This window comes from Poecile atricapillus, chromosome 3 (genome assembly GCF_030490865.1).
Source record: "Poecile atricapillus isolate bPoeAtr1 chromosome 3, bPoeAtr1.hap1, whole genome shotgun sequence".
In the NCBI taxonomy this organism is placed as follows: Eukaryota; Metazoa; Chordata; class Aves; order Passeriformes; family Paridae; genus Poecile; species Poecile atricapillus.
This window is the reverse complement of record NC_081251.1, coordinates 104,989,322-105,101,608: the sequence shown is the minus strand read 5'-3', so window position 1 is coordinate 105,101,608 and position 112,287 is coordinate 104,989,322. Positions and strand designations below refer to the sequence as shown.

General features: G+C 43.4%; 1 protein-coding gene across 1 annotated transcript; it reads right to left on the bottom strand.

Annotated features, from left to right (window-relative positions):
- Positions 1-306: 306 nt before the first annotated feature.
- Positions 307-107,606, bottom strand: TTBK1 (tau tubulin kinase 1). Its single transcript, XM_058835961.1, has 15 exons — positions 107,546-107,606; positions 91,624-91,782; positions 84,037-84,184; positions 69,620-69,693; positions 66,652-66,792; positions 65,283-65,387; positions 50,079-50,144; positions 48,501-48,593; positions 47,692-47,817; positions 42,048-42,202; positions 41,078-41,297; positions 37,534-37,709; positions 36,333-36,891; positions 8,030-9,633; positions 307-7,261 (listed from the first exon to the last, which is right to left on the bottom strand). The coding sequence occupies exons 2-15, from the start codon at positions 91,729-91,731 to the stop codon at positions 6,835-6,837; spliced, it is 4,002 nt and encodes a 1,333-aa protein (XP_058691944.1). The 5' UTR covers positions 91,732-91,782; positions 107,546-107,606; the 3' UTR covers positions 307-6,834.
- Positions 107,607-112,287: the final 4,681 nt, after the last annotated feature.

The window sequence follows — 112,287 nt, the reverse complement described above, 5'->3', positions numbered from 1 at the left end:
AGTATTAAAAGTCAAACCATGCCAAGTTCCTGGTTTGCTTTTGCACCACTTCCCATATATTTATGTTCAGGTCCAACATGTCTACAAATGTGGCATCTTAACTATGGCATCTAGACTTTGCAAAGAATTTTAAAAAAATTTGTTGTTGTTAAAAAAGCAGGCTTTTCACTCTGACAAGTGCTGTTTCGGGAGGGGATGGCTGAGCCTGCTGCCTGCAGTGTGGTTGTAAACAAGGTTCATGGTGAAGGAACATGTCTTGCAACACCAATAAATGGGAGAAGACACCAATGAAAAGGTAGACAGGCTTTTAATGGCATGATCCAGAATCCCCTTTTAATAACAAATCTAATGACAACTGTGTCTGATATGAACAAGAAATGGCATAATTGTTTATTTTTTTTTAAGATGTGATCTGAAATTAAGACAAATGCCAGGTGGGTCTGTACACAGACAGGGCTTCTGTGATGCATGCCAGATTTTATGGCCAAGAAATTTGCCATGCAGTTGAACCAGATTGTGGTTCCTCAGTCGGAGTCCTACATTCTGTTTGCAGTGTGTAAACATTCTCCAGCTGCTTTCCTAAAGAATGCAAAGAAGATATGTAGAGAGATTTAGCCTTGGGATTCAGTCACATTTCCAGGCAGGCAGTACCACGGAGCAGAAGTCCTGTCTCCAGAGTGTGCCAGAGGCGAAGGAAAATATCGGTGCGCCAGGTACAACGTCTGAGTGTAGAGTCACATGCTATTGTGTTAAAAGGAGATATATAAAATTATCTGTGTTTCCAGTTCCAATTCCTGTCTGGAGAAGAAGCAGCAGGTCCCATAGCACAGCAGTCCTACCGACACTGGTTTCACACAGGGGTACCCCCATGTCCTGCAGAGCTCATCCCACCCTCCGCAGGGAAGGTCCCAAGCCTGTGCCGTGCATTCCCAAGGAAACATCAGCCCCAGCCTCCTCCAGGGAACCTGTGCCAGAGCTCCCTGCACTCCAGGCAGGGCAATATGGGCCAAGCCAGAGGCAGAGCAGCCACTGAGGAGCACCATGCTGACACCAGTCCCTCAGTATCTTCGCCAAAGCAGACCTCTCACCCCTGAGGCCCCTCTGGTTCAGGAGCTAAGAGCAGGAGGAATTATTATCTTGGTCCCTGCCAGGAACCCAGCTCTGGATTTGCTTTGGTAGCTCCCTTCCTTCTTTCAGCACAGAGGGCATCAGTGTTTACTTTAAACCTGCTTTCCAGCCATCTGCAGCTCCAGAAATAAAAGGGATTAATGTTCCTCCTTATGAACCAGCACACTGGCCTGCATGGGGCAGGGCCTCAACCCCCTAGGCAGAAAGGGACTGACCTGGAGGGAACCTACAGTGACTTTGAAGACAAGATTTGCTGGAGGAGCTACATTAGGAATGAAGTGACAGGAGTATGGTGTATAAATCACTGTCATTTCACGGGATGCTGAGCCCACCTCAGCGTGCAGGCAGAGCCATTCCCTGGCCTCGCAAAGCTACCAACCCCAATGCTCATGAAGGTCTTAACATCAGCTGGCTCTGCTGCCACTGCCAGAATGGTCCCAGCCCCTTGGAATGCAGCACCTGCTGCTGCTGCTGCTGAAGAGCACAGCCACTGGGGGTTCTGCAGAGGACTGAGGGAGCCTACACACAGAGAGCAAAAGGGCTCCCACCCAGCAGCCCAGTTACAGGCACGTGCCACGTGAGGAAAGGGCCTGAACAGCAGCCCAAGCTCTCTTCCTCATGTGGAGGTGCAGGAGTAGCTGGCAAACAGGTGGAACCAAAGGTGCTTGCAAACTCTTAGGTGGTCCCCATGGGCTTTGTCAAACCAGCCTAGCACTGCTGGAGCACTGGCATGTTTCAGTTCAGCCAGAAGAAACTCATTTGATACCAAACTCAATACATCCACAATGGGACTTTTACTGTGTTCACAGGATTAATTTAACTGCAGGTGACTGATGTGTGGGGCAAAGCCTTAGGTGGGCATTGGTGTCTGTGCACATGGAATAGTGGTGGGATCATGCCATGTGCTGAGGGACCACTGATTTGCTACTGGAGCTGCCCAGGCTATCAAGTGACCATCTTCTTACATAGGATCTACAGTGAGAAAACACCTCTGTGTTGGAAAGGAGAAATGTGAAAGATTTTCTTGCCCCAACACAACCTGCTTTGGATCAAAATGTTTCACCACCAAACTCTCAGTGCTGTGTTAGCCAGGGGCAGCCACATGAACAGCAATGCTTCAGATCCATGCCCCACACAACTGCATGTCAGTCCAGCAGCTGTTGCAGGTCTTGTGGCAAGCAGGACAGCTATCAGCCACCCAGGCTGGTGTGTTTCAGCCCTGGTTCGTGTTCAGGCAGGTGGAGCCTCACAGCTGACATGCACTTTGGTAGAGTGGTACCCTGTTCTCCCATCCACATTCACTGCACACAGCAGTCAGCCCTGCACGCATCTGAAGTCACAGGTGAGACTTCTCTGAAGATAGCAGGATCCTTTTTAATCTTTAGTCACTATATATAATGGTCACTACTTATATTGTTATAATAATATATATTTTATAATATTCTTTACTTTAAAAAGGGCAAGCAAAGTCTCCTGCCTCTCACTGATTCCAAGCACAACTGACCTGGAGATACTTGCTACTGAAACACCTTTTGCACCAAGGCAAACAGAAGTGCCTGTGCTGCCAACCAGACAAACCAGTTAAGCAGCTCCATCCATCCGTGTGTTTGAGCCTCTCCACAGTGTCAGTCTGACTGGTGCCATCTGTCCTTTTTCTCCCTCTGCTCATATAATCCATTGCCACACTGGCTTAGCACTGAGGACTGCCTTTCAGATTCTCCACTTGGCACATCCCCCCTGTATCCACGTTTCTTTGCTGGCAGCTCCTGGCCAGCCAGTGGCCACTGGCTCCTTTTCACCAGCCAGGGTGCCATCTTGGCTGGCCTCTGCAGTAAGGACTCAGCATGACACCAGGCAGTCCCAAAGACTCTTGTAGTCCCAACACAGATGAACAAGACCTGCCTCTCCCTACCCATGCAGATGAACGCACAGATGAAGGAACAGGGGTGGCCTATCCCAGGAGTTCCCTCAAAACACACATGGGCACAATCCCCTGCAAGGACACAGTCACACAACCCCAGCAGTGCTGGAGCAGCCCTGTGCACCCTCAAGGCTTGCCAGAGCTTGCACGAGACTCACAGCAGAGAACAACAGGGTTTTGCCTCTCCTACCTTTCTGGGATGTGACAGCCCACCATATCCCATGATGCCAGACTAGAACCTCTGGCATTCCTCAACCATCTAATTTCTCCCTAACCTCACAGGCCTCATCCCGTCTTGTCCCCAGACATGTTCTCCTCTGTTTGCTCCAGCTATGGCAGGTGCCCTTTCAACTTTCCTGCAGGGCAGCAGCAGGAGAGGACCAGATGAAATTCTGTGTGTGCTGCTCCCCTGGACAGGAGCACCTCCATCCAGGAGGACATGACGTGGGGCACACCATGCTGTTGATGCACTCTCCTGCTGCCCTCCATGTCAGGGGCAGCTGGGAAGCAGGGCTGTGCAGGAGCAGGGAGTCTGGTAGCACAACCACGAGGAGAGATGACTCATGCTGGTCTCACATCTCTATGGACCCAGCTGCACCCTCAGCCCAGCCCTGTCAAACAACACTGTGAAGAGCTGTTATTTTTTGTGCTGCATCTTTCCCTTGCTTTCTGAAACCTGTGGGACCTGTCAGGTGGCTCTCCAGTATATACCAGCTTTGGCATGTAACCTGGTGGGACCAGGAATCTACTGCACCACAGAGAGAGATGGTACCTTGTGTCACCAAAATCTTGACTGCTTCTTGTGGTTGGGTCATGGTAGATAGACCTCTTAGATGAGAGCTCAGTTTCACAGAAACCTTTTAATAAGAAAAAGTCCCCATAGTCCTGTGAAAGACTTCACTGGATGGTTGCTTCACAATTAAAAGCTTGCCTGACTTTATCTGCTGTTCTTGTTTGCTTTGACTTCCCTGCTTTCACGTGCCAGAGGAAGACGACAGAACCACAGAACCATAGAATGGTTTGGGTTGGAAGGGACCTTAAAGATCATTCAGGCCCATTGCCATGGACAGGACACATTCCACTAGACCAGGATGCTCAGGGCCCTGTCCAACCCAGCCTTGTCTCTGCCCTGGAGCTTCCTTTCTGACATAGGGCTACAGAAAACTGTCCTTTAAACTTTTTCCTGAACAAATACACTGATTGTGCTTTATTTGCTTCCCATGATGAGGCAGGCTTGCTAACCCTATTAATAGCCCTGTAGTCCTCTTTCAAAGCTCTTTCAATGTAATTTTTGGCATGTGCATTAAGACCTGGATGGGCCATCTGGTAAAGGCTTCACAACCAAGTCTTACCATCTGAGCACTCTATAATGAATAGACCTCCAATAAATTATTAGGAGTCTCATTATGATTTCTATTTCTGGAAAGAATCTGTCTTTGAGTTTATTCTGTTTTCTAGTTTCTAAACCTGCAGCACATACTTAGGTTCTAGTCTGACCCACACTTCAAACTCAGAGAAAGTTATAGTGCCACCAGAAGAAGTGGTCACAGTCTCTGTGTGTCCTTCTTCTATTGTGTGACCAAATGGTGAACCAGTGGTGAAATGAACCAGATGAAAATCAAACTGATGAATCAGAGCAGTTTATGTCATATTGGATCAGCATTTCCAGCCACTTTATCAAACAGCTGCTGCAGTGTAAATGTGGTGGGACTGTGCAATGAAGTAGCTGGAACTTGGAGGGATGCTGCTTTTGATGGCAACATCAGCTCAGTCCATCAGACCACAGCCTGAGTTCCCCCTGAGTTCCCCCTGAGTTCCCAGTGCTGCTCTGCAAAGATGAGGGCGTATTTTCAGTCTAAGCTGTGTTGCTTACTTGGTCAGGGTGAACCACATCAATGGAAAACACTGAGCTAGGTGAAATAAATTCTTAGTGTTGACAACACTGAGTCTGTCATATGAGGAGGTAATTTCTGTCTCCTGTTTCTACACATTTCCCTGTTCAGGTGCAAGGAGTACCTTTTTCTCCCAGCCACCCTGTCACAGCTCTTATACTCCTTTCCAGGACTCCTGTAGATATGAGCAGCTTCAGGATTCCTTGAACTCGATGGCCATCAGTGTGACTGTTTGCATTCATGTTCAAATGAATCAAAGTTATTACTGTTCAGATTCCTCTGTAAGCTTTGTTGTCTGCAAATAGCAAATATTTGAAGGTAGTTGCAATTGCAGGAATGGGTGTACAGAGCAGTTGTATTTTTGTTCTACCTCATGCAAAGCCTCTTTTAGGCATGGCAATGGTACAGAAAGTATTTGGGTCTGGAGTGTTTTCTCCTGCAAGGCGTGGGGAAAATTTTGTCTACTGCAAGATTTCTTCAAGATCAGACAGGTATCAGTTCTCCTTGCTTCCATTTTCAAGCCTTCCTAATTAGTCTGGGGGCTAAACAGTTGGTTGATTTAGTTCTAGATGAGTGTTAAGCTTCTGCTCAGATAATATTACTTCAAGAGCACAGCCCTTGCTTTTATGTTCACATTGTTCATCCTCAACGTGGATGAACACGTGGCAGAGGTGAACACCAAGGAACACCAAGGTGAACACCTCTGCCACTCAACCCACTGTCCCCTCAGATAGAAATGCACATGGCCACGGCATGCCAGCAAACCTCTCATTGCAAAGCAGCAGGTTTTGGGTATACTACAGGATAATAATTTCCCACCCTGCCGTGTAGGGAACTTTCATCCACAGTGCCAAAATTCACAAACACCAAGAGCGTGACAATAAAACACAAGGAATTCAGGTGCAAGGGGCACCCAGGCTAAAGGCATCAAGTGACTATTCACATCTTCACGATGGAGCTGTGTTTGGTGGACTACAGGTCTGTGGCACCAACCACGCTCAGGCTGAGAGGAACCACCCTTGCCGGGGGATGTGGTGTCCACAGATCACAGTTTGGTATTTGTGACAGAAGTGGCTGCACTGTGCTCCCTTCTACATTAATTAGCAAGAGCTCTTGATTTCCTAGCAAGCTGCCAACACATCCCTACTTCCACCTAAATACTCACCACACAAACATCTGCTGAAACAGCAGCAGTGGCTGAGCAGCAGTGCTAGACAACCTCCTCTGTGGGACATACCGGAGCAGGTAGGAGTATCCAGCAAGACCTGCCTGTCTCCTAATTCCCACCTTTAGAGGCATCTCTGGAAAGAAGAGCCCTCTCCTCCCTACCCCTTCTCTTATCTCAGCACACAAGGATGTATCCATCCCTCTTTAATAAGCTAGTGGCAATCCCTTGCTAACACAGGTGGTGGGAGGTGAGCCAACACTCAGGGAGATGGTGGCGACCAAGGCTGGTGTTTTCCCAGCAAGGAGAAAGGAAGCAGCTGCCTGAAGGACAGGAGCCCTCCTCTTTAGCAGGCCTTGATCTTGTCACCTCTGCTCCTCTTTCCACAGCTGGAGTCGGTGTCGAGGACTGGTATTGCTAACAGAGACGGGAATCCCTGGGGAGGGAGGCAGGTCAGGCACTGGGCAGGCTGCCTGGGTCACGGTTTGGTGCTGTGCGTTAGCAAGCGTGAGCTGCGGGCTGGGTGTCTCCCTTGAAAAGGCTCCGTGGCTCAGAGGCTGCCAGGCCCGTGGGAGCTGATTGCGGTGTGGGGTGAGAGTGAGTGAAGCATTCAAGTACAGCTACTGCTATACACTCGTGGGTCCAGCATGGAAGGCTGTGCTGCAGCATCTCAAGTGTATACTATACGCAGAAGTTACCCAGTCTGCTGGGCTCGCAGAAGAAGGTCATTATCTGGCAGCTGCCTTATTTTCCAGGGACACCTGCTTTCCTTTGGTTGCTGGACTTTGAGTCTGGGTTTTTCCTCTTTGTCGTTTTTTGGCCACGCCAGGAGATGGCAGGGAATCTCCTGTAGGCCCCGGGGCCTGAGCTGAGGGCTGAGGTCGAGGGGAAGGAGGAACTCGCTGAGGAGCAGTCCCTGGTTTATGCTGTCGGCAGGGGGAAGGACTTTCCCTCCGAGGCAGCAGCTGGCTTCTGGGGGAAGTGCTGGGGTTCCTGGAAGGAAGGACAGGGCTCCGAGGGGATGCACCACTGGACCTCTGCGAGCTGCTCCGTGGAGGAAGAGAAGTGGAACTCGGTGACGAAGGAAGCCGACTTTGTACCTGTGTTGTTCGGCCCTCGTATGGGACACTTCCAGCTGGTCTCTGTGTCTGAAGCCTGCAGAGGAAGAAGAGAGGGAGGATGAAGGGGAATTTTGCAAGGGACTCTCGGGCTCCTGGCAGGATTGGCATGAATGTTGCCAGGCAATTACAAGGAGTGTCCAGCACTAGGATGGCAGAACCTACGCTGTGAACCAGATGGGGCACTAGTTTGAACACCATCCTGTAACTCAGTGCAGTTAACTGCACTGTTTTAAGTGTTGTTAAGCGTTTGCCTTGATCCTCCAGCACTCTGTCAGTCAACATGCAGGCATGGTATCTGGGACTCTTCTTAACATGCAGAATGGACGCAACAACCTCTTCCAAGGCAGGAGATACAATTTGGGAATGTGGGCATGAGTTGGATTGCACCAGTTGGCCTCTGATGGTAACTGTGATGGAAGATAAACCAACTGAAGCAATCCCAGCTGGCAGCCTCACTGCCCTTGCTCTAATTGCAATAGTCAGGCCAGGAGGCCAGGTCTCCCTGCAGAGTCATGGCTTTGCTTCAAAGCTGAGAGCTCAACACTGGGGGCATCTGCCATTATCAGACCAAGTGAAAGGGCTTGTAAAAGGAAAGGTCTCAAAGCAAGGGCAAGCAAGAGAGGCTTCAAAAAAAGAAGACAGAGAGGTATTTCACACACCTGCAGGCTGAAATGACCGTAGGAAACAAGGATGGACTATGCACTCAAGCAGAGTAAAGGAAGAAGTCATGGGAGGTGAGCAAAACCCTGGCTGTCTCCTCAACAAGCCTAGCTCTTTGCATTTCTCACCATTTTGGTCTTACCTGCAGGCAGCAGCTGCATCCTGTGGGGAGCTGCACAGCCCTGCCATTGCAGTGGCTACGGAGCTCTCTGACCTCGCCACCTCCAGCGGCGTTTTCACTGGCACGATGGGACGAGGAATTCTGCTCCTTGTGCTTACGGCTCTCTCGTCTCTTCCCAGCAGTGCAGCCTTCTTCTCTCCCTTCTGTGGGATGGAGTCATCAGAGTCATGGGTGTCCTCCTCAGAACCCGTGGCTGACAGGGTTTCGGAGGCTCGCCGCCGCTCGTCACTGGAGGATGCTGAGGAGGAGGCACCTGAGGCCAGCCGGAGGAGGCGGCTCTGTCTCTTCTCCATCACCAGGCGAGCCAGGTCAGGTTGCTTTGCCCTCTTATAAAGCCTTTCTTTGGCTGAGAGTGAAGTTGAAAGGTCTGAGCCAGTGTCCTCCTCAGAGAACAAAATGGGTATCCGACTTCTATACCTGGAGCCCAGCGGCCTCCTGGGGACCTGCTGTGGTGTCTCAAGGAGGGTCTCTGCTCGCTTCAGGTTTTCTGTCGCTGATGCCGCCTTCTCGAGGCCAGGCTCCTTTGTAGCCACCTTGTCAGGCTCTTCCAAATCCAGTGACAGCACCACTTTTCCGGAGAGCTCTGGCTTGTCCTCGGGAAGCTTTGGCATGCCGTTGGGAAGGGCTGGCTGCTCCCCCACAGTCTCTGAAGTGGTCTCGACATGATTGGCCGAAAGCGCGCAGCTCTCCGTCTCTGCCCCTTCCAGCCCGGAATGAATGCTTCCATTCTCCACCAGCACCAGGTTGTCCTCCAGCTCCTCCTCAATGATGACCTCCTCGAACTGCCCTGGGGGGCAGTACTCCTCATGCCGCATCAGCTGCCCGCTGGAAGACATCACATTCAGGTGTGTCTTCTCAGCAATGTGAACAAATGTGCGCTCGACTTTGGTAAACGGGGAGGAAGCTGTAGCCACTGCCACGGGAGGCTTTGGTTCAGATTTAAGGACTGAGGACAGGGTCCCTGGCTCAGACACGTCCAGCTGGCTCCCCATGGGCTGCGGCCGCTCGCTCTGCGGTGTCAGTGCAGCAAGAGTGCCCAGATCAACCTCTGGAGGTAAGTCTGCAGCCACTGGAGACTTTTTCAGATCACCTGGTGAAAACAGCACTAATGTTTTTGAGCCTTCCTCCAGCTCCAGGTCCCCATCAGCAGTGGATGCTCGACCCTTGGACCCCTTCTGGTCATCAGCCAGGAGTGTGGATGGTGCGCACTCCTGGCTGCGCTCTGTGCTCTTCTGACTTAGGTCGCTGCTGGAATCACTGTGCATGTCAATCTCATTGCCCTCCTCCTCTTCCTCTCCCTCATCCTGTTCATCTTCCTCCTCCTCATAGTCTTCCTCCTCTTCTTCCTCCTCCTCCTCCTCTTTTCCATTAATTTCCAGATAAGGTTCCAGAGGTTTGCAAGGAGCGGTCAAGACAATGTTTGAGAAATCAACCTTCTTTATTCGCTGGGATAACTTAGGCTTTTCCCAGTAGTTGCACATATCTTTTCTGAAGTCCTGGTAAGGCAAACTTAAAGGGACCGCCTTGGGCAGGCCATTCATTTCAAATGACTTCAGCATGTATGCCTGCAGGAAGACAAATGTGACAAAAGAGAGGGTGAGTTAGCATTCCGACATTTGACACAGAAGACATCAGGACCAACAGCAGCAGGAAGATTCCATGGATAGCATCTAATCCATCATGCTTCCAAAATGCATGCCTGAGCAGTCATCACTCTATTGTTTGATTCATACAAACCTTAGAAAGGAGAGATTCACAGATACTTATCAATGAAGGAAAAAAAAATGTTCCAAAGAAGTTCCTTTGTTGGCAGTCTTTAACCTGGACCTAATAGAGCCATTTTCAGGCAACTCCTCAAGATTTTTCATATTTCTCAATCTTCTTCAGCATTTACATTTTTATTTCAGTATTTATATATTTACATAATCACTTCTTCCTTACTGGAACCACTTAGCAACTCTCTTTTATGCCCAGGCCACAGTGAACTCAAGGAGCACTACTGAGATACATACATTTCCCAATCACTTTCCATTACCATCCACCATTGTCCCTGGGGCAGTAACACTTCTGGTGCTAATGTGTTCTCCTGGTGCACCTTCCATCCCCCCTTCTGCTCCCATATCCCTGTAGCAACCCCTCATTCTGTCTCTTAGAGGCTTCTGCTTCCACTAAAATCATCAGCAAGTCATGAAAGCTAGCACATAAGATGTCATTATCAGAGCCTGGGGTGTCCAACCCGGAGAAGTGAAGGGCAGACAGGACATGTGGTGGGGGCACTGTTTCTCCAGCAGCAGCCTGTGGCAGTAGCAGACTGTGAAATGATTGCAAATGATCCTACAGGAAAACAGGAGCTTGCACACACTTGGCCAAACAAGACCAATATAAATAGGAAATGCCTGTCAAGCATGGCCTAATTAACAATCAGTTGCAAATGAAAATCACATCAGCACCACTCTGCAGAACGGATTTAAAACCAAATCATTTACAGCACACTTCTGTTAGGGCTTGCAAACTGTAACCTCTCCATAAAATCAACCGGTCAATAATGCATCACATGTTACCCTTGAAAAGTCCTAATCATGAACAGCAGTGCTCCAAACATCTGCGTTTTCCAGTGGCATTCAACAGCGCCAGAGGATATTTAGGCTACACAACTAAACATGCACCCACTTAACCATGTGAGCTCCAGAGCTGCTAACAGCTAACACATTCACCTGGCCATGGGAATAGATTGTTTTCTCTCTGCTGGGGACAAAAAGCCCTCAGTGGCTTTTCAGTGCAATGGCACAATTAAATATTGTGCTGAAAATCTTCATGTGGTGAGCCTGAAAAATGTAATATTTTTATGCTCCTGTACAACAGAGACATTTCAAATAGGTTGGTGGGCAGCATCAAGCTGTTCTGCGTGGTGGTAAGTTGTTATCCAGTTACTATTTCTTTTTATATCTTATAAATTAAAATACATGCTGGTTTTGGCAGTACCTCTGGAATTCAAAGTTGCTTCTCTTCTTCCATTAAAGCTGAATCCTGGCCCTGAAGATGGCCCTGTATTAGCCTGGTTTGGGCTTTCAGTGACCCACTCTACCTTTTGTATCAGGATGGCAGACGTGGAACTTGGATGGCTAAGAGGCACTTACCACCCTTTGCAAAGGAAATTACCCACATGGCTTCTTCCCTCAGGCATTTCTTGGAAATTAATTAATTCAGCAGCCTAGGATTGGATGATGCATGTTGGCTGGGTTTGTTTTTCCCAAGAAATACAACCACAGTGCTATTCCTAGAATCCTAAACAAAGAGATGCACTTCTTCAGTGGGAAGAACCTGACCAACATCTTGCCTTGTGTTGAGCCTCCCACTGGAAAGAGTTCCACAATCCCAACAACAGTTCCTCTGCTGCTCTACCTCACACCGTTTTCTAAATGCTGTGCTTGATGATGCAGATGGACAATTGCTGTTTTTCCTTGTATAGTGAAATATGCATCTGTGTAGACCTTCAAATCTCTTCCCAGCCCTTGGCTTGTGTCATCTCCTCTGCTCTGTGGTCAAGGTAAGCTGAATCTAGCCCTGCAGAACACATCCTATATAGGCCAGAGATATGGTTTCTGCGCCCTGCAGTCTGCCCCACCAGCAGCCCTGTCTCCAGAAAACCCCCTTTCCTCAATAGCTTTTCCCTTGCAAGACATCAAAAGTTCTTCTGAGATGAGGTTGTACTAAGCAATAATGTATGACATGGAGCTGGACAGCAGGGTGTTGCTGTAGGAAAAACAGTAGTTATTTATTTCTTTATTTCTTGTGCTCTGGTGCCCCTCTGCTACCATTAAGTCATGCTGTAGTTAACTTTCTAACCCCCATGTACTTCCACCTCTATAAATTCCTTGCAGCATTTAGTAAATGGACTGCCTTTCTGTCTGTCATTTCAATTTCTCTATGTATGTTCTACTTCCCTGTATGGACATTGCACCCTAAGCACAACAGTGACTGCTTTGCTTCTACCTACCTTTGGGAGACTTGGAATGCTTAACACATTCCCGTAAAGCAGCCCGAGACAGTTGCTGCTTTGCCACTGTACATGCACCATGGAGAAAGTCCAAAGAACACAAATATCCAACTACAAGAAATTCTGCTGAACAAGGTGTTCCCAGTTTAAGCCCCTCACTAGAGAAACTTGGGTCCTGTCTTGACAGTCTTTTATACTACATAACACTCAGCTGCTCTAGGACTATTCCTCAAAGGCCAGAGAAGAACTTTTCTGCTCTGCTGTACGAATGGGGAGGAACTGAGGGAAGATGTCAGAAGATCACAAGTGGAGAGGCTTAGCCTGTATCTTAAAACTGTAGAATGAAAAAGATGTAAGGAATCTCTGAAGATCTTTGCTCCAACCACCCCTCAAAGCAGGAACAAATCTGCCTGTGCTGGGCCATATCCAGCTGAGTTTTTAGTACTCCAGGGATGGAAATCTCACAACCTGTTTGGGATCTTGTCCTCGTGATGAAAAAGGTGGGGGGGGTTAGGATCTAATTTCTGTATCTACCTTCCCTTTAGGGCAACTTTGGTCCATTACATCTCATCCTTTCATTGTGCACCTCTGAGAAGAGTATGGCATCTCCCTCCATCAGGCAGTTCAAGGAAGAAATAGGATGCCACAGTCAATCCTGCTTTTAAGGCAGAACAAACCCAGATCTCTCAGCCTCTCCTCATGTCATATGTTTGTAGTTCCTGGTGATCCTGGCAGCTCTATGTCAGGTTTACTCTCCTGTGAGCAGGAACTATGCCATGAGCTAAGGCAGCCACATTTTCCTGCCTGTTTGGCCTCATATGTCCATTCCACTGATTCTTGACTGGTTGGTCACTAGTCCAGGAATGCCTATGGCATTACATGTGTCTGAGCACGTGCTCCCCACGAAGTCTGCACATTTCACCTCTTTAACACTCTGTCTCTTAATGAAACTTGTCTTAGATTATTATCTAAGGTTGACTTGCTTGTGAGTGCTGCCCAAACAAACATTTTAGGACATTACCTACTTTATGCTCAAACCTAGAAACTCCTAGATGGAACTCTGCAGAGTTTTGCAACAGAAGGCAACTGGGTTGCCAGAGATAGAAATAAAATCTGAAAGAATGTGGGACAGGTCAGGGTCTGCAAAACTTATGAACCTATTAAAAACATCAATACCACTGTCTTCTTCCAAGTTTATGAATGTAAAGGAATGCCCCCTACCAACAGTAGCACTTATGAGGACTGTGTGATGACAGATTTGGAAAAAAGAGGCATCACTTGCATTATAATTCATCAGTGTAGGCAATAAACAAACCAACAGTGGTGTTTCATCATGGATTGTTAATAGTTTTTTGCTAACAATGCAACTTCAACTTCTGCAGCTCCAAACACTGTCAAGATGGTGGCACTGCCAGAGAGTTGCTCATACTTGGATGACTGCCCTACACATAAAGGACATGCTTTGCATAATTCCTCTCCTTGACCATGTTTTCATTTCATTATTGCTTTATCTCTTAATGGACTACTGAGGAAAGGAAAATCATGGGCATGATGTAAGTGCACATGAATGTATTAGAATTCTTAATAAGTGAACTGAGATTGTTCCAACAACTCTGTCCCATACACCCAGCTGACCTTATTCACATAGAATGGGGATTCAGTGGGCATGGGTCTCATTGTAATCTATGGCAAAAGGGGCCAGGAGGGGTGGAGACACCACTGGAGTTGGGCTCCCACTCTTTCAGTGATACCAAAATGAGGTTTTCTGATCTTGAAGAAGATTGGTCTGCCTGTGAAACAGGCAGAACAGATAAAGAGAGGATAGAGTATGATCCTGAGGAGACTTCTCAGCTCCCAGATGCAGTTCAGTGACACTGAACTACGGCAGGCACTGCTCAGGAACCTCCAGTGATCTGTCTGTCTGGGACATCTCAGTGGAATTATGAAACAACAGTTCAGCACACTGCCTCTCCCACAGGAAATTCAGAGTGGCAATGGCTCACATCTCACAGCCATGATGGTTCAAGACTGGTCCAAGGAGGAAGAAATCTGATGGACATTTCACATTCCATAATATCCCCAAGTTAATGGTCTTGTCAAATGCTCCAAGGGATTATATTACCAGATGGACGTTCAGGTCTCGCTTCAAATCCTATGCTGCAGTTAATTCAAGCTTTTGGGTGGACACACACTATTACTCAAAGCACTGCGTGTTCATCTCCCTCAGTCTCCCAGCTCACCAGCTCTTGGGAAATATTATTTATGGATTTCACCAAAACTTGGGAGATCATGTGAAAAAAACCACACAAATCTGACTTCAGGAACTAAGAAAAATATATTTTGAAGTGGCACAAGAACAATACAATCACATGGAACTGCAACATCCCTGAGCCACCATTATTATTTTTGACTAATAGGGAAATGATTGATATGATTTATCATCATCCCCAGGATATGTGTACTAATATACCATATGGAATGCATATTCCAAGGGTGTGGGGAGTGCCACAATGTGGTGTCTGGTGTTTTTTGACTAACAATGACACCAGGCCTGACATGATTTGTCCAGAGCTAAGCAGACCCTCCTGGGGCACACCAAGTGGCTCAGCAGTGACAGAACATGGTCTGCTGAGGGACGGTGATGCCAACATGCATTGGGATTATTGGCACTTTGTCACCTTTGGAGGAAGCAGCCTCTTACAACAGTGGTGTGTGTGTGTGTATGAATTGAAAGAGAGTCAAAAGACCAACGGCAATATGTCTGTCCTGGGTAATCCAAAAAATGTGTCTTGTATTCCATATCCTTCCTATGCCAACCTCCCCAAGATTATCACTGTCCCTTTAAAAGACAGGGACAGGCACACTGTGCTCTCTTTCTTGTTTCTTCCAGGACTGCCAAGAGAGCTCTCTGGGGCAGGTTCTCAGAGCCAACACAAGGCAGAAGCCCTCTTTTGTTTTCCCTCTGGGCTTTAGAGAATTTCCTAACACTACTTTGCTAGCTCTTCCTAGAAGCAATGCCTTTTTCTGGAGCTGGGGAGGATGTTTTCCTTGGACCTTTTCACTGCTGCTGCCCAGGATAACCCAGAAAGTCAGACCCATTCTCTCTCCACAAGTCTGAGTTGCTGCCCCAGTTCCAGCCACCACTGCTGATGGAACTGCCACTGCCAGGAGAGCCCCTGTTGGGTGGTGCAGAGCGGACAACCTGTCAGCACTGACTTTTGGTTTCGGACAGTAAGAGATGGTACTTTCATGTTTTTTGGTTTTGTCCCTGTTCCCTGTTAGTCTCTTTTCAGGGTAAGAGGGAGCTCTGTAATTGTGAAGGCTCGGTTGCTGTGTTGTGTTTTTGCTTTTCTTTGTCCCCTCTCTTGGCCATGTGGTCAGCAGAAGGGGGCTTCTCTGCCAGCTTGTCTTTACCAACAAGATATTTGTGACAAGTGGACCTGTGGTGGGGTGGGCTCTGGAATCTATTTTCACACCCCACCTGACAGCATTCCAAAATCAAATGATGTTATATAACCTTACTGGACAAATCAAGGCATTGACTAATGCAACTTGTGTGGCACAGGAGGGAGTCAAGGTACAATTGCAGGCAACATCAAAAATGGCCTTACAAAACAGGCTAAAATTAGACTTTTATTATGGCCTGAAAATGGAGATTGTGGATATGTGAGTCCATCTGATACCTCCATTCACATACCAAATGTAACTAAGGATCTTTGTGAACAACTAGATCATATGAAGTATACAGTAAGAGCAAACAGAGATCTCTGATGTAGTATGGAAAATGGACATTAAACAAGCTCCTGCATGAGTTAGGTTTTTCACTTATTAGCTGGCTACAGAGCTTATCACAATCTTTGTTACAAGTTTTTGTTGTAATTATTACATTTTGTGGATTATTATCAATGATAACCCAGGTAATCCTCTGTCAGATATGCATAAGATCTGTATGGATGGAAATGAAAGATGTGGAAGAGGAGGAAAAGGAATCACCCTAGAGAGATACCCCAAAAATCAATTATATGAAGCTAAATTAACCTTATGATGTCCCCTGTGGTCAAGAAAAAGAAATACGCAGTCCATGATGTCCCTCAGTGTGCAACAATGTTATGGCTGTTGTCTGTGTGGCTGTGGCCACAGGGTGAATAATGTGATGAGTGCTAGGTGCTGGTTTCTGTCGGTGACAAATTGATAATGCTGGGCCCCTCACTCACCCTGCACATGGCTCGAGCAAGGTCAAACCACTGGATGTTGTCTGGGGTGAAGTGGAGGCCTCACAGCCCAATATTGTTTCACTAGCAGCCATCAGACTCCCCTTCCAAAACAAGATGTGTTATAACTCTGGCACATTAAGAAGATTAGGATGTGTGCAAAGACTCTCTGGAGCACCACTGACTGCTGCTTTAGTGGGTGGAGGAGGACTAAAGTGATTATTTCACATTTTGTATCAACTTTAAATTCTGACCAAAAGTAACCAAGACCTTCATTAAGACTTACTTGTATATTAACTTTCACACACCTTAGAATGCAAATGAAGAGAAAAGGGCATGCCTTACATATATTACAACAGTCACCAAAATCCCATCTATGATGTGATTTGTGATTGTTTCACCCCTTACGAAAGCACCAAAAATTATTGCATAAAAGAAGGGGGTCATTGCGGCAAAGAAAAAGCACCATCCATGAATCTGAATCATGGAAGTTCTTACTTAACTTGGTCAGATCTATAGTATTGATAAATTACATTATTTGTAAATCTGTGATATGTGAATTTGTGATCAAGTTCTTATGGAACACAATCAGACCCATAGTGTCAAGACCACATTTTCTATGAATGATTTTCTGTGAATCTGTGCCTGTGAAAGTTCTTCTTGAACTCAGCTAGACTTACAGTGCTGAATTGGGAAAAATTAGCAATTGAGCCCAGCCACACCCAGCCCCCTGATCTCTGAGGACCTTCTGGACCCGAGGACAAGTGGGTTTACTTTCTGTCAAAATTTCTATACCCCTAATGAAACACATGGTACAGAGTGGGCTCAGTGTCCTCCAGAAAAGCCTTCTCTCCTAAGCAGCTCTGCATTGATGTGGGGGAAAGGGAACAGTTTCCTGTATAAGCCTAATAAATTTTCCTTTTTACTTTAGAATTTGGAATTTTTTTCTCCCCCATCTCTTGTAAGTGAAAATCAACCAGGTACAGGAAAAAAACCCTCACAATATTTATCTCACATAAATTCAGGAAATGATGCACTTCTTCTATCCACTGTTCTGTTTCAGACCATGCTCTAAACCATGGCATCGCTGGATCCTTTTGCAGAGCCTGACAGATCTACACATGACGTACACATCTGCCGCATACTGGCAGCCTCTCGGGGCAAACTAAAACACACTTTGAAGCATGGAGAAGATAAGCTTTGGACCTTGCTAAAGGCAGACTCTGAAGAATCCTGCCTGACCCTCCATAGAATTCCCAGGAGAAAAGGGGACTCACACACTGCACAACCCTCTGAGACCACAGCCTTATGCAGGCTCTTCCTCCCACGCCATCACAAACTGCTTTCTGCCTTTGAGGCGCTGGGATCTTGTGATTCTTCTGCATGAGGGCAATTTCCACCACCCTTTCCACAGGTTCCAGAGCCCTCACATGCTTGAATTGAAATCACAGTGTGGCCTTCCCAAAGTACATAAAACACATCTCTAACAGTCATGTAACTTTGTTTCTATTCCTAGATGTGTCTTAACTGCAAGTTTTTAGTGATTACACATATAACCAATAATGGAACTCACTATTCTACCAGATCTCCTTCAACTCTGCGCAGTGCTCCCACCTACCTGAGGATGAGAAGGGGACAACTTCCCAGAGCAAAGGAAGTAAAAAAGAAAGCAAATAAAAACCCCAGCCATCAACAAGATGCTGCCTTTGATTCTTTAATAAGGTTTTGGTAGTATACAAGCTTTTTTTTTGTTTGTTCGTTTTTTCTTTTTTTTTTTTTTTTCCCGATTGTCTAGATTAACATACATGGATTTAAAAAAGGCACAAAATCCATTGCACAGCTTCTGTTTCATTTGTTTTTGATGACATTGCCAGTTCATTGTGGTTTCAAGTGTAGGATTTTACAGTACTCTGCAGCATTTACAGCATGATCTACATACAGGTAATCAATGCATGCTTTTATACAGGAGACAGAATTCAAATTCTCTCTCAGTATTTCTATATACACAATAATACAGTCTTTTTCTTCTGAAAAAAAAGCTTTAAATTGGTCTTGCATGCTTGGTATACCAGAAGAATTAGTGCAAGCATATATTACAGTGTTATTGCAGTACAAAAAGGGGTTGACCTTAGGCTCTAAAGGGATTAGATAAGGAAGAATAAAAAGACTCGAGGAAAACAAGCTTTGGATCCCTTTAGTCAACTACGTCCTTCCACACGGATCCCTACACAGTACTGCCTTTAAAGCTACAGCAGGCTGCGTTCCCTCCATCTCCCTGCTGCCTTCCCCCTGAGACGAACTTCCACAGTATCTGCAAACCTTCTGTCCCTAGCAGTCCATGAGGACTCCTGGCAGCTTGAGGAATCCCTTCTGCTGAACCTCTTAATACTGGAGACCTGCTTGAAGGGGACTGCATTGAGATCCACTGCTTCAAGCAAACTCAGGTCCCAGCAGATGGAGTTTCTCAAGCAAACCAGTAAGCACAACAGGTTGCCTACAGCTTTTGTCTCCTCTCAGTAGCAAAGATCACAGAAACCCATATTCACTTCCTACTCAAGTAGTAGTTAGTTGAATATGGTTTGGACTCTCCTGCTTAGCAGCAACAGAAGTCTAACAGGTGACACAAGGTAATGCAAAGGAAGGATATGCTGGTCCCTGAGATTCTTCATGGGAGCTGAAAAGTCTGAGAAGCAGAAATCAAGTTCTCAACACGACGTTAATTGTTCCACTGGGAATGGGAAGAGGCCTTAGTCCTGAGAGATGCAGATGGCACACAGGCAGCAAGAGCTGTAGTCCAGTCTTCCCTGTAACAGCTTTTATTTGGATACTATCAGGACCTTAGCATATCCTGGAAGTGACATTATCCTCTGCCAACATAGACTAAGCTTGATCGGGACTGGGAGATCTGGCAGGATTGACAAGTGTGTGGAAAAAACCTAGAATCTGAGTTTCTGAAGCAGCTCCTTCTTCAAACCAGTATCAGATGAGGTAAAAGTAGCAGGGGTCTTAGAGCTGCCATGCTTACTTGCAGGATCTCCGTGTTCCAAGAATCAGCACCATAAATGTTAGAGATGTTCTTCTATCCAGCATCTTACCATCAATGCTCCACAGCCTTTTTCTTCATTCTTTTTACCAAGGTGAACAGGACAATTAAGTCCTGTGCTGGATAAGTGCTCTGCTCCTCCCTGTTTGTGCTTTCATGTGTTAGGTTTGTGCCAGTTTTCCTAGCGTCTTGGATGGAAGCAACAGCTCTGTAAAGGTGGGATGCCTGCCACTCAGCTTCCCAACTCTGTACCCACCAGTGTCTCCAGAGAGAGCCAACACAGAGCTCCCTGTCTGAGCGGGCATGGGGACCACTTCATTTTTATCACTCATTGGAGACTCGGGAAATAGTGAGTGAAGTGGAAGGAAATGATAATCCAAAAATTCCTCTAGTCCCTAACTGTAAAGGCAACTTAATAGCAGCAAGAAAGAAGAAGAAGAATAATATCTTGAAAGCTAAACATCTTCCTAAGTCATAAAAATAACTAGAAGTCAGCAGTGCTGAGTAAGAACCTGATCTGGTAGGGGTTTTCGAGGAAGGACCAAGCTGAAGGGGCAAGAGTCCCAGGGAAATCCTCCTTATCTGACTTGTTCAGAGGAAATTTGCCATTACTGTGTTTCATGTTGCCAGATAATTAGTTGCACTTGTAATTAAACTGAAAAATTTGTTGGAGTTGTTGGAAGAAACCCTGGGGATTTTTACGAGGCAAGTGCACTAGATGAGGTAACTCATTGAACCACTTTGCATATGAAAAAATAAAACCTCCAAACATAAAGCAATTTTCTTTTTGAACACTAGAAGACATGCAAGTGAATGTAAAATGGGGATTGCTTGCAAACCCCAGGTTACATGATTAGCAGCTTGTTCAAAATGTACATTCATTGTAACATCATTTTTTTCAATGTCAGGTGTGATATAAAGAAGTTGCAATACAGCAAATAACACTTAAAAACATTTCCCAGAAATTAATCTTTGCGCTGTCCTCTGGAACTGCCGATGCAGGTTTGTGTTATAGTGACCCAAACACAAAACACGTGGCATAAAAACGCAACAAAAAGCAAGGTAGTGCCACAATGGTCAGCCATTTTGTGGTTTATTTCATATTTTAATATTACCCAAAATAGTTGTTTGCATACTATAAATTATGTCCCAAGTGCCAGCACTGTTCTCATCACCGGAATACTCTGCCACCGGCTGACAGCATAAGGAGAGATATGTATTTATGTCACAACACGCTGAATGAAGAGACCTGGCCTGCACCAGGTTGCTGAAGTCAGACCTGCAGCATGCAGAGGAGGCCAGGTGTACCACCTGAACCAGATGCCATAAAGATACTTTCTGTAAGTGGCTGAGACTTGTTCTTTGCAACAGCCTCTTCAGCATTTGGGGGTGTGCAAAGTGGCCCAGAAACTCTTCTGTAAGGCAGGACCACGCGTGACCGCTCACACGCCACGTGTGGGTCATGCGCGTGCATGCACACAAACACACCAACCATCAGAAATGGAAGCTCCAGCACAAAGCATCCCAACACCACCCTGGGGACAACAGTGAAATCAGGAAGCACATCTGGCTTACTTTGGTCAGCCTCTCCAGAAATTATTTTCTGTTCTAGTCACTCTGGGGAGAGCAGGCAACTACAGGGAAATAGGTCAAGGGAAAGGTACCCCATGTTCTCCAGCTGAGAAATAACTGAGGCAATTTTTTCACAATAAACTCTAACAGGATTTTAGGGGTTTGCAAATTATCCATGATTTTAGAAGCTTCAGACCTTGTCTGCTAGGAAATGCAATTTTGTTTTTTTCAGCTAGCCTCTTGCAGCCCATCTGTAACTACCAAGCAGAGCTAGGCAGATATACGATAGCTATCTCCAAATTGTTCTTTCCCATTTTTACCAAAGGGAAACAAGAAAACCAAAAATAAAAATAAAAGCTTCTCTTTTGAATAGATTGGGATAAAAGAGCCCTTTCTTATTCAATGTGAAAGTAGCAAAATGGTCTCAGCTTCAGGTAAAGTTCTGAGAGTGTCATGAATAAATCTCTAATGACAACCATTAATAAAATGTGTCATTCATATAACCCAGCAGTTGACAATATAAATAAATTCAGTCCTTGACGCAGAACTACGTCAGTTACTATGTGGCTGTAATACAAATGTAACTGGATACCACAGAGGCTCCATCTAGCCTAAGGAAGAGATGCCAGACCTACCGGACAAACATGGTTGGTGTCTGTCACCAATCCCCCCAGATAAGCAGTAGAAAATCTTCTATTTTCAAGAATAATCTTGTGCTGCTGCCCAGCTCTTAAAAGTTCCACATATACATATCACAGAAGATCAATGGCAGTGTGAGAAGGAACGGTATTAGAAAACAGGAAAAGGACTGAACACATCTTTCCATGCTTTCTGACCTTTAGTCTCACAGTGCATCCTATTTTTGAGCTATTTTACAAGAGAAGAGTGAACTAGCAATGGTTGTATTTTCCTGCCTTAATTTATTTACACAGGATCACAGCACCAGATTCAAATAGTGCATTTTTCCACAAGAGAGCAAGGGAAGTTCCTGGTGACTTGCAGTCAAAGAAATGCCTCAGTGATATTTGTTGTATTTGGTATATAAGTCCCACCCACTGTCCTGACAATTTACAGATTATGAAAAAATATTCAGCCTCCTGAAATTCCCTTTATGTAACCAAACATCTGGCTTCATCCCAACATGTTCTGAAAAGGCCTTTTTTGCTGCTGACTCCCCCATGTCAAACAGCAGGGAAGTGACTCATATAATAAAAAAATAAAGCACTTGGGGATTTTTAGAGTTTGAGAGCCCATAAGAAAGCATGAATACCACAAATGTTGTTTCTGAATAAACTCTGGAAAGGCTAAACTGTGGTGTTTGCTCTGGTTTCCCAGACTGCAGAAGGGTCTTTCTGACTGCAGAAGGTTTCTACTACAAAGCAAATGACCAAGACTCTAAAAAGAGGCTGCACACAGTGGGGCAAAGTAGTCAGTGGCAAAGATGGTACCAAAGCCTGGCAATGCTACTGAAACAAAAGACAAATGAGGTAGATAAACACTCCAAAGTGTCTTCTTTGAAAGAAATGTTTGAAGAACAGAGCAGTGTCCCAACTGACACTTGTTTTGTTTCCCATCTCAAGTGCTCACAGCCTAGGTGAGTTAGAAGAGGTGTGTGTTCACCCGCTTTAGAGCCACTTTTGGAAAAGAAACTGAAACTAAAAGAAACAGCTAGAGCCACTCAAACTCTGTGCCCATGAATGGGCTGGGGAAGGTGCTGAAAACACCTTTGCTTTTTATGGCTGATCAGTTCAAGAAACAGGCCTCTTTCCAGAGGTTTTGTATCTAAAAAATATAGCAAAAAGGAAAAACAATTGTTGACTAGTTCTCTAAGGCATGCTGCCTTCTTGTGTAACACCTGGGTCTGGCTGCTCCAGAAGCAGCTGGGGAGAGCTAGGTGTCAAATGGAATTGCACAAGAAACAAAGAGCTTGTTTAAAACAAGATGCTTTGGTGGTCTAATGGCAGTGGCACAGGCTTGATCAGGGAAGAACAGTCATTATATGTGGCAAAGTAAAGAACATCAATCCCCAAGAAAGAATCTACCAGTCTGTGATACCTCCAGTTTAAGACAGGCAACAGGAATAACCACTGGTGTGTGAAAGTTTACAGTTAATGAAGAGTGTCAGCTCTCTTGCACTTATAATTGCCCTCTCCCAGCTGCTTGAAATACCCTATTTGATTTGAAACCTCTCCACTCTCCCAACTCCTAGGCTGTAGAATGGGGACAGTTAATTTGCCAGCCCAGAAAATATCCATCTGGAAAAACTTGAAGAGTTTGCAACTGGAGTTGCAACATTTTCTCACTTACAGAGACCAGGCACTAATTTAAGTGGAACTTAGAGACATGCTCACAATAACAGAAGTGGTGTTCAGCCAGCTATGTACATGGTTTGCAAATGCAGATGGTACCTGTGTCTTAAGGGAAAGAGCATTGCCAGCTGTCTAAATTTAGCTGCTGAGGCAGACAATAACTGGGGGGAGCTTGCTAAATTCTAAGGATTCCAGGACTTGAAACTCATGCAACCGCCCTGAAAGTGGAACGTATCTTCCATTCTCATTTTTGAAATCAAGCTACTTTTAAACACTGTGATCCTCACACAGATTCCATGTAGAGCTGAGATTGCTCCAGTTGCCAAAATGTACCATTTTTTCCAAAATTCCTCCAAGGAAGTCAGAGAGAGGGAAGGAGCAGCCCTTGGCTGCTCAAAGTGCTATAAGGATTGTATGGGGCACCATGAGCTATGCAATGCACAAGAAACCAGTGCCAGAGACATGCTCTGCAGGTTCGTGGGAATGGGCAAAGGCAGAAGGTAGTGCAGGTATCCAGGGATGCAATATGGATGCGGGGGATAAGATTCCATGAATGGCAATGAAGGTAAACCATGGTGTTTACCAATGTGTGGAGGGGGACACACACACAGGTAACCAAGGTAGAGCAAAAATATTTTGTCATATGGGAAGAGATGGGAGAGGCAAACTGGAACAAAGAGGCAACCAGATCTAAGAGAACTTCTCAGTGAGGTGACAGTGAGGGGGTTCTGCATGGGAAGTCTACCAGCAGGTTGGGGCTATAGCTAACTGCTGCTGCTCTTGCATCTAGAGTCACGTTTGAACAGAAGCTGGGTGGCAGCTGCTGAGCAATGTCTCTGCTTACAGAGCAATGATGAGATCCCAGAGGAGAACATCAGCTGCCTTATCTCAATCTAGCCTGGAGGTCACTGTCCAAGTACAGCTTCTCCATCCTGGGAAAGGGAGGTGTCAGCTGCCATTCAGCCCAACAAACACAACTTGTGAACAAGATTGTCCCTTTCAGAACAACAGTCCTGCATCAGCCTTGACCACCACAATGCCCAAGGTTCAGACACACAAGAAAGAGGAGTGGTAGGACAGGAGTGACTTCATCATGAAGAGGTAGCATAAGGACAGGGTTATATCACCCATATGGCTGTTTTACAGGGCATTTCTATCTTACTTTCTGTCATCACTGCAACGAAAGAGACTTTAAATAGTGAAAGAGGTGATGTACCGTAACTCTTTCACATGCCTGCCCCCCAACAGTAGTAAAAAAGAATGGGAATGGTGACAAGGTCAGGCTCACACCAGGGACTTTATCATCATGGGGGTATCAAGAGGATACTCCTAATGAAAACTGGCATCTGCACAACTGCACCTGTGTCAGTGCAACCTATGTTCAGTCAACCCCCTCCCACCAGAACTGTCTCCCCTGAAAGTGAATGCGTGCTGGCATAACCACATTTACCCAGTGTAGCTTAACCCAAGCATTTACAGTAACATTTTCACAGAAATCATATCTCATTAGCTCCTTCCTGAGGGAAGGAGGCTGAGAGCAATAAATTGGAAACATCTCACATTCTGCATAGAAAGAAAGTGAAAGGAGCCAAGAGGCCAAGATATAAAAAGATGGCTTTTATATGTATATACAAGTGATGAACATTTGCTCACTGAAGTAGATCATGAGATCTCAGCAACAGCTTCCTGTCCTGATGCCAATGATCTCTGTGAGGGAGTGGCAAATGCTCATTTCCAGTTTGGATTCTGAGGAGAACAAGTGTTATGTACAATGAGAAGTAAAAGAAGAGTATCTCTCTCAGGATGCAAATCCCATTCTTGGACCCTTCTGATGAACACAATTTGCCTAAGAGTCTGATGCTGAAAGGGAATTTTATTTCACTAGTGTTGTTTCCCACTGGCTTATTCCATCTGAAGAACTAAAAAAATCTTACCAACCATGAAAGGACAAATAACTAGGGCAACCAACTTTTCAGCTCACAGCCCCATGATCGATTTTCATGTCAACAGCCTTCCATCAGTTGGGTTTTTTGCCAACTGATTTTGGACATATTTACATTTATAATTGCAGTCATTATAAATTAAATACAATAAATAAATGCAATATAAATGTAATCTACATAAGTTTTTTTTAGAATTGCACTGCAACTAGTTTCAATATTAATTTATTACATTTCCATATATATAAAAAGACCTCTTTTCACATTTCTTTAATTTGCCAACTGTTCCTCAACAATATGTAGATTCCATAGTAATTAATACAGCATTAGATGAAGATGTTAAAAAACCCCTTTGACTATTTTTAATACTTTTTGCATAATACTTTAACATCAGGATTCCAGCCATTAGCACCAATTAATTTGTTCAGAATTAAATTGTAAAAGACATTGATCATGAAATAAGACTTCCCATAAAACCCAGGTGACAGCAACATGTCCAATTATTTTGGTATAGAGCCCAAATTTGATGGTTGAACAGGATTAGTTTAGAAACCAATATCCCATCTTACAGAGACTGAACAGCAAAGAATTCAATGCCTTTTAATAATGTATTTCAGTGGTTTACCACACACCTATGTCTTTAAAATGAGCATCTTGCTTCTAGGTTTACCTTTGCTATTTTGTCTTCCAGCACTTAGACTCATATCTTTGCCAGGCAGGTTAAAACCCTGCTTGCTCTGTTTAGGCAGAGACACCTAACAGCAATCATGTCACTTTTTAGTTTTGTATTTACTGACAGACTGCATTTCTTCCAGCTTATTCTACAAGACAGGTTTTACAGAAGCATTCTTGTATCACTTCTTCTCTTTTAGGTTTTGAAAATCTTTTACAAAAATTTCCATACAAGACTTGGATACATGTGGTAGTGATCTCACCACCACAAAAGACCTCCCTCTGATCATATCTTCCATTTTCCCACTGATACACTGAAGAAAAATGTATTTATGCTTTTTTTTTTTCTTCAGCAGCATAGTGAGAACTTAGACGCAGCTAATTACTTCATCTAACTTCCACCTCATTTTGGGAGACAGCACCTCCCAGGGCACAGTTTCTCTCATTCTGTACATGTGACTTACATCTTTCATACTCCAAACATGACCTTGTCCCTGTGTGGATGCAATCATTACTTTGAACACAAGCAATTCATCAAGCAATTCAGATCCTTCTGCAGAGCCGGTCTGTCAGTAGTGTTTTATCAAACCACCCACCTTCTGTCACTGCAAACCTCCTCAGTGATTTCTTTGTTCTTCTTGACAGTCACTAAAGGCATGGAATAGTGCTCAGCTAAGGGCAGGAGGTCAGGAGTCCTAATGAGAAACAGCCCCTCTTGTAAAAGATAGCAACATATAAACATATTTTGTTTGTCTAGTTGGCTTTCAATTTATTAATAATTTTAACTGGAAGTCTTACTGAAGTCTATGTAAATCAACCATCTTTATAAATCAGATTTTTGAACTTAGAAGAGCACTATCAAGTTTATGTGAGTAGCGTTAGACAGATTACTGACCTTTGAAATTTATGTATGGAGCTACTTATTGGCTAGTCATTGTTTCTGTCTGAACACAAGGCTTAGAGTTTATCAATACCCAATTATCTAATTTGTTCCCTTTTCTGACTAGCAAAACTAAAAATTGCTTGTTTTTATTTAAAAATAGAACAAGAGTAATTTTAATTCCTAAAATTCACCTTGAAAAGTGAGCATCAGTGTTTTGGATACTATGAACAAAAAATGTTAAGAGTTGCTGATTTAAGTCTAGTGCTTTCACAAATTCCATTTTTTCTGGAATCTGTTCTTCCATTAAAGACTCTATTGAAGATGGGAAAAAAATAACATTGGAGCACAGTCTACTTAAGGAAATCATCCTTTCTCATGTCACTGTGAGAAGAGCAAAGCCTTGCTCTTTCTGGTATCTCTGCTTGACAAGGGAACTGACAAACAGGATTAGGCTAGTGGTTAATTCAACCCAAGTATTTTTGGCAATGCTCAATACCTTTTTAAAAAATAAATCTCATGAAAAAATTGCAGATAAAAATTTTGTCTGAACAGTAAGCTGTCCTGTTCGCACAGGTTCTTGGGGCAAATCAAAAGAAATTGATCTCACTGATGCAAGAATGACTGTGGGAAGAGGCTGGTCATACCTGGGCCGAATCTTCTCAAGGAGGGTGTGTTACCTCCCCCATCTCCATCCCTGCATCCCCCAGGATGTTCTGTCAGCATGTCAGCCTGTCAGGCCATGTCCTGCAGCATGCAGACACACTGGGCCAGGTCCTAGGAACTTCAGAAAGCACCTCCTGTCTGGGGCTGCACTATCCAGTCTTGCTTATGGGAGAGTGAATCTAATATTAAGGGAGCCTCAGGTAGGGCAGATGTACCTACAGAAAGCACTGCTTGGGAGGAATTGTTCCTTGTAAGTCCACTGGAAACACCCTACTTATGCCATGTCACAACTTCCAACACCCATGCTTACTCCAACGCGTTTTCACATCTGTCTGAGCTTTCTGAATGTTTTCTTGCCTATACCTATGCTTGTATATTTTCTGCACAGTATTTTACTTTGGACTTGCATTTCCCTAGAGCCCTGAGCACCAGCAATGACCCCTTCTCCCTTCACCTTAACATCCATACTGCCTGTTCTCCCAGAAGATGAGACCAAAGGCTCATGGCAATAGAAGACAGTTACTACATTCACTTAACTACAGAAAGTCTTCATACAGTCTGGTGTTTTACACTGCAGCTCTACTGAAAAGGGCAATAGATTTCTGTGAACACAGGGAATAAGGATATTTATGGCAATTTAAATTAACTTTGATTTCCCTTTTCTTTTGAGATTCACAGTTTTAGCGAAGGGTTTCATGGGCTCTGTATACCAGGAGCTGAGGCCACTTTATTTCTCAAATGAGATCTGTTATCACAGGCATTTCCAAGCAAGGCCAAGAAGCAGGACTGCTCTGCCATTGAAAAGCTGCAGTTGCTTAGAATTTCTGGAATTTAAAAACAGCGTAATATACAGCTGGATCAGTAAGAAAATCTTTGCTATCCAGCTTGACAGTCAGTGCCTCTGGGGGCAGGTAGGAAAATTTGGAGCAGCTTAGCAGTGGAGAGCAGACAAACAGTCCCACTGTCATGTGACAGAGGCACAGCCAGAGACAGAAATGTGTGGTCACTGTATGGAAACCAAACTGCAACAAAAGCAAGGGCATTTCCAAAGCCAAAGCAACAAAGAGATACATGATTGTAACTCCACAAGAGGGACAAACCTGAGGTCCTGCCTCAGGTGAGCTTTGAGTGGGAGTCTGCCTATACCTAGATGGAGTAAAAGTGCCTACAGATTCGGCCCAGTGTAAGACACCAACAGAGATGCTTGAACCCATTTGCTGAGGAAGGTAACACTTGCTGATACCTCCACAGTCTCTCCATTCCAGTCATAACTCGACAATATTTGTTGTTCAATTGCATGTGTTCAGTGAGGCAGCCCTGCACTTCCTACCCCGAGGCTGCAGGACACGTGAGCGGGTTTTTCAGATGAGCCCTGGCATCCACCTCTTTCACACACCACACGTTCACCATCTGCGTTCTCATCTTCAGCCTTGCTGCCGCCCCTCGCTCAGGCTGCTGGGAGGTTTAGAAAGGCAGATGTTTTCAGTCTCTGTGGGATCTGGTTGCAGGGGCTTTGGAAGTTACAGTACCTTAGGCCAGTGTTGTCTGGGATTCAATATTGCATTAAGTGGTGACACATTGTGGGCGAGTGGGATCTATTATTGCATTATGGAGGCTGCTGCTTCCCTGAACAGGCTATGTTTTGTGTGTGAAGCGGGCCCACACCTGCTGGAGCTGGGACCTGGAAATGCGGAGGACGGAAGGCATGAGTCTGTGGTTTCCTGCCGTGAGGGGCATGTGCCTGCGGTGGGGCATGCGCACGGGGCTGCTCTCCGCCGAACGGCTGCGCTGTATGAAAGTGCCACCAACGTGAGGGTAGTGTTCTGTCTCCAGGGTTGAGGAGGAGAAAACGGAGGACGCCAGTCTTCTCAGGGGGCTGTACCTCGGGAGGGAGTGCTGAGAAGGCCTGTCCTCCTCCAACTGAAAAAGACCAAGAAGAGTGGAGGAAAAGGTGTCAGGCAAAGACTTGACTCGCCCCTGGTTTGTGATGCGCATGCTGCGGACATCTTCACTGGCGGATGAAAAATGCTTTTGCACTACACAGGGCCTTACTTACTGCTCTCTATGGCTATCAGTTCCCAGAGTTGCTATGGGCACCATGGAAGCCTGTCATTACAGGGGACCTGCCATGCTCTCCCAAGCCACAGGTGGACCAGAGCGACACCAGCAGTGCCAGGTTCTGCTACTCTGTTCCCTCCTCTGGCTCTTCAGGCCACATGCCTCACCTCTCTGTTCCACTGGCAGTGCTCATCTTGGCATGTAACTAGGCTATTCATACATCTTGCACATAGGTAAGAGTTAAACTCTGAACACATTTGGAAACCACATGAATGATTAAAGATGAAACAGTGCTAAAATGATTATGTGTATTTGAAAGTGAGGGATTTTCAAGGGCTCTTTCAATGACCCTCATTAAAACTCACTCCAGCGATTTGAAAAAGCAAGTTTGGGGGCTGTTAGTAGACTTTTCTCACACTTATGCTGTTGGCCTCCTGATACATTTTCATACTGAGTACCTGCAGGGGGAGTGTTAATGCTTCCAGTTCTGGTAAGCAGTGGATAGGCAGCAGGTGGACAGGAAGGCAGAGTATAATTCTCCTTTCAGTGAGAAATTCAAAACACAGGACCATAGGAGGACATGAGGAGAAGATGCACTCTTAGGTTCCTTTTCTGCTTCTGTGATCCTGGGATAGCCAGGAGAGGGAGGAAGTACACCCACTGAGGACAGTTTGTGTCAGGATGAGATTGCAGCCCCTACCTTCCCTTTATGCTCTGAATGGAAGAGAGAGGCATTAGGGGAATGACTTCAGATCCTTCACCCTGAAAATCCTAAGCCCTTCCTTCCCTTTCTACCTCTTTTATGAAACTAGCACTTTCACAAGGATCAGCAGCCTAAATGTCCAGAATCAGACTTTTCCTCCTGGAATCACTTCTTTCCTTTCAAAGGAATGAAGGGAAAATGGGAAATGCATTCCCTTCCTTGTGCTGCATTTCTTTTCAGGAAGTCTCTGTAGGTGAAATGTGGAAAGGTGATATTGGATTTTCTTTAAGCCGAAACTGCTCTCCTTACCTTACTGGAGATGTTGCCCTTGCACTAGAAAGAGCTGAATGTCATCCAGTGTCATCTCTTTCCTGTCACCTTCAATATCTTTGCAGTGCCTTGAGGCAGATATCTTATCTTCAGAAGCGCCTGAGAGCTACTCAGTTCGTGGTTGGCATTAAATGTGAAAAGCAATTATTTGCAGTCCTAAATGTACTGCATGTCACTGCATAGATCAGTCTCAGATGATAATAATAATGTAATGCTGTCATACAGAGTACTTGAGAGAGACAAATAAAATCTAGACAGCAGCTCTAATTTCTCATAAAGACAACCATGTCTTCTTTGCATAGATAGTGTAGAAATTCAGCCCTGGGTGTTCTATTTGCAAGCTGCACAACTAAGCATTACTGGAATTTTTCTTCCTAATTTTTCTTCCATATTTGGGTTCAGCATAGTGTATGATTTCCAAGGTATATATCATCCCAATATGGTAAAGACTTCTGAGATCTCAAAGGATTGCTCCAGCTACCCAGAGAGACCTCCTCTACAGCACAGGACCAAGGAACTTGCTCAGGCCATAAAGAAGCAATTACAACACCTCATCAGTAAGTGCACTTTGGTATTGCTGCCTCCAGGATGAAGCTGAGCTTACAGACATGACACCTTTTTTCACTGGTGCTCTAATGCTTAAATTACTCAATCAATGGTGAAGATGCTGCCCCACTTCATCCCTTTGCAGCAATCAGGCTGGACCACCTTCCATCAGGCCTATTCTGCTCTGTTTGGACAGGATCAGTAGGACACTTTGTATGTGAAGTCCCAGGAGAACGTGATTTCGATAGAACTCAATATATTTTACAGATATAAATGGCTTCTCTTCTCATGTGGAGGGAAGACAGAGGAACTGACTTTCAAAGAATCACATCATCTACAACAGGGACCAAATGCAGACCAATGGGAATTATAGTGAGTGAGGAACAATGAGTTTTCCCCTCTGCCAATGTCCATTTCTCACCACTGAGAAATGGTCCCTCAGGTCCCCTCAGAACAGCCCACAGACAATGCTGTAGAAGGGAAAGGAAATCAAGACACACAGCATCTTTTCCCCTGCTGCCCTCTCAGGCTCAAGACACAAACAATTTTAAGCAAGTTCACTTGTGGCACTCTGCTGGCTGTATGAGAAAAGAGGCCAAAGATAGCATCAAGATGATTTAAGAGTGATTTTAACTACACAGACGAATTGGTGAGGAAAAATACACCAGTGCCTCTTCACATTGCGACTTTTCTAACAATGAACTCTAGGACTAAGCAAAATGCACTCTGAACCCTGCAGAATATATTCAAGGATAGGTAAAGCAGAGTAAATATCATCTTCTACTTTAATTTTTCACTTCTCTTGTGGCTTTTTAGATGTGACATCATTTTGACAGGCATGTTTTAGTCAGGTGTATCCCCATTTTGTACAGTGCCAACTGCACTAGCAGCAGGGGAGATTGAGAGTCAAGAAATACCTATGAGCACAGACCTGAGCATAGTCAGAAATAATTTCTAAAACTCATACATGTATGAACACTTCTAAGTCTTTTCACTGCAGAAGGCAGCAGTAAGCTGTCATCCCTGTCAAGTATCAGTGAATTTATTCAGTATACTTAAGAACTTGACAGATTTTTAAATTATATTGTGAGGTATGGGTTTAAATTATTTCCAACAGTAGCAGCAACCTTATGTCAGGATTAATAGCTAAACAGAAGTGCAGGTTCAATCTTCTCTTCCAGTCATTCTTTACCTATTTCTATAGCTTTATCTGCACACTAGCACATAAAAAAACCCCAAGTCTTATTAGGACATCCCTGAAATGCATACATTAAAGTAAACCCTTAGAGCTTTGTTAAACAGATGTTCTGAGTGGTGCACAGAGAGAAGGACTTGAACAGGACACAGTTTCTGTTCTCCTTTTATAATAGGTCTTCCCATGAGATCTGTGCTCCACTGCAGCCATTTTCTTGTCATCTGAAACTGGGATATACCTAGTATGTGAGAATATTTGGGTCAGAAACTCCCCCAGGCTATTCAGAGCCTCCTCTGTACTTGACTTTCCTCACAGCAGCATCTGATCATTCTATGCTCCCTCTTACACCCACAGTTTTAACGAGGACAGCACCATCTCTCACATTTGAGCTACAGTATCTGTCCTCCAAAAGACTGAAATATTTGAAGAAACATCTGAGTCCTAAATGAGGCAAACTCAGGGAAGTAAAGGCTGGTCAGTCTGGAAAGGAAATGGAGCAAATCCTCCTGGAAGAAGGCATTTCCAAACATATGAAGAAGAAGAAGGTGCAGTCAACATGGATATGTGACGGGGAAATCATATCTGATGAACCCGAGAGCTTTCTGCGCTGAGAGGACTGGGTGGGAGGTTGTTGATCTTGACTTTAGTAAGGTTTGTGACACTGTCTCCCATAAAATCTTCATAGACAAAACAATGAAATATAGGCTAGATAAGTAGATAGTGAATTGGACTGAAAACTGTGTGGGGTCCTGGGCATAAAATATCATGTTCAGAGAAAAAATGTCCAATCATTAATGGTGTAGCCAGGGGCTGATAATGCAGCCACTACTATTTAACAGCTTAATCAGTGACCTGGATGATGGGACAGAGTGTACCTTCTGCAGATTCACAGATGACACAATACTGGGAGAAGTGGCTGACACACCAGAAGGTTGTGCTCACATTCAGCGGTGCCAGGATAGGTGGTGAAAAGGGAAAAAGGAATTTCACTAAGTTCAACAAAGGGAAGCGGGGAGGAACAGAACATACTGTGGGCCACCTGTTTTGGAAGCAGTTTGACAGAAGAGTACCTGGAAGTCCTGGTGGCCTCTGCTGAACACAAGCCAGTAAGGTGCAAAAAGGGCCAACAGCCCCTCAGGACACATCAGGAGGGCAGCCAGCAGGCTGAAGGAGATGGTCCTTCCCCTCTGCTCAGCACTGGTGAGTCACACCTGGAGTGCAGTGCTCCAGTTCTGAGCTCCCCAGTACAAGAGACACGAGGACATGTCAGAGATAGTCCAGGGAAGGGTAACAGAAATTATAAAGGGACTAGAAGACCTTCCATTTGAGGAGAGGCTGAGAGAGAGCTGGGACTTTTTAGACTGGAGAAGCGAAGGCTCAAGGGAATTCTTAACAATATTTATAAATACCTGATGGGAAGATGGGTCCAGACTCTTCTTAGTGATGTCCAGTGAAAGTAAAAGAAGAAAGGAACAGAAATTGAAATACAGAAAACTCAATTTAAACATTTTAAAAAGTTTTTACCATAACAGTGATTGAACACTGGAACAGGTTGCCCAGAGAATTTGTAGTCTCCATCCTCAGAGATATTTTGATTGGACATTGTCCTGAGCAACCTGCTCTAGGTGATCCATCTTGGAGCAAAGGGTAGAACTAGATGATCTCTAAAGGTCCCTTCCAACCACAGGCATGCTGTGATTCTATGACAGTCCAGAAGTCACTGTCTTTCTGCCAGTTATAAGTGATGGCTCATAGACTGGAGCCAGAGAATGGATTAACAGAAGGAAGCACCAGAGCAGGGATTCCCCATTTGCTTTCAGTGAGTACGCTAATGACACCAAGGGATGATCACCAGTTTTTAGGACACCAAAATGACGTCACAAATGGGTACAACAAAGCCTATGACTTCTGTCATGGTAATTCAGCATTTAGTGAAATTTTTACCTATCTTACAGGCTCAGTTCATATTTAAAGACAAGGAAGATTCACTCACCTACACACACATGCACACACACACAACTTAATCACAGTTTTAATCAAACCCAGAGAAGCACAAGCATGAGCTACAGGAAACATCTGCCATTGCTGATGAGGCCTTCAGTATTTTCACTAGTGAAGTCCTTGGTCAACTTCTTATCATTGTCCCAGCTGTCTGTCCCTCCATATTTGCTGCAGCTAAGGAAAACAGGTTTCTACTTTCCTTTAGGCACCAAGTGCCTTTGAGTGTTAATAGCTGGTTTTGTGACAGCAAATGGAAAAATATGAGTATCACTGCACAGCTGCAGTGGTAACTGAAGGATTCAGACATCAAAAGAACAACTAAATCCCAGTCAGCTAAAGAAGTCCAGTGTTGGTCTGTATGTACAAAGCCAGGCCACAGAGTTAATAGAGGGTATTTCAGAACATAGGAACAAAAAAAAATGGTTTGCTGGAGAACAAAGGCTGCCTAATATATTAGCAGTAATCACCCCCAATCCCATTAATTTACCTTTTTTTGCCTGCTTTTTAAATATTACTGTGAAGTGATAAGAAGTCTTTGTGCTGCACCATATCCAACTCCCCCAGTCATTTCACATAGGGGTGTATGTGCTCTGGCCAAGAAGGCCTCTCCAGCCTTTTTCAGCCACACTAAATATGTCAGTGAAGTGTCCTTGCAGTTGTTTACAGCTGGTTCTTATCATGCCCATTGCATCTTGCAGATCTTGTACTGATCAACCCCCAAAGACCACAGCAAATTCAGACACATTCCAACTCTGCCAATTCTGCCTTATTCAATTTCTAAATACCTGGGGCATTCAACATATTTGCTTTATACAGCAAACACCTCTACCTAGGAACCTTGCAACTGGAATGCAGTCTCTATGAGAAGCATGTGCTGCTTCTGTTCCTCGTTCAGCAGGACAGACCCACTCGTGCCTGCTGTCAGCATTTTTATCCTTCCTGTAAATGCTGCAGCCTCATACACCTCAGCAAGGAACACCTTGCCAGGTGATTTGCAGATTTGCTTTGATTCCTTTCACATAGATTCTTGTCTCATTCATGGTTTTCTTTGTGTAGCTCTCAGGGATCCAGAGAAGAATTTGGGCAAGACCTGAACAGAAGGATGTTCTTTTAACATGCTCCAGTCCAGTGAAACTTACTTGGAGAATAAGCTCAAGAGGGAAGCAGAAACAAAATGACCATCTTCCAGACAGGAACAAACAGACTGCACAAAAGTCTGTCATAGGAGGGTATCACTGTGTACGACTCAAAACTTGCAAGTTGCCTGCTCTTTGCTGTGCTTATGGATTCCATGTGCATGAGAGATCTTCATCAACATATAAATACAAAAAGTTCTTAGGGGAACAATTTGATTGTCTCTTACACTGAACACTCTGGGACAGCCTTCTTCTTAGAAATAAAGATTAGACATGACAGGAACTCTGTGCCTAGTGTATTATATTTTTCCAGCTAATCTAATACATCACCTCCCACTAAAAAGTGAACTGCTTATAATATCAGGAGACCCCAGGAAAAAAGCAAAACTGAAAGAAAAAAAGCCCCCTACAACTATATGGAAAAAACAATAGGAAAAGAACATTTCTGTGAGTAAATACATGGTAATAGCAATGCCTCTCACTGAGGTAAGGTTGATGAGATGTATTTGCTGGCTACTCTAAGCTTTTTATTAGGTATTTAGAAGAAAGATTAATTTTAGGGAGTTATTTTATGATTTGCATTGCTGTGGGCCTGTGCAGTGCAGATGTGTGATTAGATTAGAGGGCATTCTCTTGCCATACACTCCTGATGCTGCTGAAAAACTATGTGGAGAAGATTTGCTAGCAACACCTCCATACAACTAAGCAGTTACTAACAAAACTCTGTGGGAGAGCATAAGAGTGACTAGAGATATCCAGAATCACAACTGTGCTCTCCTCTTGTCCCTGTACCAAAATGGCTAAAAGATCTTCATAACAGTGTGTCCTTAGAAGGACATCACTAGCTTTTGGGAGCACTTCTAAGGTGTTCACAACATTTGCCAGCACTGTCAGAAGAGTTTTACAAGAGCATTCATGCTTGGAATCTAAGATTTCTCCAGCACAGTTGAGGTTTCCTAAGATGATGCTATGCTAGGCAACAAGGTACAGACCCAGGGATCTTACCTGTCTCTGAGGACCAGTAGGTTCAGATTCTCGTCTCCTTTGTCGGAGAGCTGGTGCTGAATGTAAGGGGGAGTGGGCTGGACTTCCTGTCTGCTGTTCATGTCTACTGTCAGACACTGTTTGAGAAGGTCCTTCATGTCTATGGGAACTGTCCTCCTCAGTCACAGGCAGCATACCCCGACTTCGCCCATCATGAGTCTTCGGCCTCACTGCAGCATCAGCCCCCAGACGCCTTCTCTCCTCCCCATCTTCAATAGGCCTTAGTTCCTCAGGCTCCTCATCCGTGGTTCCAGACGTGCTTGGCTCAGCACCGGGGTGGAAGTCCTTCAGCTCTGTCTCTTTATCAATGATAACCCACTCCTTGCTGTCAAAGTCCTCCTCCTCTGCGAGCGGCACCGAGCGGAAAGCGTTGCTGAGGGCTTCGTGCTCCACGGACGCGGACACGTCCATCCTGCCGCTCGCCTGCCGATCAGCCTGGCCAGTATCGATGGACAGCATCTGGGCTGGCTGTGAGGAGCACACGAGCCGTGACGGAGAGCCAGGGATATCCATTCGAGACCTAGAGACACAACAAGAAGCCATTGAAAACACATCAGGTTTGTGGTTAATGACAGGGATCATAAGAGAAAAGACTTCTCACTCATTTCTTGGTACACTTCAGAAAGACAGGCTTAAACAAAAATATTTCTTTAGAACCTACAATAGCATGAAGAAGTGCTTCAGTATGACAGCCTATTCAGCATGTCTTTCCCCTGTAGACAGGATGATAACAATTTTCCCCCAATAATGCCTTTCCCCCTTGTTAAGTTCTACTGGTTCGTGAAAAAAAACAAACCCAAACCATGTTCTGATCAATGTTTCCCATTTGGCCTTCATCTGCTGCTTGCTTTGCTTCTCTGCCTATCTCAGAGGCCAGCAAATTGCTGCACAGAGTGTCAGCTGCCCAGATTTTAGGACAACTGCAGTGTGTTTTCAACAAGGAACATCCAGAAGCCTTGCAGACTCTTCTGGGGGAAGACTTCCATGTGTGAGACATCAAAATTTTTGATGAAGAAAGGGGAAGCAAAGAAGGAGGTGAACCAAAAGTTAAAGTAAATAAAATTGTGACCATTGGCTGCTGATTGAATGATTACATTGGTCTCAACAGTGAATCCTCAAGACTCTGCTAAAAGCAGCAGAAGGCTATAGAGGGTGAACAAACCTTCTTTCATGTGGATCTGCTTTTCCATCAGCCGTGGAGAGCCGCTCTGACTCAGGGCTGTTGACGCGGCGGTAGCGGAGGGAGCGCACTTGTGCGGTCGGGGACTCTGGAGGCACTCGGACAGGGGAACTGGGGCACACCCCGTTTCTCTGCTCCTCTTCCACCATGCACTGAGTCTGAAGGGGATAAACACAAAGAACTTCAAGATCTGGCCAAAGACATTGATTTCCATCCTTCACTGTTGCTCTGGACCTTCTCCCAGGATATGCTTTAGGCTGCATTTTCACAATCTACACAAGGAATGTCTGAGGGGAGGCAGGGTCCTTCTGCCCTGGCAATCAGCTGGTATTAAAATAAGGTATGGATTTAAAATAAATTCAAATACTTAAACATCTTTACAAGGCGGCCTATGCATTCCAATTACCCTGAGTGCTGATCCAAAGGAGTTCTCATGGGTTAACCTACTGCATACACAAACCCTAACTGCTTATCCAAGATGTCTAACAGCCTTGTTTGTCAACATTCATTTAAGCAGGGGCCATGCATTACACTACAATATACAAAATTTTACATCTGGTCTGACTAAGGCATCTCCTAATTACCAGAGTGTTTTGTTTTCCGTTTGTGTTTTTGTTTGCTTTAATCTCGGTCCTTTAAGCGAAGTCTTTCATGACATCCATTCAACCACAACACCTGTAAGAACTTTCTACAGAGCCAAGGTCATGCAGGGAGCTGAATATGCTCATGGACACTCTATCATTCTGTATTTCCTCTTTCATATTGCCTTATTAAATTTGATTTTTTTTAATCTAGCAACAGACAAAGGAGCAAAAGTAGGTGACCAACACAGCTGCCCTCTGCCTTCCACATTGCTGATCTTCCTTGGAAAAAAGGGGCAAAAGCAAAGAGGCAGAATGGTCCAAGGGCTACAGCAGCAGCACAGGGCTTGCATTCAACGCTGCTGTGTTGCCAGCCATGCAGCATCAGCTGCTACACACTGTCTCTGTGTGGGAATGTGTAAGGAGAGTGCTTACCCTTTCCTGCCCTACATTCCCTTGTCCTCTATTAATACCAGAAGGTCTGAACACAAGCGGCATCTCAGTAAAATGCTGCTGATACAGACAGTTGCCTTTGTGCATTCAATGCGTACATGGCAAGTCAGTCAGCGCCTATAAATTAGCAGACCTAAACCACTCAAGCTGGAGCTGGAATGCATAACTAAAGAGCCTTTGCAGCTAAGGAGAACTTAGAACTTCCAAGCATTAGAGGAAAAGCAGAATAGATTATAATTATTTAAAATGTAGTCCAGTAATGACCAGGAGAAGGTTAGAGGCAAGAGAAGGTTTAAATGAGTTTGTGAAAGGAGCAAAGTGCTGATGTAACTGTTGGGTAGCATCAACTTGGTAAGATTCAAGAGCAGAGAACTAGGGGATGGTGTGGAAGAACAGTGACAGTAAACCCTGTCCTTAACATGGAAATGAGAGGAAGTGGGACAGAAGGAGATCTGAATTGTGTGCACAGAGAACTAAGGATCATCTTAGAGAGTTATTAGGGAGAAAAAACATGGCAAGATCCGCTTATCCCCTAAATACAAAGAGCAAGACAGGGAGAGACAGTTAATTCTAAGAAGACTGGAACATGAAGGATGTGATGCTGTGAATAGCAGAAGGGTATTTAAACACACCAGTGCCCTTGTGGTTCTGATGCCTCAGATTACAAGCAGAGGTAAAGCTGTGCCCTTAGGTATCAAATCGGAAGCATCTTTTTTTCCTTCATGTGGTGACTGTTACTTAAATAAGAACTGATCCTCTCTCAGAGAACAGTCAGACTGAAGATAATAAGTCTAGCGAAGCAAAAGGACAGGCAACAGTCAAATTAAAGATAATAACCCTCAGAGAGAAAGGACTTTAGCTTTGGAGAGCTTGCTGCCCTAGGCTTTGGTGCACAGACTGCTGTGTAGCTACAGAGCCTGTCAGAGATGAAGTGCTCGCTGTCGTGTCACCTGGCTCTGCTGTGGAGCTTCTATAAACCTCTTCTGCCTTTAGCTGCTGTTATGACAGAACTTGTGAATCAGGTACCTAAGACGTGACACACAACTAGCAGCATGCAGAAAGGACTCCCCTGTGCAAAGTCTGACAAGAGCATCAAAGCACCTGGTGGTAGAAATGTAAAGAAAAACACATAGAAGTTGCTAGGATTTTTCTGTAATACTATTTTTTTTAATATATATTGTGTGAACAGTACTGTCCCTCTCTGTCAGGCTTTTCTTATTTCATATATCTTTAAATGAAAACTTTTGGGAATGCAGAGTTACCAGTGAGAGACGAAGAAGTAATATGAACTTGGTTCATAATTTGTCAGTGCCAGGGAATGTCCCTGCAAGTGCTCAATACAGATAACACATTTATCTGAATTATTTGCATTGGAGAATTTTAAATTATTAGTTATTATTAAATTATTAACATTAATTATTATTAAAGTAGATTATTTCTTGTCCATGCATAATGTTTTCTAATAAGTCTAAGGATAGTGGAGATACCTATATTGCTGAAATAAAGAATAACTTTGTACCAGTAGAGACTGAAGTGAATTCTGGTCAGACCCAGAAGACTAACAGACTTAACATGCCACTCTACAAAAGTCCATTAAAGATAGGTTTGTGATGTGAATCTGATGTGCCCTGACAACATTTTAATTCTGATGAACATTTCTCTGCTAATAGATTCTGTATGTATCTGATGACCTGCCACTAATACTAATTTACTTGAAATATGTAAATTAATCTGATTAATAAACCAACTGACAGATTCTTATACTTGACATTTATCATGGAATCAACCTTCTCTGGAGATGCCTCCAAGAAATTAGGTAACATTTAAAAGAAAGGACTGAGAAACACCTTGGAGATTATGAGGAAAATCAACTGAAGTACACATTTTATGTATGTTAAGAAAGCTTAAGATGATCTTGGAATGCAGAAATATGAGAATATTAAGTAATGGTTTCTCTCACTCTTCACAGGGGTGAAACCATTGTTAGATGCTCCTTATAGATTTTCCTACCCTTAAAAAGGAAAGCTGAAAAAAGGAAGAGAAAAATGAGTGATGATTCAAAGTACAGCAAAAAAGAGCTTATGAAGACATTTCTGATTACAATTATTTATCCAAGAGGTTAGGACACTAAAAAATTTTGGTTTATAATTTCTAAGCCCGGGACATTTCTGATATTGTATCAGCTATGCAAGGACCAGAATTCCCTTGCTTGAAGTATCAAAATCCTAGATAATGGTATGATGGTAAGAAAGATTCATTTTAGCATTACTGGCCCCCAAAATGTCACTTGCATAAAGATCTAAATTAATCCCAATGGCTTTTACTCTGTGAAAAAATTGTTCGTAACTTCCCCTTTCCACAGGAAAATTATTCAATGCTTTTTGGGCTTAGTACATAGGATGCTACATCAGTGGATCTGAGTGGCTTCTAGAAGTCTATGAAACCATGCCCCTACATCCAACAGTCACAGGAGACAAGGAAATGTTCTTTACTTTGCTGATGCTGATCCTGAGTTTGTTGCGATTCACATCTGTCTCTTCCCAAACTTCACCCTCATTGAAAGCCGTGTTTGGAGCCTGACCAAGACCTTCCACTGGCCGACCTGACAGGATGGGAGGAGCATTCTCTTGATCACTCAAATGTTCACCCTGTAGGACATCCTCAGTGTTCTCACGGAGCAGGTCCCCAGGTACCGGAGTGACATTAACCACCCTATAAAAGAGATAAGAAGAAAGGTAAAATTATCAGTATACAAAGAAGGAAGCCTATCACACTGCCCCACAGGAATTCCTTAGCAGATTTTAGGGTATTACTAAGTTGAAAATTACTAAGTTGAAAAAGGTAGTCCCAGATACGACATCCTGAAGCAGAACAGAAGGATTCCATGTAATGAAAGTTACAAAGACAGTGGGATGGATCAGTGACACTATCTTGGGACTCTTGATAGAGGCTGAAAACTTCTTCACAAGTGCCCATCACACCATATTGTGCTCTGAAGAAACCTCTCCTTTTGCATGAGCAAAGGAGGCTTACTAGGCCTTACAGTTTTTATCTTCTGTAGCATAAGGATTATTGTTACCTAATGTATCCCCTATTGATTCCTAATGGATACTCTAATGTCAGCCCCCCAAAAGCACCAAGACAGACCATTGAACCAGGCCTTATCAAGCCTTTTCTGTTTGGACTCATCTCTACCTCTCAGCATCAAATCTCTGTGTACCTTTGCAGCAGCACATGAAACACACTGTAAACAGGCTGAGGAGCTGTGCAGGAGGTGTGAGCAGTGCACCCATTCAGTTCTACTCGGCTTACTGTCCACCACCACACGCATAAATTAATATAAAAAAAGCAAGATCAAGTGGTGCCTGCCATGCTTCTCCAACTTCCCAGAATCATAATGGTCTTGAAATCCTAAAAAAAAGAAGAGCTTGTTGTCCACTGTCTGACTAGTACAACACTCACCCAAACATGGCTGCTGTTTGCCTGGTGTTCTGCTGTGGTGGAGTTGAGGTGCTAGTGGACAACAAGATGTCTGTACCAGCCTTCTCCCAGTCAAAGGCTTCATTTTCAGTGATGCCCCTTTCTTTCATGCTGTTCTCGAAAACCGACATGATTAGCTGGAATAGATTTACAAGAACAAATTCTGGTAAGTAGGTTGAGAAAGGCTCTCACCAAAAATCTGAAGTATGTGCATGAGGACCAAGTGCATCTTTCAGTCTCCAGTTTGCCTATGAAAGGTCATAAGAAATGCACGTAAAATTTATAAAATTGCAACAGTTGTTTCTCAGGTTGGTTTTGGCTTCATAAGTGAAATTTCTTCAAACCTACAAAAGAAATGCATGCACATTTTGACACTGAGTCAATAAAATCTTGCAGTTAACTTGTTACTCCAACTCTAAATCCATAACTTTAATTCAGCTTTCCTCTAGATTAGACAGCACATTATGCAGAAAAGTACATTTGATATGCAGAGTTCAAGGGCTGCCAGAAGACATAAACAGAACAGGAAAAGGCAGTCCTAGGATGCAGACTCATTGCAGTGTCTGGCTCAAATATGGCTTAGTCAGGAGCCCCATGTTGTGGTTAAAATGCACAATGTGGCCTGACACACTTGGCTGCCTAAGAAAACAAAATTCTAAAACGGGTGATACAATTTTCTTTTTAAGATGACAGGTAGAAATGCTCATGCTGATGTGCTTTATGCTTGTTGCTTTTCTAAGAACTGGTATCCTCTAGGAGAGAATAAAACTACTGTCAATAGTTCTCCATGCACCAATGCATTAGCAGAAAAATCTGATGTTCTGCTGTCAAAAGGAAACTGGATGCTGTAGGCCAACAGAGCTGTGAGGTCCTACATTTCTAATAAAATTATTTAGCTAAAAAATGCAGAACTGACAGGATTCAGCCTGTCAGTTCTCCTCTACAGGGAGACAGCATGATGGTAAATACATTCAGCTTACAGTATTGCATCAACGCTAAGTTATGAATAAAATTTAGCATGAGCAAACATCCTATTTGCAATTATATTCCACTTCTGTTTATCAGCATGATCAGAAGGACAAGAAAGCCTGCCATTTCCTACTACCTCCCACCAAACTGCAGCAAAATGCCTATCTGCAGCTTTCAGATGAACCATATTTTTCCTCCATTTTGTGACCCAGAACCCTAGAATCAGGTCCACACTCCCGTGGTAATGCTACATTTGATTAACAGAATTTCCAGAGTTGGCTGTCAGTCAGACCAAGGCACAGGAAATTCTTAGGATTGTGTTTGTTTTCTGACTGCTACTTTGGAAATTATTACTGTCAAGTATCTTTTAGAAATTAATATCCTCACAAACTCAAAGATGTCTTGCAAGAACTCCACACATTTGTAGACAGATGCCCTTATAAAAGCCATATTGGCTTCTGTTCATTAGATCATCTTCACCCATCTGTCCAGTAATCCCCGTCTTATCACAGCTTTTGATTCTTTGTGATGGACATGTCAGTATTAGGGAGAAGTATCTTCTGAAGCTATTTAAAAATTGGTAGTGCTTCTGTCACCTTCCATTCTTTTGACACTGAAGCAATCTGAAGTAAGAAGCCACATGATAAAATTAGATGTTCAGCTGCCTTATTCTAAGCATTCCTTCAAGGACCACTCAGTCAAAACAACTTTCGTTACTTTTTGCTATAACTTATTCTGTAACTCTTTGCAGGCCATTAGGGATTTTTCAGCCCTTTACTGTACTCCCTGTAGGGTCTTTTTTCATGGTTGAAGGATACAGGTGTCCTCATCTGCCATTATTCTCAAACTATTTAATGGATTTACCCAGTCTTCTCAGCTTTCTCTGAAACCTTTATACTTCTGATGAAAGGTCAAAGTTTTACAAGGAAAGAAGAAGAATGGAAAACTGCACATAACACTGCTCCTGGAAAGCCATGCAAAAAGTTACTGGATCCTGTCTAGGGATCCTCTGCCTGCAGACAGAATATTAAGAATCAGAAGAGTTTCCACAGTCACTGCAAGCCTCCCATGTTGAGTTTCCTTCTTCTGGGCAAGACAATGTGCAATTCCAACTCTGAGTATCAAAATTACTAGTGGGATAAAGAAGAGGTGCAGTACATTTCTCTATTAAAGATGCTACTGCCCATGAGGACATAAAGCTTAATTGCACATTATGTGCATGCCATGTTTTGGGCTGATGGCCCAGAGAATGAGAGAGAAGCAGCCAATGGGGCACAAATTACCTACTAAGCTGTCACGATACATCTTGTCAAATACCTTCTCCTGGCCAAGGCTCAAGAAAGGAATCACAATCAATCCTGAACTATCCCATATAAAAGGTACCAAAACAGTTATGGAATTGTCCAGGCACTCAAGCCATGAATTCTTTGGGTCTTATCTAGGAAGATGCAATCTTTCAGCAGAAGCTTTGGGCATAGCAAATTGTTCTTGCTCAAGTTTTAAACCTGCACTGTAATCTACAACACAGTATTTAAGAATAAATATCAGGCACACCTCTTCAGTGGCAGGGGTCCCCTTTTGATAAGGGAATGTTCCTGATTTGTGTTTGTAAGTCCTACAAGAAATTCTAGGGGGGAAACAGTAGGACTATGATGGAAGAGATCTAATAATTTGGTGTTTTCAACTGGAATAGATTTTATTCCCAATAGCTGGTGTAGTGCTGTGTTTTGCATTTAGGATGAGAACAGTGTTGATAACACGCTGATGTTTTGGCTTTTGCTCAGTTGTGTCTACTTTCATTCAAGGACTTTTCAGTGTCCCATGCTCTGCTGGTGGGGAGCTGCACCAGAAGCTGAGAGGGAGCACAGCTGGGACAGCTGACCCAAACTGGTCAAAGGGATATTCCACATCATAGAGTGTCATGCCCAGTATATAAACTGGGGAAGTTGGCTGGAAAGGACCAATTGCTGCCTGGGGACTGGCTGGGCATCGGCAATTGTATTTTGCAACACTTGCTTTTCTTGGGTTTTATTTTTATATATATATATTTTTTTTTCCCCTTAATTACAATTATGATTATTATATTCTACTTGTTTCAATTATTGCGTGGTTCTTTTCTGAACCTGTGTGGCTTTTTCTTTTACCGCCACACTTGGTCACCGTGAGAAAACTCAAACCAGCACTGGTTGTTCCCAGGGAGTCTTTCCCAATTGCTCTGTCAATATTTTGTATTGACTGAATCTAAAGGAAGAGGTCCATATAGGAAACTTACCTTCCCACGCCTGCTCAGGATGTGTACGGGACAGCCATTCTCTTATATAACAACAGCTAATGTGATCATTTTTTCTTGAGTGAAATGCAATACACAATGCCCTAGCTTAGGGAATAGTATGGATTCCCAGGCAAAGGCACTTAAATTTCTGTAATATTCCAGGAGCAAAGATCACTATTTCTTTTCTGATACTCATTGCAAAAAGATCTTTGGGGAGGGAAACCAGCCATCTCCCCAACCATACCTGAAACTACTCTACCAGCTGGACTATATGCAAGTGTAGTATGCAAAAGTATGCAAAATATTTTCTACTACACCCTATCTGCACTTTTCCAGGGAAGAGGCATGCCTCTTGCTGTCAAATGAGTCAGAAGACCCCAAAATGCTGCTCTAACACCCACATCCTCCTGCTGTGAAAGTGCTGAAAGTTTGATCCTAACCATGAAACTAAACTGACAGCGATCCATTAAAGGGACAGATCTGACATCTGAGGCCATGAGCCCAAGAAGTACAAAAACACAGGGTATAAGATCCATCACCTGACAGCTCAAGTCTTTTGTTCTACAGTCATTTTCCTGTCCTCTTCTTAGGTAAACTTGTGTCATCCATCAGAGAGTAGTGATCTCTGGTCACCCTTAGTCTCAGGTTACAGTCTGGCATGTCTCTCTCAGGGGCTTGTGTAAAATTGCCACGTGGCATGACATGTGCTTAGGAGAATCTAAAATTTCAAATTCAATTAAGATTTTTAAATAAACCATGGCTTTACATATTAGTAAACACACTTTCCCAACTTCCTTTCTTTCTCTGTGGGTCTGATACTGCTGACAAATTCAAATGGCCTCTGGTATAGTTTTTAATATTTCAGGGTAATATATCCAGATAAATCAACATAAAGACATCTCTGAAGCTGAGATGCCTGGAGAATTTGCTGGAATAGGTCTCCAAGTCAAGCTAGAAGAGTCAGTGTTAGGTGGCAAGCTGCACATGCCAGACTTTTGTGGGGAGTTCCCTTCAGGAGACTTCTTGCCCAAGCTGTACCTGCAAGAAGCTGAAGTCAATAAGGCAATTCACAGCTTCAGTCAAATGTCCTACTGTGAAAGAGCTGTTTGTGATTTGTACTGCTTGAATTCTGTCTGGAAACATCTTCCATTTCAGTCTCAAGGGTGGCTTTTTGGTACCATTAGGACACATTTTAAATTGGAATAGAATATAGGAGCATGTAGGTTCAAAAGCAGCTTTGGAAATCTCTAATCCAACCATCTGCTCAAAGCAGAGCTAATTAAAAGGCAGATCATATTTGTCATCCAGCCAATCTTTGGAAAGCCCCAAGGATGGAAATTCCATATATTTTCTAAGTACCTGTTTGATATATAAGAATCCACACTCAGAATTTTCCATCCCCCCTGGATTTAGTCACAATTTCCCCTGCTGCCTCTATTCTCCCCACAACTGTCCTTGAGGCAGTGAAAGACAGCAATCAGACCCCCTCTTTCACTTCTCTACTCCAAGACAATAAAAATTCCAGCTTCCTCTGCATCTCATCAATACGCTTCCATCCCTCTATAGCTCTCCATCTTAGTGGCAAATATTATTTTTCCACTGCACTATCCAGAAAGTATTTGCCTTTTATTTTCCTTTTAATTTTTAAAAAAATTGTGGTTGCTATGTTACAACATGTACATAGCTAAACCACAAAGACACTGTTGGAGAGAGTTTGTTGGAAGATCCTCCTACCACTTTCCCACTCATTTGATGCACTATCAACAGGAGCAGGCACTCAGATAAGACTGCACAGATCTGCTTTTAAAATGTTGTTTCCATCACTCTGTGTTTAATGTACAGAGGAAACTACTGTGATGAAAAAAAAAGCAACACAGAATCAAGTTGCTTCAGTTCTGTTGTGTTAGTCTAAGTTACTCACATATAGGCTGATAGCAAACACTGAATGGGAGGAAAAACCCTATGTTAGATGAATATTAAGAAAGAGATAATAATGACCAAGGCCTATATGAGTCTGCAAGAAATCGAAGGGGTTAGTGTGCACAGTTGAACTGTCAGTATAGGCTCTTAGACCTCGGTATGCTGTGCCAAAATTCTGTCACATTTGGAGCACCTCAAAATTTTTGTGTCTTAATGAAAGCTAGAAATACTGTGTTGTTTGGGAGGAACTATCTGGTGTGGAGTCCAGGATTATTTTGGACAGACGGTGGAAGAAGATGAAGAAACTTTGGAGGTTTTGAAGAACTGTATAGTCCAGACTGTTTCTCCTAGTACTAGGAAAGGTATTCCTCAGCCAGATATAAACACATTCATGGAAATGTTAAAAAACCTAAATGCCAATCTAGAGTGCCATGTATCACACTGGTAACAAATACAGGCTCCCACCTGATAGTCAGGCTTGGTGAAGTAGTCTAGGCTTGCAATGTGATCCAGGAAAAGGTGGAACTCTGAAGGCATGTGTTTTAGCAGCATTCTGTGTTCATACTTTTCTTTTATCATGCCAACCTGCTCCTGGAAAAAAAGTAAAACAAACAAACAAAAAATTTTCAGAGCCAAGTATCTCTTCCATTGTTTCACATTTACAAAGACTTATCATTCCTGGAACACAGACTCTTCCTAGACCCAGCACAGTGTCTACACGCTTCTTATGTTTGCTGTCCAAGTCACAAGGAGGTTGAGCACTACAGGCAGAGGTCAAAGGGGAATCTTGAGTCAGAAGCTTGCTGCACAGGCAACCTACTTATTTCCAGGGATTTTATTCTTTATCACAAAGTATTTCCAAGATAACATGAACACTTATCTTTATTCTGTTTAACTTTCTGATTTCAAATCCCATTTGGCTTGTTTGACACAGCAAGGTGTTACCCTTCTGCTTTCTAAAGGCTCTTTTTATTGGCCAAAAGGACAGCTCAGTCTTTCCACTTGTACTGCTTACTTTGCAAGAAAAAAGTAAAAGCCACTTGATCAATTATGATTAAAAATGTGCATAAAAATGTCTAATTACTCCAAATAAGAGAAGCCCACCCTGTGTATCAGAACACACAAAAGCAGGTTAGCATCTTGCAGCAAGATCTGATCAAAAGGAGACTCTGGCTTGACTCCAGAAAAAAAGCTGCACTGAGCTGCAGAAGGAATAATAAAGAGTCATAATAATTAAAATGTAGCATCCTCTCTTAAGACACCAGTTTTCCTACCTTATCTTTGATCTTTCTCCATGGAAGCTGACCAACGGCAAACTCCACCAACATGTAAAAGAGGGACCACAGATCATCATGTCTACCCATCTCCTGGAGAAAAGAGAGACCAAGACTGAGGAGCTAAGTTCCACATTGCTGAGGGGTCCAGGTGTACTCTCCAGATGAACTACCTCATTTTAAAGAGCAGGAAGAGAAACCATACTTCCCAGTCAATGATTAAAGAAGCCAAATTACAGGCTAAAGATACATATTTACTAATGGGACATGGAATAACCTAAATTAAGAAAAACCCCAATCTTTATATAGAACACATTTTTTATTAATATTTTTAAGCCTAAATATAGTTCAAATTTGCTCAAGGGTTTTTGCAAAAGACTCACCATCATGCACTACAACAATTTACAGATTTATAACATTTCCACATACAACTCTCCTCCTGGGTTAGTGAATGGGAAATGGAAACATGGGCATAAAGGCTGAAATTGTCAAAGCACATGAATTCATTTTCGGTGCTCAACTCCCAATGTCTAGGATATGATTTCTCAAAATAGCCTGCATTATACAGCAATTTTTGTGTCTAAATATACATTCAGCTGATGCCAGTTACAGCTGGGCCTATTCAGCTGTTGCAAAAATTATATCTCAGGTTTCTCTGTGTCTCTCAAGAAACAGAAAGAATGGCACGATGGCATTCAGCTGCCCTCCCCACACCACACTTTCCACCTTTTGTAGACAATAATTTCCTCCTTCCCTAAAAAAACTTGACATTTCTTCATATGTCACAGGTAATCCTACAATCTCATCCCAAGTAAGGCCAGAAATCTGGAGGTAATGCAGGAGGGCTGATAGTTTCCATCTGGCAGGCACTTAGCAGCAGAAATGCAGAACTCAGAACCACAGAAGATGCTGAGTTGGAAGTGACCCATCAGGATCGTCGAGTCCAACTCCTGGGCCTGTGCAGGACACCCTAAGAATCATACCCTGTGCCTGAGAGTATTGTCCAAACTTACTGTTTACTCTTTCCTGGAACACTACTAAAATAAGAGAGAGGAGTGTTTTAAGAAGAATGTTATATGAGCCTTCTAGAAGCATTTACAATGAAACAGGCCAGACACTATGTAAATAATGGTTCTTTCCAGGAAAAAAACCCCTAGCTTTCACCAAGTGGCTCTTCTCCTGATGGCATGATGTTGATATTAAAAATTACAAATGAAGAATGGATTTGGGGGCCTGGAACTCAGTAATTCCTGGCCAAGTTTTGCTAGAATCTAGCAGAAAGCAGCCTGGCACTTAACCATATTTCCCCTTCAGTGTGGCTTACTTTTGCCCTTAAAAAGTGTCTGGTAATGCAATAATTAAAATTGTAAAGTCTGCCAACTAGAGAGGACTCTACAACTGAAGCATAATTTTGATTTTACAGTGAAAAGCCTTAACTACCTAATGGAAATCTTCTGATATACTAACTTCTGTAGATAACAAACCAGAACTCACACCTCTTGCTCCTTTGCTCCTGGAAACAGGTTTCTGAGGGGGAATTATCTCACTGGTAACTCCTTAAAACTCCAAAATACTCACCCTGTTTTTGTGTGCATTCACGGAGGCATAGCGGACGGTTCCTCGGAAACCAGCAACGTTGCGAGGCTGGAGGGAGACAACAGAAGTATCTCAGAAACAGAGTGGATGACTGAATCCCCTGTGCAGCCAACTTCTGAGAACTTCTTGTCTAAACTGCTATTTTGTATGCACCCAAGGAATAGAAGGTTCTTACTGCCTTCTTGTGCTTTAGCAGCTACACAAAGAACATCCTCCGATTTTGCATTTCTAGGACAGCTCACTCTACAGAGAAGGCAAGGTGGTTACAGTGCTATGTTAGAAAAGAAGTAGTCCAGGCATAGAGATAAGAACATTAATCAAGATTAGATTTTCCTTTTTAAACTCCAGGTCAAGGGAAAAGCTAGTAAAGAAGTGCAAATCTGAGTCATGACTAATGTGAGCCAAGTAAAGCCTGAAGGAGGCCTGGTCAGAATGGAAATGGGGATCACCTCCTCCGACAGATGACCACAAACGTTTGCTGACACTGCTGCTCAGCACCTTCTGTAAGACTTCAACAAATTATGAACCTCCAACTTTCAGAGTTCTTGCTTTTTTCCAGATTCTTCCCAGTATATCCTATCTTTATTTTTCTCTTTCCCTTTCCCTGATTCTCCTTTTCATGTCTTTGGGAATTAAAGGCTTGATATAGTGGGTGTGGAAAGGCAGTCCTCCTGTGACTTATTTGTCCCATCTGGAGGCTTTCTCTGCTTTGGGGGCTGAGCAACTGTTCCAACTCTTTCTACTGCTGCCTCCACAAGAACATTAGACCATGTGAGTTCACTTAATGCAGATGTCATTCTGAAAAAACTTGCATTTAAATAATGACATCCACCAAATTCTCTCAGTTGAACTAGAAGCACCAGAGTTAACGAGACTTAACAGCAGTGCTTTCAAAATTCTTGTGGTAAACCAGGTTCAGGCCCAGATTTCTTCCATCATAAGGCTAAGCTTGGGAAAAGAACTAAACATGTTCAAAATAAAGATCGTATTCCAGAAGAAAACCGAGCATATTAATAACAAATTAATAGAGTAACTTGTCCCACAGAGGTCAGTGGATTCAGGTTTGTTCTTTAAGCTGTGCCTGTACTTTCAGAACTAGGCCTAAAACTCTGTACTTTCATTCTAGGGCACCCTTCTGTCACTTTAAATATGTACAATTCAGTTGCTTCCTCTTGAGTACAGGGAAGTTACTCTGAATTTTGATATTCTCAGAAAGAATAAAATTTCAAATTTTTTTTAACAAGTTCACCAACACCATGTAACATATCCACACCTGTATGGTGTGCAATGCAGCTCTTAAGTTATAATGATTGTAAGCAAAAAAAAGCTGCAAGTCTATCTTACAACTCTTTCATGCTAATTAAATACTTCCCAAAGAGAACCCACATATATATCCCCTGCACTTAATCTAGCATTTTGCAGTACACCAGCTTGAGCTATTATTTAGCAGCAGGTAAGAGTAGATATTATATTTGTGATCATGTACCTCATTGCTTTCAGAACTATGCAATTCAGGATTCCCACTGACAAACGACTACAAAATATTTTTCAGAATTCCAGAGAATTCACTGATATGAGTTCCTGAAAAGCAGAATACTGGCCACTGGAATACAGCCATCAACATAAATTTGCTCTACACATTCAAGAGAAAGAAGACATTCCTCTTTTCCATTATGAATGGAGGATAGTGTGTTTGGATACTTTTCATGAGCCATAAGGGTGTATTATGAACAATTCTAACATGTAACCTGTAATGTTTTCAGAACAAAAGTTATTCAGTTTTTGCAGTCCATGCAAGTACTGAAACAAGTACCAAGTGTGCTGGCTTCAGTATGTCAGCAATGTCTCTAAAAATTGTTTTAGATCAATACCTACTATTTTTGGCAGACAGGCTATCTGTGCAGTCTTTAGACTTCAGAACTTAGATCTGTTCTGAAACCCATGCCAGGCAGTTTGCAAGCATTGGTTGCTAACCTCTTCTCTCTCAGAAGCAAAGTAAAGCCTAGCTTTTGGTGCAGGCCTTTAACCATGCACCTGTCCCACAGCCAACAAGACCGGCTGCTCCTGAATAGTCCCACACCTGAACCCAGAGGGTCCAACCTCCACTCCTCTCTCTCATGGGACCTCAGGGAAGGGAAACTACTACACCTGAGCAAGACTCTTCAATTGCTTTGACAGGACCTTTAGAGTCCTTTGAACAAAACAGGCAGATGCTAACTGTGTAATAGTGTCTTTTGCCCATAAAGGTTGTACCTCTTTTACCCATATTTTCCTGCCCTGCCAGTCACAAGGAATTGGTCACTGCAATCAAGTATTTCCCAGGCTGTGGAGATACCTTGTTTTCCATCCACATAGCTCCTCCCTGAGCATTTGCTGTAGTACATGCTGCCGACCCAACTATTACTGACTTCTCTTCTGAATTCATAAACATTAGTTTTCCAGATGATTTCTTTACACATTTAATTTCTTCCAGTTAATAAACTTCATCCCACCACTGCACTGGCCAGCAGTGGAAAAAAGCCTGACTAAAGCATCCTTGTAGTCCAGACCAGTCCACAGTTGACACGGAATTGAAATTGCAACAGTTAAGAGCTTCAGACTATGGAGTCATATATAATCCAACTGATTTGAGTCACCAAAATGATGAATATATAATAAGCTATCAAGTTGAAACACAATTTTAAACCATAGATGATTTTTTTTACACATCAGTATTATTACAAAAAATGTTATATAGTTTCACTGATATTGTGTCTACCACAAAGCTAAAGTACTTTACTACACAGTGCTGCATTGTGTTAGAAGTTTGGTTTAAAATGAGTTTCAGCTTGGGAGAATGTGTTAGATCACTACCACAGAGCAAAACCTATAGTCTATGTTCTTCTCACTGCATTAGCATACCTCCCAGGCAGAGACAGAACTAGGTAACAAAATCCTGTATGAAGTGGATGCATTTTCCAAACTGTGCTCTTATACACCCATCATTCTCCAGCTCAAACACTCAGGATCATTTGTATTTCAAGTGCCAACAGTGTCTCCCTCATGATTCACATGAAGTCTGTCTTTCCTGCACGCTCTTCTTTTAATTGAGGAGTGCTCATATTTCCTCGTTAATGTGAATCCCTGTTCCTCACACCATGTTCATTCATAGAGATTAAAATTATTCCTTTTGTCTCACTGGCAAAAGGAAACTGGATATTTTGTATGTCCCAGCTTCCAGCTGCCTTCCTAAAAACTTGTATTTGGATGCCAGTATTTTCCTCCTGCTGTTTCTTGTGACTGTGGTAGTCTTATGACCATGACCATTGGTTCCTCCCCAGATTTCTGGAAGCCTGTGCAGACACCTCATGAGATTCACCACCTTTTCCCCTGGCAGGCATGCTGTCACCTAGGATATTAACCTATCTCTCCTGGAAAAGGACTTTCAGCAGTAAGAACGTGAAAAAAACAAAAAAGCACAGTTTGAAGAGAAGGTGGTAATGAGTGAGGAGACGCCACAGATCATAGAAAGCATTTGAGAAGTATCCTTGATAGAAATGACTTGTTGGAAAGGTTGTGGTAAGAAGGAAAAGTGAAAGAAAGCTTTAACTGAACTAAAAGGAAGTATTCCTGTGACCTCTCTGAACCTTCTGCTTCTTCAGGCAGGTTCATGAGAGAGATGTAGGGATATGCCTCTCCACCTCTTCTGGTGGGGACAAAATCCACACCTCTTATATGTGTTTTGACTTTTTAATCTAAACAGCAGAATTTTGTAGAATCATTAATAACTGCATCATATTTTATGTCCATGGGGAGTCAGAAATGAATAGAAGAAGCTGGAGACAGAAAAGTAAGATGAGAAAACTCCCCTCCCCTTGCCTCTGAAACCACAGAATTGACAAAATCAGTCTGGCACCACCCAAATATCTGCCAGCCCCTTAGGCAGAATCCCAAGTGTTCTAGGCCTTTGATTCACATTTAGGTAGCTGTCGTGATCCTGCTGAAAAACAAACAGATCATGAGGGAAAAAAGAAAACCAGGTGTAATTTGGACTTCCATATATAACAAAAGCACAAACCAAAATGAAAACCCAGAAGCATGGTGATGGCTCACTCACAACTCATAGCAGAGATGGTTACGAGCAGCGGATGGGAAGCCAACGCATCAAACACAGCCTCAAAAGAAGAGCCCAAAAGAACTGTAAAACAGAGAAAAACCCAAAGAAAAACATGATAAAAAAAACAACAAAATGAGAAAAAAATTGAACAGAAATGAATTAAAAAACATTCAATATTGTATCCCAACAGAAACCTATGTCTTGTTTAGCTGTTGCCATCTCCCTTCACCCTTCCCAGGGCTGTTGGCCCATCCTGTGCTTTCATTTAGACACAAAAGACACGAAGCCTTGCGTGAGCCTGTGTGATTTGTGAGTGTTCTGTAAGTGGTGAGAGGGGGCCCTCTAGGGAGAACCTTTCCTGGCCTGCATATCACACCTAATAACTGCAAAAACAAAGCTGAGAGCAGCCATGCAGACAGCCTTACCTTAGGTCACCTGTACACTTCTACTGTGATTTTCCTTCCTACAATTATATGATGTGTACACCTCCCTTCCTCCCCTAACCAAACTGATCTAAGAGCTCACAAGGGGATTTGCTCCCTCATCTCTTGCCCTTTTCACCCAGATCAAGTTCTAACATTAGCATGTAAGTTTCTAACAATCAACAGCAATGTCCCCTTTCCTATTTGAATTGTTATGGGTTCTCACCCAAGATACTTGCTTTTTTTCTGCTACCACTTGCTTTCTCACAATCAATCTCCATACAAACAGTGGCTTGCCAAATCTACAGGTCTCACAGCTTCCAACTTCAGGCATGTTTCCCTTTCCCTGGTGACTGCTGCCGTGCTCCACTGTCTGTGGGGGGATACAGTTTGGTGGTTTGGGAGACAGCAGGATGAAACTCAGTGCTGCGTTTAGGTCACATGAGCAGTCATTGTATCTGTGAATGGCACAGTAGAGAAATCTGAGGGACATCCTCATCAGAGGCAAGAATTAATATTATAATATATTATATGACCTTAAAACTCAATTCAGTGACCTGAGGAAATCCTTGACTGAGGGATACTTATTCCAATAGAAATCAAGTAATCAAAAGCAATCCACACAATGGAGCTTCTTATTTGAGTCTCACTATTCTGCTTTCCTAAAAATGTGCAAATCCTAAGAATTCCATAAATTTTGCATGAAATTTAGTTTTAAGAAAGCTATTTAAGTCTCCTGCTATTCTTTCCAAATCAAAAGACACAAAGCAGTTGAGTTAAAATGCCATCGTTGCTACTTTAGGAGAGTCCAAAACTTCCAATGAATTTAACATCATTAAAGACCAAGGTATTTCGTCATTCTAAATAGCATGCATCACATGATTCCTGCACCTGAACTTGTGCTGAAGATGAGAATGTCTTTCTCACAGTAAAAACAAAGAATGAATATTTTTTTTTTTAGTCAAAAGCTTATTTCAGTTGTAATCCTATTATTCAGCTATCATGATTTTAACAAGAGGGCTTTGGCCTCAGAGCTGCACTTGTTTCTAACATGCAAGGTCCCATAAGGCAACAAACAGCACACAGAATATCCCCACAGAAAGAATAGAGTAAGAAAGGTAAGTTTTCATCTACTGAAACAAACCAAGGGAACTATTGAAATGGAAATGTTTTGGAGTCACATCTCCTTTGGGATTTAGAGCTCAAAATGCTTTCCTGGAACCAGATGGAGATGATGATTATTTTCTATCAAAAGGAAGAAGACAAAAGGCAGTTGTGACAATCACTGAGATGCAGCACACTGAAGTTCAAACCTCCCCACCCTCTGAACAGACATGAAAACCACACCTCCCTTCTTTCAGAGTACACTCTTGTCCCTAAGCCACAGGGTGCTTTGAGATGCAAGTTTAAGAAAATACAGGTTGGAAAGGATACTTCTTGCTCGGAATACATGAATAATTATTACCAAGAGGGACGAAGGGTATGACCTGGCAGCAAATGCACTTACCTGACTGAGGGGAGATCTGACCTGCAATCCAACTTGAATCCAACATTCACTTGCCTAGGGAGCAAAGGCTCTGTTCCCTCATCACCAGCCACAGTAAGAGTTTTATATTACTCCCTCCGTTTTCCAGCGGGAAGAATAATCAGAGCTTCAAGTGGAATAGCATCAACCAGAAGGAATGACACATTTAGATGTAATGTATACCCCCCTGCAGCTTGGTAGTAAAAGCACTCAGAGATGGAAAATGGAATCTCAGTCCCCTGCAGGTATACATAAAATCTGAGCCTGAATTTCCTTCCTTTTCCTTCACCCCTTTAGCAGCTGCTGTGTAAAATAAAACCAACAACAACCTGGTGTAGATTATCTGAGGTCACCCTCATTGACCCCAGGCTTTACAGTGAGGAAAGCAGAGAAACAGCCACATGTAGCAAGATACCAGATTCCCTGCCTGCTAAGAGAGTTTCAAATTCATCACCTAGTCTGCTTTTCATATATTTAATTTCAACAGCCTTGGATTTCTGTAACTGTGATGTTCTAAATCAGAACATAATATCCCTTCTCAAGTCCAATTTGCTACTCCAGCAATGAAAGTAACAATGAGAACCTTAATGTAATTTTCATGGTGATTTGTTTTATAACTAACCCATTCCCGGTGAAATTGCATTTATACTAAATATACTAAATGTGCAATGGTTTTAATACCTAGGTCCATTCTTTTTCCTTTTCCTCATCTCTGAACAAATGTGACCATGCTGTGTTTTCACCCTTTCCTGTGATTACCTTTTTACAATACAAAGTTTAAGACAAAAATTATGTTCCCTCCCAAGCTAATATAGTAATACAGCTCCAGAAATCTGTTATTCTACTCCAAAATGTTCATTCCTTACATAATACTACAGATTTACATGTATTTCAAGTACAAAGCAAGTATAAAGCTACTGGGCATCTATGTCTAAATATCTGGAGTATTAGGATGTAGAAGTTCCTGTCCTCTGTGTTATTTTATAGCTCATTTTCCAGTGGGGGGAAAACTATTTAGTAGAAAAACATGCCATCATCTCTTCTTCTAGTACCTTGCTCACTGCAACAAAGTTTATTTTTAACACTATGCACAGACATTTGGAAAATAAGTACCTTTTTGTCAATTAGCTGACACATTTCTTCAGCCTTCCTCACGCTCTTCTGCACAGGCTGTGCACTGTCCTGCCTACACCATCATCCCTGTGCCCACTGACTCCCAGAGCCTCCCTCGTGCATGTGCAGTCTCTCCAGCAAGGCACTGCAAACTACTGCAGTGCAGTCTGAGCCACAAGGAGATCGAGATCTAATCAATGGGCTGCAGCTGACTATGCTACAATAAAATGCTTGCTGAGCAGAACAGTTCACTGTCATATCCTGCAACGGGAGAGATGCTTCAGGAAAAACATAGCCACTATTTTCAAATAAATAATTAAGACCAAGCTGCTAAACCCTTGAATACTTTCAATTATTATTTGAAACATGTCCACATGGGATATGTTTCTGAAGCCAGGGTACCACAGACAGAGGAAAGGCAAAATGCTTTCTGTACTGCACGTGACAAAACAGGCAGAGCCAAGCAACGAGCAAGGAGTTCTTGTCCAAAACCTGACTTACATTAGCACAGAAGACCTTCATGACTCAGAACACCTCCATTACATAAGCATATGTTGTTCATCATCTGCATAACAATGTTTATGTTCATGTTCCCCTTCAAGTTCACATTTTCTTCTCAGCCTTAGCTCTCCATATCAAACAGATTCTGCTAGTTCAGCTCTCTGCTATAAAAACTAATGCAAGATGAAAAATTTGACTTGTACACATTCTAAAGAAGAGAATTCTACATATTTAAAAAAAACCCCAATTTTTCTCAGTTCATTCCCCAGTTGCTTAGTTCTGTTGTCTTAGCACTGACTACTGACACTGCTGCATGGCAAAGGTGGGTTGTACAACCAGGATGTCACAGTGAATAAAACTGCTCATGTCTCTATCTGAACTACAGCAAAAGGTTGCATTCAAGGTAAATAACAGTTAAATCCCTAAAAAAAGATCACTGCATCCTGTAATATCGAATTTGTTACGAAAGGTCTTTGGATTCTCCACAAAATGGACTTTTTATGTCTGAGGAAATAAGGGAAGGGAAGAAAATTGGGAAGAAAATTCTGGACTTGTTTCTCAGAAGAGTATGCCCTGCAACTGCAAGCACTTATTAACTAGTATTTTACAGACTTTAATAAATACCTTTAATTCATCTTCTTGTGCATGTTATAATCACAATCACTTCAATTCCTCTTCACCCAAGTTTGTCATTACCGTCTTCTGAACACTGCTTACATCTGCAACACCTTCCTTGAAACTGGACAGGTGGTATTTTATGCATCATCAACTGTTACCTCATCTAGATTTGTACAAAGGCACTAAAAAGGTGTTGTACTTTTCATCATCCTATTCCATATGGACTGTAACAATTGCATCACTGGCTCTATTCGTCTCAGGTAACCTGTCTCCTATCCTAAAGGAGATGATTCTGGATATCCTTATAGGTAGGTCACAGGGAGCTGGGCAGATGCGTTCTGTTTCACCTGGCATGTGCAAGACTGATTTTTAAAAGGCACAACATTGGTTCAGGCCCCACACAACAGAATGCAAATTTGACACTCTCCTAAAGAACAAAATCAGCAGAAATGTAACTAGCTGGGATAGCTACCTTTCTAATTAGGAAAAGTCTACACAGCTTTTCTAAGGGAAAGTAGCACATCACCAACAGTTTTCTCTGCAGCATTTGTGCATACAGGCAAGGACAAGCTAGTCCACATAGCTAGTCCACAAACACTTGAGTTTTTAAAAACATCAGCCTCTCAAAAGGTCCACACTACAAGAAATTGCACTGCAAAATATGCTTCTCTCTCTCATTTGAGTGGTGTCAACTATAGTTATCCTTTAAAGAGGCAATAAACAAAGAGTTTTGAAATCAGTCAAATTCAGAACATGATTTCCTTTATATCAAAGTTTAACTGTGAGGCTGGTTCTTAATGTTTAACAAAAACTTTGGCATGAAAAGCATGAAAATTTTGATTTAATTTTTCCCCTCTCTTTATGGCATTTATAAACAGCAGACTGATATAGACTGATAACTAAGAGAGCTGTAGCAGCTGTGACAGCACTTAACAATGCAAGGGTGTGAGGGAGCCCAGGAACTTTGCTCAGGACAGTGTGGGCCTCACTGGGCCTGCAGTAATGGTGGTGATGGGCCATGGAGCCTGGTTCCCCACATGAACAAGATCAACAGAATCTTCACAGAGCCTCTGGAAGGGAAAAAACAAGAACCCTGCGATGCAAGGGTACAGCTAGTGGTAATGCTCAAGGAGTAACAGATGGATATTCCCAAGAAAAGGGAAAGCTGGCAACAGAAGGGAGGCTCCTGCCCCACATGCAGATCTGCAGATGCAGAATAGATTAAGTATTGTGGGAACTGGTAAGGAGGAACAAAACCCTGCCAGGGGAGCTACCTGAGCCTGAATCAAATGTCTGTACAAGGAAGCAAGCGGTGACCTTGAATATTCTAAGAGTGACTACAGACCTCGAGGCATCCGGGTCTGGGTGCTCTCCTGAATCCTGCCTGGGAGAAGCTTAGGCAGCAGCAGATGCATTGTGCAAGTCAATGCCAAGCTGTCAAAGACAGGGCTTTGGCTTCTATGACCACAGGTCCTTCTGAGGAAAAAGAACTATTGGTGGAAGAAGGGACCCATTTGACACAATGGCAAGAGCATCTTTGCAAAGACTTGGCATCTCATCTTGCTAATCAGTGAGAAGGACTTAAAGCAGGTTCAGCAGGACAGGATTACTGTAACCTGAAGAGAAATGGAAGAACAGAGACTGTGAGGAGGTGTCCCAGGAGAGGATGATAGAAGAAGCTTCCACGTCTCCCTTAGGGAAGCAGCACAACAGAGGGCCCACCTCGAGTGCCTGTCCAAAACCTCCTACATGTGTGTAGCAAACGGGCAGTTACTGCTCTATGTGCCATTGCAAATCTATGATCTCACTGGGATTATAGAGACTTGGTGGGACTGCTTGCATGGTTTGAGTGTTGCAATTAATGGAAAAAAGGACTAGGAGTGCAAGGAGGGGCATTTTCACAGGAATGGCTTGAATGCAAGAAGCCTTCCTTGGAGCAGGGGATGCGACAGTCACTATTGATGGGTAAGTGATCAGTACAGATAGCTACATAATTAGTTATAAGCACCTGCTACTGACTGCCTGATTGAGAATTAAAAAGAGATGAAACCTTTAAAAAACTGAAGGAGGCCTTGCAAACCCTGGTACTCACATGGAGCTTGGATTACTCCTACATCTACTGCTCCTGCATCTACATATAGCAAAGACAACATGGCAGGGTGAAGCAATCCAGGAGTTTATTTGTGAGCATTGAGTAGAACCAGAAAAAACAAGAAATGGAGGTTTGTAGTCAAAAGGTAAGGACAACACTGAAGAGAAGCACAGTTGCCTGGGGAACCCAGTGGACAACAGGCTGTCCATGAACCAGCAGTGTCCTTATAGCCAAGAAGGCCAATGGTACCTAGGGATGCATTAAGAAGAGCATTGCCAACAGGTCCAGGAAGGTGATCCTGCCCCTCTACTCAGCCCTGGTGAGGCCAGTCTGGAGTGCTGTCCAGCTCTGGCATCCTCAGGGCAAGAGAGACACGGAGCTCGTGGAGAGGGTCCAGCAGAGGGTGACAAAGATGATGAAGGGACTGGAGCAGCTCTGAGGAGAGGCTGAGGGAGCTGGGCCTGTTCAGCCTGGAGAAGAGACACTGAGAGGGAACCTCATCAATGTCTGTTGGTGCCTGCAGGGAGGGCTCCCAGGATGGACCAGGCTCTGCTCGGCAGTGCCAGGCAAAGGGACAAGAGGCAACGGGCAGGAACTGAGGCTCAGGGATCATGAGGAACAACTTTCCTGTGCAGTGCCCGAGCACTGGGACAGATTGCCCAGAGTGGTTGTGGAGTCTCCCTCACCGGGGATAGTCAAGAACCATCTGGATGCAATCCTGTGCCACGTGCTCTGGGATGACCTTGTTTGAGCAGAAAGGCTGGATCAGATGCCCCACTGTGGTCCCTTCCAACTTTACCCATTCTGTGAATCTCTGCGTGATTCTTCTCTCCAGCATTAGATCACTCACCTAAAGTTTGGAAGTCTCAGGTTCAAAAGCTTCCTCTCCTACAGGACTCTCACCTGAGAGCAGAATACTGTCAAGCAGAATATCACAAACACCATGTATTTAAGCCACAGGCAGAATAGGAGCAGGCATATCGAAATCTCTCTCATTTAAGCTTTATGGCTGTGCACAACGTTAAGCTATATTCCCTAGAAAAGGAATTGGGAGACTCAGAGCCCTGCAGAAGGCCCTGTTTAGTGTAACTAAGTAATTTTTCCACTGTGTTTTGTCAGAAAACTTAAGTCTTGGGCACCAAAAGATGTTACTAAGCTTAATGAACCAGGAATACTTTGTGAATTTATCACTGACAGTAGTACCCCTTAAGGAATGAAAAATTTCAGGTCAAACATACCTTGCTGAATGAACAGATGACAGATCTTAACCAGAATTTACCACTTTTAAACAGGAGAAAGAGTGTAGCTTGCAGAGGCAGGAAGGAGCAGTAAGAAATCAGCATCTCCTCTAGCAGTTCTGGCAAGCTGTCTGGCTGTTCCTTGTTCAGGAACTTGTCCTTGCAAGTGTTTGAAAACAAAACACACTGAAAATATAAATTATTTTTTGTCCACTAGCAGTCTATCCTGTTTATCAAAATAGCCAGAGTCCCCCTTGCTAGCCAGGATGCTGGCTGTGATCCAAATGGCAGAAATGCTGCTGGTAGCCAAAGTAAAAGCCTTCAGCCAGGCCCTAAGCAGCTCCCAGCACACCACAGACACCACATGGCTACATGACCAATGCACATCTGCTCTGTCTGTCCAAACAAGTAACTATCAAAGCCTGATTCTACAACCCACAAAGAAATATCAAATAATGAGACTGCTGAGAACAGCTGATTGCCAGTAGAGGGAAGAAAGGTTTCTGATGCTTCCTTACAGACTTTCTGGCCCCAACCATCTTCTGTCTTTATAGAGCAATGTAAGTTCCTATAGACTCTTGCCCAGAAAACTTTGTAACACGTGGCAATGAGCAAGCAGTAGAGGGGTGAAACCATTCCTATGAAAGCAAATCTGTGCCACAATAGCTTTTCTCCAAGGACTAGCATTTGTGCTAATATTAGCATCCCACATAAGGGAGATCAGTTTTGTTTTCCTAGAAGCACAAGATAAATTCAGATTCTGAATAAATCTGGAATTAGTTACATCAAGTGGACCATAATTCTGCAAATGCTCAGCTATTGAGCTGAACTGTCAAGCAGCCATCCTCCATAGAGACATAGAAACAAAATCTGTAACACTCATCCAAGGCTTAGGAGAGTTAACATCTCCCTATGTAAAAGCTGCTGGGATAGTCCTTGAAAGAAGGCCTGGGAAACCAGAGTGGTGACAGCTGAGGATGGAGAAAAATAATTCCTAATGAAGGTTATGCAGAGTAGAAACAAACTTCAAAGTTTTAATCAATCTCTAGAAAGTAAGAGGCAAGAGGTAAGTTAAAAAAAATAAAACAACCAAAAACCCAACAAATCCACAGCACCCTAAAGACCTGGCTCATTATCTGTATCAGAAAGTCATTCAGAGTTTTTCTGAAAAGGTGATAAATAAGATTGTGGCTCTGAATTTCAGAGAATATGAAAACAGCTGATACTTTTATGGTATTATTCATAAAGTATGACAATGCTTCTGAAACTGTAGGAAACCACAGAGAACCTACGTGAGCAGAAAACTTCAGTTAAAAAATTAAGTATCACTGAAAGCAAAATTCAGACATGCTTCCAAAAAAATAGAGTGAGCTCCTTCCCTCACCTATCTTGTGTATCATACCTCAGAACCAAACCAAAGAAATACGAGGCTCAGGATGATTATGTTATAAATCTCAAAAATATATTCTTCATGGATAAATGAATGGAAAGAGAATGGAGAAAAAATAATTTACCTTCCTGGCTTGAAATAATCTCTTCAGTAAAACAAGTGATAAAGTTCTTATTAAAAAAACCCAAACACAAAAACACAACAAAATGTCTCATTTCTCTTGCCTTCACCTCCACCTCCTTCCTAATCCTCAGTGCATTACTTGGGCAGCAATCACACTGTGCTTCTTCAGCAAATCCCTTGGTCTGATACATGGAACTCAAAGTGGTAGCAAGCAGCAGGGACACAAAGGGACCAAACAGCCCACTGATTATTGCATAATGTTAAAAGGCATTGACATCAATATTTATGTGGTTTTTTGCTGCATCATTTCTGTCAGAAAACCTGACACCCTGAAGTGTGACATGGGAGAACAGGTACATTAGGTATATGAGACTTTGCCCTGTATGATCCTCCTACCTTCCAAATGAATGGAGACTTTTCATCACTTTCAGGAAAGCAGACTCCCACCGCTCTGGGGATGGCATGTATCTTTTTATGAAAAGATCATATCTCATTCATCCTTCTATGAGACCCATCTGTGGCCAGCAAGCAATGAACCACCAGACTGACCAGAATGAAGATCAATCTTCTAAGAGCCCTGCACTCTAACAAAGCCCCCCTCACCCACACCAACACAGCTTGCAAGACAAAGTTGAAGAATCTTTTCCCTGGAAAAGGCTGGATGTAGAGCTGTTTCTAAAAAACAGGGCCCAGGAGCAAACTAAAAGTAATTTTAAATTATGGTGAGAAAGGAACAAAATAGAAGATTCAAAAGAAGAGACATTTGGAAAAATTAATTTCTTTAATTGTAAAGAAAGAACAGTGTTCAAATAATGAGACTTGAAATACAGACATAAATAATTATTTCATTAAGAAATGAAGAAATTTTGCAGAAAATCAAATGCCAGTTTCAATCTGCAATGGACTTGAATTCTGATGGCAGAAAGAGGAAAGGAGTGGGGCTATATTTTGTAAATGGCAATATGGAGAAGGGATATTGTCAAACTAAAAAGCATTGACAAGGGAGTCCAGTAGTCTGTAATGTTTTTTTTTTCTAAGAATAAGATGCAGGCACAACCTTTGGAGCTTCTCTCAACTACAGGGAAAAAGGAACCAAACTAAGAAGTCTTATGAAAGAAAAAAAAATTTTAAAAAATCTCCAGCTATATTCGTCTACTGAAGATACAAAATCTGCTCACTGGCCTTTGCTTTCTTCCAACCATACCCTGCACTACAGAGTCTCTGTATTTAGCTAGCACATTATCAGCATTTTCCAGAACAATTATCTTGCAGGTGGAAAAGGTATGCAGATCAAAAGCTGTAAGCCTAGGGTGATAAACAGAAATACTGTATGAGCACTGTCTGCTTGCACTGTGCTCTGAAATAAATCTAGGAATTCTCTGACAGATCCTAGAATATCTGAAGCTTTACACATCCTTATGAGTGACCCCAGATAACACCATGCTGGTAAAAGAACTGAAGATAAAACCCATATTACATGGCACAAGTCATGCCCCCCTGCCCTTACCTTCCCTCTAGGCAGGCACACTGAAATATCCCTGCTAGGAAATCTGGATGGGGCAGTAGACATAAAACCAAAGCCAGGAAGGGTGAGAACAGCATTACAGGTTGCAGCTCACAGTAAGCTCAGCCTCAGAGATCAGGTCAGCCTCTAACTTCTAGTACACTTTTTCATAAAAAGCTTTAAGAATACACCAGTCTGTTTCCCTGCAGAGACCTGAACCAGACCAGCTGCCTGGGACTACAGAAGTTACATGACCAGCAAGGGGCTCAACCTCTTTGTTAGTCCATATTGTACCCAGTAAGTATTGCAAGCCTGTGGAAAACACAATTATCCTGAAAGAAGTAAAATAAAATAAAAAAAAAAGCCACACATCTTTTAAGACAAAATCTATCATCCCTTTTCAGATCCCCAACTCAGCTGAAGTCAGTTGCTGCTTCTCACCTCGCAGAAAATGCAGTCCAATATAATGACCACGCACAACACAATGAAACAAACAGAACCACAAAAACTTTCCATTCCTAATCAGTGGCAGAAATGGAAAAAAACTCCTTGAAATGTACTTACTGGTCGAACTTCCCCAGTAGTGTTGGTGTACTGGCGGGCCAGACCAAAGTCTAACATGTAGCACTTCCTGTATGTTGAAGGTAAGCGGCCCATGGCAAAGTTGGACTGGACAAAGAAGGAAAGAAAAGAAGTCAAACTGATGCCAGCAGCTTGGATAAGAGTGGCCATTTGTTAGCAAAACTTCGTCATGTAGCTCCACATGCCTCTGGTGGAAACAAGTCAAGGAGATTGATTTTAAGATGCACCTTAAGCATCATGATTAGAGAATTACTGCCTTGGTAAGAAGTTCACTTTGCAGACAAGAGACTGGGGAGTCTCAAAATTGCTAAAATTCACATTAGCTTAGCTAAATTTCTGCTGCTCTGAGGAAGAGATACACTTAACATCACTAGTTCTTCAGTGAGAGCTCCATGATTTGCATAACAGGCTGGAGTTCTGGTAGACAAATGCTTCTGTTCATGGTTCAGCTGCTAGCATGAATTATTCTGCCTTAACTCCCAGGCTCTCCACTGCATTGCATTGCCTAAATCTATCTGAACATTCAGGCATAGAGAAACCACCAGGCTTGGTTCTTAGTATGTAAACCAATAACAAGACAATGGAGCAGCTCCTTTTTTTAACCTCAATCTGAAAGTTCTATCCTTTACCATAATGGGTGGCTGCTTAAGGATTTGTAGCCAATCACATCAGTGACTGGTTTTCAGCTGAATCCAGTCAGAAAAAACCAGCTAATTTTAAAAAGAGCAAATGAGTTTGCTAGAAGGAAGTTGGTCTCAGGTATGGCATAGTAACAACTTTTCAGGTCAAGAAGTGAAGAACTGTAGGAGGAAGACTGGCTTCTACAATGAGACTTGGAATTATTGTGCTTTGCCTAGGCAGATGACCAACAATGTGACTGCCTTTCTGACACTGGTAACCGTGCTCCAATTCTTGTGGCAATCACTCATACAGGATTAAGAGCATGAGTTAGCTAAGTCAATTACATGAATTAGCATTTATTCAAGTGATGTGTCACAGAACAAGACTTCCTTTCTGAACAACTTTTACAGTGATAATTGGCTGGACTCCAAAGGACCATTCAGAACTAGACTCCTTCATCATGGGATCTTGACTGGTACAAGTATGACTGACAGCTACCAACCCACCATGGAGCAGCCTCTGCCAATAAAAGCTGGTTTGCTATGCACTTAAGGACAATACTATATTACTATTCTGTACCTATAGAAAATAGCCAACATATCAGAGAGTGGGAGTGTGCAAGGAAGCCTAAAAGTATCTGCTGAGACCTGCCCATACTCAGACTATCATTATTGACTCAAGCAGAACAGATAGACATAAAACCAAAAGGAAAATATCCAAAACAACATACAGGCTTGATGTCACGATGCAGGAATCCCACAGAGTGAATGGCTTCTATTGATTCCAGAATCTGTTTGCCCAATCGCAGCGTTGTGCTCAGTGTAAAAGTCCCCCGAGGCTGACTCCTTCTGAGATCTGCAAGATTTCGGCCCTGAAACAGTCAATAAAACACTTAACCATCACAGGAAAGCAAAACCTTTCACAGCTGTGAGTTCTAATATACAACCCCAAAAAAGCAGATAGGCTACTTGGAGAGATGCTCACCTCATGTCTGCTTTACTTCTTGTATATGATCTTCCAGTAGTTAATTTTAGCTTTTAAGTGATGCACTTGCTGATAAGATACCAGATTGTTATCTTGGGAAGTCAGATGGTCACTATTTGTGCATTAGGCACAGCATGGACAGCAGTGCCCTGAATTGTAGAGACCAGCATCTCCTTACTGTTAAACCCAGACCATACAGAAGCTGATTTAAGAACAACCTCTCCCTGCTCTCTGAGCCTCCTAAAGATTAAAGCAGTACAAATTCGATAAGCAGGTCATGATGCTGCAGTTTCATCAGAAAATTCCTAGCACACACTGTCTGGGTTCAAGCTCAAGCCAGCATTGTTGTGGCAATACCACAATGGGGAAAGTTGTCTATCAAAAGAATCATACCCAAAATCAGGAGAGGAGGATTTTTCTGCTGACTTAATACTTATCAAAACAAATTGCTAATTTACCTCCAGTTTATTAAATTTCTGAGTAAAAACAAAAGGGTTATTTTCAGCTATGCATGAAAATAAAGACAATTTAGGAAAGAAAAAGGAAAAAAGGACAGTCAATGCAAGAAAAATCCCAGTGTTCTTTGATGTCTGTCATCTCACTTTTGTCTATACCTCTTTATCTTTGTAAAGAGAAGCTACTAAAATGATTGTATTCCATGGCAGCATGCTCTTCTAACCCACAGAACTAATGCATTTACCAACTCATTAAAAACATTAGGAACAAGAGCCTGCTGTTTCAGAGAATATTCACAAAGAACAAAAGCTATAGGACATGCTGCTCATTACTATGCTTTAGAATCTCTTGATTCTGTTTCTGTAAAGACATATATAGAAGACATCTAGCATCTATAGAAGACATACACTTGTAATAAAAGTCCACATATATTCAAGCAAAATTCCCAACAGCAAATATATAAAAGATTCCAAACAGTCTGGGAGAAAACAGAATGCTCTCCAAATGCTCCCAATGCCATCTCTTCATCCACTCATTTCCAGTTCTCAAGTTATTTGCAGACATTAAGGTGCCAGCTGGCTCATGTAGCATATGACAAGTCTCTCAAGTTGTTTTGAGCCATGTTTCACTTCAGGCTCCGGACCTTTGAAGAATTACACCTGATATAGGCCAGCTCATAGATACAGTCAAGCCACAGCAGTCCACCCAGGTTAGCTCCTTAACATGAACAAAATCAAACTAAACTACCCCTCTAGTGCTTATCTTCCTGAAGTTCTGTGACACTTTACTAGAGGCAGCACAGATTTGTCATTGCTGTTCTGAAACATCCAAATTACTGAACTGACAACAGATCTTGCTTTCCACTCTAAAGCTGTTCCTTGAGCACCAGCTCTCTTTTCCAATTGCAACATGGAAAGCAAGGCTCATTTTTTTCAGGGCTGAACACTGAAATGTGCTGTAAGTATCCGCACCTGCTACTGCTACCAGGAAAAAACACAAAATGAGCTTTATTTTCCAAATAAACACTGTCAGGCTGATTATGGAACAGTGCAGATGCAATGAGTTGTAAAGCTTGAGAGTGGAAGCCTCAGTCCTGGTGACTGAAGAGAAAGGGAGAACTGCAGTACCCAGCAGTCAGAGGGACACGTGATAAACCATGTCTCAGCAGGTCTTCAAGTCAAAGGAGAATTTTAGCCTAAAGAGTGATGGTGCAGAACTAGCTAATGCTTATGTATCAACATTTTCATCTGCAAATAATGAAATTATTTTTAGCTCTGCCTACTCTATGAGCTCAATTACATAGTCAAGAACAAACTAGAAAGTAAGAGAATCCATGCAGAGAAATTTATTTCGAAGATAAAGTCCCTTTTATCAGGCTTGGTAAGGACAGGGTTGGGAGGGTAGAAGCCTTGTTCTTCCACAAGCTCCAGGCTAGCCCTTTCACGAACCATATTCATACTCACACTGCAGCAGCAGCAGTAGCCAAGGTTGTTCAGAGAGCTAAAGGATTCTTTCTATCCATAACAGCAGTTGGGATGCCAATGGTACATAAAAAGCAAACCCAAGCACTAGGAGTTTACTGGTTTTATACAACTGTCTTGCAAAGCAGAACTACAAAAGAATCAGAAGTTTATTTTAAAGAAGTACTGGGATCTGCTGGTACCTGTTTTATTCACCTACTGTCTAGCAGTGCAGTCACCATGTGTTAGCTACCCAAGTATTTGCCCTTATTGACTTGCTATCAGCAGTGTTCAAACAGGAATAAACACTTCCACAGCAGAAGCTGAGCTACTGCTGAGCTTGGGAGAGACAGGGGAGCCAGAGATCACGGCCTTTCACAGAGAAACTGTGCTGCTGCTGTGACACTGCTGCTCTCACTCTGAGCTCTGATACAAGACATATTTTGAATGCTGCATCACAGCTCAGCAGGAGGTATTTCAAAAAGCTGCCACTGCTGCACAATGCTGCAGGTTGCTCTTGTGAGCATTTTGAATTGAGTGCTTCCCCCAGAAAATTGACAGAAAGCCATCTTAAACAGAAAAGCAGAGCTATGAAATATTTTTGCACATCTTAATGACTGGAGCCATCCCAAGGGATTTCAGAGCAACACCAGCCCTTCTCACTGTCTTCCATTCCACCCTCTTTCTGTGTACAGCCAAGCCTTGACACCAGTGCTTGGCCTTATTTTGTTAGTGTAAATCCTTCCTAGTGATGCCATCTGTATTGGACAGACAGGAGAGGTGAAGAACAGAACTCACCTGAAGCTGCATGACTACGTAATTGAACTTTTCATTTCTTCCACAGCCAATAAATCTGCAAACATGATCCTTTCCTGAAAAGAAACAGAAATTAACAGAATAGAACACAAAATAACAATCCTGTGATCATGATGTTTAGAGAAATGGTTTCTGATTCAGGGCTGGTACCCATAAAGTGGTATCAGGTAAGGAGTTTTGCATAACAAACTGAGCTCAGCTCATTACACTGACTCTACTCAGTAGAAAATGACTTGTACATATCACCACCACACTTACCTACTAGCACTGCTTGCCCTGAAACAGCTAATCCAATGCTACCTTGACATGAACAAACCCTGCTTTTAATAGTCAGAGACACCTGGAAAAGAAAGATGTTTATGGAAATACTCCACTGAAACATAAAAGTAATTTCATAACAACAGAAGGGAAAAAAATTGGGGCCATTTGGTGCCAAGTTCTGACATGATGTTAGTACAAACTACACCTATTCAGGCAAAATCAAACTAACTCAGCCACCCCACAATACTCAGCTGGTCCTCAGGGGGGGAGCACAGGCTGTGGTTTCAGACCCTGACCTGTAATGGATTTGTGATGGTTTGCTCTCTGGATTCTTGGAAGGGGAAGGATGAAGCATGAATTCCCTTAACAGCAGGCTGCTGATAACAGAGTAAAGGTTGATGTACACCAAAATGGTGAATGCTTGGTTCCTGGTGGGGTTTCTAGGCAGGGAAGGGGGTGAGTATTACTGCATAACTTTGGCCTATGTTTCTGTGCAGCACTTGAGCAATGGTGATTTGAATTAATTTTTAAACCAAAGCTTACTGTTTGATAATTCCCAGTTATAAAGAAAAAAAGGGAAGAACATGAACATGTAGAGTAATGAGTAACTGCACAGCCTGTAGCACCTTCAGGGCCCTGCTACTGCTGTCACTGTGTGTACCACAGGCCTGGGGTATCAGAAACTGCTGGGGACAGCAAGACATGACAGAATAGGGACCTTGAGGGCAGCAGGAGACAAAGGAGCAGCTTTTTTACTGGAGAACCAGAGCTTTGACCAGAGCAGTGCATACATCTGTGGAATACGGAGCTCCATCCCAGGTCCCAGGATCATCAAGAGCATCAAGAACCTGCCCTTCAGGTCCCAGCAGAATCCCTCACCAGAACAACCACACTGTCTCTCCTACCATAAGGAATTAACAGAGCTGCTGACAATTCCTACCATAAGGAATTAACAGAGCTGCTGACAACCAGAAATGGAGGAATAGAGACCCTGACTACTCTTTAATCCCTTTGGGAGAACAGATTTTGAACAAAAAAACAATCACTCAAACAAACGAACAAAACCCAGTCCTAATATCCACCTATATCTGGTTAGATGAACAAGAAGGTTATGTATCTACAGATCCTTCATGTCTCTGTCATGGACATTATCCAGTCTCAAGACTGAATGTACAAGACCATGCTGAAACCATTAAAGAATGTGACAAACCACCATATTTCAGGAAAAGTTATTCGGAGATTCGGAAAGTACTCTCTTCAGTATATCACAGAATCTTCTGTATTGGAAAAGGCACACAAGGATCGAGTCCAGCTCCTGGCCCTGCACAGGACCATCCTCAATAGTCACACTGTGTGCCTGAGAGCATTGTCCAAATGCTTCTTGGACTCTGTCAGGCTTGGTGCTGTGACCACTGCCCTGGGGAGCCTCTTCCAGTTCCCAAACACTCTCTGCATGAAGAACCTTTTCCTAATCTCCAACCTAAACCTCCCCTGACACAACTCCAGGCCATTCCCTCAGGTCCTGTTTCTGGTTACCAGAGAGAGATCAGTGCCTGCCCCTCTGCTTTCCTTCACAGGATGCTGTAACTGCAGCAAGGTCTCCCCTCAGTCTCTTCCAAGCGGAACAGACCAAGTGATCTCAGCCACTCCTCACACTTCTTCCCCTCAAGGCTCTTCACCATCCTCATTGCCTTCCTCTGGACACTCCCTAGCAGTTTATATCCTTTTTTCTCTTACAGTGCCCAAAACTGCCCCCAGCACTTGAGGTGAGGCCGCCCCAGTGCAGAGCAGAGCGGGACAATCCCCTCCCTTGCCTGGCTGGCCATGCTGTGCCTGATGCCCCCAGGACAGAGATGTCCCTCCTGGCTGTCAGGGCACTGCTGACCCATATCCAACTTTCCATCCACCAGGACCTCCAGGTCCCTTCCCAAGGCACTGCTCCCCAGCCTCTCATTCCCCAGTCTGTACATCCAGGGCTGCACCATCCCAGGTGCAAAATCTGGCACTTCCCTTTGTTGAACTTCCTGTGGCTGGTGATTGTCCAGCCCTCTCATTTGTCCAGGTCTCTCTGCAGGGCCTCCCTGCCCTTGAGGGAACCAACAGCTCCTCACAGTTTTGTATCATGCGTGAACGTGCTCAGTATCCCTTCCAGTCCTGCATCCAAGTAATTGATGAAGATACTGAAGAGCACAGGGCTGAGGATGGAGCCTTGTGGAACTCCAGTGGTGACAGCCGACTTGTCTGATGTTCCCACATTCACTGTAACCCTTTGTGCCCAGCCCATGAACCAGCTGCTCACCCACCAGATGATGTGTTTATCCCTCTGGGGGAATGGACATTTTGTCCAGAGGATACTATGAAAGACAGTATCAAAAGCTTTACTGAAATCCAAAAATACGATATCAACTATCTTCCCTTGATCAGCTGGGGGGGTTACCCTGCCATAAAGGAAATCAGGTTTGATAACCAAGACTTGCTTCTCATGAAGCCGTGCTGGCTGTGACCAATGATTGAACTGTCTTTCAGGTGTTTTTCAATACCTCCTAGAATCACCTTCTCCATAACTTCACCAGGCATTGAAGTGAGACTGACATGCCTGTAGCTTCTGGGGTCCTCCTTCTTTGTCCTTCTGAAAATCAGGAAAACATTCACCACCTTCCAGTCAGCTGGGACCTCTCTGGATTCCCAAGACCACTCAAAAATTATTGAGAGAGGTTTTGCAATGACATCAGCCAGCTCATTGAGGATTCTTGGATCAATTCCATTAGGCCCCATAGATTTGCAGGGATCCAGCTGGAGCAGCAGACTCTGCACAATTTCAACTGGGGGTCAACTGAGTTCAGGGTCAACTGAGAATTGATCATTCTCACAGTCAAGGTCCTCCAAGCTCAGGGCAATGAAACCCCCTATGGCCCATCAGACATGTTGAAGACAAAGAATTCTTTAAACAGCTCTGCCTTGTCTCCATCTTTGTTTGTGAGGTGACCATCCCCATCCTGTAATTGGCTGATGCTATTTTCACACTGCCTATTGCCATTAAGATATTTGAAAAAAACTCTTTTCATTGTCCCCTGCAACTCTGGCCAGCTTCAGCTCCAGCAGAGCTTTGGCTGCATGAATTTTCTCCCTACAGTGGCAAGCAGCATCTCTGTATTTTTCCCATGTCACCTGACATTGCTCCCACTGGGCACACATTCTTCCTTGATCCCGTTTCTCACATACCAAGTCCCTGGCCTGCATGTACCTACAGATACTGGGTGCCACTGGTTTTCTGCTGTTGACAAGCTCATTGCAAATTCAGTGCTGATTTTGACAGGCAGGGTTTTGGTTTTCTGAGGAAACCCCTTGAGATACTGTGTGGATATAGAACACGTCCTGGTGTGGGTATTACCAAGAAAGAATGGCCAGGAAGCCTCAGCTGTTCCACCCACCCTCCTGCCACGTGTCCCAGTACAGATGGCTGTGCTGCCTGCCAGTGCCAAGGGACCCTCAGAGTCAGAGTTATGGCTACAAAGTCAACACATCTGGATAACCTTGGGAAGATTCAGCTCTGTTTCTTTAGGATCTCATGACACTCCTATGCTTCAGCAAACTGGCCATGCACAGAGGTCGCAGAGAGGACGGACAGGAGCAAGCCCACACTCATCCCAGCCATGATTCACAGATTTGCACAGACACACTTTGAGTGCCACTTTGCTTTGTTCGCCTTTCAGAGCGCCTGAGGATGGATATTGAGGCAAAAGCCAAAACACAGTGACTGTTTCTAGTGACAGTGTGAGCTATTGTGTGGAAGAAAGGGTAAATTACTCAATTTTTTTACTTGTTTTTATTGTTTTAAGTAATTGCAAAGCACAGACACCATGTGCTTTTTGTTGCTGCACAACTACAGACAAGAGCATTAGAAACCAACCCTCTGACAAGGAGAACCTGCCCACCTAAATCACTAATTTCAGTGAAACGGGTGGGGTAGTGTCCAGTCATATGACTTAACACACATCCTTGCTAATTTCTTATTGACTCTTCTGATTTTGATTGTATTTCTAATTTTTTTAAAAAAAGTAAGTTTCTTCTGCAACATTATTGTGTTCTGGATCACTGAATTTTACAGAAAGAAAAAGCATTTTAGTTTTTATAATTTTTGAGAATTGTTTGCTTGTTTAGGATGACAATGTGTTTCTGCTTACTATAATTTTTGAAAATGATAGACTGACAGTTCTTGATGACCTGCATCCCCAAACTGACTTGATTTTATACTGAATCCTCCTTTCCAGACTAAAACAGGCTTGAACCTGACCTGTAGGTCTTGGGAATTTAGGCTCTCCCTGGAACAGCCCAACCATGCACTGTTTTGCAACACAAGCAACACCAGGAAAATAGAAGAAAGGAGGTGAGGGAAATCTGGGCCCATTTCTGCATGAAACAGAAAGAATATAACAGTGTAGAAAAGGCAGGCCACATTTACAAGTGGTGGATGTACAGACAGCCAGTCCTACAGGTGGGATAAATGCTGCAGCATCAAACACTCTGGGTCCCAGAGGCTTTCATTCATTTGTCATCTACAGGAGGCACCAGATTACAACTGTTTGCTCTCTTGGAACAGTTCATGACATGCTGAAGTAGCAGATGGAGGCTGGCAGTCAGGTGTGACTTTGGGATTCCTGCAGCTCAGTCCTGAGGCTGATCAGAATTATGAAGCACAGAAGAACAATCATGTTAATAACCTCCTGTGCAGACAGGATGATGGAACTGTCATTCCATCCATGAACTTCCCGTTAAGGCAGCAGGAAATAGCCCTCTCTTCTCATACCTGCCTTCCTCCAGCATGGAGATCATAGCAGAGAGCAGCAAAGCATATTTTAACTCAGAAAGAAAGAATGGGGGGGGGGGGGGGGGGGGGCAGAATGCTTTTTATTTTTCCCAAGGTATATTTGGTATGGGAAGCCTCACAACCATTTTACTGCACTAAGTGCCAGATGGCACTTGCTCCTTTGCTAGACTGCTCTGCTCAACAGTTGCCCAGATATTCCAGAGGGTCACATGGCATACCATAGAAAATATGCTCTGTATCTGCATTTGTTTGTTACTAAAACAAAGAACAGGCAAATAGATTGCAAAGAGTTTTGGCCAGTTAATTAACTAACATCAGAGGAATACCTCAGCCTGATGTTCATAAATACTGACTTAAGAAAAGTTTCAGAGTGTTTTACTTTGTTCACAGGCATTTAGTTAAGGCAAAATTTTAATGTTCAGCCACAGAAAAATGTTCTTTCTACTGCAGTCTTTTAACTACAATGAATATAATAATGTCCCATATAATACTGGGTAAGAAATATTTCAGTCACTGAAATGGTCTTCACCATCCTTGTTCTGAAGAAACTTAAAAATTGCAGTCAATAATTATGTTCTCATGTATAAGAGCCCCTTCAACCCTTGGAGAGATATTCATCACCTTGTAGAGATATGATTAAAGTCCCTATTTGAATACTTTAAAACTTTGATTACATGAAAAGCTTTCATTACACAGCCCCTAAAAGAACCTAAATTATGATCCTTTTTTGAGTCTATTTTTTCACATGGATCAATTTCTAATTGGTGGACACCAATATTCATTCCAATCTTCTACTAATTTAAGTTCTTAAATATCCCTAATGTATTTTCAATGCAGCAATGAAACGAATCAAATAAATACTAAGAAGGAAATATGTAACATTATTGTTGCAACTTGAAGTTGTTTTTTCTGTATCAGACTCCATATTTCCTGTGTTTTCACCCCTGTTTTCTCCAGAAAACCAGTAACCAATCTTCTCCATAAAGAAGTTAAAAAATGTAATCTTTTAATTTTATGCTAAAATCCTGTGATTCATCTCCACAGAGTAGCTGTCTCATTCCTATCAGTTCACCCAAAACACTGAAGTAACTTCTGCTGCATGAATTATCATAAATCTCATAGCAATTGTTACTCTTATTACTGTTACCTTACCAATGCTTGCATTTTCTCCTCCACAAGACCAACACTGATACAATATCACAAATTCAGCAGTGCTCACCAGGATGTCAGCAAGGAAAGGAAAATGTAACATTAACAAAAAGTGCCAGAGAACTGGGTTTGTTCCGCTTTTAGGAAGGCAACAGAAGGGAAACTATCTGCTGGTCCGAGCCATCTAATTCAAGAGTGCCAAAGAGATGTAGCCTGACCTTTCTCAGAACTTGTCCTGGTTTCAGCTGGGCTGGAGTTCATTTTACTCCTAGTAGCTGTTACAGTGCTGTGTGCTGTATTTAGGATGAGAACAGCATTGATAACACATGAATGTTTAGGCTGTTGCTTTAGTAGTCCCTACTCTAAGTTAAGGACTTTTCAGTGTTCCCCTGCTCTGCCAGTGAGGAGCTGCACAAGAAGCCAGGAGGGAATTGTGAGTAACTAGAAAGGTGGATGCCTCAAGACATTTTGGGGTATATGTGTTAGGGGAAAGAGCAGGTTGGGCCTTGCCCTGGCAGTGCACCCCTAGAGCTAGTATCCCAGCCTGGCAGAGCTGCCAATTGTCACACTGGAAGAAATGCCCCACACCCCATCCCTGGAGCCCCTAACCAGCTCCTGAGTAGCCAAATGACCAGAAGTGCCACTCAGGGGAAGGGCTCAGGAATGCCAAGGGGTATTTAAGGCCAAATACATGGTGAGCACGTCTTGACCTTACCTCCTCTTGGAGTTTCTATCAGCTAAACATTGTTGGAACCCAGGAGTTGGTAGCTGTATGTGTCCTTTTCTGTATCATTTCTGTCCTTCTTCTAATTCCCTCTTTTTGAGTAACTTAAAATTAAACAGGCTTGGAGCTTGTGAAGTTGAGTGGGCTAAGTCAATGCTTTGAGAGGTGTTTTGTGCTGACTGAATGCTGCTCCTAACCTTTTGCAAAGTTCTCTGATTTCCTAAAGCTGACAGTAAAGTCTATTTTGTTGTTTTGACCTCTTGAGAAGATCTTGTCAGCGTTTCTCCTGTGTGTCTAACTCAAGAGTGCATGAACAACCATAAGCCCTCTTAAAAGCTTCATTGAGAGAGTTTTTTTGGGCCTTGCAGGAGCACAGCTGGAACAGCTGACCTGAATGGGCCAAAGAGATACTGCTTAACATGGGATGTCATGCCCAGTAAAAAACTGGGGCCAATTCATCAGGAGCCACAGACCACTGCTTGGGAATGTGCTGGGCATTGCTCAGAGGGTGCTGCATCACTTGTACTTCTTGGGTTTTATTCCCCCCTTTCATTTTCTCATCTCCCCTTTCATTACTACTGTTGTTCTTATTTCAATTAATAAACTGTTCTCATCTCAGCCCATGCATTTTATATTTTTCCACTGCTCCCCATCCCACGGGGGCAGGGGTGCTGAGTGAGCAGCTGTGTGACACTTTGTGCCAGCCAGGGTTAACCCATGAGAGAGGCACACAGAGAGGCACTGGGCATGAGCTGCAACATGGGAAGTTCCTATTAGGTGTGATTTCTTTATTCCTCCTTGAGGATGGTGAAACCCTGGAACAAGGGTTCAGAGAGGCTGTGGGATCTCCATCTCTGGAGGTTATTCAAAACTTCATTGATGAAAGCCCAGAGCAATTGGAACTATTTCTTTTCTACTTGGAGCATAAGGTTGTACTACAGACCTCCGGATGTCCTTCCTGAAAGCCTGAATTTTCTTTTGGACCTGTGTTACACACTGGGAAAAGCCCAGTTCTTAGGTCACTAAGCATAAAATAACTTGTTTGAGCACTCAGCACTGCTGGGGTCTCTATGATATGCTCAGCTGTGGACATGTAGCTGTACAATTGATCTCACTGGTATTTGGAAAGCTGCAGTTGTTTCTCAGAGCTCTATAGTGTACATTTTACAGCTATCCTCTTCTTTATTTGCCTGTCAGTGTCAGGTTTATCAGCTTACCACAGGTTTTGTATTGTGGGGATACTGAATTCACTTCTCTACAAATATTGTAAAGAAATGGAGGATTCATCAGGACTAGAAACTGAAATGAGAGTTATTTTCATAATCTTCTAACTTTACTTGGAAATGCTGCCTTTTGCTTGGCAGAGCTGGCTCACATAGACTTCTTTCCTCTGCAGTTACCAAGTTTCATCTCTGGTCAGACATACCATATGACTCCAGGGACTTATCAACTCAACTGGACAAAGGAGTTTTGAACATGAAAGAAGACAAATTCTGTGCTGGAAGTAAGGCTTAAATAAATACATTACTCAACAGTAATCATCTAGGATTTAACCAACTGTGTTAAGCTCGCTAGTGCTTCTGTAATAAATCAATGAACTACTGAACACAAAACCCAAAAGGCTGGTCACTGTCTCCTAATCAAACAGATAAAGGTAAAACTGCCTGATCTTGCATAGCATAATTTCTTCTAGTTGTTTCCCAAAACTAACAACTTGAAGAGGAGTAACTGATAACAGATCCTACATAGGTCAAGGCACAATACTGCTAGAGCAAAAATTCAACATAATCTCAGAATAGTGTGGTTTAAATCTTTTTCCAGCCATGCCATGATCTTCCCTCACCCAATGGCATCATAGTTAGCACAGAAATGATGTGTACCAAATGCCAGTTCATTCAAACAATTCTACATGGAAAAATGCAGTGCTGGGTAGAGAGGCTCAAGTTACAGCAAGTCTGTGAATCTGCCACTCTGTGATGGCCTAAAACCCTGACAAGGGCAATTTACTCTGCTTTCTAGTCTCTGCAGACAGCTTGCTTACATCCAGCTAGAAAAATATTGTAGAAACATCTAAACTGATGTTTACTGAACCACAGAGAGTTAAGGCACCACTTTAACACAAAAAACTCACAGGGGTAGTAAGAGCAAAACTCCCTAGGACTGGCAAGGACGAAAAGCAAGGGTCCTTTTCTTCCATTATTTTGCTAGGAAACTCTTATCTGTCCAACCCCTGGCAATAAAGAGGGAACGAGAAGTACAGACTTGCTTTACTATCCGCTATAACAAAACCAGGTACTCAAAAACTACACTGCCTGTGACCAGGCTGCATTTTGCACAACTACTCAATATGCAGAAGATCTCTGCACTGCAGAATAATATTAATCAGAGTCCTACACAATGAAACTGGTTACTCTGAAAAGAAGGCATTTAAAAAAAAAACCAACACACTGAAGGGAGCTTAGCAATATCTGGCAGACGAGTGAGATCAAAAGCAAGTACTTAGGGCCTTGTAGCCTCACACCAGGGCAACATTGCCACTGCAGATGAATAGAAAACAGTGCTCAGCACAAGAATAATCTGGCCATTTTAAATTACAATATTCTAGGCTGCTCCGAAAAGAATCCCAGCATAGGTGACTGAATGTTGTGGCCACATCCATATTTAGAGAGCCTATGGACCGGAAGGCAAATTAAGTGCACTCCTTGTGAGAGATCCTTGTGCAGTGCTCTGGTCACACAGGGTGCCCCCAGAAGAAGCTCTCTATCAAGAAGTGGGTAAGGATAGGGAGAATAATTTTGAATTCAAAGCATCTGCTTCTGAGCCTCATAGAGCCCCAGCTGAGCATCTAGAGAGAACACAACTCCTGGTTTGGCACCTATGATACCTTCCACACCTCCCTCTGCAGCAGCCCACTGGATTTAATCAGGGATACTGGTTTACAATTTCTGCAATTAATGTTGCTGTTAGAAAGGCAGACTGACAGGGACAGACCAAGCCAAGCACCTCAAAAGCTATTCCAGAGCTGTTCTCACAGAGATGTGGCATTTTGATTAACCTCAAATATCTCATAGATAGGAAACTGAGTCTGGGAAGTACTGATGCTCCTTTGCCTCCTGAATATTGCTTCACAGCAAATCCAGCACCGGGGAAAAAAATCACAGAGAGAGCAGGCAGATTGCTGTCCATTTGTACCTCAAAGGGTTGGAAAAACATTGAAGAGATGGAAAAACATCTGCTCATACAGTTGTGACACTACTCTCCCTTCCATATGTTCTATGATAGGAAACCATCACATTTTTTTCTCCTCATGATTCAAAAGAATAGGAGCCTCAGAGTCCTCGTTTATAAAACAAATGAGGTTTTAAAGAAAGCCTCCATACTGCCTTAAATCATCACAACTACCACGTGTCAGTGTTCCCAGAGTGGCTTTGGGTCATGTAAGGTTTTCTCTGAGCAAACAGACCATGAAGTTCTATTTCAGGAACACACCAAGCAGTCCCCAGATCCTAAATGAGAGTCCAAACCAACAAATGCACCATCAGACAGGAGAGAACTAACCCAAAGCAAAATCCCCATAATCCATGAAGTTTATAGTGTAAAATCCCAGAGCCCTATCTGCTGGAGATATATAGGCATGAGCAACTGCTGCCACTCGCTGATCTGCAGGTACCGCACTGCTCACTAATGGAGACATTGCTTAAGAGGCTGAAACACAGAAAACCCAATCAAAGCCTTTCTTGCTCTCTGGATATGCAAGTTACTCATTCACTTAGCCAAACAGATCTTATTTCCATTTCCTTTTTAATGTATGTGATCCAAAGGCTTGTCTACACAGCAAAACACTGGCAGGTGCAACTAAACCAGCAACCTCCTCTGCTGGAGACAATCTGCAGGAAGTGTTTTGCCAGTGCAGCTTAGCCTTGGTTTCAAAACACTTGACTGCAAATTAGAAAATCCCAATACATTAAAATTGTGTCCAAATGGTACAATCACACACAAACCTCACTTAAAGATAGTTTTACATTACTGATTAAGGTAATAAAATAAGGGCTTAGCACAAAAATAGTATTCTGACAGAGAAGCTGTATTCATGCACAAGTTCACTGTGCAGATGTGCCCAAACTACCCCTGAAACAGTTTCTGAATTTGTTACTGGTAAGATTTTCAACCCTAGTAGTGTAATTCTCCACTAGCTTCTCCAGGAGCAACAAGACAATATAAGGCAAACAGTGCTTCACAAGGATTAAAATAAAAAGCTATCTTGTGGTGCTCTAATTACAATTAGCCAGATAGAGTAGCGCCAGACAGAATGTCCTGAGCCCTGCAAGTCCAGCCTGAACAAGTAAATATTCTACAGCAGCTCTGTGGGACCAGGTTTTGATTTTGTAATAAAGTCTATGGAAGCCAAAAAAAAGGACAAAAATGTTGCTAAAAGCTTCTTGGGTAAAGGTGCAACAACAGGACAACTGAGAGTTTCAGCACATCACCTGTGTGAAGAAACTCCATAAGCTGACTTCTCAGCTGTGTTTCACCCAAAGCATAAAAGGGCACCATTGCTGGTGTTTCACAGACCCAAGACAGTGACAGATTTGGAAGTTTGGTCAGAAGACGATTTATGATCCCTGCAAGTAATGATGCGAGTTATAAAGAACTTTGCCTTTGGGAAACATATTAATATCTAAACAGATGCAGAGAAGCCTCTATATGTCTAGAAAATTCAAATCAAGCATGAACAGAACAAAATTACTCTACAGAGCAGGAGAGAGATACTGACGCGGCAATGATCTCACACAGCCAAGCTCAAGTATCTCAGAACCATCTGTGCTGGAAGGGACCTCTTGAAATCATCCAGTCAATGCCTCTGTTCAAGCAGAGACATCTACAGCAGGTTGTCCATGGTCACATCCAGCTGGGTCTTCAGTATTGCCAACCATCTCTCTGGGTAACCTGTTCCAGCACATGACCACCCTCACAGGAGAAAACTGTTGTTTATTAAACATGGTGTTTATTAGAAGGTACAGAGACTCTCTAGAAGAGTCATTACCTGATTTGTTCCTCAGCTGTTCTGTGTGGATTGCTGGTGCAGGAAGGACATTGTGAGGGACCTACGTGTGTTCCCTATGTGGCTGTTCCACAAACTGCCCTGGAAAGCCTAGCTGTTGGCAACAGCCTGCAGTCCACACCAACCAGGAGCTACTGCATTCAAAGGTCAGGCTGTACCTAAAGCAGGTCTGCAGTATGGGCCAATGGCCAACCTTTTCCATCCCAAACTCTGCCAAACTCTAGCAACTTTCAAGATTCTGAAGCTCTGGAAAGAGCAGTAGCTCATCTGTTAGTACTTTAATGTTGGTGTGACACCTAAACAGTAAACAATAAAGCTGCACTATTTAAGAGGGACTGCAATTTTCAATTTTACCAGAAAAGTACAGAGGCATTTTAGACAACATTGTTCCCTTGCTTTCCTTCTGAGAAATGGAAAGCAATTTCCCATTGCTTGGGAAATTGCATTGCATGGACTGACTCTATCACCTATGGTAATACCAAAAACTTCACCCACCAACTGCTAGAAAAAGGCAGCATTCCTTTTCTGAAATGTTTCTCACCTCTTCGCAACACTCACAGTGAAAACATACACAATACGTGATTCCCCATGCTCTCAACCCAATTTCTTATTTTAACTTTATCATTTATTTCAGTAAAGCATTTGGGGATTAACCTTCAACCAAAAAAAGCTAAATTCCTCACAGAACAGCTTGATTTGTAAAAACATGGCTGAAGTAATGTGTCATTCTTACATGCAGGATAGCTGATGCACATTCAATTCTGCTTCTTCTGTCTTTTCTGTCCTTTCCCTGAATATTTACTAACTGCTTTGCCAAGGGGCTTTTCCTATTTCCATATACCACCACTCCCTCTCTCCCCAGTTACCAGAAGCATCCTGTACACAAATGTGGGTGTTTTCTCAAGCATTTGGTATTCTCAACAATCTTTCAGAAATAAACACAAGTATTAGTCAACACCTTGCACACATTTTCTGATGCTAGTCCTGGTTTAGTGATTTCAGGTAATGCTTTTCAAGCATTCCCTGCCCTGGATGCAGCATCTATTGGCATTGGCCAGCATGACAGCATTGTCTCATGGTACTCTAAAATCCATCGTTCTACACAGTCACACCCTCACTCAATTCAGAGCAGTTTCAAGTGTACAACCAAGGCAAAAAAAAACCTCAGCCACAGCCTTGCTTGCCCTCATGGGAGTGTTTATAGACCTCAGACACCCGCTGTGCTGCTCTCTGGGAGCTTGTATATCCAGGCCTTTCACAGATCAACAAGCCTTCATAATGACCTGGGCTGATTTCTCCTTTACACAGCTCAGCTGCATCTATTACAATCCTGAGTATTCAAAAGAGGCCTTATCAGTCCTCCTCTTGGGAGAGCTGAAATGTGGAAAACAATTTGACCTTCAAAAATAATTCACTGGCATTTACCTAGAGGCGATCTGTCACAAACATTGAGTAACTCATTTCACAAGGCCTGCAACAGTCTCACCCTCAAATCCAATCATCTCTCTGGAGATTTTGTACAAAGGCAAAGGGATAGACTCATAAGACCACAACATTATCTCTAAAGCATGAGCCCTGATGATAAGGATCCTACTCACTGCTTCAGCAGGTGTTTCCTCAGCCCAAGTGGGAATCCTGCAGAAAGGAACATCCCTTCAAATGTATATTATACTATAACACATAAACTGTACCTGACAATAGCTGGCTTTGCCTTAAAAATGAAGTCCATGCACAATGTCCTTCAGCCAACAGCGCTTCCAAGTTCCTCAAAGGCAGATTTAGAAATTCCTTGTTTACTTTCCTCCATAGCAATCTTTTTAGTAGAAGCCTCCCTCCTTCAGCCAGGAACAAATGCATCAAGACAGCTCCCTTGCACCCTCATTAAGAATCGACACATCACTTAATGCTTTGCCTTCAGAACAGCGAGGTACATGAAAAATTAGCTAATAGTCAGTTTCCCTATACTTCCTGTTATCCGTTTTTTGCACTCCTCTACTAGTCAACCATTTTACTTGGAGACTCTGTCATGCTTCAGTGCTCCAGGTCATCTGGGAGGCAACTTCATTTCTTAGTCAGATGCTGCTTCCTCTATTCCTTATTTTCTAATCAGCATTACTAGACTGCAGAGACCAGTGGACCAATAGTTCAGTCTAAGTCTCCTCATTGTCCTCATATCCTGGCAGACAAAATAGTCCCTGCTGTTAGATCTCACTTGAGCTGCAGAATGTAACAACTTTCTGAGCTGGATGACTTAACATGACATCATGTATAGATGGAAGCTGAAGAGAAAACTGTAAAGACCATTTGCAACTTTGGATTCTAATAGTTAACATGCATAGTGACTTTTAGCACTTCCAAAGGGCTTTTTGCCTTACCTTGCAGCTTTTTCAGGACAGCCACTTCCATCTTGAGAACTTGCTTGGGCTGCTGAGCTGATTCTACCTTCAAGGCCACGTTCTCACGAGTCAGCAAATCCATCGCCTCATAGATCTCCCCAAAGCCACCTCCACCGATCTTCTTCAGCTGGAAAAGTACAGAGGTTTGGTACAATGTACACAAGAGGGAACATCAAGCTGGCTCTCATGAAGTCAGCTCCTCGACTGCGTAGGGAGAACGAGCTCAGCTCCCAATCTGTGCTGTGCCTGAATCCCTTCACAGCTTGGCAAAAGTCCAGCTACCCACTTGACTGTGCTATGTATAAATTCTTTGCTCTAACAACAAAGAACAAGCCCAGCAAGCAGTGACGGGTGATACTTTCAAAAGCAAATGATAATGCCTATTGCCGCCATGATGTTCTTGCCAAAATTCAAGGAAAGACCCTTCAAGGAGGTAGCAGAACCACTGTCCAGACCATGGTAGATTCAAACTGTCATTCCTCCCCCCAACAAATACATCTCTGCAGTAAAATATAACCATGGTAGTTGGAACTAATCTTTCAAGAAATAAGTTAAATGAAGTTTATATCTCATTCAAAGGATTTTAAAACCAGAACAGAACATCCACTGGAATCTTTTACAAGATGCTTTACCTGCTCTGGTAGTGAAGTTACTTCAATGTCACATTTCAAAGAACTGCCAACAGCATTACCTCAAAACAGTTGTGTGCAAGCCATCAGTACAATTCCATTCTTTCTCAGTCTCTTTTTCTCTTTAATTTGAAACCAAACCAAATTATGCTTTTTGCGTCTCTGAGCAAAATTAACGACTGTTTCATAATAGGAATCCACAACTTCAGCTGACATAATCTCAAAGCTGAAGATGTCTAAGTTTCAGCATATTTCATATGTACCTCCTAGAGATAAACTGTCTGCCTATTCTAGAGTAGCCTGCCATTCAGAGAGCAAGTCAGGATCCTCTGCCTTTCCTGGAAGGTGATTCCTTGATCTTCCTTCTGCTGAGACTTGACAGCATATGTGCATATAGTTAAATATAATCATGTATAATACAGACTTCCTCATGTGTTGCAAGAGTCATGGTCTATGCCAGGAAAATAATTTTATATTTGTTTCTCTTAGATATATTTAAAGCCTTCTGTGCTGCCCAGGAGGAAATTCAGGTTTACAGCAGAGATAGATCAGGGCTCACTTGATCTGCTTAGCACTTGTTCATCGAACCAAGCTGCAGCCCTTCCCCTCAGCATTTTGTGTTCCCACTGTTAACAACTGCTCTGGAAGTCCTGAGTGCCACTTCTTTCCAACAGTAGCAGTAACACTTAGGAGAGTAGAAGAAGTTTTGGTCAGACAGATAGTTAAACATGGGTCTTACACAATGTTTAACGAGGTTTAGATGATATTTTAGTGTCTTCTGTACCACCAAAGGCCTGTCCTGTGCATCTGTCCAGTTTGGTGAACAAAGGGCCCTACCTACCAAGGGCAAGGTTTTTCCCTCCCAACAGTGAACCAAATAATTTGTTTTTCTGGCTCTCAGATCAAGAAAAACAGTTCCACAAGAAGAGGGAAGTACTTTCCATATTAACATCTTGACAGGTAGCCTTGTCTCTGGAGCTATTACTTAATAAACCTTGCTGTCCAGAGTAACTTCTTGTCATTTTTCCTCATGACCTTCCATAGGGCTAAACAGGCATACTCACACAGCTAACAGCCAATAACTAGGTCACCACAGATTATTCATAAATTATTACAGTGCAGTCCTACTTCTGCTTGGAAATTCACACTAAGTGAGCTGGCTATTAAAAATCTTTCTTTCAAAACAGTGCTACATTCAGCATTGCAACAACATGTCAGCTAATACCTCAGGATTCAGTACACAAGATCTTCTGTTGTCTGATATGTTAAAGGGACAGTAAAAGCTACAGAAGGCAAAAAGGTAAACTGGGATCAGGAGGGACTTTGAGGAAAAGTGAAAAACTCTCAGGCAGAAAATGGGTAAGATAACAATCAAAAGTCAACAGTGAAAAATACAACACAGCATAGCTGGGATGGATTAAAAATATAGGCTACCCAAATGTCTCACTGTGTAAATTAATTCAAGAAAGAGATCTGGGGAGAAATATTGCTGAGCCAGCACAGACACAGATAATTATTCTTTTCCATTCATTGGCCCTAACAGGAACAGCTCTGATGGTCCAACACAGTTGTCAAAATGCAGAGGTACTACAATACAAATGGAACAACGCAATGATATGACTAGGATAGGATCTGTAGGAAGGCCCAGCCATATATCATGCACAATATTGAACATCTCACTCTAGAAGCTCTCACTGAATTAGTTGTTGTTCAATTTAGGAGTAAAAGAATGATCAGGAGTCTGGAAAAACTAAGGACAGGCTAGAACTGTTACCCCAGAAAAAGCAAAGGAATGTATGCACCAGAGAAGCAGGTTCAGGAAAAAAAGTACAATATTGAGACTGCACACCTGGCAGAATAGCCAAACTGGAGGGCACATAAAGGTCTACTGAGAAACAAATGGGAGATCACACGAGATCAAGATCAAAGCTTCTGCTGAATCAGAAAACTGATTTAACATATACATTCCAGTCAATGGAGGGCTGTCAAGGCTGCCTTTGCTTCCTTGCATTCTTGCTCACACTCTTATGGAAATTATTCTCTGGCATATTTTTCCCAGCACACCAGATGGTACCATCTATTCAACATCACCACTAGCACTGCCATACTTCTTGATTTTTCGGGAACATGAGAGGCTATGAGCAGCCATTTCCTTTGCTTTGTTCCAGAGCAAGCTGTTCTAAGTCAAGGTCTTGGCTGAGGTCAAGGGCTTATGACACATCCATTGCCTCATTGTCTGGGTGCTCCGTGGGAGTTCACTGTCTAAGGTGAACTCAGGACAGCCTTCTATTGGATGCAAAGGAGAGATGGGCACATACTACTCAAAAACCCCCAAACCAGTAATGCAACTGCAAACACAAAGTCAAGGAAGAAAATTAAACATCTAACTAGAATCATCTAAGTAGTAATTATGAGTCATCAGCCCATGTTAAGCCTCACTGCTCTGGGGATATTTTCTTCTGGTCCTGTTTCCTACCTTCAACAGCCCACTTACTGTTATGACTGGGATACAGACTGCCAATACCAGCAGGATTCATTCCACCTAATTGCATGAGCCCCTGCATGAGCTGGGTGTCCAGGTGTCTATTCCAGGCTGTGGAATCAAGTGAATAGTTCATCTGATCAAACAGGTGGGTATTTGGACTTGGACACACACAGTCAGGAGTTACACAGGATACAGATGGCTCCCTTTGAAGTCTGCTTTAAATATTCTGAAATACTTTGGATTTATCCTGAAAAAGACTCTTGTAGCACAATCTTTCAGAGCCTACTAAAAAAAAGCCCAAAACAACAGCAACACGCAGCCTTCCCACTAAGCAAAAATCAGTACTTTCAGACACGGTTCAAAAAACCAAGGCAACACACAACCCCAGCCAAAAATAGGCTTGAATACAAATTTAATCTTTTATTACAGAAGCATATATGACACAACTGCTCTAAACAAAGTCTGCCTTCCAAGGATATTATATAAAAAATAGACCTTCCCAGGATAACGTTTCAGGACCAAGGCAGGAATGGTTTGGTGTCAGGATTAGTGGCAATGTAAAGGGATGAGCGCTTTAAATCCAGGGCAAAGGACCAAACAAAAAGCCAGAAACCTTAACTGAACTCAGCTAGGGTCAAGGCTGTCATCCACAGGTTTCAAAGAATTGACAAGGTCAAACAGTAACCACTGTGGCTGTCTTCTAGGAGCACTTGTATAGCCAAGCCTGCAATTCCTGCAGCCCAGCTCAATGGGCTACTTGCTCCAGAAATGGTCAGTGGGCCTCAACTGACTTAACAGCTGAGGAAGAGTTGACCTTTGCTCATCAAACTCTCCAGAGTTCACTCCACTTGCTTAAGAGGACTGTATCTGATTTCAAGGGAAATGAACTCATGTAAAACAGGCATAAACTGAGAAGCCAGTAAAGAACTCAGCCAGCCATATTCTAAATCATCTGAAGACCTGTCAAAGCCCACTTAAAGCAATTCAGAGTGAGACCAAAATAGGTCCCAAGTCTGACAAAGAACCTTGCTTGTCCCAGGTTCCCTCTTGTAATCATAAATGGCCTTTCTAAACAAAACAAGGTAAAGAATTCCCGAAAGTTTTGGGGGGCTTCCAGCAAGGTTTCCAAAATAAACAGGAAAACTTCAGATCAAGAAGCTTAGAAACCTGAAAGAAAACAGAACATAGATTGCACCTAGCAAAAGAACACACACATGTACACAAGTCATCACTTGCGTTCAAAGCTCAGTGTAGGAGCTGCCAACTCTGTCTTGCTAATAAGTGTCAGTTGTGAATCCCCAGTAAAAGGCATTTATGTGAAATAAAGATACATCAAAATTCAGCTTTAACATCCATACCTAGTTCAAAGCAAGTACAAATTACGTTTGACTTTGTTCCCTCCCCTGAACAAAGCTGTTCACAGCATTCAGAGCACACGTGGATCAAGACCCTCTGGGGACTCAGTAAAAGTCATGTGGTTCCAGTACTGTCAAAATTTCATCTAGTCAAAGCATCAAAAATATCTGCAAGCAAAGAATGATGACTAAAAAGAATACTTCTAAATCTACAAGTTTTGATAAAAACCATAAGCACACCCTGTCCATGTCTTTTTTTCATAAATAAGAACAAAAATATTACTCCTGTCAGACAGCCAAACTTTCCTGACTTCAAGTGACAGGAAAATGAACTACCAACAGGCTAACTGCAGAGAACTACCATCTTCATTTGTCAAAGCTTTGTCAGCCAGCAGAAAGGAGGAAAGGAATTCAAGGAATACATTACACCAATCTAAAATTAGAAATTGGCTCAATAATGGAAGTATGCCAGCACTAAGAGCTACAAGGTTCAAGCAGATGCCCAGCCAGAGACAGTCAGAGACACTGGGAGGACAAATTACATAAAAGACCTTCTGGCAGTTGCACCCCAGAATCACATAAATATGCCACACATCTGCTTGAGCAGGATCCATCACCTACAGCAAAGATTGGACCATACAGCTGGCACATTCTGGGTTAGATTCAGAAAGATTTGTGACAAAAGGAAAAAATGTTACCTCTGATATTACAGCTGTATGCCCACTTTAAGGTACAGTCCCTTTTTCCTCAGTCACTTGATCCTATGCTGGCCATTTCCTTGGGACACCAGCAGTATTTTCATAGTTTTTCCAGATTACTCCAAGCTCCCCACAGCTCGTGGTTCTGACTGGTCCTGCACTAGCTTAAAGCAAGGGGAAGGCACAGAAGGTCTGCCCAAAAGGAAAGGGTCTACACTTCACACTTCTTTTTTGGGGTGGGGGGAGTAACTCTTCAATGAAGGTTCACAATGCACAAGTCAGCTAGCACATGGTCAAATTTCCAGCTCTACTCAGAGAAGGGAAAAAGGATTTCTCATTGCTATTTACAGCCTTTAGCAAGTCATGTCATTTCTCAGAGCCTTCAAGTGGGGCAATGACTTCACTGCAGTATTTAAGGCTACTGTGAGACATTATAAAACAGAAAAGGTTATTCCTCTAATTAGAGGTGGCTGCTGTTGACAATACAACTGCACATTTCTGTCTTTTCTAAGGCAGAGTTAGTGGGTAGAGCTTCTAGTGGCCTCCAGCCACAGGTTCATGCAACAATGAAGCACTGAATCTCACTTTTAGTGCCTCTACCAACTTTAAAATTGGTTTGAAATGTTCCCTGTGAGCATCACTGAGCATATTTTAGACTTTATTTGGAGCTTTTGGTGCTTGTAAGAGTTCTGCTGTTGCCAAGAACAAAGTTACTTTGTTTAGACTTTGTTATAAAAATACTCCCATCATTTACAGAAGTTTTAGCACTCCTGTCTAGGAAGGAGAAACTCCAAGATTAACTAATAGGGAATGGTACAAGCTAAAGTTAGCCAAGTAAAGGAGAACAGAGAACCCCAGAATCCCAGAACTGTTCGGGTTGGAAGAGACCTGTAGAGATCACCTAGTCCAACCCCTCTGCCACGACAGGGTCACCTAGAGCTGGTGACACAAGAACCCATCCAGGTGGGTTTGGAATGTCTCCAGAGAGGGAGACTCCACAACCTCCCTGGGCAGCCTGTTCCAGTCCTCTGCCACCCTCAATGTAAACAAGTTCTTCCTCATGTTAAGGAGGAACTAGTATTAGCAATCATGCACCTGAAGCAAAGGCATCAGGAGAGCGCTGAAATTCAGCTTGGCAAAGAACATGCACCAATCTGACCAAATTTCAGGCTCTGGGGAAATTTCCATTTCTGCAGGGAGAGACAGATAAAAGCTACAAACATTATTTTCTGAGACACTGGTAAGCACAGAGCATGTTTCACATCCTATAAGTCAGTTAACCTGGCCATGGATCATCCCTCCAAAACAAGTAGATGTGCTCCAGTCCAGAGCTGCAGGAGCGCAGCAAAGCTTTCCTTCAGCTGTGACAGAAAGCTTTGGGAGGGGCAAAGGGGTTGTCTCCATTTTGGTGTCTAATCACAGAGAAAACTGAGCTTCTCCATCTGCTCTCAAGAAGCAAGGAGAATGAAGAACAGTTTGAATTGCTTAAATATAAATAGGCTGTTCAGCAATAGGCCCTACAGAAAAGTGAAGGTTGCAGAGAAAGCTGGAACAAAGTGAAGAGAGACAGGCAATGGGCAGCAACAAGAACAGGGCTGGGTCTAATGAAAAGATAATGTTTTGCCTGAAGTGGGCTTTTGAAAAATAACCTATCTACAGCTTGGAACTGAAGTGAATTCAAGTCCCAAGCTTCTTTAGTCCTCTGCTCTCCCCACTTCACTGCAAAACTCACAAGGCCACTGAACCACAGCTAGTCAGCAAAAAGAACAAATCAGTGCTACTACCGCAAATCGCTTGTAGTTTAAACTAGTGAGGCTTCTGCTGTGAGTTTAATGATTCAAAGAGTGCTGATAATCCCACTTAAAAATTGAGACAATGGTATATATGGGATTTAAATGTTTTTTCAGCATTTTAAAAGCAAAGCCTGTCCAGCTTACACAATGGATAAGACAAGAACTAAAACGCTTAACATATGATGATATAATTTTAAGAAGTATCCCAATAAATTTACACAGAAGTTGAACCAGTTAGTTAATCATGGACTTTGACTCTTGAAGTAGCTGACATTCCAACCCAAAACATTTGGTTTTACATTATTTTATTGTAATGCAATTTATTTATAGTCATGTCTGTAGTACTCTTTGCCACAGTAATTTGAAATCTAAGTTTCCCACTAAAAAAATTACTCACTCTGCTGCAACAGTTCAATCCTACCTAAAAATCCTTGGCAGCTTTAGCCTTCTGAAAATACCACTCTAAAACTCTTCTTCCTGCAGTATCTTGCTAAGATGTCAAACCCTACCACTCCACTGTTGCTTGCCAGAGGCCAGGATTAAGTAGGGAAGCTGCTGTAGTATTGCAGGAGGAGGAGAGGAGCCATTAGAGCCACTGCTACTCACCACTTTCCAGCGATCTTTGACCACGTAGTTGGTCGGGAGAATGTCGACCTGTTCCCCTCCACCGCTCATGTTTGGTTCGTCCTTGATGACTGCTGCTAGGCACTGCATTTGCCAGCCAGAGAGTATTTCAGTAGCTCCCAGTTTAAATGAGCCATTTATCTGGGGGAAAAAAAAGGGGCAGGGGGAATGAATGACAAAATTATTACAGGTTGCAGTGTAGGTATGTGCTGCATTTCCACAGGTCTTGCTTATGAATAAATCATAACCAGTCTCTTAGGAAAGAGAGCAAACCCACCCTGCAAACACCTGAGCTCACTCCATGCATAACCTGACAGACACAGTCCTGCTCCAAGTCAGCAGCACAAACTAAAGGGTGACAATCACCAGCTATTCCATGCAGGAGTCCAGGGCTCTTGGGCTTGACAAAGCAATGAAAACCCAACACCAAAATGTTGTAAGGGTTCTTACTGTTACCAGGCAAAGAAGTCTTGCTTTAGCAGAGCAGCTGCTACCTCAGCAGTTTTTATGGCTTGTATTGGATGACATCCAACATAAATCAGAAAGGTTTGCCAGGTATTGCATTCTGTAAGCCTAAAAAGTCTGAATAGGGTAGAAGGACTGTACAGGGCCAGGGTTACACACACATCACTGTAATGAACAGCCAAGCAGAGTAGATGGGGAATGTTAGAAAAGGTTTCAGCCAGGTACAAGTTAGTCCTCCTCATACCCTACACACAGTGCTAAAGGTGATCAGATTAAAACACAGAATGATAACTTGTGCCTGTGGTGTTCATCTTGACCCTTTTTCCTGCCTTCATATGGAGCTCCAGATAGCCTATGTGGATATTAATTTTAAAGGTTTTTTGTTATAAATCTTCTCCAAAAATTACTTTCAGAAACACATTAACTTGGCTTTCCTAGAAGAAAATGAATGAAACAGGCCTAATAAAAGATCTTGCTCAGATATTTTACTGGCTTTATAAGTAGGCTGGATCTGTTACTAAGCATGGATCTTGGCAATTCTATTGTCATTCCCCAAAAATATGAATATTTTCCTTTCTAAAAATGAGTGTTACTGTAGCACTCTGGTTGCAGACTTAGATTAACAACACAAATACCAAATTTTTTAAAAATACTAGAGCTGATCACTCAGCCATCACATTTCTTCAGGTCAAAAAAAAAGGAAAAAAAGTTACCAGTTAATTATAAGCTCAAGTAGAGAAAAAACCTCATTCCCTAGCTGTAAAAGAACTGAGAGAGAAGGCTATGAAGTGGCCAGCATGTAGTGTGCACAAGGAAGCAGCAGACAGAAGTATGTCAAAAGTGCAAGACAAAGGATGATCAAACAAAACATGAACAAAAGATCTCAAAGAGATCTTATAAAAATCTTCACAAAAGAAGATTTCATTCCAGATATAGAAGGTAACTACATGAAAAAAAAAGAGCAGCAGACTAACTCAGCAAGAGGGCTGCTGAAAAATGTTCAATCCAACATCTGCCAAAGGACAATCAAAATAATAGAAGAGAAATAAGAAAAAACTGAGTATTAAAGAGATTCAGAAGAAAGGTGCTGCAAAATGTTCTGAATTCTCCCTGAAAGAGTCCTGCATCTTTATGGGATAGCTGTGCTTTCAATCATCAGGTACTGAAGTAAGAAATTGGAAAGAGAAAGTACCTGCTGTGTTTGGCAGCACAACATTTTTGCTTCTTCTTCTAATGAGCAAGTGGAATGCCATTCCCAAGTTCCTTTATGCTCACCAGAACACCTGAACCGGCCATCCCTAAGCTACCAGTGAGCAGTAAGCACACAACCTCCCTGCACATCATCTCAGGAGGCACAGGACAGAGAACCCCTGCAAGAATCTCCTTTAATGTTGGCTTTTCTTCTGGTATTTAAAGAAAAGTTAGTTAATTATAGACTGCCCCAAACTTTTAACATCACAAACACTGACACAGAAATAAGTATCCCCTCCCTACTCTTGAAGGTCTCTTCACATCACTTTAGCACATGCATAGTAAGATTTCAGTCTAGTGACTGTGGTAGAAAGTAATCCTAAGGAATAATTTTAGAGGAGAGACTGAGCATGAGAGTCCACAAGCACTCAAAGCCAGGCAAGGTAATCGCTTTCCCTGGTGCACTATTCCACTTTCCTTTATCAAAATTTTAATACATGTGCACAAAGATGTCATGTCTGTTATTTAAAGGAATCTGGCTTTGAAATGGAATAAAATCCTCCTGGGCAATACCATGAAAAGCAGCCATTTGGCAATATGGAATTACAGACCTAAGTTTACAGATATGCTCTGGTATCACCAGAATAATGCAGCCAAAGCAAATGACAAGTTAATTATAGTCTGAAACAAATTCTGAGCTGTTTTACATCACAGTAGGAACACAAATCCAAACTTTACTCCTGAGGTAGTGCAAATACTGCAGAAACATTCTCAGGCCTATGGGTCAAGTATTACCTATATCTATAGCAAGACATAATACATTAACCTAAAAACCCAAGAGGATCACAAAGGGCAAAAGAAGGAATGTAGGTACCTTTGTGCCGAAACCATCAGCACAGAAGAGGCAAGAGATGGTCAGTGGGAGAGTGGTAAGGCAGCACCTCTCCTCTGCAGTACACAGCAGAGACCATAATTTCTGCATGTTAAATGTTACCCAACAATCTTGAACCCAGACCCTGCACCACTCTCCTTACCTTTAAAATGTATTGAGCACTGAATATACAGAGACATACTTTAAAGTACAGTGACTGTGAAAACAACAACTTTCAATTTGTCTTTTCCTGTAGGAAATTGACAGGATATCAAGAAACTCTTGTACCCTTGTCCTATGAAGCCATGAAAGGGAATTGAGTAAGCCTAAGGTATCCTAAAGCTGCCTTCCTAGAAGAAGCATGTGAAGCACAAAGGAAAGGAGCTGAGAAATAAACAGTGACAACAGTAGGACCAAATTCCATCTCTTGGCCAACCTCAACATGAAGAAGTGTGAAATCAGCTCTTCCATGCTGTTATCTCCTTCAGCCAACTATATAAACTTTACAAACATACAAACTTTATAGCTTTATAAATTTAGTCTTGGAATTTATAATAAAAGAAATGCAAAAAAACCCCACGTTCACCAGTTCACTGAAAGCGGAAAGAGCACTTTGAGGAGTCATTTTATATGCCTTTCCAGCTTTTATTCTCTATCCTAGATCCCCATTCCTGGCCAACTTAAGTCAGGACACTGGCCTAGATAGACCTGTAGTATGATTCAGTATGGCCTGACTTGTGTTTTGGTGAGGTACTTTCAGCAGAAGGAGTGTATGTCTTCTTTAGCTCTTCAAGGTGGTCAGATAGCAAAAACTAAAGAATCAATGGAAAAAGTGTCATATACACAGCCCAACCTATCTTACAAGGTTCTCTTTCATATGCAAGCAAAATTTTAAGCAGCTTTGTTGGAAAAAATATTTTCTCATTTTACAGGATTAAAATTAAACTTATAAATACAAAGTACACCCTGTGGGAATTCCTAATGAATATATGAGATCTTTCCTATGTTGGCTTGCTTCAGTCCCAGTAACCATGATTGAAGTGCTCAAAATACAGCCACACTCACACAAACATCAAGCTCAAAACTCATCAGACATGAGGTGGTTGTTAAACAGCAGAACAAAGCTATGGAATTCTGTCTCTCACCACCTTACTAAGGGTCTTAATCTTACTGTGGAGAATTGCCATATCCAACTTCATTGCAGGACACATCCTTACCTCTGGAAGTCTACAAATTATAACAATTTAGACTGGTGTAATTCATGACCCTCTTGATCAAATTCCCCACCATGAACCACCTCAGGAGCATGATCCACCTTAAGAGCAGATCCCAGAGGTGTTAGAGAATATTGATATAAACTACAGCTTTTTCTGGGTGAGGCAAAGTTGGCTAACTGCAAAACCAAAAGAACTAGCCCAATAAACTGCAGTCTAGAAATCAGATCAATCTCCCTGTCCAATACCTACATGGGAGGAATAACTGAAAAATAGTTGTAAATAGAATTTAAGCATAATTTAGCTGTTCCCAACATGAACATGAATGAAACAGGGCGCGGAATAAGATAAGGATATAACAAGTAGGACTGAGAATGTTTAGAAATAAGAAAACAAAAACCAGCAGAGTTTCCAAGTGCCACTGCTCAGCAGCATTAGGGTTCAGGCAATGGCAGCAGTAGCTGCATTGACTCAGTGTCCCTCACTGTTTTTCCAACATCATCTCCTTCCAATACAACGCCAACCATAAAAATGAAAACACTCACATTGAAACAAACAAAAACCTTTACATCTTTGTACCATGCATGAGCATTCTGTTATTAGGCTAGGATGTGTATAACAGTACAGGAAAAGAAGCTGATTAAAAAAAAAATGCAGTGCACTGGACTAACAGTCCCTCAGCCCTGGAATATACCATACTACCTGCTGAACTTGAAACAGCAATGAAAAACAAGCCATACACTGTTAGGGTAAGTCTGACAGCAGGAGCTCGTTAGGTTCTGAATTATTCTTTAAAGACACATCTTCCTTCCCTGCCTGCCCCTGCTGCAGCAAACCCCGCTTAGAGAGCAGGCTCAACTCCTATCAGCTGCAGTCTAAAGTCTCCTCTGTGACATGTTCTTTGCATAGGCAGGGAATGGCATCAGCCTTAGGAATTCTGGATCGCTGCTCACAGCATTTCACTTCTGTAAATACCAAAACATCTAAAGGTGAGGTTGCAAGATGCTGGGACTGTTTTTCATCTTTGAATGGTTTATGACCATTAAGGAGTCACTGGGAAAAACAAACAAAAAAAGCTGCAGTCAAGACAGACTGCAATCAATCAAGGTCCACATTCTCTGCTAACATGAGGCTGCACTGAGCAGAACATACATATTTAAACATGATAACAGGTGCACCTTGACAGCATTATTATGGCTACCCAGTTGTATAGCCAACTGAATTATCACTGCCTGCACAATCAAACTAACAGCATAGGACTAGAGGAAATAAAATAAAACCCCCAAACAAACAATACCACACTGCCAGAGACTGCATTCACACACACTACAGAGAAGTCAGACACACCAGTAATTTCTGTGCCAAACCCACCTATCTGCAGGGAGAATCAGCACAGGTAATTATGACAACAAATCATTAGAAACACAGACCAGATAAGCACGCCTACACTGCCAGGGGTTTATGTGATCCTAATCCTCCCCAGACACATCTCAGCAGTAAAAGCAAAACAATGGGGAGCAGGAGAATTTGAAAGGAAAGTCTGTTATCTTCCACCAATCTCCTTGACAGAGTTGCTCCAAATTTGAAACAAGCAGAACATTAAATCTAACTCCAGGAAATCCCTCTGATATCATAACCAGCTCAACCTCCACTAATTTAACAGACAAACATTATGGTCTGCTTACAATGAACATTTAACTGCAGCTTAAGTATCTGTACCTGCAAAATCAATATAAATCACTACTGAAAAGCTTGAGTAGTCTGCTGGCAGCCAAAACAAATATATCTGAATAAAAGCAAGAACTAAACGGAGGTTGTACTTATGATACCAGACTCAACCTACACCTGACACACAGGGGTATGTTGTCATCATCTGATCCTGGACCAGACAGTGACCAGATCCTCAGGTAATGCAAAATGTCCCATCAGTCACCTCCTCCCCCTCCTCTGCTTTCGTGCAGAGCTGGTTATTCATCTTCCATCAAATGTGACCATTCCAAGTCAGTTTTCAGAGTGGTCAACAGTAACTTCCTTGAGTCCTTATTCTTGGAGAACAGGATTTTATCTTGAAAAAAACACTCAGGCACACAGCAAACTGATAACATCTGTTGCTCAAAGGTCTTGTTAAAACCTATTACATCAGGTTATTAAAGGGCCCACAGCCTGAGATCAATCATTTTAAATCTCCATTCCAGAGAAAGCTGTGTTCATCTTACCCATTCAAAAATTTTTATGATAGATGCAATCACCATAACCATCAAGTATTAAAAAAACATGTCAAAAAGTTATTTAGAAGTTAGGGACATAACAGTACGTTCCTGACGAGAGATTTTGTAATTTCACTCAAATTCTGGAAGACAGGGTATTTTGCTAGGAAAATTCATGTATTTATAGATTTGCCATGTCGACTACATATTACCAAGCACTTTCATAATAAAAATTAGCGTAAGTGGAACAAATGTCACTTGCTGCACTGATATCATATCAGACTAAATGAGACTGAATGGGACAAAATTTTTTCAGTCTCCAAGCCCAATGCTTATCACAACAGATATTCTAATTGTTATTATACAGAAGAGGTTTCCTGGGACTGACAAAAACATGACAAATCATGCCAACTGTTAGTCACTTAAATCATCCCTCTACAGCCCTTCTGTAAACATTTTCCCATTTTTGTAGGGAACTCTTCCCCCTAGTTAGACAGGGGAGCACGTTCATCCTCCCTCTGTTGCCTGCAAAGCTACAGTTTCATTCTCTGATCTTCTGTCTCATCCCTTTTTAGTTTGCAGACAGCTGGTTATGGAAACTTTCCTGTTTGACCATTCAGGAGCCACTCTGGGAGTCACACTGGCACTACTGGATTGTCGTGACCTTACAGGCTGTGTTCCTCTCGTGCTCTAGATGCCCCTTGCATATACCTCTTGGTAAACGGGAATATTTGGTCTGGGGTCTTCTCCTGTTTTACTTGGGTTCCACAGAATCTCTGGATGAACCAGCCAGCCAGCCCTGCATGTCCCCATGCCCTTTGTTTGGCAAAGGGGTGGCACCAGTTCATGGTCCCTTGCCTGGGCCTCCAGACATTTCCTGCCATCCAGGGCAAAACCTGCAGCTCCCACTGCAGCTGCACACCCAGCTGCCTGCACCAGGTGTGTTCCTCAACAGTTCTTCCTTTCTCCTGATTAAGCACACCTGCTAATGTAATAAAAGGAAGAAGACAATTTTGAGGCATTGAACCACTGTCCTTCTACACCATTATTACAAATATCAAACTTAACAGAATTAAAACTAACAAGATTACTACAGGGTAGAGTCCAAGGTTATAGATTCCTGTGCACAAATACTTAAGTGATTCTCAATACAAAACCATGAAGGATTCTCAGAAGCCAGTCATGTATCAACTGGCTACATTGCTGATACAAGTATCATCACTACTTGTTTAGTGTGAGAATGACACATTCAATTTTCCTCCCCTAAATCTTTAACAGCAAACTAGGAACACAATAAAACAGTACATGGACTTTCCCACAGAGGTTCTCATTTGGATTTCCTGAAGAATGCCTTAATTAACACATCACCTCCAGGCTGTCTGTAACGTACCTACATTTCAGGTGGAGTGGATGGATATCACTGAGCACACTTACTGTGCTCTTCAAACTCTTTCTGCATATAGAAAACGTACTGGATTAAGTGTTCACATCCATCCAGTAAGCTGGACTCCACTGGAATTTAAGTTCCTGTTAGCTAAACACATCCCAAAGAGAGTTTGTGATTCTCTGGAGCCATCCATACCTTTTGTATTTTGTTAGCTATTGCCTCTGTTCCCCCTGGGGCTTCATCACAAAACCATCCAGCCAGAGTGACTGAATATTTCTTTGTCAGAACTGGTTTTATCTCAATTGTTCCTATTCCATCACCATTTTGGGTTACTTCCCACTTTTCCTGTTGTCTCTCTTCTTCTGTTGAGCAGTCCTTCTTTTTCATAGTCCGGGTGTCTATCAAATTTAGCCTTTGCCTCTGGTCACCACCATAACAGAACCCTGTCCCAGAGGCTGCCTGGCCACAGCTTTCATAGCTGTACCAGGGAGGGTAATTCCTACAGATTCCTGTAGTGCCTCTCATGTGGGCTGGGAATGCATCACAGCAATTTCTGCAGGTAACTGTACTGATTCTAGCAAATTGTATATTTTGTCTCCACTACATACTCTCTTCCCTGCCGATCTGAAAAATCCCCATTCTTTCCCTAAGACTCTTGCTGTATGACCCAACCCAAAAGCACGCTGAGAATCCACACAGATGTCAACTCATTTTCCTTTGAAAATTGTTGGCGCAGCAATGCCGTAACAGCTCAAGCTGGTGCCTCTGAGGAAGAGCCACCAACAAAGGAATCCCTGGGATACTGCACCCTCAGTCTGTGCACTGCTTCCAGTGGTGATATTTAGTCTGTGCAAGAACATCCTAGAAAAATATACAAAAATTCTTGTACATGGAAGCGTGGTCTGTTTAATTTCTTTCTGCACTGCTGCGTGAGTCAGTTTCCAAGGAACAAGGGTTTTACCAAGATTACGGAGAGCTCTACAAACTAGGCATGAATGCCTCTATAAAAGCCATTTCCACATGCCAAGAATGCCATCTAGTTCACAACTGTCAGTACCTGCCTGCACTCTCCCAGAACATGTAAACAATTGCTTCCCATCCAGGAGTTTTCCTCTCTGCGGAGTTAAGCAGCTCCACGACTGAGGCATGTGCCCTCTCCTTCTGCTACCAGATTTTACACCAGCTTGTTGTGTCAGGAAAAAAACCCTAAAACCCAACAAAACCCCCAATACAAACAATCAAAAAACACATCAGTAAAACCCCCAGCAAAACTTTAAAATGTGTTCTTCTGGACAGATTCATTGTCATAAACCATATTTATACTTTGATCCTTAATTTTCCAGTGCTATGCCAAGTAACTGGATTCTGAGAATTTCCTATTACAGAACTAGTATGGTCATAACTTGTTTCTATAAAAAAGCATCATGAAGCTAATGCCATATTTTAATGTAAAAATTATTTTCTATTCATAGCTGTAGTAAAGTACTGGAAAAGTAGATTTTGTATGTGACTTGGTCAATGCTCATAGCAATTTTTCAAACCTATCTCAATGTGCAATGAGTAATTGTGCATTATGTGCTCAGCTTGCCAGAGTAAGCTGGCTCTTGGTGGATGTTTCTAATAATAAATACTCCACAGACAGAACAATTACTGGTTCAAGTCCAGCCTGGAATGTTTGGAAGGGGAAAAATGTATATAATCTCATCCTCATCAGAAACACAGGCAGCAAGGTTAAAGAAAATGCGTTTTGCAAAAGAAGTAACAAGAACACCAGAAATACCAGCTCCTGAGCTGCCACCAGACTTGAAAAAAGGCTGCAGGACCTACACAACCGGATAGCTCTGAGCCCTGGAAACCAAATATCTCCTGCCATTTCCCTCAGATAACTGTCACAAGAGTGACAAACTACTTGAATACCTGCCCTTTGCATTTCCACCTTCCACATTTTCATTTTTGTCCTGTTGGCTCAATGGAAAAAAAAGCCCCATAAGCCTCATCTCTGCTTGAGAAGCAACCACTCCTTATTTCTTCATAGAAATGCAGAACAGCAAAAGCAAAAAGTGTATCTTCAACAAAATGCTTCTTAATACAACCAAACTCAGGCTTAGACATCTATGAATAAACCATAGAGGTCACGCATACAGAGCAGAGCACTGCTACAGAGAGAAGCACAAAAAAAGGAAGGCAATTCTGTCCTTTCCTACTGGTGAGAGACAGTAGAGTCCAGTAATCCATGCCTCATGGCTACTAAAAATCCTGGATCAAAAAAAAAGGCTGAAAGGTGCCTTCCACCTGAAAACTTAACTCTCTAAAATGCTTGGAACTTAGTCCAAACAAACCCCCAAAAGCAAGGGAATGTAGTGGAGAAGTACCTCCCTATTATGAAAATCTAAGAAACTGAAGGACTCTGACATTCTAGCTCACCTTCTGCTAAAAGCTGAAGACTGACAAGTGCAAATTAGTTTTTCATGGGCATCTTCCTTAAGAACAGGATCTGGAACAAGAAAGATGGTAGATTCTCTTTTCAGACCAGTTGGGCATTTCTAAAAAGGCATGCTTTAGCTACTGCCAATTTTACTAAAAGCAAAGACACAAAAAAACCTCCAAAACCCAACACCCACCCAAAAATCACATTTTGGGTGCTTAGATGCCAGTGAATGAAAGGTGACAATTAATGGGAGCGCTGTTACACCATATTATCTACATTACCCCTACATAAATCCTACAGAACCCTATGCTGGACCAACAGATTCAGGTTACTAATTAGCCAATCTAAAAATCTGCCTGAAATGAAGAGAAACAGTTCCCTTCTCTCCCCTTCCCAGCTCTGAACTCGTGTATGTAGGATTCCACCATGGGCCACTGGGCCACCACGGGTTCAGTGACCTGTACTAGCAGAAAAACTATTCCTCTTCCTAATAAATAAGGGCATTTCCTTGGCATAGAGCTTCCTGAATTGGTTCACTGTAGGGTCAGTCAAATACAAGTGGCAGCACAATGGAGGAAGAGTACCTCAGATCCATTTCAGCTTCAGTCAAGCTGTGCTCTGTGTTTGTCTCCACAGCAGGAAGCTCTTGGCCTTCTGTGAGATCACAGGATTTAGCCCCTTCTGCTTAAAAACACTGGAGTAACTCTGCCTGAGGCAAACCATTTTTTTTTTCCCCCCAAGGATAACAAAATTTAAAGAAACCAGTTAGTTTCAATAAATAACTTGCACAACCCCTAAACTAGTAAATTTTAGAAGTCTAATGCAGATATATTCTGTTTAAATAATTCAAGACATAATTAGACCACAAAGTCTAAGTTTCCTACTACAATGTCACCACAAAGGTGACTTCTATTCTCTGGCTGAGGTGCTACAGGAAGCAAACAAGCAACTTTCATGAAATGAGGGAAACAAGCCAGACAATTTATTAGAGTGTCCAATTAAGAGGAGCACTGTGCTGATGCCTCTATGAAGGTGAAAGTATCGGACAGCTACACCATACCCTTGTTTCAGTGAGCAGAACAGGTCCCAGGAATTTAAGCTGTAGCCAAGAAGTTATAAACCAGTCAAGGGCAGGAGCGGCACAGCAAGTGCTGGGAAGCAGAGTCTCATGAAGAACTACAAGTTCAGGGAAAAAATGGGCTGAATTTCAGAGCAACACACACACACACACACACACACACACACACACACACACACACACACACACACACACAGAGGAAGAGCAGTTTCAGGACTATAAGGTATTTAAATGGAACCCAAAAAACCAAAGAGATGCAACGAGCTTCAGAGGTATGGTAGGGAACAAAGATGAATGGATTCAAGGATGAACATGGAGCTACCCAGGCACATTCGCCAGGGCTTCATGGAAAAGGTACACAGGAAAAGACTCGGTCACTCCAGGGGAGAAAGAGTACTACATACTACAAAATAAACAGACAGACTCACAGGAGATAAAGAAATAATTTTGTATCAAGGCTAAATGGAAAAAATGTAATAGTAAAGCTACCCCATCAGACCAGAATAAAGCAGCAAGTGATTTGCCATGTGAGAACAGATGGCCTGTGCCTTTAGGAAACAGGAGGCATTGGGGAACTTCAGTTCGCTCATGCAGATCAGGATATATTACCAAGATGAAATTTTAAATATAACTTACAAATAATTCCACTTTGTTGAACAGAAATGTGTCACCTTTAAAAAGAAAAAAAAAAAAAGAAAAAAAAAGAAAAAAAAGAAGAAAAAAAAAGAAAAAAAAGGAAGAAAATTCTTTGGCCAGTGCAACTTTTACTTCATTTTAATTCTGACTTACCGGGCCAACAGAAGATTTTTAGAATAGAAGATGTGTGCAAAGGAAGAAAACATACAAATTATTCCAAGCAATGATGTTTTTTCCTGATGATGTAAAAGAGATTAAGTAAATTCTTATGGATGTAACCTACACATTTTCTACCCATACATTACAAGAGGCCACCCAGCAAGTCTGCTAAATGATGGACAGATAAGAAATAGGAAGACAGAAGGAAAGATCAGAAAGAAGATGCTAAGGACTTTTGGCTGCTGCTAATTTTGAAGAGCTCTGCAGAGGATCTGGAAAATCAGTCTTCCACAACAGACATGTTTGGAAAACTAAAGATTAAAAATTAAGCTAAGTGGCAGGCAGAACAGAGAAGCCCTGATTTATAGATCTATTAGGATAGGCAAGGTGCTCTTAGGAAGACTGAACAAGCTCAGATATGTGTGGTATCAGCCCAAAGGCCTTGGAAATTAGGATGTTCCAGGATAAAGCTAAAGTTTCTCTAAAACTAGTAACTGGCTAAAAGAGAGGAAAACACATAGGAATGCAGAGCTGGGTTTCACAACAGAGTGCTCTTAGCACACAGGTCACACCTTGTGTACACGGAAAATTACTCAGGCCAACAAATATAAAGGATGAAAAGCTGCATCCTGCACCACCAAGGTGGTAAGGGGTGTAACCAGGGCAAGCACAGTGTGCCCATCTTCTTAGCCTTTCCTTGAGCATCATCTCTTGGTCAATGATAAAGGACTGGAGCAATCCAGGGGTTTGGCCTGAGCAACTGCGTTTATGATCCTGTAATCAGAACCTTTTCACCAGACATCAATGTCTCCCCTTTGTCTTTTCCCATTTGACTGGGAGGCCACCAAAGCTTTGTACCCAGGCAGCTCCTGGGCTGACAGTGGGCCTGACAACATCTCCTGCTGCACAGACAGAGAGGAATCAACTTCCATCTGCCACAGCTGACACCAGATCTCTTTCAGAAGGCAGAGATGCCTCATTTCTTCTAAGGGGAAATCTGTGCCCATAGGCATTCTCTGCTCTCCACTGCACCTATCTGGCTGGAGCCAGCCCAGGATCTAGTTTGTTCCTTTCATATTGCTCACCAAATTGAAGATGACACAGCTTGACACCAAAAGGAAAGGGTTCCCAAACACATCTTATTTGATTAGCTCTACAGTCCATCACACTGTCAACATCTTCCTTCTCAGCTACAAAAAAAGATCCTTTCCCATGTGTGTAGCTCTTCATTAGTGGAGAAGGCCCAACAGAAAACAGCGTGGGACTGGGTAAGACCAAAAGGGACTAAGGGATTGTGAATCCCATGAAAAAACCTACTGTGGCAGTTTTATATTTTCCCCGCCGAGTCTTATATATTTATCTACCCACCAGTTTCCAAAAGACCAGAAATGTTCATGTGAAAAACCACTTGATACATTAATGTCTAAGACACATTGCTGTTGCTAGATAATTTTCTATACTTTTGGGGATAACTGTTGTGGCTCTCAACAGTGTGATCCACAGGCAATGGGCACTGTTGTGGAGAACACCATGGACCGGCCTGACCAACAAGGATTGCTATGAACTGCCCAGTTCATAGCTGGGGAAACTCACACATGCAAGGGAGTCTCAATTTTCAGGTGCACCACATAATTTCCCTCACCTCTCATACCTAAAGCTTCAGTAAATACCCAGCAGATTCTCCCACTCTTCCTCTGGACTAAGGAGGGAGGTCTCATAGCTGGCCTTCCTTATTCCTCCCTCTCAAAACAATGGTAACATTGATTCCAATCAGATTGTGTCCCACAATGACATTTAAGGGGATTTCATGATGTTTCAGAGCAATAGCCGCTTTTTTTGTTATCTTTGGTGGAAGAAGGGGAGGGAAGCACTGTTTCTGTCCACTCTGTATCTTGCTCAGTAAGCTAGCAGAGCTAAAACAGGTTTTAGCAAATGCTTCCATAATCACTCCAGCAAATATTCAGCTGTGCCTTGCAACGCTCCAAGCAGAAGATACCAATGAAACCCACACATCCTTAAAAATGAAGGAAGTTTACAAAGTCCTTGAAGATTTCATAAACACCTATTTCTCTACAAGGACCTATTTTCTGGCCTCTGCTCTGTTTTCAAAGTGAATCAATGTTACTGGAAGGTCACTATGGAGCTTTGGCAAACAAATCTAACCTAGGAGCTTCCCAGGATGAGGAACTGCTCCTGAAGTGTTTTTCTGGACACTGCACATTGATACACACATAGATAAGACTAAGGCAGAAGACTGACAGGACACAGTTGAAGATATGAGTCCACAGCAAGACCCATGAGAGAGAAGTGTGCTACCTAATAAACCATAAAGTGGTGTCTCAATCTTTCCATAAGAGAGGGCAAGAAATAGCATGAAGGGATTCCCACACTGAAAATATAGAAGAAAGAGGGATTTGGCTCTTCCTGGATCTGTCTGATCATTCCTGCTTTGAAAAGTAAGTGCAAACTGCTTCCATTGGAGGAGAGCTCCAGGCTGCCTGTTGCAGCATGGAGATGCACTCACCCTCACCAGCAAACACTGGGGATGGTGAGGGGAGGAAATCCACACATGGGCCATGAGCACCACTTCATCAGCACCAACGCTGGCAGCTGATGGAATAGATTTCCTAGCACTAGAGACACTCCTTTTGGGGGGACCAAGAGCATTGATAGGGATCTGACCTTTCCCTTGAAGACTATTCAAAAAACAAACAAACAAAACAATTAGGGAGGTGTCCCCAAGGCTGACCCTGACAAAAGTGTTCTACAAGAGATTCCAGTGTTTTATTTTGCCAGAGAAGAGGAACTTAGCCTACTCCTGAAGGAATGAGATTATCACAAAGCATGCAAAAGCACACAGCAGTAACAGCAGTGGATACCACATACACCATTCATGAGCACCGCATCTCAAAAGTTTCTGATTCCACCTATATCACCATGAGGATGCTCCTTAGGAGCTGGATGATCGCTGGCACACAAAGGAAAAAAGGCAGAACATTAACACATCATTCCTATTCTGCCCCTCTATCCTCTCAAAAGAAGGCAGCACACTGAAATGTGGTGACACACTGACACTCCTGAGACAGAACTAATGCTGTTTAGTCAGAGCACCTGTAAAGGCACAGCACCTACGAGCACTGCTGCTGAGGGGGCACTAGCACACCCTGTAGCACAACACAATGGGAGGCTAAATTCCACTCACAGAAAGTCCCCAGGCTGAAAATCTCTGTTGTGACTCACTGAGAAGTTTGTTGCTAAAAGGCAACATTTTCAGTGACACTACAAGAAATCCATGTGAAATGGTAGAATTAAGAAACTTTTCCTTCTATCAATCAAAACACCTTGCAAGCCTAAGAAAATTCAAAATAGATTTGGTTTAAACTGCTCAGAAACATGACACCAACAGGTATTAAAGTCCCCACACCCCAAAACCCACAGTGGGTCTTGAACGTGTCATGCAAGTTGCTGTCAGTGACAGTGTCCCTCCAGTGCTTCGTACAGCATTCTGATTCCCTGTTAAACCCTAGACGCACGTCAAGGTCATGGTGTTCATCTCGAGAGTCCTCAGTGGGTCAGACCCAGGTTACCGGATACCTCCACTCCCGGAATGCAGGGAAAGCACAATGGCTATGGACACATCCAGCAATGTCAGCTTGGGCGCCACGAGCAGTACTGACACCACGGCAGGAGACTCTGAGCCCCAAAGCTTCAGGAGACACGGCCACGCACACAGGAGCACCATTTCCACCCCGCCAAAGAGAAGAAACTCTCAGCCTCCTGCCTGAAGCCCGAATACGACGGAGTTATCCCAACATAACGCGACAGAAGCGCTCCCTCCCCAGAGACCTCCAAGGAGCGGGCTGGCTTTCCACATGCGGCTGGACAGGCACCCGGTGGCTCCCGGCAGGATGCCGTGCCCAGCCCCGGCCGGCACCTGACCTCCTGAGGTGGCCAACACCCTCCGTGGGTTTCCCTAGAGCCCAGCCCGGCACAAGGCCGCGAGTGCCTTCGCACCTCGGCCCCCGCCCGACACCGGGACCGGCGGCGGCGGCCCTCGGTACCACCCGGCGGGGCCGCTCCCTCCGGCGGAGCCTCTCAGGGCTCGGGGCGCCCCCGCCCCTGCCGTGCACAGCGCAGCGAGGCCACGGCCCGCCCCTCCCGCGGCGGCAGCCCTGGGCATCGCCGCGACCCCCGGCTTGGGCAGGAGCGGCGCTGAGGGGCGGCCGCCGCCCGGGCCCCCGCCCTGCCGTGCCCTGCCCTGCCCTCACCTCGGGCCGTCCCGCCTCCCCCCGCCGAGGAGGTGGCCGCGTCCGCCCCTGCACTGCAGCTGCCGGCACGCCGCCCCCCCACTCCCCGCCGCCCCTCTCGGCAGTTGGTTCGCCCCACCCGGCCCACCTTCTCATTGGTGGCACCGGGCTGTCACTCCGCCGCTGACCCGCCCACCCCCCCGGGCACCCTGGGAACCCGAGTCCCGTGCACGGGACTCTCTCCGTTCGGCTGGAGACGCCGGGTGGGGCGGTAAACTACATCTCCCGCAGTGCCCCGCGCGGAGCCCCGGCGCGGCCCGGCCCGGTGCGGTCCCCGGTCCCGCATCTCTCAGGCCGCCAGCGGGACGGTCTCTTCCCCCCTCCCTTCCCCGCCCGTGCCCGCCACGGCCCGGCCCAGCTCGGCCCAGCTCACCTGACCCCGCCGCCGCCGGCGCCTCCCGCTGCGGCCGGCGCAGGCAGCGCATACCCCACGCCCTTCAGTGCGGCTCGTCGGGCGCGGTGCCGCCGGCCCGGCGCGCTGCGGCTGCGGCTGTGGGACGGGCCGACCCCGAGCGCATCCTCCCCCTCGGAGCCGCGGCGGGCGGCGGGATTCGCCCACAATGCACCGCGCGCCGCACCGACAGCATCAGCCTGACATCACCCGCGGGCCGTCCCCGCCCGGCCGGGCCCGCCCCGGGCCCGCCCCGCCTCCACCTTCAACCGGCACCGGGCACCGACTGGCGGCACATGCGGCTGGGCACCGCAGCGCACCGTGACTCCGTGTGCTGGGAAGCGCACTGGAGTTGGATTCGGCCTGGGACCGGGAACAGGACCGGCACGGCGCTGCCCCGACCTGGGACCGAGAACGGGGTCGGCATCGGCAGTGCCAAGGCGAACGCGGACCCTGCCAGGACGGGGACTGGTGCTCCTCTCTGCGCTGGTGGCATCAGCGCTGGCATCACCAGCGTGGCCCTGGGCACTGCACTGCCCTGGGACTGGGGCCAGCGCTGGCACAGTCTGCACAGGGCCGTGTGACTGCACTGTTGGGACCAAGGCCAGAGCCAGCACATCTGCCTGAGGCTGGACCTTGCATTGCACAGGCACTGGCAGCATCACCACTGTGGGCCTAGTGCTGCCCTGTGCTGGCAGTGAAGCCAGCCCCATCAGTGCTAGCCTGCAGCTTTTTATTCCAGTCCTCTGGGGCCTGGGCCAACAAGGGACTGGTGCACTACACTGCACTGCAAGTGGCAGTATCACCGCAGCCTGGCCAGGACACTACACTGGGACCAGGATCAGCACCACCAGAACTGTCCTGGACACTGCACGGCTAGGATCAGACCCATTCCCCATCCATTCAGGGTCACATCTTGCCCTGCCAGGGCTGGGAACAAGCCCAGGAGCTCACAGCTGGGTGCACCACCCAAAAACATCTCAGACAAGTGATCCTGTCTCTGCGTGCCACTGAGCAGTGTGCCTGTCCCTGGGCAGTTTCCCTGTTCCCCTACCCTGAGGGGCACAGCTGTGCCCCTGCTCCAGAGAGGTGCCACTCTCCCTGCCTCAGCTCATTGTGAATCATATTGTACTTGAAGCACAGATAAGCATGTGGCTCCTACAGATGTGCTGTGCAATGCTAATGGCTATGCCTTCTTGTTCCCCCTTCACTTCAGATCACCCACATTCCAGGTGGTCCTCACACCTCAGTCCCAAAATTTGGATAGGCACTCTTCTGTGCCTTATACACCTTCACAAAACACACTGCAAGGGACATTGCTGCCAGACCCTCCCAGCAATACACACAGGTGTCTTCTCCCTGTCCCCATCAGAGTGTCCCCATCAGACCCAACCTGGTGTGGATCCATAGATGGAGGTTCCCATCTGTCTTGTGACTGGGATGTCACACCAGCTCCCACAGGGCTGCTGTGCTCCCCAGCCGCTGTGCTCCCCAGCCCTTTGTGGGACATATCTCCTAGCCAAGACTCTTCCCCCCTCACCAAAGCAGTCCCTTGGGGCCAGGGTGGTGACAGAGGGATTTGGTGTGAAAAGACAGACCCAAGGCACACCAAGGTACAACCCTGGCCACTCCCAGCCACTCAGATTTGGGAGAACAGGGCTACCACACCCCCACAATGTTCCTCCACTGGCTGGAGCCCCCTGACTGAGGACTTGCTCAGTGGAAGCATTCCACAGAGAATTCCAGGGAATCTCTAGCCCTGTAGCAACTCATCCTGCAGGTCCCAGGGGTTAAGGCACCTGCAGCTGCACCTCATGCCAAGGTTCCTGTCATTCCAAGTATGTGATTGAGAGGTGATTGGCAGTTGCCATGTGGGCTCTCTGTGCTGCAGGTCAGGACCCCACCACTTGTATTCCCAAGCACTGGTTCATGGTGCTGAGTCAGAGAGGCAAAGGAAGTGGGCAAACCAAAATGAGGTGAGGGAGCTGGTTTTCCCCAAGAGGTCATCTTTACTTCTTAGTATCCTTCAGATCTCTCTTTCACAGTGCTGGTGGAGCACCAAGCACAGACCAAGCAGTAAATTGGACTGAGCAATGGTACCAAGCTGCAGGGAGCGGAAGGGTTTGATGCTGGAGCCTTTAGTCCACCCTCAGGCTGGGCAGCCCCAAGTGCTGCCTAAGGGGAAGCCAGTGTGATATCAAGATTTATCAGTAAGCACAAAGCACATAGCAAACCCAGTGTGGGCTGCTGATGCAGGAGAGGAGCCACATGAGGAGGGAAGTTCTGTGTTGATGGGTGTCAGCAGCAGCACTGAATCACCTTGGTTTGAAATCCAGCCTTGAACAGAAAACTCTTGAGAATGAGATAGCTGATGGCATGGTCCGTATAAAAGCAGTCTAGTTATCTGGATATTTTTAAGTATTGTTTTTCCCCCTTGCCACTCATTTGGCATTTATTCATAAATGGAATTGCAGCGGATCTACATTTTTCACACAGTTTTGACTTTTGTTTCAGGTATGACCAGATGTGAGCAGATCTGACAAAGATTCACATTCCAGATTAGCTCAGGTACTCAGCTCCTTCAAACCTGCTGCAGTTCCCATTGCTTTGGACACAAGGTCCATGCTGATCTGTTAAGGTGGTACCTGAGCAACTGCATTTTAGCTTTATTTCATCTTTGATCTAAACCTCCCTCTAAGCTTGCTCTTCTGCAGATGGAGCTGAATGGGCTTAGAAACCTGCTAGAACAGCCACCTGGGAACATGTCCAATTTAATCTGCAGGCAGAAATGTAGCTGAAAATGATCAAAAGATTTTATTAAAATCTGGGTTAATTGTGACTTGGGAGAATTTCTAACACAGACTAGCATATACTTAACTCTGTGATGGTGTTTTTGCCTGGCCCTGACTTTCTTTGTGGAGTCAGATATCAACTGTGTGCACACCATGTGAGAAGACCATTGGAAAGGACAGTTAGGAGCAGATCAGTGATAACCAAGTGAAAGTCATGGATTCCACTTTACTATTCTTCTTTTTAGGTCATTAAGGGAAAAACAGGGGGATGAGCAATTGAGAAACATAACACCTCATTGAGTAAGTCTTATATATATTGACAGGAATCAAAGATGAGGCAAATAAGTAACTGGTGATAGCGGTTAAGGATAGGAGTAGAAAGATGTGGAATGTTGGGGGGTTTTGGGTTTTTAATTTTTTTTTTTGCTATAGTTCTGTCTGCAGAAATCTCGGCCCCTACTTGACCCACTGACTGGCATTGCACATCAGTGCCTTCCATGACACCAGCACAGAGCACACTTAATCCAGGCCAAGATCTGCAGCTATTCAGCAGCTGTGCCTTTTGCCTGCTAAAATCTCCTGCAGGGCAGTGAGGTTGCCTGGCTGGTCTGGGAGGCTGTGCCAGGAGGCTTGGCTGTAACAGGGAATGACTTCTTCTGCCTGTTAGAGAGGCAGAGGAAGTGGGCAAACCAAAATAAGGTGAGGGAGCTGGTTTTCCCCAAGAGGTCATCTTTACTTCTCAGTATCCTTCAGATCTGTCTTTCACAGTGCTGGTGGAGCACTGTGGAAGTGCTCCAAGCCCTGTGAAAGAAAGCTTCCAAGCCACCAGCCTTTGGAAGCTGCCACACAGAGGTGGAATTTCCAGATCACAGTCACCAGGCTTCTCCACAGCTGGGAATGCCAGCATTCCCGTTGGGACTCCATAATGCCAGAGAGCCCTAAGAATGGGGGGAGGACTCAGTGAATGAAGGAAGAAATTCTGTGACCTTTTATCCAGCACCTGCCTTTCCTGGCACACTCAAAATACTTAAAAATGAGAACTTCTGTAATGCCCCTTGGTTCTCAAAAACTCAACAGTCTGATGCCAGCCTTCACTCACTTGTTCAGAAGGTCACAGGTAGAACAAGTAGGCACTGCAAAATCTCAGGGACTCTTTTTCCCCTCTCTTCATCTCTTTTTGAGGCAAGAAAGGAGATTTGGGCTTGTGCTTGGGTTCAGCAACACATCTGAATGGGGTGATCAGACTGGATTTGGGTTGTGTTGCTGCTGGCCATGGTTTTCTCTGAGGAAAAAGGCAGCCAAAATTTGAGAGCAGGGAATGTTTTGGTAAGTCATGAGCAAAACAAAACTTGCTGGTAGAAAAGGAAAATCTGCCTTGGTGGAAGAAAACCAGAGAAGGGTTCCCAGATTTCAAGGTCTGCAAATGAAGCAGGTAAGCTTTAAGGCCAAATAATTTAAATTCATGCTTTCTTTTTTTGACAACTCATTTGTTTGTTTCGTGAAAAGCATTCCTGTGAAAT

Excerpts from the sequence above, each read along its gene's own strand:
- TTBK1 (XM_058835961.1), bottom strand. The coding sequence starts at position 91,731 with ATGCAGTGCCTAGCAGCAGTCATCAAGGACGAACCAAACATGAGCGGT. Across the intron at positions 37,710-41,077 it reads TCAGGATCAGCATCAGCAAA|ACTCAGTGCATGGTGGAAGA; the intron begins GTAAAGAACATT and ends TATCCCCTTCAG. Across the intron at positions 7,262-8,029 it reads GATGCAGCTGCTGCCTGCAG|GCTTCAGACACAGAGACCAG; the intron begins GTAAGACCAAAA and ends CTTCCTCTGCAG.